Source organism: Plecotus auritus (assembly GCF_963455305.1).
Source record: "Plecotus auritus genome assembly, chromosome: 10".
NCBI lineage: Eukaryota > Metazoa > Chordata > Mammalia > Chiroptera > Vespertilionidae > Plecotus > Plecotus auritus.
The window spans coordinates 19,678,042-19,792,339 of NC_137785.1; the positions used below are offsets into that span (position 1 = coordinate 19,678,042).

At 45.7% G+C, this 114,298-nt stretch overlaps 1 protein-coding gene and 5 pseudogenes across 9 annotated transcripts; 4 read left to right on the forward strand and 2 right to left on the reverse strand.

Annotated features, from left to right (window-relative positions):
- Window positions 1-16,038: 16,038 nt before the first annotated feature.
- Window positions 16,039-18,697, reverse strand: LOC308235939 (dnaJ homolog subfamily C member 14-like; annotated as a pseudogene). The gene is made up of 2 exons: window positions 18,678-18,697; window positions 16,039-18,152 (listed from the first exon to the last, which is right to left on the reverse strand). The product of its transcript is annotated as a dnaJ homolog subfamily C member 14-like (transcript).
- Window positions 18,698-20,918: 2,221 nt separating this feature from the next.
- LOC308235940 (ER membrane protein complex subunit 2-like) lies at window positions 20,919-21,716 on the forward strand (annotated as a pseudogene). Its single transcript has one exon. The product of its transcript is annotated as an ER membrane protein complex subunit 2-like (transcript).
- An 11,846-nt stretch (window positions 21,717-33,562) lies between these two features.
- Window positions 33,563-84,007, reverse strand: LOC308236154 (cell adhesion molecule CEACAM21-like). 4 transcript variants are annotated; one of them, XM_080645523.1, is made up of 3 exons: window positions 83,692-84,007; window positions 39,328-39,687; window positions 33,563-34,257 (listed from the first exon to the last, which is right to left on the reverse strand). In XM_080645523.1, exons 1-3 carry the CDS (start codon window positions 83,750-83,752, stop codon window positions 33,971-33,973), a joined length of 708 nt encoding a protein of 235 aa, XP_080501649.1. In that variant the 5' UTR covers window positions 83,753-84,007; the 3' UTR covers window positions 33,563-33,970. The 4 variants fall into 4 exon arrangements, with proteins under 4 accessions (XP_080501649.1, XP_080501647.1, XP_080501648.1 ...); XM_080645521.1 differs by lacking the exon at window positions 83,692-84,007 and adding an exon at window positions 40,584-40,794 and having other exon boundaries at window positions 33,570-34,257; XM_080645522.1 differs by lacking the exon at window positions 83,692-84,007 and adding an exon at window positions 40,584-40,751 and having other exon boundaries at window positions 33,570-34,257; window positions 39,361-39,687.
- LOC308235789 (U6 snRNA-associated Sm-like protein LSm3) lies at window positions 51,999-52,304 on the forward strand (annotated as a pseudogene). The gene has a single exon. The product of its transcript is annotated as a U6 snRNA-associated Sm-like protein LSm3 (transcript).
- Window positions 55,069-56,366, forward strand: LOC308235850 (poly(rC)-binding protein 2-like; annotated as a pseudogene). The gene has a single exon. The product of its transcript is annotated as a poly(rC)-binding protein 2-like (transcript).
- Window positions 60,270-62,833, forward strand: LOC308235533 (aconitate hydratase, mitochondrial-like; annotated as a pseudogene). Its single transcript has 2 exons — window positions 60,270-61,169; window positions 61,413-62,833. The product of its transcript is annotated as an aconitate hydratase, mitochondrial-like (transcript).
- Window positions 84,008-114,298: the final 30,291 nt, after the last annotated feature.

The window sequence follows — 114,298 nt, forward strand, 5'->3', positions numbered from 1 at the left end:
GTGAATCTAAAGGTAAGGGGATTTGAGAGCCAGTCAACAAATATTTATTTTAAATGCAAGGATTCATGGTCAGGTCTTCTACATCTAATTAACAAAGGCTCACTTTGTAGAAGGAATGACTTACCTTTTTTGCCTTCTACATTAGAATGACACACCCACCCTTTTGCCTGCCCCTTACAGGTCTTCCCACTAGAGGGCAGCACAGCCCCACCCCAGTCCCATTTATCTCAGGCTTGGCCCTAAGGACATAGATCTAGGGCTCTCCATATCAAAAAGCCCCTCAGGTAATTTCAAGAACACTGAAAATTTGAGAAACATTTCCCTAAATTGTATAATTCACAACTTCCACCAGAAGGTCAGATGTGTCCATATTATGAGATACAGGGGATCTACAAATGTGTCCTGCTTATCCTAATGTATAAAACAAACCCACGATATCCAAGCAATGAAATAGAGATACCTGGATTCATAGGATATAAAAATACTACTGTCAGCTCTGAAGCCCCCATGTTTCAAGGGCTCAGTAACCACATGTAGGGAGTGACTCCTCCCCTGGTCAGGGCTGACCTGAGTGTTAACTGACAGAACTCTCAGCTTAAGGTTCTCACCAGGTCATGCTTCTTGGGAGGGTTCTCACTCCAACATGCAAAGCTGTTCATCTGGGACCAGTTGGGATGCAAAGTCTGCTGTAAAGAGTAGATTCCCTGAGAATGAGGGAAGCCATAAGGGCCTGGGAAAGCATGCAGGAGACAAGTTACCCAAATGTAGTACTAGCCACACATGATCTTTGAAATCTCTCAAAGACAGGTAAGATAAGGCTTCAGAAGCAATCCAGTGATATGGCCCCATTACAACTTTACCAAAAAAAAAATCCTTGCCCAAGTGTGAAAAAGAAGGTCTTCTCCTCTATTTGTTAGGGTTCATACACCGTAGTCCCTCAATTTTAGACCTAAAGTTATGAGCTTGGGACTTTGTGACCTTTATGGGCCCTTCAAGCCTCCCACAGACCTGACACCCGAGGAGATAGAGACCCCACCACAAGGGGCTGTGTGAGGATGTGGAATCTGTCCTTAGCTGCTCAGAGCAGGTGCCTGTAGTTCTCCAGTATCATGTCTGGAGAGGGTTGAGGAGCCACATCCTGGGTCATGTCCTTGAAGACCACTAGTTCCCAAAATTTCAGCCACATGACTCACCCATCCACCATCAACACCATGTCACAGGATGAAGTGCACACAGCACTGAGACTAAAGGAAGGACCGGAAACAAAGTGATGCAGAGTTTGGAGAGTCCAAGGTGAAAAGACTTATAGCCTCTTCCTGTCCTTCGCTCCACACTGTCCATTCCCGCCAACAATTTTTTTTAATACTATGATCCACCACCTCCCCTACTGTCAGGAGAGGCAGTGAGATTGTTGGAGGAGATTTGCTTGGGCCACATCCACATGCCCAAGCGCAGTTGGTAGCCAGACTTCCAATTCCATGAGCTGACACAGGCCCTTTTGCCACTTAACTCAGCTTGTGCTGGATTTGCTATTTGTAAACAAATGTAGGTGCTAACTGACCCAGAAATTCATCCTCAGGACAGAACCCTAAAATGTGCAAAGGCTTGAGTTTGGGGTTAGCAGCCACACCTCCACCACAGGCTGGGGAACGGAATGCCTTGTTGTGCAGCAGCAAATGCTCAATTGCTGTTTGCTGTATTTGGGACTCAAGTGGCACTGATTCAATGACCATTCAGATGCGGCTGCAGTCAACTCCATGGATGTTTGACGCGGTGTGCTTGTGCATGTCTGTGAGGGAATGTCTAGAAGTGTATTTGCTCCCTCTTAGGATGTGCACATGTGTAACCGAGGCTATTGAACTGCCCCAAATACACTCTATCAGTTTGGTCTTAACAGTGCTTAGCACTGTCTGCGCCCTACTCCCCACCAAGCCTGGGTACTACCACCTTTCTCAATATTTTCCAAATTCTTAGACCTCCACAAACCCTACCATGCACAAAAATTAATTGATTCCGGGGTAACCCTGTGGTCCTTTTTTATGAACTTTTTATAGCACTCCTCAACCATGTTGTACTTATTTGTTTACATGTGTTAAATCACAAATTATTCTCTCACTTGTGAAAGACAGTAAGGTACAATCTATCCAGAAGAACTACTGCACTGGGGTTTGCAGCAAGGGAAAGAGATTTGGCTCAAAGCTGAATCCATAAAGAAAAGTAGGGATTTAAAGCTAAGGAGCAGGATGGGCCATCAGCAGATGAAAAATTACCAGGATGGTGGAGTAATTCTTTTTTTTTTTTTTAAATATATTTTATTGATTTTTTACAGAGAGGAAGGGAGAGGGATAGAGAGTTAGAAACATCGATGAGAGAGAAACATCGATCAGCTGCCTCCTGCACACCCCCGACTAGGGATGTGCCCGCAACCAAGGTACATGCCTTTGACCGGAATCGAACCTGGGACTCTTCAGTCCGTAGGCCGACGCTCTATCCACTGAGCCAAACCAGTTAGGGCTGGTGGAGTAATTCTTGCTAAATGGACCTAACAGCATTCTTATTGGAGGCAGGCCAACATGATAAAAAATGGTGAGGTCAGATATGAAGGCTGATTAGATACCAAGGGCAGGAGATGCTGTCTAAACTTACTTAGGGGGACTCTTGCAAATCTGGGCTCTACAAGGATGGAGATGGAAGCAAAAGGCTAGTCTTAGTTGAGTAGAGGGCTCAGAGGAGCTTGAATAAGTCTGGTCAAGGAGAGGATCTTTTTTACACATTTCCCTCCATCCTGTAGCATTCACTTCCAAACCATTGTGTTGAGAGAGATAGAGAATTGATATACTGATGTAAATTTAAGGAAGACATATGAAGGAGATACAGGAGACATTTTATAATTTATTAGGGGACAACCACGAACGCTATGCCAATATTTTCTTAAAAGTTAGATTAAATGGACAGTTAGTTATCTAGATAAATGTCAAGCACTAACACTGACTCAAAAAATGGGTAATACTAATAGACCATTAACTATTAAAGAAATTAACATGAGAGCCAGTATTGTCTCTCTGCCAATACAACAATGCCAGGCCTTGGTGTCTTCATGGTGAGTTAGTTCTAATACATCTTCAAGTTAAAGGTCATCCTCAGCAAAGTCTCTCAGAGAATTCAAAGGTTTAAAAAGAGGACATTTTCTTACTCATTTTAAGAGGCTATTATAGCTGATACCAAACCAGATACAAAATTTTGGATGAAACTTACAAAATGAAATAAAATATTAATGAATCAAATTTAGAATTGATAACAAACAAATGTTATCATGATGGAGTATGGTTTATATCATGAATGCAAGTGTGTTTTAATATCATCATGGAACTCTTCATGTCAATAAACAAAAGTATAAAATTTTGATATCAATAGATTTTGTAAAATAATTTGATCACACTCAAGCCTAATTCATGAACAAAAATCCCATGAGTCTCCTAATACCTGGAAGGGGAACCATATGCTCCTCGTAGAGCTGTCTGAGACTAGATGAGTTCATAGAAGTAACACGTCAGAGCAGGGCCCGCATGCACCGAACCCTAAACAAAGGTGCACCTATCCCGCCACCACTTCTCTCCCATGCCATCTCTGTCTTTCTCCTCATGTTGTGGTTGGCTTCCTTAGTTGTATCTTCCAGATCATTCACTTAGTCTTTCAGCAATTACTTTCCACTTATTCAGCAATTACACTAAATTTTTCTGTGTACATTTTTAATTTCTGGGAACTCTTTTTTGTTCTGACTGCACCTTTTCATGAGCGTTCATCCAGCAGTCTTCCTGAACCGCTAGTCATAAGGGTGTTTAAATGTCTTGTGAATTTTTAAATGAAGCTTCTTCCAGTCATGGGCCCATTGTTTATCATGCATTTCACATCTTTCTCACTGAACATCCTCACAACATGTGTGCCTTGGTTACCTGGTTTCCTTTCTTTATTTCTTTTACTAGTGGCCTGGTGCATGAAATTCATGCACATTAAAAGGGGATTAATTAGGGGAAATATTTTAATATTGCTATTTGCCCTTTCTCTATAATAGAAGTGTCAGAGATGAAAAAAAAGTAATAAAATGTATATGAAAATCTTCCTCCTGTCAGAGTCTGGGGCACGACGCAGGACCCAGAGTCAAGTCCCTGCCCACCCTCAGCACCTCAAAATCATGCGAGACCCAGCCCCAGCCTGACCCACCCGCATTGGGCGAGATCCAGACCCAGCCGGACCCATCCTTGTCAACCCCGCGGGGAAGGGGGGCGCAGCTTGAGGTACCCTGGCCCAGCGCCTGGCAGGGGGGCGTAGCCTCAGGTAATTCTTCAAGCCCCGCCCGTTGGAGGGGCAGCCTCAGGTCCCCCGTGAAGCCCTGCCAAGTGAGGGGCACAGCCTCAGGTCCCCCAGCATACCCTCAGGTTCCCCAGCCTGGCGCTTGAAGTCCCCTGTCAAGCCCCACTGGGCCGGGGGCATGGCCTGAGGTCCCCCATCAAGCCCCGCCAGGCAGGGGGTGAGACCTGAGGTCCCGCGGCCCAGCGCCTGGGTTGGGGGGCACAGCCTGAGGTCCCCTGGCCTGGTGCCAGGGCAGGGGGCATGGCCTGAGGTCCCCTGTCAAGTCCCACTGGGCGGGGGGTGCAGCCTCGGGTCCCCTGCCCCAGCCCAGCACCATGCAGCCTCAGGTTCCTGCTGAATGCTCATTAAGGCTCGTTAAGGGAACTCAGCCTCTGCTGTGGATGCAGCCATCTTGTGTTACGGAAATTCCGCCTCCACTGTGGGCGCAGCTATCTTTGTGATGGTGTGATGGTCAATTTGCATATTCCGTCTTTATTACATAGGATTTTTCACATTCTAAAATGCTATGCTTATTTATTTTGTAATTTTTCAATAATTACCCCCCCCCCTTTTTTCTGTTTTGTTACAGATTGTTTTCAAATGTGTGGATTAAAAAGTGCCACATGCTAACCTGACAAGCTCAGGAAAGGCCTGCATGGTGGACTTGGAAACTCAGAGTCTGAAAATAACCACAAAGGATGGTCTGAAATTAAAAGTTCTTTAACCAAAAAGCAAATTAAGGTGGGTAGTCATACCTTCCCTGACAAAGGTCAATATTACCTTAACTGAGCCTGTCTATTGTCTTTTTGCATCTAAGATAAGATATTGTTGGAATGGCAAAGTAGTTTTCCTTTTTCCCGCACCCCAAAGCACAAGCACAAATGCCCTCATTGTCATTGAATTGATTGTTGACTTAACTATCCTGTACCCACCTATGTAAAAGAAGTATGTGCCTATCATTTTGTTATCCAATCGCAGAGGTTTCTCTATGTTGCTTTGTCCCGCCTCCAAAATCTATCACCAATGGATTTCATATAACCCACATACGTCTCCTCTTTTGATTGTAATGTATAACATAATGTGCTGAACTGCCATGCTCTGAAGCATTATCTCCATCTGTTGAGATCTTGTTTCTTGGCAATTGTGGAGAGTTTGGCTCAAATAAACTCACAAAAATTCTTCACAAGTTTGAATATTTCTTACATTTGAAAATGTGTTATATTCTTAGTTGTAAAGTCCATATTTATTAAGGACTCAGTTGATTATTAAGGGCATATGGTAAAGGTCTGTTTTGTGTTTGTATAGTCTTTACCAGAGCGTTGTTTATTTTATACAATTGGCTTAAATTTTCTAAGGAAATAGAGAAAATAGAATAAAGTTACAAGATTCTTTTATTATTTTCACATTGTTAAAACTAAGTTCTAGGTTATGTGTGTAAGTAAATATAGAACACAAAAGTGTTGAATAAGATCTCCTCTTTGTAAGATACCAGAATTTAAGCTTTCCTTCCTTTGAACAAGCTTCACTGAAGAGATGCTGCAGGGAATGATCCCCACCCCCAGCTTTACCATCAGGAAGTGAACAAGGGCAGCAAGCCCCATGCTCAGGGTTTCTCAGAGAGCCTGATGCCCATCACTGACTCCAACCAGCAGCAGGTTGGGCCTGAGGAGGGCGGAAGGGCTCATGGGTGGCCTCTTTGGGATCAGAGCTTGTGTTTGGGGCCTGTAGGGCGGTGGAGGGGAAGACCTAGGCAGCCGCCTTGCTGATGATGGCAGGGTTCTGCTGGAAGGGGCAGAGTCTGTGGGTGGCAGCTTCCCGGGTGCTCCTCAGCACTTCTAGTGATTCCTGCTGGCTAGAAAACATCATTTTTAAAACTCCTGATAGCAAAATCTATCTGTAGAGGCCACTTTGTGGACCCCAGTCTCAGTTGCTGTGCTGAGCTTAGTCTTATATGATCGATTGCCAGATCCCTATAATTGGCAAGTGGCAAACCAGAGCCAGTGGGGCCTGGGTGTGCCCTTGTTTGCTTTTTCCGACCATGGGGTCCCATGTAAAAAGGTGGTTCTCCTGCATAGACTAGTCTTGAGCGGAGCTAAATCTCAAAGCGAGGTTATTGTTTCTCTTTTCATGGGATGTGTTTTTTCATAGCAAGCCAGTTAAATAGGCTTGTAAGGATAATCAAAAAAAAGATTGTGACCTGTAAGAAGGTAGAGAGGGAGAGAGAGAGGGAGCGATAGAGGAGTCTGTGAATGTGTGGGGTGTGTGTGTGTGTGTGTGTGTGTGTGTGAGAGAGAGAGAGAGAGAGAGAGAGAGAGAGAGAGAGAGAGAGAGAGAGAGAGAGAGAGCTAGGGACAATTAGATCCTGCAGGTCTTCCAAGGGGCTGCTAAACTGTGCAGTCTTAGACAGCAAAACCCACTGCCACCTCAGACACTCGGGGGCGGCCAGCAGGGGCACAGAGACCATGCCATCTTGAAAAACAGAACTGCTTGAGACTAGGATCACCACCAACCAATCTGGTCTGAGACACAAACTGGGACCCTATAGCCACTAGGGACAAAGACCGGCAACCACAGCTGCAGACCCACAGACACCAAGTATCCCGACATCCGGTCGCAGATTTCTGTGAGTTACAGAGCTCATCCAACCCCCCTACCCCTTGCAGGCTCACTGCAGCACCATAGGAACTGCTAGACCCACCCCCCGCAAGCAGGCCTCCTACCCACACAGGGTGGCTCTACTACCTGATTTTGAGCCTGGGCGCGTAGACACTGGGAATCTATTTCCCGCAGCACACAATCGCGTGACCAGATCCCACGCCCACACAGGGCGACAGTGACACCTGACTTTGATTCTAGGCAAGCGCACATGGAAGTCTGTTTTCTGCAGCACAGAAATGGACCTCCTGCTGACACAGGGAAGCTGTGAAACCTTGTCCCCCAAGCAGATTGGGGACCCTGATTCTCCGTGTGAGAGGCAGCACTGAGCACCAGTGACTTGACTCTGTTTCTCATCGCATGTGCCGGGGATCCCTGATTCCCAGTGCATGCACACTAAGAGCCAGTGACTCCAATTCTTGGCGCATGTGCACATAGGGACTCTGATTCTTAGCAAAAAGCTGCACCAAGCAACAGAGACTCTGATACTCAATTCTCGGCACGGGCACGGGAGGACTCTGACTCCTGGCACACATGCTAGGGAACTCTGATTTTTGGCACCTGCCAGTGGGGTCTCTTTTTCAGCACACGCAGGCTGGGTCTCTGATTCTGCATGCACACACAAGACCACAATGAGTGCTGGTGACTCTGATCCTGGGCGAGTATGACTCCCACCAACCCATGGGATCCACATGTCTTGGTGTTGGAGCTCTTCAGTGACACTCAGTGGCACAAAGCTCCCACTACACACGGCCTAGGCCCCTCAACTCAGCGTTTGAACCTTCTGGTGATAGTTAGAAAGGGGAGACAATGAAACAATCCCCAGAGGAAAGAAAAAGAAGAATTGCCAAGAAAAGAAATAAGTGAAACAGAGGCACACAGCATGACAGAAAAATAATTCAGAGTAATGGTTGTGCATACACCAGATGTTCATACACCGGATGGATGAGAAAATCAACAACCTATGCAAAAATCAAGAAGAAATCAAAAGTGATATAGCTACAATCAAAAACACCATGGAAAGTTTCAACAGTAGACTATAAAAAGCAGAGGACTGAATTAGTGAGTTAGAAGATAAGATAGAGAAACAAGCTCAAACTGAACAGCAACTGGAGAAAAAAATTAAAAAGCAGGAGGAGAGCCTCAGAAAGATTTGGGACAACACAAAATGAAGTAACATATGTATAATAGGGCTGCCAAAAGGACAAGAAGAGCAGCAAGGATTAGAAAATCTATCTGGAGAAATAATGACAGAAAACTTCCCGGATATGGGGAAGAAAAAAGTTACACAAGTACAGAGTCCAAAGCAAGATGAATCCCAAAAGACCCACAACAGACATATCATAATTACAATGGCAAATATTAATGACAAAGAGAGAATCTTAAAGGCTGCAAGAGAAAGGCAGAGAATTACCTACAAAGGATCCCCCATCAGATTATCAAATGATTTCTCAACAGAAACACATCAAGCTAGAAGGGAATGGAAGGAAGTATACAAAGTGATGCAAAGCAAAGGACTGAATCCAAGAATACTCTATCCAGCAAGACTATCAATCAAAATTGAAGGGGAAAGCAGGAGCTTCGAAGAACAAAAAAAAAAAAAAAGGCTAAGGGAGTTTATCACTATCAAGCCAGCAATGCAAGAAATGCTAAAGGGAATGCTGTAAAAAAAGAAATAGAAAGGGAGGAAGGAACACAGGCATAAAGTACAGAAATGGCTACAAACAAGTACCTATCAATAATATCATTAAACGTAAATGGATTAAATGTTCCAATCAAAAGAAATAGAGTGACTGAATGGATAAGAAAACATGACCCATATATATGCTGTTTACAGGAGACCCACCTCAAAACAAGGGACTGACACAGACTGAAAGTGAAGAGATGGGAAAATATCTATCAGGGAAATGGAAATGAAAAAAAAGCTGGGGTAGTAATACTTATATCTGACAAAATAGACGACAAAGTGAAGACCATAACAAGAGACAAGAAAGGCCACTTCATAATTCTAAAGGGATCGATACAAAAAGAGGATATAGAATTAGCGCAAATATGCGGATTCAGAGGAGCTCTACACTCCACCACAGAAAGGTCAGATTTCACCTGGGATAAGGTGAGTTCTCCAGTCCTGACAGGACAGAGAAACGCATGCACTGCGGGAGCTGGAGGACCGGGGGAAGTCTGTGCCTAGAAAAATTCATGGGGATCCATGAATGTGGAAGGGGGTCCTCAGAGCTGCTAACAGAGGGGATCTCTGAAAAGCAACCCATTTTGATCTGATGCAGAAGGACAGCTTAAAAATTTTAAAAGTGTGCCAGCTGCTTGGACACGGGGGGCGGGGGGGTGGGGGGGGGGTAGGGACTACACGGACTTGCGCCCAGCCCCAGAGTTCGCACACTTGCTCTTTCTCCTCTTTAAATCCTTGCTTCTGATTGCTGAGCCCAGTGCATGGGATCACCCAGTTGGGGACACCCTAGGAGACTGCAGGGGAAAGTTGTTTTTCTGGAACCTGGGGATCGGAGCGGGGAGTGACCGTCGGAGAACCAGCTCTGGGGCAGCCCACTCCCACAAACCGGTATTGAGTGCCACAGGGAAAGCAGGATCTAAGCACTGGCTAGAGAGGACCTATAGACCCGGAGGTCAATCCAGAAACACTGCCACCCAGGGGCTGAATCACAAATTGACTCTTGTGTAATCACAAAAAAAGGAATACAAGAAAGTAAGACACACCGCCTGCTTAAAAATCAGGACTGGCTTACAACACTGAGGAGCAGTGAAATGCAGGGAACTGTAATACTGTCCTGACTGGGAAACAGGCGTGCCAAACAGAACAACAGAGGAAGTAAATGACCTTCACTATTATTTTTATTTATTTATATTTTTTATTTTTTTATTTTTTACTTTTTCCTCTTTTACTTAAGAAACTAATTTTTTTTCTTTTTTCCTCACTTGATTTTACCTTTTTAATTATTACTTTTTTATTTTCAATCAGTATTAGTACTACTACTATTTTACCTTTTTTTAAAAAAAAAGTGTCATTTTATTTTCTCTTTATTTGACTTTGAGATTAGTGTTCTACATTCTATTTTCATCTTTCCTTTAGCATCATTCTACTCTATCTCAACTCTACCTTTATGCCATCACTCTCTTCCTAACTTTTGCCCTTTTGTTGTCCTGTTTCTCTTACCCTTCTCCTGCTTTAGATTTTCCCTATTCTTTCTTTTTACCCCCTGTTAAAATTTCACCCTACTTATATATCTAATTTCCAATCCCCTGCTCTGAGTTCATACACACCTCTCTCTTCTCTGTCTTTATTATCCAAAAAATTGTTTTTCTCTCTGTCCTTTTATTGTTGTTTGCTTGAATGTTGATTATATAGATTTTTTATGCTTGTTTGTGAGATTGTTTTGCTTATTCTTTTTTTTGTTTAATTTTTTTGTTTGCTTTGTTTTTGTTTGTTTTTTGCTTCTGTTTTCCCTTGCATCACTTGATATTAGTTGTTGTTTGTAGTTTGTATTCATCTCCAGGTACTTGTTGCTGGCTTTTTCTGGAATTAGTGGCTGTTCTATTGGAGTTTTCTCCCCATATATATAGTTTGTTCCCCTCTTCTTTCATATTCTCTTTCTTTTCTCTCTTACTTTTTTTTCCTTTTCCCAATTTCATTTTGGCACTCCTTTCTTTTTTTTCTCTCTCTCTTCTTCTTTCTCTCCTATTCCCTAAGTTGCCTTTCTCTGGTGGTCTCCTTTATTTGGGGTTATTAATATCTTGAATACATTTCTGTTCAGTGCCTTGTGTGTTGTACCTGGTTGTGTTGTATTTTGTGCCTTCAAACCAACGCAGGAGAGAGAGAATTACATAACCAGACACCTGGAGAAGAGAGACGATGGGGAGACAAAGAAACAGCCCACATATGAAAGAAAAGCAGGAATCACCAGAAAAGGAAGTAAACGAAATGGAGGCAAGCAACCTGACAGAGAAAGAATTCAGAGAAATGGTCATAAGGTTGGAAGACAAATTCGACAATATGAGTAAGAACCAAGAGGAAATGAAGAAGAACCAAGAAGAAGTGAAAAATGACATCGCTGCTGTAAAGAACTCAATAGAAAGCATCAAGAGTAGACTAGAAGAAGCAGAGGACAGCATCAATGAGCTAGAAGACTAGGTAGGAAAAAATACCCAAGTAGAGCAGCTTCTAGAAAAAAAAATTAAAAGCTGGAGGAGAGCCTAAAGGAACTTTGGGACAACACAAAGCAAAACAATTTCAGCATAATAGGGGTTCCAGAAGGAGAGGAAACTGAGCAAGGAATAGAAAACCTGTTTGAAGAAATAATGACAGAAAACTTCCCTAATATAGGGAAGAAAAAACCCACACAAATCCAAGAAGCTCACAGAGTCCCAAGCAAAATGAACCCCAAAAGACCAACGCCAAGGCACATTATAATTAAATTGGCAAACACCAACGACAAAGTAAGAATCTTAAAAGCAGCCAGAGAGAGAGAGAAAGTTACCTACAAAGGAACCCCCATCAGACTAGCAACTGATTTCTCAACAGAAACTCATCAGGCCAGAAGGGAATTGAATGAAATATACAAAGTCATGCAAAGGAAGGGTCTGAATCCAAGAATACTGTACCCAGCAAGGCTATCAATCAAAATTGAAGGTGAAATCAGGAGCTTCACAGACAAAAAAAAAGACTAAGGAGATTTATTACCACCAAACTAGCAATGCAAGAAATGCTAAAGGGCCTGCTGTAAAAAAAAAAAAAAAAAAAAAAAAAAAAGGAAGCAAAGAAAGAACACAGGGGTAAAGAATAAAAATGGTGACAAATAAATACCTATCAAGAATAACTTGAAATGTAAATGGATTAAATGCCCCAATCAAAAGACATAGGGTAACGGATTGGATAAGAAAACATGACCCATATATCTGCTGTCTACAAGAAACCCACCTCAGAAAAAAAGACGCACACAGACTGAGGTTGAAGGGATGGAAAAAAGTTTTTCAGGCGAATGGAAATGAAAAGAAAGCTGGGGTATCAGTACTTATATCTGACAAATTATATCTCAAAGTGAAAGACATAACAAGAGATAAGGAAGGCCACTTCATAATAATAAAGGGAGCAATCCAACAAGAAGAAATAACTCTGGTAAACATATACGCACCCAATACAGGAGCACCCAAATACATTAAAAAAAAACTCCTGGAGGATATCAAGGGAGAGATTGAAGGGAGAGATTGACAGCAATACAATCATAGTAGGAGACTTAAATACCCCACTATCACCATTGGACAAATCCTCTAAACAAAAAATCAGCAAAGAAACATCAATCCTAAATGACTCATTAGACCAGATGGAATTAATTGACACATTCAGAACATTTCATCCCAAAGCCACAGAATATACATTCTTCTCAAGTGCACATGGGTCATTTTCAAAGATAGACCATATGTTGGGTCATAGGCAAAGTCTCTTCACATTCAAGAAGATAGAAATCATATCAAGCATCTTCTCAGATCACAGTGGCATAAAACTGGAAATCAACTACAATAAAAACAATCCAAAAAAATCAAACACATGAAGACTAAACAGCATGCTATTAAACAATGACTGGGTTACCAGAGAGATCAAGGAAGAAATAAAAAACATCATGGCGCCAAAACCGGTTTGGCTCAGTGGATAGAGCGTCGGCCTGTGGACTGAAGGGTCCTGGGTTCGATTCCGGTCAAGGGCATGTACCTTGGTTGCGGGCACATCCCCAGTGGGAGGTGTGCAGGAGGCAGCTGATCGATGTTTCTCTCTCATTGATGTTTCTAACTCTCTATCCCTCTCCCTTCCTCTCTGTGAAATAGCAATAAAATATATTTAAAAAAAAAAAACATCATGGCAACAAATGACAATGAAAACACAACAATCCAAAATCTATGGGACACAGCGAAAGCAGTCTTGAGAGGGAAGTTCATAGCTCTACAAGCCTACTGCAAAAAACAAGAAACAATGGTAATAAATTACCTAACCCTACAACTCAAAGAGTTAGAAAAAGAGCAACAGAAAGCAGAAGGAAGGAAATAATAAAGATCAGAGCAAAAATAAACAACATAGAGACTGAAAAAACAATACAAAAGATCAATGAAACCAAGAGCTGGTTCTTTGAAAGGATAAACAAGATTGATGAACCTCTAGCCAAGCTCACCAAGAAGCAAAGAGAGAGGACTCAAATAAACAAAATCGGAAATGAAAGAGGAGAAATAACAACAGACCCCACCAAAATACAAAGGATTGTTAAAAAATACTATGAACAACTCTATTCCAACAAACTGGACAACCTGAAGGAAATGGACATATTCCTAGAAAAATATAACCTTCCAAAACTCAATAAGGAAGAATCTAAACAGCTCAATATGCCAGTAACTATGGAAGAAATTGAAGCAGTCATCAAAAAGCTTCCAGCAAAGAAAAGCCCAGGGCCAGATGGCTTCTCAGGGGAGTTTTACCAAACATTCAAGGAAGAACTAAAACCTATCCTCCTCAGACTATTCAAAAAAATTCAAGAGGAAGGAACACTTCTAAGCTCCTTCTATGAAGCCAGCATCACCCTAATACCAAAACCAGATAAAGACAACATAATGAAAGAGAATTACAGGCTAATATCCCTCATGAACATAGATGCCAAAATTCTCAAGAGAATTCTAGCAAATCAGATCCAGCAGTACATCAGAAAGATCATACACCATGACCAAGTAGGATTTATCCCAGGAATGCAAGGATGGTACAATATCCGCAAATCAATAAACATGATACATCACATAAACAAATTGAGAGATAAAAATCACATAGTCATATCAATTGATGCAGAAAAAGCATTTGACAAAATCCAACACCCTTTCTTGATAAAAACTCTCAACAAAGTGGAATAGAAGGATCATAGCTCAACATAATAAAAGCTATATATGATAAACCCACAGCTAACATCATACTCAATGGGCAAAAACTAAAACCATTTCCCCTAAGAACAGGAACAAGACAGGGATGCCCACTCTCACCACTCCTGTTCGACATAGTACTGGAAGTATTAGCCATTGCAATTAGACAAGAAGAAGAAATAAAAGGCATCCAAATTGGAAAAGAAGAAGTAAAGCTGTCCTTATTTGCAGATGACATGATATTGTACATAAAAAACCTGAAAGACTCCATCAAAAAACTAATAGACTTAATAAATGAATTTGGCAATGTAGCAGGATACAAAATTAACGCCAAGAAATCTATGGCATTTCTATACACCAATAGTGAACTTACAAAAAGAGAGACTAAAAAAGCAATTCCATTTACCATCACACCAAAAAAATTAAGATACCTAGGAATAAACTTAACTAAGGAGGTAAAAGACCTATATGCGGAAAACTACAGGACACTGAAAAAAGAGAGAGGAAGACGTAAACAGATGAAAGAACATACCATGTTCATGGATTGGGAGAATCAACATCATTAAAATGTCCATACTACCCAAAACAATCTATAGATTCAATGCACTCCCCATTAAATTACCAATGGCATATTTCACAGACCTAGAAAGAACTCTGGAATAAAAAAAGACCCCAAAACATCATCTGGAATAAAAAAAAGACCCCAAATAGCCACAGCAATCCTGAGAAAGAAGAACAAAGTAGGTGGGATCTCAATACCAGATTTTAAACTCTATTACAAAGCCACTGTTCTCAAAACTTCCTGGTACTGGCACAAGAACAGACATATAGATCAATGGAATAGAATAGAGAACCCAGAAATCGACCCAAACAACTATGCTCAATTAATATTTGACAAAGGAGGCATGAACATACAATGGAATCAAGACAGTCTCTTCAATAAATAGTGTTGTGAATATTGGACAGATACATGCAAAAAAAAAAAAAATGAAACTAGACCACCAACTTGCAACATACACAAAAATAAACTCAAAATGGATCAAGGACTTAAACATATGACGGGAAACCATAAAAATACTAGAGGAATCCACAGGCAGCAAAATATCAGACATATGCCAAAGCAATTTCTTCACTGATACTGCTCCTAGGGCAATGGAAACTAAAGAGAAAATAAACAAATGGGACTACATCAAAATAAAAAGCTTTTGCACAGCAAAGGAAACCATCAACAAAACAACAAGAAAGCCCACTGCATGGGAGAACATATTTGCCAATGATATCAATGATAAGGGTTTAATCTCCAACATTTACAGGGAACTCATACAACTTAATAAAAGTAAGTTAAACAACCCAATCAAAAAATGGGCAACTGACCTAAATAGATACTTTTCAAAAGAAGACAGAAGGAAGGCCAAGAGACATATGAAAACCTGCTCAAAGTCACTAATCATCAGAGAGATGCAAATCAAAATGACAATGCAGTACCATCTCACACCTGTCAGAATGGCTATCATCAACAAATCAATAAATGACAAGTGCTGGTGAGGATGCAAAGAAAAATGAACCCTCATGCACTGCTGGTGGGAATGCAGACTGGTGCAGTCACTGTGGAGAACTGTATGGAGTTTCCTCAAAAAACTAAAAATGGAACTCCCATTTGACCCAGTGATCCCACTTCTAGGAATATATCCCAAGAAACTAGAAACACGAATCAGAAAGGATATATGCACCCCTATGTTCATAGCAGCACAATTCACCATAGCTAAGATTTGGAAACAGCCTAAATGCCCATCAACAGATGAGTGGATTAAAAAACTGTGGTATATCTACACAATGGAATACTATGCTGCCGTAAAAAAAAAAGGTGTTCTTACCATTTGCTAAACCATGGATGGAGCTGGAGAGCATTATCCTAAGTGAAATAAGCCAGGCAGAGAAAGATAAATATCACATGATCTCACTCATTTATGGAATATAATGAACAACATAAACTGATGAACAAAAACAGATCCAGAGGCAGAGAAACATCAATCACCTCAGAAAAGGTAGGGGAGGGTGGGGGTAAGGGGGAGAGATCAACCAAAGGACTTATATGCATGCATATAAGCCTAATCAATGGACATAGACAACAGGGCGATAAGGGCATGAATAGGGGGCTTGGGGGAATAAGGACACATATGTAATACCACAATCAATAAAGAAATTAAAAAAAAAAAAAAAGAAGCTCCCGTTGGACCTGTGTTCTGGGGGTACTTGAAAGATCCGGCTCAAGAAATCCTGAAGGTCAGTAGGAGGGGCATCTCGAGTGGCTCTCTGTCGCCATGGGCACCTGGTATCTGAGAACCAAATGAGATGTGATAGGGGGCTCTATGAGTATCTGGGGAGATTCCCACTTGCTGACATTGAGCCCACTCTGTGATGTCATACAACTTTCCATCCATCAGTGCAAAGTAGGTGGTCCTGAGGCCCAACATCCTTTATTCTGCCCCAAAGTCTCCTTCTTCAGCAGGACGCAGTCTATTACACTCAGCACAGTATCTGACACTCTTAGGTTCCTGATCCATTTCAAACCTCCTATGCTTTCCCTGGCAGCAGCTGCACATCATAGTATTCATTAGCTCTTTGAGGTCATCCTGCAGCTTGGACAGAAACTCATTCACTGATCAGCTCAGCTCATTCTCTGCCATTCGTTTCATCTCATATTCCTTCTGCCTTTCAGGATTGCTGACAATGTCCCAAGCTGCCCGCAAAACATTGAAGGCCTCCTCAGCTCGGGCATGATGATTTTTGTCAGGATGAACCATCACTGCCAATTGCCTATATACCTTCTTCATTTCAACATCTGATGCTGTGGCTTCAACCCCCGACACATAGAAAGGGTTTAGCTCATCTTCAGGAACCCCAGGCATGGTCAACAGTTGAGTCACTTCCTCTTCAGGCTGGCAGTAGCGACCACTAGCTACAGGTGCATTCTCTTATCTGTTAGTCCACTGTTTGACCCAAGGCAACTCCAGCCAATCCCATTGAACCATTCTTACCATCTGCTGCCCATGGCCTGCTATCTCTCAGCACAATCAGACAATGCTGCAAGGTGGGAGGATCCAGCCAAGAGAAGAGCCAGGTGGCTTTACCCCTCCAGCCTAACCGGTCAACCCTTCTCACAAGAAACTACCAGACCAACTGCAGACAGCCCAACAAGAGGGCCCGGGCCAGGAGCAGCAAAGCACCCAGTAGCCTAAGAAAATGGGTGATAGCCCTGCCCCATAGCAAAATCCCTGGTTCAGAAATAGGAACATTACTGGGGCCCAGGCACCCAATCACCCTGCTCAGACTCCTGCCCAGACTCAAAAAAGGTCCAAACCACTGACTTTCAGCTGCCTGCATGCATAGATGAGATGGCCACAAGTTTCCGCATACTCTCCCACCAAATCCAGCAGTTTGATCAGCCACCAGAAGCCTGCTTGTCAGAGCTGACACAGTTCTGCTCCCTATAATCCCAAGCCTCTGTGCTTATCTGCTTGACTTCATTTCCAGCCCAGCCCATGTCGACCAGGCAACCTGGGATCCCTGCAGCCACCCTCCCAAGTATCGTCCTTAGCTGGACATGGTGCCGCTATCTCTGCTGTCTCCAGGGTGGAGGTTTCTTTCCACTGGGCATTTGTGAATAATCATTGGGGAACTTGGGTTCCTCATCATCATATTCCTCTTCCAACTCTTCATGTTCCCCTAAAACTGGAGAGGTACAAAGTGGGGGAGATGTTAGAATAGCCATCTCCTCCCCCAGAGTAAAGCTCTTCAGGGACTCCAAGGGTTCCCTGGCAATTGCAAGCAGATAGAATGGAAAGAAAAGAAAGGTTTTCATCCTTCTGGTGCCCAGCCTCATTCTCTCTTAAGAGTTCCTGGTCCACTCCTGACTCTTTCTGAAGATGCCTCACTCTGATCAGGATCCTCTTCATTTCTAGGGTGTCCTGGACCCCTTGGGGGAGCCATGGCTTGGATCCGACCAGTGGGCCGTGTTTAGGGACTATGTAGACTTAGGACTAAAGTGCTTTGTGAGGCAGTGGATACCATTAGGAGCAGGCCTCGCTGAGTCCCTGAGTCCTGAGAATGAAAGTATTTCAGGGTCCACAGGGGGTCCTAAAATCCCAAGGGAGGCCCCACCACTGTGATGGGCTCCACACTACCCTCTTTCTCCAGAGTGCTTCGGGCCAGGACACCCTGGCTTCCTGAAGATTTTAGGTCAGAGACATCATAGTAAGTTCTGATGCTAAAGAGCAGCAGTAATTCCTCCCCCTTGAGCTGCTGGACCCAGAGCCAGGGGAGCTAATAGAGCAGCTCCCTGGCTCTCCCAGCAGTTTTTAGCAAACCCCTACTCTTTCCACAGCCACCAAACACATAGGCTCTGCATGTAAAATCTTTGCTGGCTTACTCTTCCCTGAGACTTTGCTGCCTCAGGCCATGGGTGTCTGCAGAACAAAGGCTGAGGCGTTAGTCCTGCAGAGTATTGGGAGTCCCAGGGAGGAGAGCAAGTGTTCAGGAGAGACTGAGGACTCCAAATTGGGGATGGGGTGGGGGTGGGGGTGAGGTGCCACCCTAAGAGGACAGAGTCACTGGAGCTGGAGGACAGGGTTGGGGAGGAAGAGGAAGCCATTCCAGACCAGCCTGTGTTCTTGAGAGGCAGGATGGCTTTTGGGAAGAAACAATAAGATTCTTGAAGACTCTGATGAGTGTCTTTGATCCTGGGAACAAACAGTTGATTTGGGGAGTCCATGGTGGGGTGTGCACTTGCTTAGATGGGGGGAAAAGACAGCAAAGCACTTAAAGAAAAAAGGAAGTAAACAGAACATGGGTTGGGGGTGGGAGTGGCAGACGTGGTGTGGGGAAGAATGGAACCCTAATACAGGAGCCAGAAATGAGGGGGCACTTGTGACTAGAGGCTCAGGAGCCTGAGGTTTAGGACTTGGTGGCCTTAGGGAAAGGGGGGATGGGACCTGGGAGAGGTATGAGAGGGAGACTAGAAGCCACTGGGGGACTGGGAGTCCAGAGAACAGGCAGAGTGGGAGGGTTTGAGGAATGTTCAGGCAGGCTGAAGGAGAAAAGTCAGGAGGAGATTGTAAGGAGGATGAAAGTCAGGGTGCCCTGTGTCAGATCTGAGGAGGGTTACAAAATTCCAGAAACTCCAACCTGGGTGGAGGGTGGGAAAGGTGGGCAGATTGGGAGTTGGGGGTAGCTCAGAGGTTAGAGTCCAGGGATCTATCCCAATTTCCAGATTGAGGGCCAAGGTTTTCAGGGCTCTGACTAGGGTGAGACTGGTGCTGTTCTTTCCCTAAGGCTGGTCTAGGTCCTGCAATTTCCACTTCATCAGGAAGCGCCATAGAAATGCAAAATGTCGCCTTGATCCCAAGACCACAACTGGGAATAAATGCACAGGAAGGAGGCACTGAACGAAGACTGAGGAGCAACCTGGCAGTGGGTGTTGGGGTGCTTGATGGAAGGGGATAGAGAAGCAGAGTGTTTTTGGAACTTGCAGAGCCCACAGGAGTGACTCAGGTTGGGGACCAGGACCTTAGATGGCTGCGGTAGACTTGAGGCAGGGTCCTCTTCTAGTGTCAGAGCTACTTGCTCACATACAGTTCATCTGACATAAAGGACCTCCACAGTGTAATGTGCTCTTCACTTGTCCTCTGAGCATGCCCGTTGCTGCCTTGTTTTCCCAAAAGGGCTGGTTGGATGCTTGGACAGTTGTGTATTCAAAGGAACATGCACAGATTAGTCCACTTTTCAAGACTTTTCCCCACCGGGAGCATGTAGCTTATGTCTCTTCCAGCCTCTGGAGGAGGTGCTGACAATACCTTAAGAACGGGAGAGTCCAAGCTTCCTGGCACCAGTGACCAAAAAGATGCCATCTGGAAGCCTTTAGAAGGTTTCTCTGCACCCTGTGCATTCCTTCACTGTACCCCTAGGGTTTCATTTCTACTCTGGTCCCTTTCCATGTCCCTCCCTCAGTCAGAGATTGTCTCTTCAAACCACCCACAGTGTGGACTCAGCCTCCCTGGAGGTTCTCCTATGAGGCAGGTTGTCAGTAAGGCCACTCAGGACTCAAGTCCACCACTGTGGCCTCTGGCCCTGCCCTCCCTGACCCTTACCACTTCTCTAATCCTGGATCCTGGCTCAAGTGCCTGGGCTAGCAGCTGTTCTCCCCCAAAGAGATGCCCTATCCACCCTGTCTGCATCCAGTGTGCTTTCTCCATCCAGCCCAGCTGCCCTCCAGGGCCCAGGGCACAGACCTCACCACAGAAACAGGCCATAGACTGTATTGGGTTTAAAGAAATTTATTTAATTTTTTATGCTTTTATATCTTCCTTCATCTGTCATATTGGATGGTATGTAACAGATTGTTGTGGAAGTAATTTTTGAATTACTGATATTTCAGTTAAGTAGTATGGAGGAAGGCAAGTATGAATAATTGATTATACATATTTAATTTCCTTAAGCGATATTTCTACACGTTGGTTCATGAAGCTCCTTCATCTAAAATAAATATGTGATTTTTTTACAGTGTTAACAATGAAGTCTTTTTTCCTTAGCAGCTACAATCATTCTCATTAGAAAGATAAGAATATCTTCAATGATGTAAGTATACATCCGTTTTATGTATGTCATTGACTCCTCCTTTAGAAAGGTTATTAATTCTTCTGGCAAAAATTAGCATCATCTTATCCATGCGAAATGTTGCTAGGTTATGCACTGGAAACTGGGTTAGGTTTTTTTCTATTTCTTCATTTCTGTAAACCAATTAAGCAGAGGTGTTTTTTTTAAAACAAACCAATTCTAATTATTCCCTACAGACTTGGATATGTAGACATATATACTGACAACACAACCAGCAACCTACTCTAAAAATAGTTCCATTTTAAAAAAATTAACATTCTGAGAAGATGGCAAAGATCTGAGAGCTTTATGATGTCACTTAGAAAGAAATGAGAGAGAAAATGGAGAAAAGAAATAGTGAGAAATTGTGCAAGTTGGACAGGAATTAATTAATGGAGATGCTATTAAGCTTGGAGATGATATTTGGATCTATATGAACAAGTGATGAGTGCAGCCTTGACAACGGGCAGGATGACTTGGCTTGGCTTTGCTAAGGAGTTGGGAAGACGGTTCTGTGGCAGTCACAGAGTCAACCACTAACTGGCATGAGATTTGAAGCCATGGAAAGATACGATGATGCTGTACAGCTGTATGATCGAATCTTACATGAAGTTCCAACTAACACTGCACCTGGAAAGCATAAGACTGCCACTCTAAAAACCCAGGGGCAAGTGTGGAGGCCACTCGGGAACTGAATGAGTGTCTGGAACACTTTGTTGGAGTCCAAGAAGCCTGGCCTGCACGTGCAGGGCTTCATATCAATGAAAAGGACCACGCTAAAGCAGCCTTTTCCTCGGAGGGGCTTATGCTGACTAATCCATACAACCACATACACTGTCAGCAGTACTCTGAGGAGGACTTGAATACCTTGACCTTTCAAGAAAGTGTTTTGCACAGGCTTTGACACTGAGCAGCAGCAATATGAGAGCCTTGTTTGGACTTGACATCTGAGCAAGTCATATTTCTTCTGACCCAAAAGCAAGTGCAAACAAGTGCAAACGCAGAGAAGAACAATATGGTAGTTGGGCAGCTAGTCAAACAGAGCTCATTGGTTTGCAGGTTGAAGGAAGAAGGAAACCACATGCTCCCTAAAGGCAGTTGAAGACATGTTGGAAACACGGCAGATTACCCAGTTTTAAGGTTTCCAAACCTCTTTCACGTTACCTTTCACAACTGCACAATTGAACTTATTGGCCTGTGTCTTAGTTACTAAATGCCCATGCTATTGACATACTAATTTTTCGTTCAGGCAGTTGTAAAGAATGTGTTTATATGAAGCTAAAAATGCCTTTTATTGCTAAACAGCAAGATGGGGAAGTCCATGGAAGAAAGATTTAAGGAGTCTTATCGATTGTACATCATTCTCTTCAGATCACACACATATAACTGCTTTTGAACTATAATTTGATGTAGAAATAATCTCATTGAACAAACCATAATAATCTATCTATATATATAAAAGCCTAAGTGACCATTATGATGGAACTACCAGAATGACCAGAACGACCGGTCGTTATGACACGCACTGACTACCAGCGGGGAAGACACTTAATGAAGGAGGAGGGGGAGGGGGCGCAGTGAGGCCTGGAGTACATGCTATGACCCAGGGATCCCAGGAACTGCAAGCCCAGAACTTGCTTTCCAATAAAAATAAATAAATAAATTGGGGGGAAAAAGCAGCGAGACGCTGCTGCCCTGGGAAGAGTGGCTCCAGGAGGGGAAGGCCTCCCCAGGCCCTGCCCAGCCCGACTGGCATGCCATGGACGACCACGCACCAACCATGGCGGCGTTCCCCCTCCCCCCGCCCCACCCCACTGCCCCTCAGTCCCATGGATCACAGCAACTCACCGGTGATGTATAGGAAGCGCAGCCCCTCTGGCTCCAAAGCTGGTCACACTGACAGCTACTCCCCATCCCACTCCATGGTGGATGCAGCACTGCCGGGCCACGCTGAGTCAGCTCTGGCTTCCAGCTTCCTGCCCGCCCCTTTGTATACTATGTGTGCTGGGGGCATGGCTTTGGCCTCCCCGGACAATAGCACCATAGCACAGCCAGAGAGTGGCAGGACACAGCCACCAGGGCTGGCTGGGCATTGATTTGGCCATGTGACTGACATGTCCACTGACACTGAGTGTTTACATTTGTAGGGAAGCAGGGCAGCCTGCTCTGGCCCCCCGAGTCACCTTCTAGGCTAAGAAAGGCTCACTGATTTCTGTGTTTCTCTTTCCATCTGGAATCAAAACCTCTTGGGGATGAATGATCCCAGCGATGGCCCCAACACACTCTCAGTGTCACTGTCACAGACTTTCCCAGTCATTACAGCCTGTTCCACAGTGCCCTGCTCCACCCACTGCCACTTCTCACCTGTCACCCCCTGAGGACCACCTTACATAATCCTATTTGAAATGTGAGCAAGATCTCAAGTGCCCCCCATCCTTTTTTTTCAATAGCTCCCTTGCCCTACCTTTCTTCCTCTAAAAACCTTGCATTTTAAAAATATATATGTGATTGATTTCGGAGAGGGAAACACATATAGAAACATCAATGATGTTAGAGAATCATTGATCAGCTGCCTCCTGCACGTTCCAAACTGGGGATTGAAACCTCCCATGCCCCTTCCCCCTGGCCAGCAGGCCCCAATCAGTGGTGAGGGAGGGAGGAGAGGGGGAGGCAGGGAGGCGAGGAACTGCACAGTGGCAGCGCAGAGAGGCAGGAAACCTGATCGGCCCTGATCACTGGCCAGGCCTAGGGACCCCAACTGTGCACGAATTTCATGTACCTGGCCTCTAGTTTATTTTAAAACATAAATAACAAATAAATAAATAAATGTTTTACCCATAAGACAGGTACAACAACGCAAAAACATTCATTTATACGAGTTGGAATAAGTTGAACTTATTCATTCAGATGCCTAAGCCTTTTATTACTTTTTAGACAAGACTTTCAAGATTTGTATTTGCCCGAGGTAAACACTTTGTAAGGAGATGGAGGAGGGAAGGATGGGTAAGGGAAGCTTTTAGTCAATCATTTAAAAAAGCCCTTTTCCCCATTTTCCTCTTCGGTGGTTTAGCCTCAGGGAATATGGGCTGTGTTTACATCCCTGTTATCTGGAGGAAGGCCTTACAAATTGCTGAGAAGGCTGTTAAAAATCTTATTAGACTTTTACTTTTGCCAAACTTCTGATCCTAAACTTATTAAATTTTTTGAAATATCTTGTCAGCTTTCAGGCAGGACAAACAGCAAGACATTTTTAAGCACCTGCTCAGATGGCTAAAGGTTCTTTTAGAGAAAATACTTTGTCTTTTAGAAGCTTCTGCTTATCAACCAACAAATGTATTCCATTGTCAGGAGAGGTTTGGATTCCTCTTCTTATGAAATCTCTTTCTTAGGACAAACAACATAACAGACACAGACAAGAAATGGAAACAAAACAACACAACCAAATACTCACCCATCAGGAAAATCCTTGCGAGCTGCTACAGGGCACTTGGTAAAAGTGCGAGAGCTGTGACCAATCCCTCCCGAGATAGAAAAGGTTCTTTTTCCTGTGGTACAAGCTTCTGTGGATGCCACCACCTGGACCATCATCCCCCCGAGGGAAACCCCTCCCAGCCTCAAATAAAGACATTTGACCTCAACCAGGAAAGCAGGGAGACCCTGCCCTAGGAGGGATGCACAGTCAGGGCGACAGCAGCCCATGGAAGCGGTGAGCACAGAAGAGGCTCCACAGGTACCATACCCCATTCCAGGGCATGCTGGCCCAGGACAGTGAGGCCACTTTAGATCCTGATTCCTGAGCCAGATATCTTATATAATAAAAGGCTAATATGCAAATCAACAAAACAGCGGAACAACCGGTCTCTATGATGAAGTATGGTAGCAAGCAACTCAGGTAGAAACTGCTGTTTGGGTTCTCTACTTATTTGTTTGCTAAAACAATAGGAAGTTATTTTGATTTTCTGAACTTATGTATGCTATGCCAATACTCCATTGATGATGGTTTGCATATCCCATGGATTGTGATCTCACTGGTTACTGAAGCACATTCTTCTGGGAATCAGAACAGCACAATTATCCTAAATTGTCTCAGTAGCTACAGATAACGGAGTTTCGGTTGACTCAGTGGTCCCGGAATCTGGACAGCACAATTATTCTAAATTGCCCCGGTGGTCCCAGATAATGTGTTTCTGTTGCTTCAGTGATTCATAAATACTTTAGATAACTAACTTGCTCAATTTTTGCTTCTGTAAAGAATGCTTTTCGCGAAACAGGTTCCTCATTCCATACCCAAAGAAGTAATCGATACTTTTGTGATATTCTGCATATAAGCCAGAAGTGGCAAGCTGTTTGGGGCTGCGAGGTCTGGAGCACTTTTGCTCCCTCGTATGCAGCCGGCTTTTAATAAATAACTCCATGATTTGACTTTTTGAGGCGTCCTTTGTAAGATGGGGGTTACACTACAACAATGACGCGCACTGACCACCAGGGGGCAGATGCTCAACAATGGAGCTGCCCCGTGGTGGTCAGTGCACTCCCACAGTGGGAGCGCCACTCAGCCAGAAGCCTTGAGCCGGCTCACAGCTTGCGAGCGCAGCGGTGGTGGCAGGAGCCTCTCCGGCCTCCACAGCAGCGCTAAGGATGTCTGACTGCCAGCAGTCAGACATCCCCCAAGGCTCCCGGATTGTGAGAGGGCACAGGTCGAGCTGAGGGACACCTCCAGAGTGCACGAATTTCGTGCCCTGGGCCTGTAGTGTTAAACTAAAATAAAGGCCAAAGTGAAAGGCAACAAGCATTTATTTGAAATCAAGCACAAGAATAGCTGTTCAAAAAGCACTGATTCAGGGAGAGTTCAACTAGTGTTTATTTATAAGAAAGGCAAGGGGAACACTAATATCAACAGAGGGAAGGCATTTCTATCGGTGAAAGGAGTTTTTAGGGGTAAAAGAGACAGGTTTAGGGAGTTTTAAGAATTAGGGGGTCCATGGGGAAGGGAGGTATAGTATAGTTGGTTGGGGACTTGGAGCTGGCAAAAGGCATACAGTCACCAAGAACAAAAGGCTCCACAGACTAACGGGAGAGGAAGACACCCATTCACAGAAGACAAGGGGAAAGCCTCAGGGGGTAGAGAAACAAAAGGGAGAAAGAGGGAACCGATTTTCACAGGGGATAGAGAATTCTACCACTGACAGGGGAGAAAACAAGGGGGGGCGGCTCACGTGGGGGTTGAGCTCTGAAGCTGCTATAGTGACCAATCAGAAGGGAATATCAGGACACAAAGAACTGCAGCCTTTATTAACCTTAGGAAAAAGGAGCTTGGTGGACTACCCCTTTTGGGACCCCCTCCCCACGTGGAAGTCTGTAGTTGTTTCCAATAAATTTCCACCTTTCCATATACCATCTTTTGTCCATGGCTTCATTCTTCAAATCCACCTGGACAAGAACCCGGGAAAGAAATCACCTTTGCATCCTGCTCAGAAGAAACCACGCGTTTCAGTTTGGTTCCGAGTTTCATTGGTGCCGATGAGCGAGCATAGTGATGCTCATTCTAAGAATGTTTTTGTCAGTCTGGCAGTCACCTGTCCAGGAGCCATAATATCCGCTTTCTTGTCATCTTCATAAACAGGGTTTTGTGGTCACAATGTCATTTTTGGCCCAGCTCAAAGGTTACTTTACCCTGTTTTAGCATCCCCCAAAATGTTTGAGGCATACGATGTGCAAGGCCGTTTACCTGGGATGGCAGCTCTGGCCCCATTAAAAATGGCTCCATGTGTATATATATTTTACAGTTTCCTTTGCTGTACAAGAGCCTTTTCATTTGCTGTAGCTTCACTTGTTTATTTTTACTTTTGTTGCCTTTCCTTTGGTGTCAAAGCGCGTATACTATGGGGGTAATTAAACCACAATCACAACGGCCGGTTTAGGAAACTTCTTCTTTTGGAAACCATCCTGGATATTTATGAAAGATTTCTCCACAATCACATTGTGTACAACTGGAGCAGGACCACCCAGGATGAAAATAAGGGTCGTCTTCAACAGAAACTTGCACATCGTTTGAGACACCACATGGACAGCCAGTGGTTCTCCAGAGATTTCATGTCCTGTTCTGGGAGATACATGCTTATCTTTCCCAGTCATGCCCTCCACCACCAATTCCATGACATTGTCTTTTATAAGAAACGTGATTTAATCCTGGGGTCAGCCTGGACAGTGCCAGGCTGGGGTCTTCTCAGGGTAATGACTGCAGGCCTAGAGGTCCTGCATTTATAGCCCCAGCAATGAGTAATGCGTCACCCTGCCCCCCTTACATAGAGGAAGGACTGCTTACCCTTGAGCTTTTCCCTTGTTGACCTGGGTGCACTGCTTTTATTACATTCAATGATGTTTCCAAACTAGGGCTGTCTCAACCTGTTACTGCCAGTTGAGCCCTTGGCATATGAGTAATGCAAATTTTTTTGTAATGGGCTTTTTAAGAAAGAAAGAAAGAAAGAAAGAAAGAAAGAAAGAGAGAGAGAGAGAGAGAGAGAGAGAGAGAGAGAGAGAGAGAGAGAAAGAAAGAAAGAAAGAAAGAAAGAAAGAAAGAAAGAAAGAAAGAAAGAAGAAAAGAAGAAAAGGAAGAAAAGCCATTTTCCTTTTTTACCACATCACCGTCTCCATGGCCTCTAACTTCACCAGCAAAGGCAATGCATTGTAGTTCTGAGAACATATACTTAGAGGTCAGGCAGATGTACCCAGATTCTGTCACCAATGCTTCAGCCTCTGTGACATCAGACAAAAGCTTCCTGGTCCTGTTAAACTAGCATGTCCCTCCGGCTCTCTAACTGAGAGGAGCCCTGTGCAAAGAGGACCCAGTGTGACACTTGGAAGTAAACAGGTGCCGAGCTAAGATTGGTTTCCCTTTTATTCACTAAACTGAAGCTTTAAAAAAATTATTTTCAATTACATTGGACATTCAGTGTTATATTAGTTTCAGGTGTACAGCACAGTGGCTAGACGTTGATATTACTTACAGAGTGATCCCAATAAGTCTAGGACCCACCTTCACGATACATAGTTATCACGATGTTATTGACTCTCTCCCCTATGCTGTACTTCACATCCCTGTGACTATTTTGTTGTCCACTAGTTTCTCTTCTTATTGCCTCACCTCGACTGCCGCCAATGTCCCTGTCCCCAGTGGCTGCCACCTAAAACTCCCATGTCCTGCCCTGGGTGTACACAGCACCCCCAGGGTTCCCCCAGATATTCAAGCCTGTCATCCACCAGCCTCAGCCAGCACCCACTGCTCCACTCCAGTGTGGTTCTACTCTGCCCACTTGTCTCCCACCCCAAGGACCACACCCATTGCCAACTCTAGGCCTTCGCTCCTGCTGCTCCCATAACCAGAAACGTCCTCATTTCTCTTGGAGGCTCACATTCTAAATGCCCACCAGGCTGGAGCTCATGTCCCATAACCAGTTACCATAAGCTCAGGTTCCAAACCCAAACACTCAGTCACTGCCCTCCGGGAACTTAGGTTCTACTCAAGAAAAACAGACATACTGTAGGTTAGTAACTTGGAGAACTGTGGGTTTCATGGACTCGGGCTAGAACACAGCTAGCTTTGAGTCTCCACTGTCCCCCTCACTTGCTGTGGGCCCTTTGCCAAATTAGCCTCTATCCTAAAAATGGAAGTAGTAATAACATCTAATTCACAGGGTGGTTGCAAAAACTAAATAAGGAAATGTGTAGAAAGAACTTAGCACAGTGTCCGGAACACATGAAAAAAAGTCTGTCCTCAAAAACTGGTAGTTAAGGCCTGTGAGCAGCAATGTGTAGCAGCAGGATGTCAGTACACCTGGTGCACTTGTATTCATGCTCTCACCAACACGGAGCATGGCCCACTCTCTCTGAGACCCTAGAAACTGGGAGATCAACGGGACACCACTGACAAATAGGAGGAGGAAGTACAGAAATCCAGGTTGGTAATTTAAGCATCACGACCAAGATTAGACAACCAATTGCGCCCGGAGTCTGAGAGGAGGGGGAGGAATGGTGAGGACACTGTAAAGCAGACATCCTCAAACTACGGCCCGCGGGCCACATGCGGCCCGCCGAGGACATTTATCCAGCCCACCGGGTGCCACTGCCTGTCCTGCTTAGCAGCCAACTCGTCCCGGGTCCGCAGTGCGCATAAGAATTTGTTCATAGTTGTTTTTTTTAAACTATAGTCCGGCCCTCCAATGGTCTGAGGGACAGTGAACTGGCCCCCTGTTTAAAAAGTTTGAGGATCCCTGCTGTAAAGCCTCCCTGTCCCCTTATGCAGGCAGGATCACAGGCCCTGTGGTTCAGAGAGGGGCCCAGGGACGGGAGACAAGGTTTTGCCAGCTGAGAGATGCTGGAAATGAAACTGGGCACTGTACATTTCAGGGGCATAAAGTCATATGTAATGAATTATGCCACCGTGTGAGATTCTGAAAATATAGAGAATCTTGTATGATATAACTTTCTTCATAATAAGATCTTTCTTCTTAATGATAGACATAATTGCAGTTATTACTAATGCTTGGGATGGTAAGAACATCAGAATAAACTATCAAATGGCATGGCATATAGATTTGTTATCATGTATTTCCTCTTCCCAGTGTCTACAGAATTTCCCTCACCTGACTCTGCAGTACAACCCAGTGGTGTCAGTCTAATGTGTGGTTGCACCCTTTGAATATTCCCAGGCCTCCAGTTGGTGAGCTGTAATCACCTCTAAATATGCCTCCAACTGATAAATCAACTTTTGGTTGATTACAGTTAATTTTTCTTAGCTAGTAAAGATGTTTGTTTCTTCTCTTCTTCACACACCAAGAGATACAGGGTGCCATTTGGTTACTTGATATTAGAGATCAATGTAGGTCAGTGGTTCTCAACCAGGGGAGACTATACCACCTCCTCTCCCATCTCCCCAGGACATAGGGAGATGTCAGAGGAAATGCTCTTCACACGACTTCTACTGGGCTCTAGTGGGTAGAGGTCTGGGATGGTGCTAATGATCCTACAGTTCACACGACAGACCCAACAAGAACTACTGGCCCCAAATATCACTGTTGAGGAGATGGAGAGCTCTGCTCCTGCCCTGCCCACAGCGGTCCGAGCAGGCGTCCCCTCTCCCTGCTGTTCTCACCTCTCCTGACCCTGTCCACCTCCAGTCCCCTCCTCTTGCACCTTCAGTTCCAGAGCTTCTGAACCTGCATGTGCTTTTTCTCCAAGGTCAGTCCTAACCTCTCAACAATCCCGCCCCTTTCTCTCCTCTTCTAGCAGGGACACTCCACTAGAGGGCGCTCACGCTCCTGCTTCAGCTTCTGTGGATCTTTCCATCACCCGAGACCAATGAATGCAAGTGTTTTAAAGCCACAAACCCAGCCCTCAACTACTCCTTAGATTTGCTCAGAGCGACGCTCCTGGGACAGACAACAGGGTCTCCAGGGAAGAACCTCACATTACAGGATGTGTCAGCATGGACTGGTGACACGGAACCAACCCCGGGAACCCAAAGCATTAAGCAGAAAGATGAACAGTGTAAGCTGGGCACTGAAGACCCTGGTGTCCTCTCCCCGTGAGTGGGCACTGGGGGAAATGACAGTGAGTCCATGGCCCTAAAGGATTGGATCACTGCTCTTACCTGTCCCTGCCCTCCCCACAGTAGATTCACACAGCAGCACAACTTCTTTGAGACCTTGCAGTTCCTCCCAGTAGAGAGGAGCGTGCTCCCCGCTCCCCCATTTGTCCCCAGGTGAGCTGCAGGCTCGCTCTGGCTGATGGGCTGCAGGAGGAGAGGTCTGAGTCAGTTCTAGCCATGTTTTCTCCCAATCTGCCGCAAGAAGTGTGCCTACTGGGCGACGAGGATGGAGACGGACCCTCTGCAGATGGACTAGGGACAACAGTCATCCCACCCAGGATCCACACCTCCTGTAAAACATGGGAGAGCTGTCCCTCTGTACCCCTGTACCAGTCCTGAGGACAAGGGACACATTCTTTTTTTTATTGAACTTATGGGGTGACATCGGTTAATAAAATTACATAGGTTTCAACTGTACATTTCTGTAATATATTATCTGTGTATTTATTGTGCATTCACCAGCCAAAGTCAAGTTTCTTTCCATCACCATTTATCCCCCTTTACCCTCTTCTACCTTCCCCTACTCATCTTTCCCTTTGGTAATAATCATCATACTGTTGTCTGTAAATGTTCGTTTTGGGGGTGGTTTTTTGTTGTTGTTGTTTTGCTTAATCCCTGCACCTTTTTCACCCAGCCCCCAAACCCCCCTCCTCTGTATCTATGAGTCTGTTTCTATTTTGTTCGGAGGGTTTTTTGTTCATTAGATTCCATATATAAGTGGAATCATATGGTATTTGTCTTTCTCTGGTGGCTTATTTCACTTAACATATAATCTCCAGGTCCATCCATGCTATTGTAAAGAGTACAATTTCATTTTTAATGGCTAAGTAGTATTCCATTGTAAATGTACCACAGCTTTTTAAATATATATGGAGTTTTTTTTATTGATTTCGGAGAGAAAGGAGAGAAATAGAAACATCAATGATGGGAGAGAATCATTGATTGGCTTCTGCTGCCTCCTGCACGCCCCACACTGGGTATTGAGCCCACAACCTGGGCATATGCTCTGACCCAGAATCGACATGCAACCACTAAGCCACACCAGCTGGGCTGTACCACAGCTTTTTTATCCATTCATCTATTGATGGGCACTTGGACTGCTTCCAAATCTTGGCTATTGTCCATAATGTTGCAACAAACATAGAGTTGCATAAATTCTTTCAAATTAGTGTTTTGGGTTTCTTCAGATACATTCCCAGAAGTGGAATTAGTGGGCTAAACAGCAGTTCCAGTTTTAACTTTTGAGGGACCTGTATACTGCTTTCCACGGTGGCTGCGCCAATCTGTATTCTCACCAACAGTGCACAGGTTTCCCTTTTCTCCACTTGTTGGTTGTTGGCTTATTGATGATAGTCATTCGGACAGGTGTGAAGAAATATCTTACTGTGGTTTTAATTTGCATCTCTCTGATGATTAGTAACGTTGAGCATCTTTTCCTATATTGATTGGCCATCTGTATGTCCTCTCTGGAGTAGTATCTATTCAGGTCCTTTGCCCATTTTTAAATCGGGCTGTTTGGGGGTTTTTTGGTGAAGGACACTTTCTGATGAATGTGTCAGATACGTGCCCCAGTGACTCAGCTCCTCCAAACTTAAGTCATAGAGGGGCCCGGCCATGCCACGGCTGGAGAGGGACATAGAGAGTGACCTGAACAGGTCAGGCAGGGACCAGTCAGCATGAAGGGCCAGGCTGGGGCAAAGTCACCTCCCATGGGCAGTGTCCCCAAGACATACTCTGGGAGGGGAGACCTGGCAGGGCCCCAGATAGACCTCATGCAGCCACTTCCCTCAGAGCTCACTGTCCCTATCACCTTCGAGATGAGGAGGCAGCTTTCTCTGACCTCCCTCGCCCCTCTCTTTGCTCCTGTCCATCCCTCACACCAGGTCCTGCACTGTCCCTGGCTTCTCTCCATCCCACTGAGCACCTTCCATAGCCACCTCCCTGCATCAGAACCTCCCAACCTCCTGCTGCCTCCCCAAGAGCCCTCCTCAGAGATGAGGTTGGATTGCTGGTCCTCTCTAGGGAGGCCTGAGGGACTGAGTGAGAGCTCAGTCACCAGTCACCTGCCTGGATGGGAACATTGGGTGCCCCTCTCCTGGGGAGCTCAGCCCTGCCCCTTTTCTGGATGAGGCCCCTCTGCTTTTCACAGTGGACAGGGACCCACCCTGTGCTCAGACTGGCAGCGCTGAGGTGGGCCAGTTATACCCTGCAGACAGGGTGAAAAGAGGGGATGGAGTTCACTAGGATGGCTGAGTTGTGAGAGGAGCTGAGGCCTGTGGAGGAGAGAGGTCAGTACCACTGGTGAGTCCCTTGGGCACTGGATGTTGTATTCTAGCTTAGGGCGCCCCCTGAAGTTGTGCAATTTGTGCCCACCTGTGTGCAGCTATCCACATGGAGTCAGGAAGAGTGTAGGGGCAGCTTCCTTTCAAGTAAGGTTCAGGGATATGCAGTTCCCTGGGCCCCTGAATAAAGGGAGATCCCAACAGGAGCGCCTCCTGGGCCCTGAGAGGTTCAGGGGAAAGGTAAGAACAGGTGCTCACGTGGCCAACCTCTGCAGGGATGGCTGGGTGTCCAGGATCCCTGTTGCCTAGTGAGGTGAAAGCTATTCCCTGAAGACTGAAGATTGGGGTTGCTGCCCAGGAGGGCAAAGCCTGCAGGAGCTGGAACAGGCATGGAGAGTGTGAGATGGCCCATGACTTTGGGGTTTACCTCTAGCATGAATCCACCTGGGCTGCTATCCCCTATGAGCAGGTGTGCCGGGGTGCATCTTCTGTGGCAATGGTGAAACCTCATTTGGAGAGAGATCTTGTCCTGCATGGGTTCCTCTATCATTGAGTCTCAGCACAGGGAGTCCCTGTCTCTACAGCAGAATCATGTCCCTGATTCACACATTGCCATTTAGGAGGCACCTCTCAGGTAGGCTGACGTGTGGTGGGGTCTGTAGATGAGAGTGGAACCTGCCTGGAGACTGTTCCTTCACTCCAGGCTTCACCTTGTCTCAGCGTGAGACCTGGGCTCTCTGATCCTCTTTCCTCCCACCTCTGAGAAGGACTATGTGGACAAATTGATTTGTGTTGAGTGCATTTCATTTCGATCTTACCTCCTGTCTATTTCCATTGTCCATGTCAGAGTCTAGGCGCCATCTACACAGACCCCCTGGAGGAGGCACAGAGCTCAGATTCCTGCGAGCTAATCACGTGCTCCCACTGGTCATTTCATGACCACTGCCCATCCTCTGAGGAACTCGGTGTTGCCTCCACTGTGGAGATGGTGCAACTGAGACAAACCAGAGATGAGTTCTGGTGTGGAATGTGATCTTGAGTAAACAATACTGACAATGTCAGTTCACATTTTTAAGCATTTATTGACTCAATGCAAGTCTTCTAAGGACTTTCCACCTTTGTCACTGACTATTCACAAGAAACCTATTTAGAAAGTGCATCATAGCTATCATTTTCAGATAAGAAAAAAATTTATGCAGACTGGCAGGTGTGGCTCAGTGGTTAAGTGTCAACCTATGAACCAGGAGGTCACAGTTCCATCCCCAGTCAGGGCACATGCCCAAGTTGGGGGCTCAATCCCCAGTGTGGGGTGTGCAGGAGGCAGCCAATCAGTGATTCTCTCTCATCCTTGATGTTTCTATCTCTCTCTCCCTCTCCCTTCCTCTTTGAAATCAATAAAAATATAGGGTGTTTTTTTTAAGAAAAAATTATTCAGAACTTAATAGCATAGAGGAGAGGAGGAGGGTTACCCATAATACACATCCAACCTGAAGGGGTCACTTTTGCTGGAACTGACGGGGTTGAAGACCTCACACTGATAACCCCCAGCGTCCTCCCTCCTGACGGGGTCGATGGTGAGGACGCTGTTGTCCCGGGACAGCTTCATCCTGTCCTTGTGAGGTAGAATCTGGTTCTTGAAGAGCCACCGGATGGATATCCCTGTGTCATTTGTGAGGCAGGTCAGGACCACGGTGTCCTTATGCTCTGTGACTGTGGCATTGCTGGCTCGGATGGAGGGCTTTCCCACTGGCTCTGTGGAGAAACAGAGGAGGTGACCGACTGAGAGTGGGCTCCTTCCTCAGAGACGTCAGCCACTCACAGGGCCACAGTGAGCTCTGTGAAGGTGGCCCTGACCTCTGCAGGATGAGTATTTTGTTCAGGTGACAATGTGTAAGAGGGGGCTGTACCTCTTCTCTGACCCCAGATCACCCCAGGATGATGCCTGACCTGTCCCCGTGGACATCTCTGTATAAGCAACACCAGGAACACCTTTTCAGCCCATGTCTCCTACAGCCTCATTCTCAGGTGGACTTTTTTCTGAGCAGGGCAGGCAGGGGCCAGTCAGCATGCAGGACCAGGCTGTGTCCTGCGACCTCAGCACATGTGTCCTGCAACCTCATTCTCACGTGGAATTTTTTTTTTACAAACATTTTTATCCTTTTCTAGAACTTTCTTTGATTTCAAAAAAGATCAGCTCCTGCTCCTCATGTAAACCTCATGCATGTTGGGGAAGGCAGACTTACCACCTCTGTCCATTTATGGGGTCAGGGAAACTTTACAGAAGTGTAAAGGTATTTACCTCTTGTTAAATAATTTATTAGGCAATAAAAACAGCCCAATCCAGTTTTCATGATGTTGGACCTGGAGAGGTTCCATCTAAAGGATTTCTCAATCTGAACAGGACTTTACTTCCTGGTCTGTGATTGGATATTGCCATGAAGGACATCTCTAGAGAGAAGAGGTTTTAACAAAAGGCAGAGACTGTAGGAATAGAAGAAAATTATTTGATATGCTAAAGGCCATACATGAAAGCTCACAGCTAATATAACTCTCTGTGGGAAAACTCGGAAAACATTACTAAGGTCATGAACAAGACAAGAATGCTGCTTTCACCATTTCTATTCACTACACTACTGGAAGCTTGACTGGAGCAATCAGGCAAGAAGATGGAATAAAAGGCATACAAATTGGAAAAGAAGAAAAATTATGTCTTTTAACAGATGACATAATTTTAGATGTAGAAAACTCTAAATATTCCACATATAGGAAAAAAACTGTTAGAACTAATGAATTCAGTGAAGTTGCAGGAGACAAAAATCAACACTCAGCATCATTTCTATTTCTTTACAACAACAATGAACAATCCCAAAATGAAATTAAGAAAACAGTTCCATTTATAATAGCATCAGAAATAATAGAATACTCAGGAATAAACTTAACCAATACATGGGAGATGTATACATGGAAAACTACCAAACATATTTGAGAGGAAACAAATGGAAAGACATCCATGTTCATGGATTGGAAGACCGCCCCCCCCCCCTCCGCCCCAACAATCTACATATTTGATGCAATCCCCATCAAAATCCCAATGACTTTTTGGGGGCAGAAATAGAAAAATCCTTCCTAGAACTCATATGGAATTTTAAGAGACTCCAAATGGTTGCAACAATCTTTAAAAAGAAGGATGAAATTGGAAGTCTCATACTTCCTGATTTCAAACCTTACTAAAGAGCTAAAGAAACCAAAATAGTGTGTCACTGGCATAAAGACAGACATACAGTCCATGTAATAATACAACAGAGACCCAGAAATAAAAACCTCCATTATGTGATCAAATGGTTACAATAAAGGAGCCAAGGCCATTCAATGGAAAAAGGACAGTCTTTTCAATAAATGGTGATGAACAACTTTATCCACAAGGAAATGAATGAAGTGGACCATTGTCTTATACTGTAAACAAGAATTAATTCAAAATGGATTTAATTCTAAAGGTAGGACCTAAAACTATAAAACCCAGAAGAAAATATAGAGGGAAGCTTAACAACATTGGATTTGGAAATTATTTCTTGAATATGACACTAAGAACACATGCCCCCCAAAAAAAGAACAGAAAAAAAACTAATAAACTGGATTTTATAAAAATGAAAAACTGTTCATCAAAGGACACAATCAACAGAGTGAAAGGTGACCTATGGAATGAGGGAAAATACTTTGCAAATCATATATAGGATGAGGGGTTAATGTCCAGAATATGTAAAGATCTCCTACAACTCAACAACAACAAAACCAAATAACCAGGGTTGAAAAATGGGCAAAACACTTGAGTAGACATTCTCCAGAGAAGATATACAAATGGCCAATAAGCCCAGGAAAAGACGCTCAACATCACTATCACTAGGAAAACACAAATCAAGACTCTTGGGGTTGAAGTTGTTGCTAGTGATGTTGGGTTTGGGTAACTCTGCTGTTCAGGTAACAAAGAGAACATTGCTCTGTGTGGTACCTTTGCTTCCTCCAAAGGCATCGTCAATCAGAGTTGGACCTCTCACCTCTCAGCCAACTTAAGTCCTCATAAGAGTAAAGCGTGGGGGGAGAGGGGGTGGCGGGAAGTAAAGCAGGCCGGTATATCACAAGATAAACACATGGGGATCTGAGTGCTCAAACTGTATATCTGAGGGAAAGTACAGACTCTCTCAGGTGCCCATTAACTATCTTTGATCATGGAAAGGCACAGGATGGGGAGCTAGAGACCACCCTGCACTTCTCCTGGTCCTTCACTGACCAGCTGACTGCCTGGCTGACCAGGGGCCATTTCTTCCAGCAGCACAGACCTCCATCACCCAGCTGAAGTGTGTTTCTATGAGGCACCATTTCCCAGAACATCCTAGAGACTGGGGTTGGAGCAGAAATTACACATGGAAACCAAGAGCAAGCTGGTGGTCAGTTGACTACTCAGGCCCCAGGGCCAAGAGCTGGGTTAGGCCTTCCCAGGTGAGTGTGACTGACATGAGCCAGTGAGCCAATAAATGACAGAGCAGAGTCCAACGAATGAGCTAGAAAAGAGTGAATGAACAGACAGGAGCTGACTGTGGCAGCAGAACCATGTGCTCTGCCCTTAGTCATTCTCCATCTGCTGGGGGCAGGGGAGGACTTGTGCAGTTGCAGATGCAGAAGGGGTGATGGACAGCAAGAGGGGAGCATGGATTGCTGACATTCTGGCCCTTGTGGACCATTTGTGTTTGGTGGTTATGAGAGAAACCTGAAAGGAATTTAAAATATTTCATATGTGAAAAGTATTATTAATACCTAGGAGCCTAAGACCAATAGCAAGAAAGACTATTCTCTCTCTCTCTCTCTCTCTCTCTCTCTCTCTCTCTCTCTCTCTCTCTCTCTCTCGTTGTTGCTACTCCTCACCCAAGGATATTTTCCCATTGATTTTTAGAGGGAGTAGAAGGGAGGGAGAGAGACAGAGAGAGAGAAACATCAATGTGAGAGAGACACATTGATTGACTGCCTCCTGCATGCGCCTCAACTGGGGCCAGGGATTGGGCCTGCAACCAAGGTACATGCCCTGTCCACTGAGCAAAACCAGCCAGGACCAGAATGACTATTTCTCTGGAGAGCAGCAAAGGGGCTGAGACCCATGTCAGGGACAGGGAGCCTGTCCCATGTGACCAGAATTCCAAGGATTCGGCAGCCAGGTTCCAGTCTCTGAAGAGATTTGGAATCATTCATTCATTCGTTCACCATTTATTTCTTCCTAATTCATCAAAAGCAATTGGGCGTTTGTTACACGTTGGTCCCTGAACTGGTTGCCGGTGTAGAGTGAGGAGTGAGAAGGCAAAGTCCTTTCCTTTATATCCAGTGGGAGTGACACCAACACACAGGAAACAAATAAGTGGTTTCAAGTTCAGTGCAGGGAGGGAGTGCAGGGAGGCGTGGATCAGCCACCTGAGGGGAAGGCCTGGGCGTTCCCAGCACTGACTCTGATTGTTATTGCAGGTAATTTAGTTTTAGCATAAAAACAGATTAATTCTTCATTTCCTTTCCTTCCCCAGACCAGAATCTCTCCCTCTGAGCTGAGGACCCCTAAGAAGAAAGGATCTGAACCAATGGCTGGTCTAGGGCCGTGGTCGGCAAACTGAGGCTCGTGAGCCACATGCGGCTCTTTGGCCCCTTGAGTGTGGCTCTTCCACAAAATACCACGGCCTGGGAGAGTCTATTTTGAAGAAGTGGCATTAGAAGAAGTTTAAGTTTAAAAAAATTGGCTCTCAAAAGAAATTTCAATCGTTGTACTGTTGATATTTGACTCTGTTGACTAATGAATTTGGCGACCACTGGTCTAGGGAACCACAGACACCTAATAGGCCCCTGGGGTGGAGGAGAGGACTGGGCTCTGGCTGCAGACAGACGTCAGGTGACTCTGATCAGCTGCTCATGGTCTGTGGGACTCCGCTTTAGTGACTGTATTTCCCTGTGCCTCGGTTTCCTCTCAATGTAGGAGGATGAATATTTGACTGCCAGGTAGGTTGTCAGTGAATTAACCCTAAAATATTCACAGCACCTGACCTAAATCCTGGGCTGATCCCTGGTGGGCGAGGAGCGCCCCTAAGCATCGTCTCTCCTCTTTTCCTCCCTGGGGATGGTGACCTTTCTCTGGACTCTTCTAAGTCCCCCAGGGAAGTTAGCCAAATACCTGGCCACCTTGTCCATCTGTGCTCTCCACACACAGTCTCAGGTGAAGGGCCAGGCTCCATCCTTGCCCAGATGTGGCTCTTGGGGCTGAGTTCTGGCTGGTGACCAGCTCAGGAGCATTGTGACTTAGGCACCTGGGAAGTAATTGCTCCCGGTCAGCCCTGCCCACAAACCAAACCCAACATGGCATGGGCTCCCCAAAGTCCTTGGAGTCAGAAGCCTGGGATCAAAGGTCTGGGGAGGGACTGACTGGGCTGAACTTCTGTGTGAGGATCCTAGGGGCCCCTGAGTCCACGCCCTGACTGATCCCTGCAGAGCCTGTCTCAGGGTCATGATCATGGGGAGGGGGCCAGGGGCCTGGATGAGACTCGTCTCCCTCTGCTGAGTCACGCCCATCAGACTGATCCTTCTCTCTGAGGATAATGTCTGCAGGGCTGGAATCTGGGAAGGGAACTCTGACCTTAGGAAGTTTGTCTCCACTGGGTGTGTCCTGCACTAAATGCCCAAACCCAGCCTGGGACATGATGCAGAAGGGGATGGAGGCAGAGTCCAGGGATGTCAATCCTGTGTGTGCAGTAGAATATACCCCACCCAACACCCAGAGGTCAGAGAGCAATCACTCACGGTATACACGGAGCTGTCCAGTTACTATTTCACCTTGAAAATTTCCTTTTATGGCTAGTAGAGTGTAGTACCCTGTGTCCTTCAGGGTGGCCTTCTGCAGCAGCAGGGATCCATTGGGGTATATTGTCTCTCGACTGCTGTATGCAGGTCCTGGGTGTATTTCTTGAGCATCTATTACATATGATGCAATTTGATGGTTGCTGTCCACACTTTGCCCTTTGAACCAGACATAGCCTCCAAGAAACCCAGGCAGATTGTGGACAAGGAGAAGCACGTCCTTCCCTTCGGCAGCATTGGGCGGCACTGATTCAATAGTGAGCTGGGCAGTGGTGGGCAGGCTCCAGAGGGTGAGGAGTGAGGCTAGGAGGGAAGAGAGAAATTGATCAATAATTGGAGCTCTGTATTGGGATGAGAGATGAGGCTTTGGGTCCTGAGCAGCAGGTCTCTTCATCTCTCAGCCTTGGTGTGTGTGTGTGTGTGTGTGTGTGTGTGTGTGTGTGTGTGTGTGTGTGTGTCTCCTGTGGTCAAGGTCAGCAGCATGGCCACCAATACTTCAGCACCTCTAAACCTGTTATTTCCTCTGTTTTGAATACTGTTACCCAGGTTTCTGCCCTCAGACCCCTGCTGACACTCAGGGGTGTCCTTGGGAGACCCCTTCTCTGATCACCTACTCTAAAGACCTCTGTCTTCCCTTTCTGGCCTGTCCCTGGGTGTTCCCTGCATGGCACTTGCGGGGACCTGACCTCACATCTAGATCTTCCCTTGTCTGCCTTCTCCCATAGAACATGAGCTTCATGCGGGGCAGAGGCTTGTCTGATCTTGTTGCACCCCCAGTGCCTGCAACAGGCTGTAAGTACCTGGCAGTTAATAAGTGAATGTTGCAGGGTCCTGCACCTCCTGGGATGTACAGCACATTTCTGAGCTTGGTGGTAAGGTTTAGCACCCCTGGTTAAGTTTTTTGCCCGTTGACATAAATTGAGATTATTGTCATCAGTTTCTAAAACTTATTGTTCAGAAATTATTAACTTTAAAAACACACAGCAGTCAAGGTGTTCCTGCCCCTCACCACTTCCAGATCATGGGATTGTCCTGCTGCTGAGCCCCCTCCCCCAACCTACTCTGCTCCCTTGTCCTCTCTCCTCAGGTCCAAACAGAAGCCCTCCGTCCCCTCTCAGAGCGCTGTGCTCCCCAGGAGACCCCAGCCAGTCTCTGTCTCCCCTTTTCCTGTCCACCCCCAGGTATTGTCCCCTCCTTACCGGCCAGCAGGAGCCCCTGCCAGGGGATGCTCCCTCTGTGCGCAGGGGCTGAGGGGGACTCCATGGTGTCTGCTGTCTGTTCTGTCCCTCCCTCTGTGAGAAGAGCTTGGGCCCACGAACACTCCCAGGCACCTCTGTTCTGGTTGCGTGGGATCTGCTGTCCTTTCTTCCAGTGCATTGAACCTCCTCCCAGGGCAGGAATGCTTCCCGGTCACGTGGGAGGGGGCGGCGTCTATCCCTAGGACTCTCCTTCTCCCTTCCCTCTCATTCTTGAGTCCCCTGTCCCCTCCTTCTCTTTTCCTTCCGTCTACTTTTCTGTTTCCTGGGAACTGCTGAAGCTTCGGTTTCTTTAGCTGTGATTATCCACCACACACAGACACACATGTCCTATTAGGACAAACACAAGCCTGGGGTGTTGGGGTGTCAGGGTCTCAGGCATCCCCCAGAGCCCCCTCTCATCACTTGGAACTTTTCCCTTCAGAGCAGGAGCCTGGGGGCCTCATCAGGAACTCTTGTCACAGGGATGTCATCTCCCGTCGTGCATGAGAATCACCTGTGGAACTTGGTAAAGATTGCGATGCCCAGGTGACTCCATAGAAATGCTGCTTCAGCAGCTGCCCAGCTAAGGTGGGTGCCCACCAGGCTGAGACCCATGTTGTATGGGTGGGGCAGTCACTCCCCCTCTCCTGTGCACAGAGAGGGTCTCTAGATCCTGTTCAAATGCAGATTCTGACTGGGAAGGTGTGTGGTGGACCTGAGACTCTGCACACAGCCTTGGCCTCTGCTGTGGAGAGGCCTTGGGTCTGTCATTAACACAGAGAGCTCCAGGAGTCCCCAAACCTGGGGATTCCTTCCATTTTTTGACCCAGAAACCCATCTGGGTCTTCCCTGTGTTCTCAAATGCGCTGGGAAGGTTGGATTTTCTCCCAGCTGGAAGGCCACAGAGGTGACTCTGGGGTGAGAAAGGGGTCAGCTGAATGATGACAGGGGAGGGGACCCCCTCTCTAGCTCCAGCTGTCACCCGCCTGGCCCCTGCTTCCCGGACAGAGACCCAAGACCAAGTGTCTCAGAAGGACCTGAAGTTCCCGGGGTAAAGGTGTAGGTGTCCTGTGTGTCCTCCCAAGTGAGGACTGTGCTTGGAGGTCAGATTAGATGGCTGTGGGCTCCCCGGTCCTAGGACTCAAGATTTCAAGGAGACCCTCCCTCTCTGTGCCTGTTGGCTGAGCTGTGGCTCAGGGCCTGTCCACGTGCTCCCTGATGGTCAGAGCAGCCTCTGTTCCTCCTCTGCCTGGGGGACTTTCCTGTGGTCACCCTGCCTTCCTCATGGGTGGTGCCAGGCATGAGGTGGGGGAGCAGCACTGAGACCCTTGAGAGAGCAGATGCTCCAAGGCTCCTAGAAGGAGCCGGGAACTAGGGAGGAGCCCAGAGGCCTGTTGGAGCAGAGGGTGGAAATCAGGCTCTTCTGCACCTCCTTAGCCAAAGCCAGGTTCATGTGTGCATTTCCGGTGTGCTAGCTGTGTGTCTCAATGTTGCCACCTGGAGGTCATGAAGGAGACCTGCAGCCAATGTCAAGGATGCTGACCAGGCTCCAGATGCTGGGAGCTGACCCTGAGGCCTGGGAGAGGTGGACTCTGACCTCCAGGCTGAGGGCTAGTCATGGTGGGGCTCAGGCTGCCTGACTTCTTCCCAGGGCAGGGTAAGTGTAGGGAGAGGACAGGCATTGTCCAGAGGAGTCCTGATCCAGTGTCAGGAGAACTGCCCCCGCCAAGGGGAATATGCTGTTTCAGGAGAAGCTCCTTGTCCCCAAGATTTCCAAGGAAAGGCCTGGTGAGGGGTCTCTTGAGGCTTACAGAAGAGTGTGCCAGACTGAAGGACTGGTCCTGAGAATGCCCTGTGTGTCCCCATTACAGCATTGGGGCACTGCATCCAAGTCATCTGTTTCCCTGTCTGTCATCTGCTCTAGGCCTCCCCACAGGGCCCAGGATCTGGAGCAGCTCCACGTGAAATGTCAACCAGGGATCCTGTGGGTCCCTCTGTTAGGGGAGAAGAGGCCCCCATGGGACCCTCAGCCCCTCTGAGATGGAAGAACCCAGATCCTGGGTTCTCCTGCCCCATCCTGCATGGGAAGTCTCCCTTGTTCCTCAGGACACCTTGGGCTGGTGAGATATCTTCAGGGACCACAGGAAAGTGTCCCACAGACCAGGGACCTTAGCGATGGGAGTCATCCCCTGATTCCTTTGAGGTCAGGGTGGGCTCCCTTTTCCCATGGTAGTAATTCCACCTGGGATTTCTGCCAGGTCAGGGCTCTGTGAGAAGAGGAAGGATACAGACTGCTGCCTGTGTCCTGGGGAGACGAGACATCACTCACATGGTAGGGATGGGGAGGGCTGTGATATTTGGGAAATGAATGGGGGTCAGGATGTTACAGGACCTTGAATGCCTGGTCTTTGAGTCTCGGTGTCAAGGAACTGAGCACTGAACACAGTACAATCTCAAGCAGATAGAGTTTATTGGGGGGGGGGGAGCTTGTGCACAAGGGAATCAACCAGAAAAGAGAAGTGGAGCTCCCCGAGGGGTTCCTGTGGATGGCTTATATGGGGGCCTTGGGCATGAGGATGAGGTCAGCTGTCCCATGAGCCTCATCTGGTGACGGCTGGTCCTGGGGTAGTCCAGGGTTTTTCCATGGTCAGTGGACCACCCAAAGGGCCTGTAGAATAATGCTTGTGCAAATATTCTAGCTTCCATTTAATTGACAAAAATCTATTTTGCAGAACATGATGTCAAGAAAGGTTGTTATTATCCTACATTCTTTCCTTTAAGGATGCGGTTAGGTTAGTTTCAACTACGGAATTTTACTGAAAGCAAGGAGTCATGTCAGGCCTCAGAGATGGACTTCTTTCAGTCAAGATGGAGCCCAGATGTTACCTCTATGCTGTCCCAAGACCCCTCGCTGTTAGGAGAGCCCTGTCCTCCCTCCTGACTGTAGGAGGGTAAAGGCTCATCCCTGGGACAGCTGTGGGCACTTGCTGCCCTCCTCCCATGCTGACACCAGGCCCTGGTCTACAGGAACATGCTCTGACCTCAGGTGTCACACAGGGTGACATGCTTCAGTTGTGTGGTGTCCCACATCCATGTAAGGGTGTTTATGGAGCATCTGTGAGGGTGCAGACAGGCAGAGCTAGATACTGGCCTGGCTTCTGTCTCATCCTCAGAGTCCCTGCCTGGGCACAAGGACTGGACCTCCCCATCTGTCATCAGGGCTTAATCCCAGATGCCACCGCCCTGGCTCTGCCTCCTGCTCTAGCCCTTAAATACTCTTTAGGTTTGCTCAGGGTTGAGCTACTGGAACAGACATCAGGGTCCCCAGGAGGATCCTCACACTGGAGAGAGAGTAGAAAGGCATAGACTCGTGACCCAGAAACAACCCCAGGGCCCGTCATTGGGGAGAGGGGTGAACTGTGTAGGTTGGAATCTCAGGCCCAGTTGCCCCTGCCCCAGGTGTAGCCCTGAGAAAAATGGTCATGAGCCTATAACCCTAAAGATCCTGTCAGAGGATCTATTCAGGTGGAATGGCCTGGGGTTGCTGTGGAACTTTCCAGACTGGGCCTTCCACAGCAGGAAATGGGTTTCCTGGGATATTTCAAGAAGCTTCCTACCTGGAAGAATTAGGAGAGATGTGTTATTTCCATGACACAGGTTCTCTCAGGACCTGAGGGAGCAGATAGTGTCCTGGCCATCAACTCCAGATCAGGACCCAGGAGGTGGGAGTGTGAGGTCCTCCCTGACCCCACCCCTCAGAACTCCACTGCTGGGCTGTCTGTGGGGAATTCAGCCTCCCTTCCCCATCCCTGCTGGGGAGAGGGACTCAGAGCCCCTTCATGTAGAGTGGGCCATGAAGGAGCACAGGTGAGGAAAGACAGGTGAACGTGAGGAGGGAGCTTTATTCCTGGAGGCGGGAGCTGTGAGATGATGGGCAGACAGGATGCACACAGCCCACTTAGGCACGTGTGCTTGAAAAACTGTATCCCATATAATAAAGAGGTAATATGCAAATTGACCATCACTCCAACACACAAGATGGCCTCCCCCATGTGAACACAAGATGGCCACCACAAGATGGCCGGCAGGGGATGGCAGTTGTGGGCGATCAGGCCAGCAGGGGAGGGCAGTTAGAGGTGACCAGGCCGGCAGAGGAGGGCAGTTAGGAGCAACCAGGCCTGTAGGGGAGGGCAGTTGGGGGCAACCAGGCCTGCAGGGGAGAGCAGTAGGGGGTGACCAAGCCTGCAGGGGAGGGCAGTTGGGAGGGTACCAGGCCTACAAGGGAAGGCAATTGGGGGTGACCAGGCCTGCAGGGGAGGGCAGTTGGGGGCAACCAGTCCTGCAGGGGAGCAGTTAGGGGTTGATCAGGCTGGCAGGGGAGTGGTTAGGGGGTGATCAGACTGTCAGGCAGAAGCAATTAGGGGCAATCAGGCAGGCAGGCAGGCGAGTAGTTGGAAGCCAGCAGTCCTAGATTGTGAGAGGGATGTCCCAGATTGGAGAGGGTGCAGGCTGGGCTGAGGGACATCCCCACCCCATGCACAAATTTTGTGCACTGGGCCTCTAGTTACAATATAATATGCAGGTCTGTTCATCAAGTTTCTTGCATGGTTCATGTCCTATATCCTCACTGACCAGTTTTCTCTCTCAGTTACTGAAAAAGATGGGCTCAAATCTCCTACCAAGAGAGTGAATTCCAAGTGGCTTTTGAAGGAGAGATGTGTCAACCTAATACATGCTTGCCCCAAAGCCTGCAAAATGACTATAGTAAAGTTGAATCATGAAGAGTTACTTAGTTACTGTCAATACAGCAGCATGCTGTCTTCTTATTTTCATTCAGTGAGTTCACTGTGGGTAACACAGGAATTTACAGCCCCAGGGGATGTGGTATATCACCAAGGGTGGTAAGAAGCTGGGAAACTAATTTTGCTTTCATGGACAGATATGTGGATTAGCATAACCACTGAGATGAGTAACCTGGCAATTTCCATGATCATTAAAGATGCCCTTTCCCTAGAGCCAGCAGCTCCATATTTTGTATTAATAGATCCACAGAGAAACTGTTAGAGCAGGCAGCTAGAGAGACACCTGCTAGGAGAGGTAGTTGGGGCCTGGAGGGGAGACATGGGGCATGTGACAAACCAAAACTAGCAAAAAGCAGCCCATAAAAGAGTTGAGTTTGGGAGGTCAATGGGGGGGGGGGGGGGGAGGAGACATATGTAATACTATTTGTAATACTTCAAACAATTTTTTTTAAAAAAAGAGTTGAGTTCTTTCTTTAAAATAAAAGCCTGTTTCCAAAAATACTTACTTATGACCCATTTCTGTACATTTTAAAATATAAAACTACACAACATATTGTTTATGAATACAAACAGAAGATTAAAAAGTACCAGATAGACTCTCCCCCTACAGGAGAGTGGTTATGCCTGGGAAAGAGGAGGGAAAGGATGAAAAGGTGGGGTTGCAGTTTATGTAACATTTGTCTTTTTCCTTAAAAGGGAGATCTGAACAAATATCTAAAATGTCACATCTGTAAAATCTTGAAAGTGAACAAACAGATGACTGTTATAATATTTTATGTATGTAGGAAATGTTTCATGATTAAAAGAAAAACTATATTATATTTTTATTATCTATATATATAAAAGGCTAATATGCAAATTTCCCCTCAGGAGTTCTACCGGAAGACCAGGAGTTCGATCACTCACTATTATATGTTTTGAACAACAGGGGGCAGCACAGGACGAAGGAAGGCCCCGACTGGCAGTTAGAAGGCCCCGATTGGCCCTGATTGCCAGCCAGGCCTAGGGATCCTACCCATGCACGAATTTCATGCACCGGGCCTCTAGTATATATATAACATCACTCCATGTCAAAAAGTGTAATTCTCCCTCATTTTAAAGATACCCATTTGATGCCTGTCGAGTATTTCACTAATGGATAAAATATGCTGGGAGGGAAAAGTGATGGACATAAATTGTTTCCACATCTTTAAAATATAAAACATGTCAGCAGAACAATTCTTTTATATATATCTTTGCATGTTTGTCTTACTATTTTTATAGATTAAATTAGTAAAAACGGGAATTCTTAAAGAATGAACACATTTAAATTTGTCTAATACATTAGCATATTTCTCTTGCAAAAGTCTAAGATTTTTGCCTGTGATGCACACATTATCCCATCTCACCAGCCTGTGCTGAGGAATAAAGGAAATTAAATAAGACAATGTATATAAAATACCTGGTACAGTGTCTGGCATATAGTACGAGCTCAATAAAGGGCAACTGTCATTATTTGACACGTGGATTTAAAGTCAGAAGACCTAAAGCTGGAAGATTGTGGTGAAATTTTTAAAAAGCAATGCATTCACCTATCAGGTTAAAATTTTTAAAATGGTGATTTTATCAGGTTAAAATCATCAAATGTTGGCCAAAACCGGTTTGGCTCAGTGGATAGAGCGTCAGCCTGCAGACTGAAAGGTCCCAGGTTCGATTCCGGTCAAGGGCATGTAACTTGGTTGCGGGCACATCCCCAGTAGGAGGTGTGCAAGAGGCAGCTGATCGATGTTTCTCTCTCATCGATGTTTCTGACTATCTATCCCTCTTCCTTCCTCTCTGTAAAAAATCAATAAAATATATTTTTTTTAAAAAAATCATCAAATGTTGGCAAGGATGCAAATTTTTCATACATTGCTTGGTAGCAATATAAAATCATACAGTCATTCTGGAAAAGTTGGACCATTTCATAAATATGAAACATGGGCATCAATTGCAGAGAAATGGAAACTAAAATTTATACAAAAACCTGTCCCGGAGTATTCACTGCAGCTTTACCCTTCATTGCCAACTACTGGGAACAACCAAGATGTCCTTCAATGAGCAAACGGTTAAACAAATTGTGGTACCTCCACACCGTGGAATGCTACTCAGCAATAAAAAAAGAAAAACTGTTGATATATGCAGCAATCTGGATGCATCTCAAGGGGATTATGCTGGTTTGAAAAAGTCTATTTTGAAAGGTATCACATATAATATATGATTCTATTCATATCCTTTATAATAAAAGAGCTAATATGCTAATTAGACTGAACAGCAGAATGACGGTCCGGACAACCATCCGGACAATCATCCGGACAAAGCCGGGGCTGTCAGGGCCAGCCGAGGCTGCAAGGGGCTGTGGACATATTGCCAAAAGTTACCAGGTTGCCAAAAGTTAGGAGCTGAGTGAGGGTGCGGTGGAGGCAGTGGGTGGGGAGGAAGACAGGCATGGTTATAAAAGGCCGGGAGGGGTCCTTGTGGTGCTGGAACTGTTCTGTATCATGACTGTGGTGGTAGACACACAATCCTACACAGCTGACAAAATTTCATAGAACTACACACACACACACACACACACACACCTGCAAACTGGTGAGATCTGAATCACATGAGTGGACTGCATCAATGGTAATTTCCTCCTTGTGGTATCCTACTATAGTTTTGTACCCAGTTAGGGCAAACTGGTTGGAGGGTACACGGATGTCTCTGAATTATTTCTTACAACTGGGTGTGAATATGCAATTATCTCAAAGTAAAATGTTTAATTTTTTGAAAAATTGAGGGGTCTGGAAGAAACTAATCAAAGAACATATATGCATATATTCATAGCCCATGGGCACAGACATAATGTGATGAAGGCCTGGGGTGGGATGGGGACTGGATGGAGAAAGGGGAGAATAGGGAACAGCTGTAATACTGTCAATTTTTTAAGCACTGGTATATGATTTTTACTTTCCACAAGAAGATTTGAAATAGCTCTTATTTTGTGTTCAAGGCTAGACAATACAACCTTTTCAGTGATAGCTAACAATTTCCCACTTATTAACTTGTAATCATCTCAATAATCCTATGAGGTTAGCAATACCTTTACCCCCATTTTGCAAATAGGGAAACTGAGGCACAGAGAAGGTCAATGACTGGTCATTTTCACATAACAGTTAGGGCAGCAATGAACCCCCTCAGAACATCTGAGAGCTGTAAAGTCACAGGAAGGGAACCAGACACCTGTTTTTTTTAAAATCAGCCACCCTAACCACCAAGAGGGCTGGATGGCACACTCAGGACTGTCCTCATTTTGTATTCAAGTGTACCGTTGGCAAATGATCCATGATTTCTATTTTCTTTTTTTTAATGTGGTAAAAACACATAACAGCCCTAGCTGGTTTCGCTCAGTGGATAGAGTGTGGGCCCACGAATTGAAGGGTCCTGGGTTCCGTTTTGGTCAAGGGCATGTACCTTAGTTGCAGGCTCAATCCTGTCCCTGGTTGGGGTGCGTGTGGGAGGCAACCTATCGATCTGTCTTTCTCACATCTATGTTTCTCTCTCTCTGACTCTCCCCCTCCCTTCCATGGTCTCTGAAAATTAATGGGAAAATATCCTCAGGTGAAGATTAACAACAACAACAAAAAATAACATAAATTTACTACCTTAACCATTTTAAGGTACAGCTCAATTGTATTAAATACATTCACAATGTTGTACAATCATCATCATCATCACCATCCCCATCCCATAACTCTTGTAAAACTGAAACACTACCTATTAAGCAAAAGTGCTGGCAAAGGTCATTGTTCCTCTGCTGAGATCTCCCCTCTACCTAGAGCTTACTGGCAGGCACCATATCCAAGTCTCCATCAACCTGGCCTACTCTGTTCACCCTGCCCTGGTGATTCCGAGATCCCACCCCACTCAATTTGTAACCCAAGCTGTTTGAAGTGGCTTTTCCATATGAATGGCCTGTCCTGGCTCAGGCTTCAGACTTTACAAAAATTTCTCAAACAAGTAGTAGCTGGACTCACAGATAGCACCATACCTCTCAATAAGTGGTCCCAGGCCCAGCACTAGTAGCAACTTGCCAAGGTTCATAGCTTGGCCTCTCCTAGGCACCTCCAAGCCCAATATGAGTAGCAACCATCTGCAGATCGCTCTGTAGCTAGTGCCAGGTGGCCCCAAGCCAGGCACAGGCAGTGGGTGACTTTTCACCTCCTGGGAGGCCCCAGAGCCAGTACACCCAGTACACAGCTTTAGACCATGCCAAATTACAGCTCTACCACATTCATGAATAATACACTCAAGGAGTGGACTCAGTAAGCACCAAAGCCCTACTGAAGCAAGTCCTGCTCCATAGGGGTGTCTCCTGCACAGCAGCTCTTTCACTGTAGTCACAGCTGGTCCCCAAAGCCAATTGGCCTGGGGGTCAATTCTTCCCAGTGACACCAGCAGCAATCAAGACTCTACTACAACAGGACAGTGTATATGTGTATATAGCCCACACAGGAGCTCACCTAGAATGCCCAGCTCAGGTGACTGGGAAGGCTGAGTTACTGGGCCCTACAAGACACCTACTATACAAGGCCACTCTACCAATTCCATGAGACATATCCGCTCTACCTAATACATAGAAACAGCCCTGGCTGGTTTGGCTCAGTGGGTAGAGTGTTGGCCTGTGGATTGAAGGGTCCCAGGTTTAATTCCAGTCAAGGGCACATCCCGGGTTGCAGGCTTGATATGCAGTGGGAGGCGTGCAGGAGGCAGTCAATCAATGATTCTCTCTCATCATTTATCTCTCTCTCTCTCTCTCTCTCTCTCTCTCTCTCTCTCTCTCTCTCTCTCCCCCTCTCTCTCTCTCTCTCTCTTCCTCTCTGAAATCAATAAAAATATTTTTTAAAAAAAAAACAAACACAGAGAAACAGCCAAAATGCAGAGACAAAGAAATATGTCACAAATGAAAGAACAGAAGAAATCGCAAGAAAAAGAACTAAATGAAATGGAAGCAAGCAAACTACTAAATACAGAGTTCAAAACAGTGGTTATGAGGATGCGCAGGGAACTTAGTGAGAATTTCAAGGAAATTGGTGAGAACATCAACAACATAAAAAGGGGCCCACCCGTCTGGAGACCCAGTCCTGCCTCCCTGGTCAGCTGTGGGACCAGGCTCTCAGGCTCCATGTCTTGATTACCATCATCCGCCAGGAGGTGGCAACAGCTGAACAAAGGAAAGATGCAGGGACAGTTGTTATCACCCTGTGAGTCTGCAGGTGGACATGTGGGGCAGGAACCCAGGAAATGACGGAACTTCCTGCTAATTTAGATGTCAGGAGTATATGTTTTGGGAACTTAATAGAAAATGCATGGACATTTTCTTATTTGGGAGGATGGGTTTTTGAGTTTGGAATTACAGGTTTCCCTTGGTTGTCATGGTCATTGTCAGCCCTACCCACTTGGGACACCGACTGCAAATTCAGCACCCTGGTTCAGGATTGGTCTTGGGATGAGGCAGGGACAGCCAGTCCCAGGGCCCCTCTGTATTCATACAGCTGCAGAGAGATGTGTTCTCTGCTGGGAATAGTGCTCCTTCCTGGACAGCAGTACCCAGCCCTCTGGTACCCGCCCCACTTCCTACCCCTTCCTCAGCCCCATCTCAACCCTCAGAGCAGATTCTGAGCTGACTGCCCCAGGGACATTGTGTGGGCCATTCACTCTCTTTGCTCTGCTCCTGTTTGGCTGCCTGGTGCTGTCCATGACCACGAAGGTTCCCTGAGGGGTGTGTGTGTGTGTGTGTGTGTGTGTGTGTGTGTGTGATGGGCCTCTGCACACATGTGAATCTCAAGGTAAGGGTATTTGAGAGCCATTTAACAACTATTTATTTTAAATGCAAGAATTCATGGTTAGGTCTTCCACATCTAATTAGCAAAGGTTCATCTTGTAGATGAATTACTCTTCTCAATGTCCTGCCTTCCCATGATAGAATGACACACCCACCCCTTTGCCTGCCCCTTGCAGCTCTTCCCACTACAGGGTAGCATATCCCCACCTCAGCCCTGTTTGTCGCAGGCTTGGCCATAAGTACATGGAGTCCAGGGATCTCCATATCAAAAAGCATCTCAGGACATTCTCAAGAACACAGCAAATTTGAGAAACATTTCCCTAAATGGTATAATTTACAGGTACCACTAGTAGGACAGATGTTGCCATGTTATGGATTACAGGAGTTTTGCAAGTATGTCCTCCTCATCCTAATCCATAAAACAAAACCACAATATCCAAGCAAATATGTAACCAACTGTGTAGAGGTACCTGAACACTCAGGAGATAAGAATACTACTGGCAGCTCGGAACCCCCCCTGTTTCAAGGGCTCAGCAACCACATGTAGGGAGTGACTCCTCCCCTGGACAGGGCTGACCTGAGTGTTACCTGCCAGGACTCTCAGCCTAAGGTTCCCACCAGGTCATGCTTCTTGGGATGGTTCTCACTCCAACATGCAAAGCTGTTCTTCTGGGACCAGTTGGGATGTAAAGTCGGCTGGAAGGAGTAGATTCCAGCAGGGTTTGAAACATGGCAGACAACGTGGACCAGCAACAAACTACCAACACTGTAGAAGAGCCCCTGGATCTTATCAGGCTCAGCCTGGATGAGTGAATTTGTGTGAAAATGAGAAATTGGGAGCTTTGAAGTAGATTCTTTGCTTATGATCAACATTTAAATATGATATTGGGAGATGTGGGAGAAACTGTGACTACTGTAGAAATTGATGAAGAGACATATGAAGAGATATATAAGTCAATAAAATGGAATATTCCAATGCTTTTTGTCCGGGGAGATGGTGTTGTGCTAGTTGCCCCTCCATTGAGAGTTGGTTGAAACAAAGAATATATCCTGTGTGGAAATTAGGAGACTTTATATGATTGTGTCTTTAAATGTAGAAAAAATTCAAAGGAGAAACCTGTGTAAATTTTGATATTTAGAAATAACCAAGGATTCTTCTGCTCCTGAAATGAGTTTATTTGCACATAACTCACAAATTCTTAAGCTAAAAGGCATTTTTATTTTTCTCCATCCCTTCCAATAAATGTGATCACCAAAACGCAGTTCTCTTTTTTTAGGAGTTGATTTGCTCCACTGTTTTTTTCCTGACGATTTCTCTTTTTTTATTTATTTAAATTAAATTTGATGTTTTCTTTTTTTTTAATGCAAAATAAAAGAGTAGATTCCCTAAGAATGAGGGAAGCCATAAGGGCCTGGGAAAGCATGCAGGAGACAACTTACCCCAAATGTAGTACTGGCCACACACGATCTTTGAAATCTCTCAAAGGCAGGTAAGCTAAGGCTTCAGAAGCAACCCAGTGATATGGCCCCATTACAATTTTACAAAAACAATCCTTGCCCAAGTGTGAAAAAGAATGTCTCTTTCTCCCTTTGTTAAGGTTTTACACATCCTAGTCCCTGAATTTTAGACCCACAGTTATGAGCTTGGGACTTTGTGACCTTTATGGGCCCTTCAAGCCTCCCATAGCCCTGACACCTGAGGAGATAGAGACCCCACCACAAGGGGCTGTGTGAGGATGTGGAATCTGTCCTTAGCTGCTCAGAGCAGGTGCCTATAGTTCTCCAGCCTCATGTCTCTGTATAGGCCTCTATGAGAGGGTCTAGGAGCCACATCTAGGGTCATGTCCTTGAAGACCACTGGTCCCTAAAATTTCAGTCACATGCCTCACCCATCCAGCATCAACACCATGTCACAGGATGCAGTGCACACAGCACTGAGACTAGAGGAGGGACCGGAAACAGAGTTTGGACTTACAGCCTCTTCCTCTCCTTCGCTCCACATTGCCCACTCCCACCACTCTTTTTTTTTTTAAACCATCACCTCCCCTACTGTCGGGAGAGGCAGTGAGATTGTTGGAGAGTCGCTTGGACCACACCCACATGCCCAAGCGCAATTGGTAGCCAGACTTCCAATTCCATGAGCTGACACAAGCCCTTTTGCCGCTTAACTCAGCTTGTGCTGGATTTGCTATTTGTAAACAAATGTAGGTGCTAACTGACCCAGAAATTCATCCTTAGGACAGAACCCTAAAATGTGCAAAGGCTTGAGTTTGGGGTTAGCAGCCACACCTCCACCACAGGCTGGGGAACGGAATGCCTTGTTGTGCAGCAGCAAATGCTCAATTGCTGTTTGCTGTATCTAGGACTCAAGCGGCACTGATTCAATGACCATTCAGATGCGGCTGCAGTGAACTCCGTGGATGTTTGACGCGGTGTGCTTGTTCATGTCTGTGAGGGAGTGTCTAGAAGTGTGTTTGCTCCCTCTTAGGATGTGCACATGTGTAACTGAGTGCTATTGAACTGCCCCGAACACCGTCTATCAGTTTGGCCTTAACAGTGCTTAGCACTGCCTGCGCCCAACTCCCCACCAAGCCTGGGTACTACCACCTTTCTCAAAATTTTCCAAAACTTAGACCTCCACAAACCCTACCATGCAATTAATTTCTGTGTAACTCAGGGCCCCTTCTATAAACTTTCCTGTAGCACTCATCAAACATTTTATCATTATTTGTTCACATGAGTTAAAAAATCATTCTCTCACTTGTGAAAGACAGTAAGGCACACTCTATCCAGAGTGACTACTGCACTGGGAATTGCAGCAGGAGACAGAGATTGGGCTCAATACCAAATCAACAAAGAAAAGTGGGGATTTACAGCCAAGGAGCAGGATGGGCCATCAGTGGATGGAAAATACGGGAAGGGTGGAGTAATTCTTGCTAAATGGACCTAACAGCATTCTTACTAGAGGCAGGCCAGTGTGACCAGGTATTACCTGGAATGGTGAGGTCAGTTTTGGAGGCTGATTAGATATCAAGTGCAGGTGATTCTGGCTAAACTCACTTAGGGGATTCTTGCAAATCTGGACTCTGCTAGAATGGAGATGGAAACTCAAGGTCAGACCTAGTCTAGCAGAGGGCTCAGAGGATCCTGAATAAGTCTGGTCAAAGAGAGGATCTTTGTTCTGTGTTTCCCTCCATTCTGTACCATTCACCTCCAAACCATGGTTTTGAGAGAGAGAGAAAGGCATGAATTGATATATTAATATAAATTTATAAAAGACATATCAGAGTGATAAAAGAGATATTTTATAATTTATCAGAAAGCTATGACAATATTGTTTAAATTTTAGGTTAAATGAATAGTTATCTACATAAATGTCCATCACTAAAACTGACTCAAGAAAAAAATGGATAATATGAATATAGCATTAACTATTAAAGTGAGAGCTAGTACTGTCCCTCTGCCAACACAATGCCAGGCCCTGGGATCTTCATAGGTGAGTTCTAACAGACCTTCAAGTTAAAGATCATCCTCAACAAACTCTCTCAGAGAATTCAAAAGTTTAAAAAACAACATTGTGAAACACCAATCAGAAAGAATATATTGCCCAGACTAGCAGAGGCACAGCCGGAGCAGCCCCAGCCTGCGCCCTCCCTCCGCCACCCTCCACCTGCCCCGGGTCTCTTTCCCCATTCCTCCTCCTCCTCCCTTCCTCCTCCTCCCGCCCCGTGGGGCCCTCCTCGCCTTCCCGCCCGCCCCTATTGTTCCGCCCCTGGCCTCCCGCCCTTCCCCTTCCCGCCCGCTCCCCTTTTCCCCTCAGTCGCCTGGCGCCTGCAGTTCTTGGCTTTCACCCTCCCTCCTCCCCACCAGTGACCAAAGACTTTACCACTCAAAGTCCAGCTCCCCAGAATACTGCTCGACATGGACACCGGTGTGATTGAAGGTGGATTAAGCATCACTCTCACCATCCGGCTACTTATGCATGGAAAGGAAGTTGGCAGTATCAGCAGAAAGAAAGCAGAATCAGTTAAGAAGATGTGCGAGGAGAGTGGTGCACGTATCAACATCTCAGAAGGGAATTGTCCTGAGAGAATTATCACTTTGGCTGGACCCACTAATGCCATCTTCAAAGCCTTTGCTATGATCATTGACAAACTGGAAGAGGATATCAGCAGCTCTATGACCAGCAGCACAGCTGCCAGTAGACCCCCAGTCACCCTGCGGCTGGTGGTCCCTGCTAGTCAATGTGGCTCTCTCACTGGGAAAGGTGGTTGCAAGATCAAGGAAATGAGAGAGAACAGGGGCTCAAGTCCAGGTGGCAGGGGATATGCTCCCCAACTCAACTGAGCGCGCAATCCATCATTGAGTGTGTGAAACAGATCTGCGTGGTCATGTTGGAGACTCTCTCCCAGGCCCCCACGAAGGGCGTGACCATCCCGTACCCCCCAAGCCGTCCAGTTCACAAGTCATCTTTGCAGGTGGTCAGGCCTATACCATTCAAGGACAGTATGCCATTCCACAGCCAGATTTGACCAAGCTGCACCAGTTAGCAATGCATTTTCCCATGACACATGGCAACACCGGATTCAGTGCAGGTTTGGATGCATCTGCTCAGACTACTTCTCATGAACTCACCATTCCAAATGATTTGATTGGCTACATAATCGGGCATCAAGGTGCCAAAATCAATGAGATCCATCCTATGTCTGGGGCGCAGATCAAAATTGCGAACCCAGTGGAAGGATCTACTGATAGGCAGGTTACCATCACTGGATCTGCTGCCAGCATCAGCCTGGCTCAATATCTAATCAATGTCAGGCTTCCTTCGGAGACGGGTGGCATGGGAAGCAGCTAGAACAATGCAAATTCATCCATAATCCCTTTCTGCTGTTCACCACCACCCATGATCCATCTGTGTAGTTTCTGAACAGTCAGCAATTCCAGGTTTTAAATAGTTTGTAAATTTTCAGTTTCTACACACTTTATCATCCACTCGTGATTTTTTAATTAAAGCGTTTTAATTCCTTTCTCTGTTCAGCTGTTAATGTTGAGATTCATATTTAGTTTTATAAGCTTCTCCCTGTTTTTTTGTTTTGTTTTTTTGGCTCATGAATTTTTTTTGTTTGTTTGTCATGGAAATGTAAGATTAGAATATTAATACATTTCAGTTTAGTTCTGTAATGTCAGGAATTTAAAAAAAAATAAAAGATGGACTGGAAAAAAAAGAAAGAATATATGCACACCTATGTTCATAGCAGTATTATTTACAATAGCTATGATCTGGAACAGCTCGAGTGCCCATCAACAGATGAATGGATTAAAAAATTGTGGTACATTTATACGTGGAGAGTATCATGCTAAGTGAAATAAGTCAGTCAGAGAAAGACAAGTATCACATGATCTCACTTATATGTGGAATCTAATGAACAAAATAAACTGACAAACAAAATAGATACAGAGACATAGAAACATGCAACAGACTGACATATTTCAGAGGGGGGATGGGAAGCAATTAAACAAAGAAATTATATGGGGAAGGCCTAAGGAGTGGGTGGGAGCAAGGTGGAGCAGATCAATGGGGGAAGGAGGAGGGGACATTTGTAATACTTTCAACAATAAAGTTTAAAAAGGAAAAAAGAAAGAACATTTTCCTGCCAGTGTGGCTCAGTGGTTGAGCATTTCTGGTCAAGGCACATGCCCGGTTAGGGCACATGCCCGGGTTGCAGGCTTGATCCCTAGAAGGGATCAAGAGGGAGCTAATTAATGATTCTCTCTCACCACTGATGTTTCTATCTCTCCCTCTCTCTTCCTGTCTGAAATCAATAAAAATATATAAATAAGTAAAAATAAATAAAAGTTTAAAAGTCTATTAACCCCCCCCCAAAAAAAAATGCATTACTAATATGCCAAGTGCTCAACTGGCAGGGACAGGTTGAGACAGCCATAGTTTGGGCTCATCATCTACACTAATAAAAGAGAAATATGCAAATTGACCATACCTCCCCTACACCCACAAGCCACGCACACAAGCCAATCAGGAGCAAGTATGCAAATTAACACAAACAAGATGGCTGCAGCCACAGAGCAAGCAGGAGGCTTGGGTTTCCCCGGCCATGGAGGAAGCCAAGCTTCCTGGCCAGCCCTGGCCTCCGCTCAAGGTTACAAAGTTTCAATTATAGAAGATAAATAAATCCCAGATACCAGAGCTTCCACTTGGGTCACAGGGGCCATGGCCGGACTGCAAACCACCACAGGCCCCTCACCCAGGTCACCCCACACCCCAAGGGAACCCCCACCCTGATCCAGGACACCCTTCAGGGCAAACCAGCCAGCCCCCACCTGTGCACCAAGCCTCTATCCTATCTAATAAAAGAGTAATATTCAAATTGACTGTCACTCCAACACACAAGATGGCTGCCCCTGTGTGGTCAAAGATGGCTGCCCCCATGTGGATGCAAGATGGCCACCACAAGATGGCCAGCAGGAGAGGGCAGTTGGGAAGGACCAGGCCTGCAAGGGAGGGCAGTTGTGGGCGATCAGGCCAGTAGGAGAAGGCAGTTAGGAGGGACCAGGCCTGCAAAGGAGGGCAGTTGGGGCGACCAAGCCTGCAGGGCAGGGCAGTTAGGGATGACCAGGCCTGCAGGGAAGGGCAATTGGGGGGACCCAGGCCTCCAGGGAGAGCAGTTGGGGGTACCAGGCCCACAGGGGAGGGCAGTTGGGGGGGACCAGGCCTGCAGGGGAGGGCAGTTAGGGGTGACTAGGCCTGCAGGGGAGGACTGTTAGGGGCAATCAGGTTGACAGGGGAGCAGTTAGGCATCAATCACGCTGGCAGGGGAGTGGTTAGGGGGTGATCAGGCTAGCAGGCAGAAGCGGTTAGGGGCAATCAGGAAGGCAGGCAGTCAAGCAGTTGGGAGCCAGCAGTAGAATCGGACCTAAAAGGGCAGACGGTCATCCCTCAAGGGGTCCCAGATTGGAGAGGGTGCAGGCTGGGCTGAGGGACACACCCCCCATGCACGAATTTCATGCACCAGGCCTCTAGTTGATTGTAATAAAAGCAGTGCACCCAGGTCAAAAAGGGAAATAAGCTCAAGGGTAAGCAGTCCTTCCTCTATGTAAGGGGGGCAGGGTGACGCATTACTCATTGCTGGGGCTATAAATGCAGGACCTCTAGGCCTGCAGTCATTACCCTGAGAAGACCCCAGCCTGGCACTGTCCAGGCTGACCCCAGGATTAAATCACGTTTCTTATAAAAGACAATGTCATGGAATTGGTGGTGGAGGGCATGACTGGGAAAGATAAGCATGTATCTCCCAGAACAGATCATGAAATCTCTGGAGAACCACTGGCTGTCCATGTGGTGTTTCAAACGATGTGCAAGTTTCTGTTGAAGACGACCCTTATTTTCATCCTGGGTGGTCCTGCTCCAGTTGTACACAATGTGATTGTGGAGAAATCTTTCATAAATATCCTGGATGGTTTCCAAAAGAAAAAGTTTCCTAAACCGGCCGTTGTGGTTGTGGTTTAATTACCCCCATAGTATACGCGCTTTGACAACAAAGGAAAGGCAACAAAAGTAAAAATAAACAAGTGAAGCTACAGCAAATGAAAAGGCTCTTGCACAGCAAAGGAAACTGTAACATATATATACACATGGAGCCATTTTTAATGGAGCCAGAGCTGCCATCCCAGGTAAACGGCCTTGTACATCTTACGCTCAAACATTTTGGGGGATGCTAAAACAGGGTAAAGTAACCTTTGAACTGGGTCTAAAGCAATGTTGTGACCAAAAAACTGTTTATGAAGATGGCAAGAAAGCAAATATTATGATTCCTGGACAGGTAACTGCCAGACTGACAATTAAAAACATTCTTAGAATGAGCATCGCTATGTTTGCTTATTGGCACCAATAGAAATGCCTTCCCTCTGTTGATATTAGTGTTCCCTTCCCTTTCTTATAAATAAACACTCTTTGTGCTTCTGTCTGAATCAGTGCTTTTTAAACAGCTATTCTCATGTTTAATTTCAAATAAATGCTTGTTGCCTCTCACTTTGGCCTTTTATTTTTAGTTTGACATACTAGTATCTGGCTCAGGAATCAGGATCTAAAGTGGCCTCACTGTCCTGGGCCAGCATGCCCTGGAATGGGGTATGGTACCTGTGGAGCCTCTTCTGTGCTCACCGCTTCCATGGACTGCTGTCGCTCTGACTGTGCATCCCTCCTAGGGCAGGGTCTCCCTGCTTTCCTGGTTGAGGTCAAATGTCTTTATTTGAAGCTGGGAGGAGTTTCCCTCGGGGGGATGATGGTCCAGGTGGTGGCATGGGGTGGGATCTGCAGGAGCTTGTACCACAGGAAAAAGAACCTTTTCTGTCTCGGGAGGGATTGGTCACAGCTCTCGCACTTTTACCAAGTGCCCTGTAGCAGCTCGCAAGGATTTTCCTGATGGGTGAGTATTTGGTTGTGTTGTTTTGTTTCCATTTCTTGTCTGTGTCTGTTATGTTGTTTGTCCTAAGAAAGAGATTTCATAAGAAGAGGAATCCAAACCTCTCCTGACAATGGAATACATTTGTTGGTTGATAAGCAGAAGCTTCTAAAAGACAAAGTATTTTCTCTAAAAGAACCTTTAGCCATCTGAGCAGGTGCTTAAAAATGTCTTGCTGTTTGTCCTGCCTGAAAGCTGACAAGATATTTCAAAGAATTTAATAAGTTTAGGATCAGAAGTTTGGCAAAAGTAAAAGTCTAATAAGATTTTTAACAGCCTTCTCAGCAATTTGTAAGGTCTTCCTCCAGATAACAGGGATGTAAACACAGCCCATATTCCCTGAGGCTAAACAACCAAAGGGAAAGTGGGGAAAAGGGCTTTTATTTAAAAAAAAAAAATGACTAATAGCTTCTCTTACCTAAGGAGCACCACCTCCTCCATCTCCTTCAAATATGTTTACCAAGGGCAAATAGGAATTTTGAAAGTCTTCTTTAAAAATTAATAAAAGGACACAACCTCATCACTGTCATTACACAAAATGGCGCCTTACAGCCTCCTGGTACCCGGCTGTAGAAAGCCCTGGGTGTGTGGCAGTACCATGTGGCCTCAATCGTGTGCCAACAGCCAAGGTGACCATGAGCCACTTTGAGCCCAGTGATTACATCCACTATGACCTGCTAGAGAAGAATATCAACATTGTTTGCAAATGACTGAACTGGTCTTGGACCCTCCCTGAGAAGCTTGTGTATGGACCCTTGGATGACCCAGCCAATCAGGAGACCAAGGGGGACAAGACCAGACCACGTGGCCACGCAGGATGCCACGGCCCAGATGGTCATGCTGCAGTTCATCAGCTGCCCAAGGTGGCCATGCCATCCATCATCCACTGCGACCATCTGATCAAGGCCCAGGCCCAGGAGAAAGACCTTTGTTGGGCAAAGGACATAAACCAAGAAGTACATAATTTTCTGGCAACTGCAGGTGCCAAGTATGGCATGGGCTTCTGGCAGCCTGGCTCTAGAATCATTCACCAGATCATTCTGGAAAACTATACATACTCTGGGGCTCTTCTGATTGGCACTGATTCCTATACTCCAAATGGGGTGGCCTGGGGGCCATCTGCATTGGATTCGGGGGTGCTGATGCAGTGGACATCATGGCGGGGATTTCCTGGGAGCTGAAGTGTCCCAAGGTGATTGGCGTGAAGCTGATGGGCTCACTCTTTGATTTGACCTCCCTCAAAGATGTGATCTTAAAGGTGGTGGATATTCTCACAGTGAAAGGTGGCACAAGCACTATTGTGGAATACCATGAGCCTGACATAGACTCCATCTCCTGCACTGGTATGGTGACAATATGCAACATGGGCACAGAAATCAAGGCCACAACTTCAGTGTTTCCTTACAAACACAGAGTGAAGACACATGTGAACCCAGCTGGCATGGCTCAGTGGTTGAGCATCGACCTATGAACCAGGAGGTCACGGTTGGCTTCCTGGTTAGGGCACATGCCTGGGTTGTGGGCTCAATCCCCAGTGTGGGGTGTGCATGAGGCAGCTGATCAATGATTCTCTTTTATCATTGATGTTTCTATCTCTTTCTCCCTCTCCCTTGCTCTCTGAAATCAATTAAAAATATATTTTTTTAAAAGAAAAAAACATAAGACATACCCAAGCAAGACAGGCCGGGCAGACATTGCCAACCTAGCTGATGAGTTCAAGAATCACTTGGTACCTGACCCTGGCTGCCATTACGACCAAGTGATTGAAATTAGCCTCAGTGAGCTGAAGCCGATCATCAATGGGCCCTTCACCCCTGACCTGGCTCACTCTGTAGCAGAAGTGTGTTCTGTGACAGAGAAGGAAGGAGGGCCTGTGGACAGCAGAGTGGATCTGATTGGCAGCTGCACCAACTCCAGGTATGTGGACATGGGGCATTCAGTAGCTGTGACCAAGCAGGCACTGGCTCACAGTCTCAAGTGCAAGTCCCAGTTCATCATCACACTGGGCTCTGAGCAGATCCAAGCCACCACTGAGCGGGACAGCTATGCACAAGACCTGAGGGATGTGGGCAGTGGCGTCTTGGCCAATGCCTGTGGCCCCTGCATTGGCCAATGGGATCGAAAGGACATCAAGAAGGGGGAGAAGAACACAATCGTCACCTCTACAACCTCTCCTACAAGGAACTTCACAGGTCCCAATGATGCGAACCCTGACACCCATGCCTTCATCATGTTTCTAGAGATTGTCACAGCCCTGGCCATTGCTGGCACCCTCAGGTTCAACCCAGAGACTAACTTCCTGACAGGCAAGGATGGCAAGAAGTTCAAGCTGGAGGCTCCAGATGTGGATGAGCTCCCCCACACAGATTTCGACCCTGGGCAGGACACTTACCAGCACCCTCCCAAGGGTGGCAGTGGGCAGCAGGTGGATGTGAGCCCCACCAGCCAGTGTCTGCAGCTCCTTGAGCTTTTTGACAAATGGGATGGCAAAGACCTGGAGGACCTTCAAATCCTTATCAAGGTCAAAGGGAAGTGTACCACTGACCACATCGCAGCTGCCAGCTCCTGGCTCAAGTTTCATAGGCACCAGGACAACATCTCCAACAACCTGCTCATTGGTGCCAGGAGCATGGAAAATGGAAAGACTAACTCTGTGCGCAATACCGTCATCCAATGGTCCTGTCCCTGACACTGCCTGCTACTACAAGAAACATGGCATCCGGTGAGTGGGGATTGGAGATGAGAACTATGGCAAGGGCTCAAGCTGGAGGCATGTGGCATTGGATTGTCACCACTTCGGAGGTCAGGCCATCATCACCAAGAGCTTTGCCAGGATTCACAAAATCAACCTGAGGAAGCAGGGCCTGCTGCCCCTCACCTTCACTGACCCAGCCAACTACAACAAGATTCACCCTGTGGACCAGCTGACCATCTAGGGCCTGAAGGACTTTGCTGAAATGCATCATCAAGCACCCCAACGGGACCCAGGAGACCATCCTCCTGAACCACGCCTTCAACGAGAACCAGATGGAGTGGTTCCACACTGGCAGTGCTCTCAACAGAATGAAGGCACTACAGCAGTAAGGTCCCGCTCTGCCTCAACCGCCACCCTGCTCCTCAGACAGCTCCGGTGTCACCGTGGAGTGCTACATGTCATCAGAACCAGATCTGATCCGACCAGCTATGGCTTCCTGCACTGAGATGGTGTGGCCAGGCCTCCTGCCCTCTCCTCCCTCAGCCCACGGAGTGACCCATGGTGGGAGGGTTGTTAATCTGCCTTCCCATTTTTAGTTTGGGTCAGATCTTGAGCACCTCCAGGCAGCTGTATTTATCACCTCCAAGCCTCCAATCTGAAGTTTTTCTCCTGTCTGATCATTTCACTGGTGGCTGGAGGATTTTAAAGAATCTTTTGGTCTTACAAGGAAAATAAGAATCCACATTCAAAAAAATTTTAATAAAAGGCTTAGCCATCTGAATAAGTTCAATTTATTCCCACTGTTACAAATGAATGGGTTTTGCCTGTTGTGCCTCTCTATAGATAAAATATTTATTTATTTATATTTTAAATAAATTATGGTTTGTTTAACTAGGTTATTTCTACATCAGATTATATATAGTTCAAAAGCAGTTAAATGTATGTGATCTGAAGAGAATAATGTACAATAAATAAGACTCTTCTTAAAACTTTCATCCATGAACTTCCCCCTTCTTTCTACTTAGTAATAAAAGGCATTTTTAGGTTCATATAAACACATCCTTTACAACTTCCTGAACAGAAAATTAGTATATAAATATCACTGGGAATTCAGTAAATAAGTCACAGGACAATAAGTTCAATTGTGCAGTTGTGAAATGTAATGTGAAAGAGGTTTGGAAACCTTAAGGCTGGGTAATCTGCCGTGTTTCCAACATGTCTTCGACTACCTTTAGGGAGCATGTGGTTTCCTTCTTCAAATAAGCTCCGTTATTTGACTAGTTGCCCAACTAGCATATTTCATGTTGTCCTTTTTTGTGTTTGCACTTGCTCAAACAAAGCCCTCATATTGCTGCTGCTCAGTGTCAATGCCTGTGCAAAACACTTTCTTAAAAGGTCAAGGTATTCAAGTCCTCCTTGGGTGTGTTTCACCTCAGTGTACTGCTGACAGTATATGTGGTTGTGTGGATTAGTCAGCATAAGCCCCTCTGAGAAAAAGGCTGCTTTAGCGTGGTCATGTTTATTGATACAAAGCCCTGCACGTCCAGGCCAGGCTTCTTGGACTCCAACAAAGTGTTCCAGACACTCATTCAGTTCCCGAATGCCTCCACGTTTGCCCCTGGGCTTTTAGAGTGGCAATCTTATGCTTTCCAGGTGCAGTGTTAAATGGACCTTCATGTAAGAATTGATCATGCAGCTGTACAGCATCATTGTATCTTTCCATGGCTTCAAATCTCATGCCAGGTAGTGGTTGACTGTGACTGCCAGAGAACCGTCTTCCCAACTCTTTAGCAAAGCCAAGCCGAGTCAACCTGCCCGTAGTCTAGGGCTGCACTCATCACCTGTTCATATAGATCCAAATATCAGCTCCAAGCTTAGTAGCATATCGATCAATTAATTCCTGTCCAACTTCCACAAATTCTATTTTTCAGTTTTCTTTGCTCCATTTTCTCATTTCCTCTCACATTTCTTCCTAGGCAACATCATAAAGCTTTGCTATCTTCACCATCTTCCCAGATGTTTAATTTCTTTCCTTTTTTTTTTTTTCTGTTAATCCTTATCCGAGGATATTTTTTCCCTTGATTTTTAGGAAGAGTGAGAGAGAAAGGGAAAGACAGAGAGAAACGTCGATGTGAGAGAAACACATCAATTGGTTGCCTCCTAAACGAGCCCCAACCAGGGCCTGGGCCAGAGAGGAGCCTGCAAACAAGGTATGTAGCCTTGACCGGGACTCTTAGTCTGAAGGCCAACACTCTATCCACTGAGCCAATTAATTGCTATGGAAATTAATTTCTTTTTTAAATGAAACGATCAGGTCACTAGTTGTGCTTGTCTGTATATATGTCTGTATGTTCACCTCTATAGGAAATAATTAGAATTGATTTATATATATATATTTTTTAAAACCCTCAGCTTAATAGGCTTACAGGAATTAAGAAATATTAACAAAACCTAACTCAATTTTCAGTGCATAACCTGGAAACATTTTTCATGAATAAGATGATGCTAATTTTTGTCAGAGGAATTAATAACATATCTAAAAAAGGAATCAATGACATACATAAAATGGATGAGTATGATTGAAGATATTCTTATGTTTCTTTTTTTTTTTAAATATATTTTTATTTTTTACAGAGAGGAAGGGAGAGGGTTAGAGAGTTAGAAACATCGGTGAGAGAGAAACATCGACCAGCTGCCTCCTGCACACCCCCTACTGGGGATGTGCCCGCAACCAAGGTACATGCCCTTGACCGGAATCGAACCCGGGACCCTTCAGTCCGCAGGCCGACGCTCTATCCACTGAGCCAAACCGGTTTCGGCTGAAGATATTCTTATGTTTCTAATGAGAATGATTTCAGCTACTACGGAAAAAACACTAAAAATTATCCTATATTTATTTTAGAAGAGGGAGCTTCATGAACCACTGTGTAGAAATATGGTTTAATTAAGTTAAATACGTATAATTTATTAATTATACTTGCTTTCTCCTTACTACTTAAGTGAAATATCAGTAATTCAAAAATCACTTCTACAGCAATCTGTTTATATACCACCCAATGCAACAAATAAAAGAAATAAGACCAGAGAAACCAAGATGGCAGCATAGGTAAACGCCTGAACTTGTTGTCTCTCACAACCACTTCAAAACTACAACTAAAAGACAAAACGGACATCATCCAGAACCACAGGAAGGCTAGCTGAGTGGAAATTCTACAACTAGAAGAGAAGAGAAGAGCACACTGAGACTCAGAGGAGGTGCGGGAGTAAAGTGCAGAGGTATGGAGGTGCGCGCAGGCTGGCAACTGAGTACGCAGCTGGCTTTTTCAATCCAGAGGGAGACACAAGCTCCCGACTGCTCTGAACTCCAGTTCTGGGCGAGACTCTGGGGACCCAGACTCCTACAGGGGAAACTGGACTGTCTGGCAGCGGGCAGAACTCAAGGGCAGCTTTCTCTCAGAGGTGCTTGCAGCTATTACCAAGGGACACTGAGACCCGGGGGGCCTCTTAGGGCAGGGCTGAGGATCAGCCATTGCTGTTTGCTCCACCCTGAGACCCCGCTTCACCCAAGCTGTGCGTAGAGGCTTTTGCATATGAATGGCCTGGTCCTTTGCAACCTAAAATTACCTAACAAACTGCAGCTGGGTCAGAGAGCCCCAGAGCCACCAAAAGAAGGCACAAGACCCCACAACATTGCTTCACAGCTGGGCCTCATCTGGGCACCTCCAAACCCCAAACAAAGAAGAGGAATCTGCAGATCTCTCCATAGCTCCTGCTGGGTGGACTCAGGCAGAGGCTAAATTTGCACCTCCTTGGATTTCCCAGTGGTCAGAGTGGGACTATCCAGATTACAACTCCTCAGATCCATAAGGGACACACTCAAGGGGCAGACTCAGTGAGCACCAAAGCCCCACTGAAGCAAGTCTTGCCCCATAAGGGTGTCTCCAGCACAGAAGTTCTCCCATGGTAGACACAGCTGATCCTCACAGCCAACTGGCCTGGAGGTCAATCCCTCCCAGTGATACCAACAACAATCAAGGCTTAACTACAACAAGACTGCACACACAGCCCACAAAGGGGTGCACCAAGAGTGTCCACCTCAGGTAATTGGGGAAGCTGAGCCACTGGGCCCTATAGAACACCTACCACACAAAGCCACTCTATCAACTCAGGGAAGCAGCCAAAATGCGGAGACAAATAAACAGGTCACAAATGACAGAAATGGAGGAAAGCAAACTACTGGATATAGAGTTCAAAACCACGGTTATAAGGTTTTTCAAGAATCTTCTAGAAACTGCCGATAAATTTAGTGAGACCCTTGAGGATATGAAAAAGGACCAATCAGAAATTAAGCATACACTGACTGAAATAAAGAATAATATACAGAGCTCCAACAGCAGACTAGAGGATCCCAAGAATCAAGTCAAAGATTTGAAATACGAAGAAGCAAAAAACACCCAACCAGAAAAGCAAAAAGAAAAAAGAATCCAAAAGTATGAAGATAGTGTAAGGAGCCTCTGGGACAACTTCAAGCGTACCAACATCCAAATTATGGGGGTGCCAGAAGAAGAGAGAGAGCAAGATATTGAAAACCTATTTGAAGAAATAATAACAGAAAACTTCCCCCACCTGGTGAAAGAAATAGACTTACAAGTCCAGGAAGCGCACAGAACCCCAAACAAAAGGAATCCAAAGAGGACCCCACCAAGACACATCATAATTAAAATGCCAAGGGCAAAAGACAAAAAGAGAATATTAAAAGCAGCAAGAGAAAAACAGTTAGTTACCTACAAGGGAGTACCCATATGATTGTCAGCTGATTTCTCAACAGAAACTATGCAGGCCAGAAGGGAGTGGCAAGAAATATTCAAAGTGATGAATAGCAAGAATCTACAACCAAGATTACGCTACCCAGCAAAGCTATCATTCAAAATTGAAGGTCAGATAAAGAGCTTCACAGATAAGAAAAAGCTAAAGGAGTTCATCACCACCAAACCAGTATTATATGAAATGCTAAAAGGTATTCTTTAAGAAGAGGAAGAAGAAGGAAAAGGTAAAGATAAAAATTATGAACAACAAATATATGTCTATCAACAAGTGAATCTAAAAATCAAGTGAATAAAAAATCTGATGAACAGAATAAACTGGTGAATATAATAGAATCAGGGGCATAGAAAGGGAGTGGACTGACAATTCTCGGGGGGAAAAGGGTGTGGGGGTGCAGGAAGAGACTGGACAAAAATCGTACACCTGTGGATGAGGACAGTGGGGGGCGGTAAGGGCAGAGGGTGGGTGGGAACTGGGTGGAGGGGAGCTATGGGGGGGAAAAAAGGAACAATTGTAATAATCTGAACAATAAAGATTTATTTTTTAAAAAGAAAAATAGCCAAAACCGGTTTGGCTCAGTGGATAGAGCGTCAGCCTGCGGACTGAAGGGTCCCAGGTTCGATTCCGGTCAAGGGCACGTAACTTGGTTGCGGGCACATCCCCAGTAGGAGGTGTGCAAGAGGCAGCTGATCGATGTTTCTCTCTCATCGATGTTTCTAACTATCCCTCTTCCTTCCTCTCTGTAAAAAAATCAATAAAATATATTTTTAAAAAAAAAGAAAGAAAAATAAATAAAAACATTAAAAAACAATTTTTTTAAACCAAATGCAGGTTATGGCCTGTTTCTGTGGTGAGGTCTGTGTGATATCCTGCCCAGGATCTGTGCCCTGGGTCCTGGAGGGCAGCTGGGCTGGATGGAGAAAGCACACTAGATGTAAAGGAGGTGAGGACGGTATCTCTTTGGGGGAGAACAGCTGCCAGTCCAGGCACTAGAGCCTGGATCCAGGATTAGAGAAGTGGTAAGGGTCGGGGAGGGCAAGGCCAGAGGCTACAGTGGTGGACTTAAGAGTCCTGAGTGGCCTTGCTGACCACCTGCCGCATAGGAGAACCTCCAGGGAGGCTGAGTCCACACTGTGGGTGTTTTGAAGAGACACTCTCTGACTGAGGGAGGGACATGGAAAGGGACCAGAGTAGAAATGAGAGCCAGGGTACAGTGAAGGAATGCACAGGGTGCAGAAAAACCTTCTAAAGCAGTGGTTCTCAACCTTTCTAATGCCGCGACCCTTTAATACAGTTCCTCATGTTGTGGTGACCCCCAACCATAAAATTATTTACGTTGCTACTTCATAACTGTAATTTTGCTACTGTTAATGAATCGTAATGTAAATATCTGTGTTTTCTGATGGTCTTAAGCTCTATAGCAGCGGTTCTCAACCTGCGGTTAAACCCACAGGTTGAGAACCGCTAACAGGGTCGCCTAAGACCAGGGATCCTCAAACTTTTTAAACAGGGGGCCAGTTCACTGTCCCTCAGACCATTGGAGGGCCGGACTATAGTTTAAAAAAAAACAAAAAACTATGAACAAATTCCTATGCGCACTGTGGGCCCAGGACGAGTCAGCTGCTAAGCAGGACAGGCAGCGGCACCCAGCGGGCCGGATAAATGTCCTCGGCGGGCCGCATGTGGCCCGCGTGTTCATAGTTTGAGGACGTCTGCCACCATCAGAAAACACAGATATTTACATTACAATTCATAACAGTAGCAAAATTACAGTTATGAAGTAGCAACAAAAATAATTTTATGGTTGGGGGTCACCACAACATGAGGAACTGTATTAAAGGGTCGCGGCATTAGAAAGGTTGAGAGCCACTGTTCTAAAGGCTTCCAGGTGGCATCTCTTTGGTCACTGGTGCCAGGAAGCCTGGACCCTCCCCTTCTTAAGGTATTGTCAGCACCTCCTCAGGAGGCTGGAGGAGCAGTAAGCTACAGTCTCCCAGTGGGGAAAAGTCTTAAAAGTGGACTGATCTGTGCATGTTCCTTTGAATACACAACTGTCCAATCCTAGTTGATTCAGCATCCAACCAGCCCTTTGGGGAAAACAAGGCAGTAACGGGCATGCTCAGAGGGCAAGTGAGGAGCACATTACACTGTGGAGGTCCTTTATGTCAGATGAACTGTATGTGAGCAAGTAGCTCTGACCCCAGAAGAGGACCCTGCCTCAACTTTGCCACTGGCATCTAAGGTTCTAGGTACCCAACCCTCACTCACCCCTTTCCTAACTCCCTTGGGCTCAGCAAGCTTCAGGGACACCCTGCCCCTCTCCCCTTCCATCAGACACCCCAACACCCACTACCAGACTGCTCCTCAGCCTCCACTAGGTGTCTTTTTTCTATGCGCTTACTCCCAATTGCAGCCTCGGGATCAGAAATCTTGGGGTACTGAGGAGGCGAAATTTTGTTTCTATGGTGCGTCCTGGAGAAGCTGAAATTGCGGGATTCTGACCTGCCTTGGGGAAGAGCAACACCAGTCTCGCCCTGGTCAGAGCCCAACACTGAAAACCTAGGCCCTCAGTCTGGAAACCAGGAGCCCTGGGCTCTAACCCACGCAGTCTCCCCAATAGCCACCTCCCCCACCTCTCAAAACCTGCCACCTGCCTTTTACACACTTCCCTCGGGCGGGAGTTTCCTAGACCTCTTCAGATCTGACACAGAGTGCCTGCCTGACTTCCTTCCTCCTTAGAGTCTCCTCCCGCCTTTTCTCAAGCATTTAGTCGACCTGTCCGGTCCTCAAAGCCTCCCATCCCTCCTTGCCCTCTAGATGCCCAGTCCCCCAGCGACCTCTAATCTCTTCCTCACTCTCTAGTCTCTCTCTCACACTTCTCCCACGGTCCCCGTTGCCACTTCCCCTGGGGTCACGAAGTCTAAACAGAAGGCTCCTGAGCCTCAATAGTGACCTGGCGTTTCTCTGGCTACCTGTTTTTAGGGTCCCGTTCTCTCTCCACTCCACTCCCCTCCCCCAAGGTCTGCCACTCCCGCCCCGTGTTCTATTTTCTTTAAATGTTTTCCTGTGCTTTCACCCCATCTAAAGAAGAACACACCCTACCACGGACTCCCCAAATCCACTGTTTGGTCCCAGGATCAAGATCTTCAAGAATCTTGTTCTTTCTTCCAAAAAGCCATTCTGCCTCTTAAGACCACACGAGGTCTTGAGAGTGGCTTTCTCTTCCTCCCAACCCCATCCTCCAGCCCCAGTGACTCTGTCCACCTCACCCCACCCCAACCCCAATTTGAAGCCCTCAACCTCTCCTGAACACTTACTCCCCTCACTAATCCTTCTACATTCTCTTCATCCTAAGCCAAAATAACAAACTATACCCTTCCTTTCCTCTCCTCCTCTTTAATGATTACCATTTTTAATGTAATTCTGCCCTTGTTGCCTGCTCTTGAAGCACCCTGGTTTCTAACAGTCATCTGGCCTGCAGGTCTCTCTAGGATTTGCTCTATTCTCAGAAGCTAACCAGAGCCAACAAATCCCAACAGAAATTCAAGGATAGGGTCTATTTTCCAGTATTTTGTATCCTATCTGTGAACTCTCTTCAAAACAGGCATATGAAGTTGTTGAAAATGACATTGAAAGCCAAGAATATCTTCTGTGTTGTTGATGCACCCCTGGATGGCGCTCAGTGATCACAGGGCTGTGAAGGGATTAGGGGCACAGGCCCAGGTGGACATGTGTTTGTCTAGTAGAGGCCTGTACCCTGCTGCCTCTTTGAGGAGTCCTTATACTCCGTACACCATCAAGGTTCTATGACAAAATGTCTTTGAAAGATTTGTGCTTCTGCTTTCTTACATGGAGGTGAAAATGCATGTGGAATTGGAACAATGTTGGTGGTTAGGGTCCTTTCAGCTCTCTAGCTAACAGTGGGTCATTTACCACACATGTAATTTTCTCAATGTGCCTGGCAATGTTCGTGAGGAGACCTTAGATATTACCTTTGTTCTGATTTGTGATCCTATGGAGGGAGGCTGTGAAAACAATTTTAGATGAGAGACTAAGGAGTGAGCAGGTGGTCACCTGGGTGTCTCCAAAGCACATCTGAGTGGATAAGACATCCAGCCTGTTTACACAATCTCTAAAAGTGCGGGAGACCAGAAGCCTGAAACAGGCATCACTGTGCTAGAATCCTGATGTTTGTCTGCAGGACCCTGCTCCATCCACAGACTCTCTGGAGTAATCTGTTTTTGCCTTTTCCAGCTTCTGGAGTCTGTTCTCATTCTTGGTTCATGTCCCCCCATCACACGCATTTTCCCTCCCCTACTCCTATAGTCACATCTGCTCTTTTCCTTCTGTTGTTTAATCTCCCTGTGACTCAATCTTTCCTTCATAAGAACACTTGAGATTACATGAAGGGACCACCTGAAAAATCTAGAATAGTTTTTCCATCTCACCACCTATGACTTCATCACATGTGCAAAGTGTATTGTGCAGGGAATATAACATTCACAGGTTCCAGGGATAAAACTCCGGATATCTTTAGGGGGGCGATGATTGTTCCTACCACAGTATTCAAAGAACTTCAAAATGTCTTTTCTTCATATTATAAAAAGCTTTTTAAAACTACCTGTTTCATTCCTGTGTTCTTGAATGGAGGAAGTGTTGTCCCCGCAGTTGAAGCTCTTCACGGTACCAGCTCTAGAGGAGGGTACCATGGCTTCCCACCCCCTTGGAACTTTGTGTTGTCAGACATCCTTCCAGACAATCTGGTTCCATTGGAATGAAAAGGGGGCGGGGCACTGGCGCACAGGCTCCTTGGCCTGGAGCACCCCCTAAGGGTGTGGGGTTGGCTCATGTCAGATCTGTGACTCTGTAAGAAGCCAGCCTTCCAGGTCTGAAGTCATTCCTGGGACTGAAGGCACACACATGCTCATGATGTCTTCCAAAGATTCATTAACTTCATTTATGAAAGACAAAGCTTTAGAATTTCTAATGGACAAGTTGACTACATTCCTTATGAATGAATTTTAAATACTTCTGACACATTAGCGATGTGTCCAATGAACCAGTCACCAACCTTCTTACATCAGAAGTTGCCTAATTCTATTTATTTATTTATTCATTTGAATTTATTGGAGTGACAAAAAAATAAAAAAAGGGGCCCAAGACCTGGCACTAGCACCAGACTGCCTTGTTTGACAGCTGGGTCTTCCCTAAGCACTTCCAAGCCCAATATAAATAGCAGCCATCTGAAGACCTCTCTATAGCTCCTGCCAGGTGGCCTCAGGCAGTGGCTGACTTTGCACCTCCCGGGAGGACCCAGAGTCAGTGCACCCAGTGGACAGCTAGAGACCATACCAGATTACAACTCTACACATTCACAAGTGACACATTCAAGGAGCAGACTCAGTGAACACCAAAGCCCCACTGAAGCAAGTCCAGCTCCATAGGGGTGTCTACTACACAGCTGCTCTTTCACTATAGTTGCAGCCAGTCCTTACAGACAATTGGCCTGAGGCTCAATTCTTTCCAGTGATGCCAACAGAAATCAAGGCTCAACTACAACAAAACTATGCACCTAGAGGGCCAAGTTCAGGTGACTGGGAGGCTGGGCCCTACAAGACACCTATTCCATAAGGCCACTCTACCAATTCCACAAGACCAAGACATAGCAGCAATTTAAGCAAAGTGTGAGAGCTGCATGAGCTATAGGTGTAATAGGCAGTTAGACAGACATGAGCACAGCAAGGATGATAGGCCAAGTATAGAATCTCACCAGGGCAGAAAGCCCCAGGTGCCTAGCAAGAGGGAAAAGAAGAACCTCATCCCAGAGTAACCTCTCCTCCCTCAGCCTATCACTGGTCATGCAGTTTGGATCCCTGACCTTTCATATTGCTAGTCCTGCAATTTAGACCTCTGGGCCTTTTCCTCCCTAAAGATAATATCTAGGCCTAAGTTGTATTTTAGCTCCACAAACCAGAAAAGCAGCAAAATCAGACAAGTGACACCATGGCTACCCTAGGACCAGCTGCATTGACTAATGACCCCTTGCCCTGTCTCCGACCAATCAGTGGAGATCCTAACCCTAAATGAGAACACCTAGAAAGCTGATAAATATTTTATTGAGACCCTTGCCTGAGATCTCCCCTAGGATTTTCACCCGCAAGAGAGAGATAAGTTGCCCTGGCCAGTTTGGCTCAGTGGATAGAGCGTCAGCCTGTAGACTGAAGGGTCCCTGGTTCGATTCCGGCCAAGGGCATATGCCCAGGTTTCGGGCTTGATCCCCAGTAGTGGGTGTGCAGGAAGCAGCCAATCAATGATTCTCTCTCATCATTGATGTTTCTATCTCTCTCTCTCTCTCCCTTCCTTTCTGAAATCAATAAAGATAAATTTTTTAAAAAGAGAGAGAGAGAAAGAGAGAGAGAGAGAGAGAGAGAGAGATAAGTACCCTCAACAGAAAGGACCCAGGGTGTGCTCCCCCACAAGGGAACATGCCCATGCATTCCTTTCCCCTCTCCTCCCTCCACAGGCATGTATCTCCTAAACTCCAAGGGACACCAGGAGACTTGCAACCAGGGGAGGGAGCAATGGGCAGCAGCAGCTTCTCCCGGGCTAACCTCCTGAACCTGTCTCAAAGGCCCTCTTTTCTCTCACTTTCCAGTGAGTTAAAGCAGCCCAGCCTAGACTCTCCTATCGCTTCTTCTATGCCCTTCCTTGTTTCACTGTCCTAAGTGTGTTTTTGCTGTGGCAAATAAAATCTTGCCTGCTTTGCTACACTATGTCTATTGATTGAAATCTTTCCTTCAAGAAGACAAGAACCAAGGTCTCGTCATTTCACCAGTAACATAGGGACATCCACATTTGTGCCCATTCAGGGATCTGCCACATCTATGAAGCTTATATGGCTCCAATAGTCTGGGCCATGCTGGACGTACCTTCCAGAGTAAAGGACAAGTTACTGCACTTGTACCTCCATCTAATCCATGTTAGAAGGATGAAAAATGATTTTTGAAGCCTCTGGTGGGACATAATAAGAAAATTACATGCAGACTCCCAGGGTTTGGAGCAAGGTCATGTTTTCTACAGCAATAGAACAACATTCCTGACCTACCTCTAGGTTTCAAAAGACATGGAGTATCTGAATGTGGGAAGTAACATGTCCAGGTAACCAGAACTCCTCATCATGACCTGGGTTCTATCACATCCACCAACATACTATTAAGGTCAGGTGGGGAGAACAGCATCCATAACAAGTAGACAAGGACAGGTGTCCTAGACAATTGAACCTACCACTCCAGCACTGTGACTTGACAGCAGCACTGTGACCTGACACACATCTTCGTTCACTCTGACGAGTCAACAAAGAAGGAAAAGGAGGCCCATACTCCAAATGATTCTTTACTTCAATCCTGGCATATCTACAATTCCCCCACCTGTCCAAATTGCTATTCAGCTTTATTCACTCACATACAAATCCTCAGCTAGCTTGTTTACTGGAATAAAGGAGGCCTTTGAAAAGAGGGCAACATTTTGCTTTTCTGCAGTGCATCCAAGAGATGCTGAAATTTCTAACTCCAGATGACACTTTAAAGCAAGCTGCACACATCAACCTGGTTACAGGTAGATACTGTAAAACTTTGGCACTCACTCTGCTTGCTGTATATTTGTTCCCTGCTCTTCATTCACCACCTTCCCCTAGACTGTTATCCTAATCTCTTTTCTAGTCTGACTACCTCACACTCAAACTCCCTTCCTGATTCAAGTCACCAAACACCCTCAGCTCAAGTCTTCTGTATTCATGGTATCCTCATTCCTCCAATCCCTTATCGCGCTCCAGCTAATAGATCCCCCACAGGATACTCATCTCCCTCTCCCACTTGGCTTCTTTCCCATGCCCCCTATAGTCCTGTACATGGGGGGCTCCCTCTTGTCCCTAATGTCAGGGCACTGATGTGACTTTTCAAGTCCTTATCCTTTCCTTCATTCTCTATATTGCAACCCTAAACCCATCTCAGTCTGGAAGAACAGTACTCTGGACTTCATCAAAGCAATTTTGAGAGATTAAAAATGGTGGCAGAGTAAGTGGATGCTACACAGATATGCTCCCAGGAACAAACTGGTATTACAACTAAAATACAGAAAAACTTCCTGAATAATCAACAGAAAACTCACAGGAGAGAACCCTGACACCTATGGACCGAAAATGGAGACTGCATAGAGATTGGTAGGTGGGACGGAGGTGCAAAAGGGCTGGCCAGATGCCTACAGATAGCACCTGAGTCCCGGAGAGAGATCTCAGCTTAAGGAAGCACTGGGACAGTGTGAAACATAACAATATTAGAATAGCACTTGTACCAGAAGATGCAGAAAGGAAGAAAGGCATAGAGAAGGTGTTTGAAGAAATAATGGCAGAAAACTTCCCTAACCTGGTAAAGGAAAAAGTTAGGAGGCACAGAGAACCTCAAACAAGAAGAACCCAAGCAGACCCATGCCCAGACACATCATAATTAAAATGCCAAAAATTAAAGACAAAAAGGGAATCTTAAAGGCAGCAAGAAAAAAGAAAACTTTTACCTACAAAGGAGTTCCCATAAGGCTGACACCTAATTTCTCATCACAAACTCTATAGGCCAGATGGGAATGGAATAAATTACTTAAGGTAATGGAAAGCAAGGATCTGAGACCAAGATTACTATATCCAGCAAGGATATCATTCAAAATAGCTGGTCAAATAAGAACGTCCCAGACCAAAAAAAAGGCTAAAGGAATACATCACCACCAATCCAGCATTACAAGAAATGCTAAAGGGACTGCTGTAATGAGAAGAAGAAACAGAGAGAGAAATCTAGCCATACAGAAATATAATGGCAATAAATAAGTACCTATCAGTAATAACCCTAAATGTAAATGGACTAAATGCTCCAATCAAAAGGCGTAGGGTAGCAATGTGGATACAAAAACATGACCCAACTATATGCTGTCTTCAAGAGACCCACCTCAGAACAAAAGACCACACAGGATGAGAGGGAAGAGATGAGAAAAATTTTTTCCATGCAAATGGAAAAGAAAAAAAAAAGCTGGAGTAACAATACTCATATCCAATAAAATAGACTTCAAAATAAAGTCCATCACAAGAGACAACAAAGGCCACTACATAATATACTAAAGGGATCAATCCAACAAGAGGATATAACCCTGGTAAACATATATGCACCCAACATAGGAGCACCTAAATATATTTAAAAAAAAAACTTCTAGAAGACTTTAACGGAGAGATCGACAACAATACAGTCATAGTAGGGGACTTTAACACCCCTCTGACTGCACTGGATAGACCTTCCAGACAAAAACTTAACAAGGAAACAGAAACTCTAAAGGACACACTGGATCAGATGGATTTAGTTGACATTTATAGAACATTTCACCCCAACGCAGCAGAATACAAAAGTGCAGGTCCGGGCGGCTTCACAAGGGAGTTTTACCAAACATTCAAAGAAAAACTAACACCTATACTCCTCAAACTATTTCAGAAAATCCAAGAGGAAAGAACACTTCCAAACTCTTTTTATGAGGCCAGCATTATCCTAATCCCAAATCCAGATAAAGACACTACAAAGAAAGAGAATTACAGGTCAACATCCCTGGTGAACATAGATGCTAAAATCCTCAACAAAATATTAGCAAATTGCATCCAGCAATATATTTAAAAGATCATACATCATGATCTAGTGGGATTTATTCCCGGGATGCAAGGCTGGTACAATATTGCAAGTCAATAAACATGATACATCACATAAACAAATTGAAAGGCAAAAATCACATGATTATATCAATAGAGGCAGAAAAAGCATTTGACAAAATCCAACAACCATTTTTGATAAAAACTCTCAGCAAAGTGGGACTAGAGGGAGCATATCTCAACATGATAAAGGCCATTTATGACAAACCTACAGCCAACATCATACTCAATGGGCAAAAACTAAAACCATTTTCCCTAAGAACAGGAACAAGATAGGGATGTCCACTTTCACCACTCGTGTTTGACACAGTACTGGAAGTGCTAGCCATAGCGATCAGACAAGAAGAAATAAAAGGCATCCAAATTGAAAAGAAGATGTAAAACTGTCATTATTCACAGACGATATGATATAGTACATAGAAAACCCCAAAGACTCCATCAAAAAACTACTAGACTTAATAAATGAATTTGGCAATGTAGCAGGATACAAAATTAACACAGAGAAATCTATGGCTTTTTTTATACACCAATAATGAACTCACAGAAAGAGAAACTAAAAAAAAATCCCATTTACCATTGCAACAAAAAATTAAGGTACCTAGGAATTAATTTAACCAAGGAGGTAAAGGACCTGTACTCAGAAAATTATAGAATGCTGAATAAAGAGATAGAGGAAGACATAAACAAATGGATAAAGGACTTAAACGTGAGACAGGAAACCATAAATATCTTAAAGAATCCATAGGCAGCAAAATATCAGATATATGTCGTAGCAATATCTTTACTGATACAGCTCCTAAGGCAATGGAAACTAAGGAGAAAATAAACAAATGGGACTACATCAAAATAAAAGTCTTCTGCACAGAAAAAGAAACCATCAACAAAACAACAAGAAAGCCCACTGCATGGGAGAACATATGTGCCAATGCTATCTCAGATAAGGGTTTAATCTCCAAAGTTTACAGAGAACTCAGACAACTTAACAAAAGGAAGATAAACAATCCAATCAAAAATGGGCAAAGGACCTAATAGACACTTCTCGAAAGAGGACATACAGACGGCCAAGAGACATAAAAACATGCTCAAAGTCACTAATCATCTGAGAGATGCAAATCAAAACAACAATGAGGTACCACCTCACACCTGTCAGAATGGTTATCATCAACAAATCAACAAACGACAAGTGCTGGCAAGGATGCGGAGAAAAAGGAACCCTCTTGCACTGCTGGTGGGAATGCAGACTGGTGCAGCTACTGTGGAAAACAGTATGGAGTTCCCTCAAAAAATTAAAGATGGAGCTCCCATTTGACCCAGTAATCCCACTTCTAGGAATATATCCCAAGAAATCAGAAACACTAATCAGAAAGGATATATGCAACCCTATAATCATAGCAGCACAATTTACAATAGCTAAGATTTGGAAACAGCCTAAGTGCCCATCAGCAGATGAGTGGATTAAAAAACTGTGGTACATCTACACAATGGAATACTACACTGCTGTAAAAAAGAAGGACCTCTTACCATTTGCAGCAGCATGGATGGGCCTGGAGAGTATTATGCTAAGTGAAATAAGCCAGTCAGAGAAAGATAAATATCACATGATCTCACTCATTTGTGGAATATAATGGACAACATAAACTGATGACCCAAAATAGACCCAGAGGAAAATATATATATATATTATAATATAATAGAAGTAATCCTATTATTTGCAGATTTTTTAATATTTCCTACAACTTTTGTGATATTATACTATGTCAGTACAGTTTTGGCAATATTATTATATTTAGAATCTTTTTTCTTGAAATATTAATTTTTATTACATGCAATATTATTATATTTAAAATTGTTTTTCTTGAAATATTAATGTTTATTGCATGTAACATTATTATACTTAAAATCCTTTTTCTTGCCCTAACCGGTTTGGCTTAGTGGATAGAGCGTCGGCCTGAGGACTAAAGGGTCCTGGGTTCAATTCTGGCCAAGGGCACATGCCTGGGTTGTGGCTTGATCCCCCTCAGTAGGGGGTGTGCAGGAAGCAGCCAATCAATGATTCTCATCATTGATGTTTCTATCTCTCTATCCCTCTCCCTTCCTCTCTAAAATCAATAAAAATACATTTTTCAAAAAAAATCATTTTTCTTGAAATAAAATTTTTAAAAAGCAATTTCAGTTGCTACCCCCTCAAATGGTAGGTCCACACCCCACTCAGGGTCCTCGTCTTCATCCTTAAGCCCCTCCCTCCAAAGCCCTCTTCCATGGCACCAGTTGATCCACTTAATCCCAAATCTATCCAACATCCCAAACCCCTCCCAGGCTTTACAGTTCAGCATAGGAGCTCATCCCTCCATGCCTTTACCTGCTGCCCATCTCAGGTTTCAACTACCCATCTCTGGGGTAGATCCTCTAGGATTCAACCCAGTGTTCACTAGCTATCATGAGCAAAAAGCAAGACAGCCCATATGGTAGAAGCTGTTTCTCATCTTCTGAGTCCCGTTTTTGCCCTCTGTCTCAGATAGGCACATCGAGTTTGTGAATAAACAAAGAAAGCACGTACTTGAGAACACAAATATCAGCCCTGAGGTGGAAACCTAGGTGAGCACTGGGGAGTGAGCCTGCAGTAAGGCCGTGGGGCAGCTGACAGCAGCCAGGATCCTTACTCCACTGGAGAGTGATGACTGATGGCTTTTTAAGGGATCGTTACAATAAACAGGCTGTTAGGGTTATGACAGAATAGCTTTTAACATCTGTGTGATCCTGTTCCTCAAAGTGAAGTGAAAGTGAAAGTGTACACGGAATTACAACACTGTTGGCGGTTAGTATTGCTTCAGTGCTGCCCTTCCCGGCCTCTGCCATTTCAGCAGGCTTCGGCTCGTGGGGACGAAGTATGGCACTTTGGGGACCCTTATTTAACCCACCATTAAAACAACTTCCAAATGGTCAATCGTCCTATATAAGCAATGCTGGCCCTGTAGTTGAACTGCTCTGTGCTCCCCGGCATTGTTTGTATTGGGGGTTCTCATTGCCTCTCACTCCCTCCTGCATTTGCAACTTTTAATCATCATGGCGCCTGGACCCACTTGACGGAAATGACCTTGGACCCTCTTGACGGAAGTGTGGATCGTAAGTGGTTCTCATTGGCCAAGGCTTCCTTTGGCGGGAGGAGCAATAGACTCTTCTAGAATGCAATCATATTTGGGATTGAATCAGCAAGGACAAGGCCATGGACCGTCTACTGCAATTTGTGGCTACTGCTCTCGTCAGGTGCTTAGAGGAAGCTATAGCTACTGCTCTCTCCAGGCGCTTAGAGGAGGCTGTAGCTACTACTCTCGCCAGGCGCATGGAGGAAGCTGAGGCTACTAATCTTGCCAGGCGCATGGAGGAAGCTGAGGCTACTAATCTCGCCAGGCGCATGGAGGAAGCTGAGGCTACTAATCTCGCCAGGCGCATGGAGGAAGCTGAGGCTACTAATCTCACCAGGCGCTTAGAGGAAGCTATAACTACTACTCTCTCCAGGCGCTTAGAAGAATCTATAGCTACTACTCTCGCCAGGCGCATGGAGGAAGCTGAGGCTACTAATCTTGCCAGGCGCATGGAGGAAGGTGAGGCTACTAATCTCGCCAGGCGCATGGAGGAAGCTGAGGCTACTAATCTCACCAGGCGCTTAGAGGAAGCTATAACTACTACTCTCTCCAGGCGCTTAGAGGAATCTATAGCTACTACTCTCGCCAGGCGCATGGAGGAAGCTGAGGTTACTAATCTCACCAGGCGCTTAGAGGAAGCTATAGATACTACTCTCTCCAGGCGCATGGAGGAAGCTATAGCTACTACTCTCGCCAGGCGCATGGAGGAAGCTGAGGCTACTAATCTCACCAGGCGCTTAGAGGAAGCTATAGATACTACTCTCTCCAGGCGCATGGAGGAAGCTATAGCTACTACTCTCGCCAGGCGCATGGAGGAAGCTGAGGCTACTAATCTCGCCAGGCGCATGGAGGAAGCTGAGGCTACTAATCTCGCCAGGCGCATGGAGGAAGCTGAGGCTACTAATCTCACCAGGCGCTTAGAGGAAGCTATAACTACTACTCTCTCCAGGCGCTTAGAGGAATCTATAGCTACTTCTCTCACCAGGCGCATGGAGGAAGCTGAGGCTACTAATCTTGCCAGGCGCTTAGAGGAAGCTATAGCTACTACTCTCTCCAGGCGCATGGAGAAAGCTATAGCTACTACTCTCTCCAGGCGCTTAGAGGAAGCTATAGCTACTACTCTCTCCAGGCGCTTAGAGGAAGCTATAGCTACTACTCTCTCCAGGCGCTTAGAGGAAGCTATAGCTACTACTCTCTCCAGGCGCTTAGAGGAAGCTATAGCTACTACTCTCTCCAGGCGCTTAGAGGAAGCTATAGCTACTACTCTCTCCAGGCGCTTAGAGGAAGCTATAGCTACTACTCTCTCCAGGCGCTTAGAGGAAGCTATAGCTACTACTCTCTCCAGGCGCATGGAGGAAGCTATAGCTACTACTCTCGCCAGGCGCATGGAGGAAGCTGAGGCTACTACTCTCGCCAGGCACATAGTGGAAGCTGAGGCTACTACTCTCGCCAGGCACATAGTGGAAGCTGAGGCTACTACACTCGCCAGGCACATAGTGGAAGCTGAGGCTACTACACTCGCCAGGCACATAGTGGAAGCTGAGGCTACTACACTCGCCAGGCACATAGTGGAAGCTGAGGCTACTACTCTCGCCAGGCACATAGTGGAAGCTGAGGCTACTACACTCGCCAGGCACATAGTGGAAGCTGAGGCTACTACTCTCGCCAGGCACATAGTGGAAGCTGAGGCTACTACACTCGCCAGGCACATAGTGGAAGCTGAGGCTACTACACTCGCCAGGCACATAGTGGAAGCTGAGGCTACTACACTCGCCAGGCACATAGTGGAAGCTGAGGCTACTACTCTCTCCAGGCACATAGTGGAAGCTGAGGCTACTACTTCCGCTGCCCTCTGTAGGCACCTATGGACTTTCGTAAGAGCTAGATTAATAACAAGAGGAATGGAGCAAACCGTGAGCATCTTAGACCCATGGGCACCAGTTGTCATTAAGATTATTCTGAGATTTGTGCTTGGCAAGATAATTTCAGCTGCATCAAACCTGTAGGTCGTGAAATTTTTAGAAAACATCATATTTCTTTAGAAGATAGTACTTCGCCAACCAGAAAAAGTAATTGTGCCTTAATTTCTGTTTATGAATCTTGCTTGTGTCTACATGATCCTTGTGAATTCTTAAAAGATAACCTGACATTTTTTATGAGCCTTTGTGGGACATTAACGGAGGAGACTGCTGCTTCATTACTGAATATAATTCCCATACATTACAATAATCACCTTAGAAAGACAAACAGATTCTTGTCTTGGCTGCCTGGACCAATTCCTCAACTGCAGTTACAAAAACAACTGATGTGAAATTTTCGTTCTGGACTATGTTTTCATCTTCATATCAACCCCACCTTAAGGCTGAGAGGATAAGGATTGCCCAACAAGAATGTGGTCTCAGGGCTGGTTCTGTGGTGACTTCCTTCTCATTTTGAGGTGAGTCTCTGGCCTGGGCTCTGAGCTGGGGAGGTGCAGGAGGGAAACCATGAGGAGCCAGGAGGACATCTCCATGGGGCAGGAGGGTTTAGGGGACGAGAGGTTTTAGAACTGAAATTCTGGAGGGGAATCCTGAGGAGACTTTGAAAACCTTTTGCCTTAGCATGAAGAACAGGAGAGGGCGCTGTAAGTACAGATCACAGGGGCTGATCAATGGCATTTCCGGATTTGAGGGGAGGATTCAACAAAAAACGGCAGCCTAGCAGAAATCAGTGCAGTGAATCAGCCCCAGCGAGCGGCCTTTGGGGCAGGAAGTCTTCAAGGCCTTGCTGGCCTTGCTCAGTGGTTAGAGCCTCTGCCCATGCACCCGAAGGGTTGTGGGTTTGATTTCCTGTTAAGGGTTTACTCCCACCCCTGGTTGGGTGTGTGGGGGAGGCAACCAGTCAATGTGTCTCTCTCACATCAATGTTTCTATCTATCTATCTCCCTCCCTCCTTCCCTTCCATTGTCTCAGAAAAAGTAATGGAAGAAATAGCCTTAGGTGAGGATTAACCAAAAAAAGGGGGGCGGGGGACAAATCATGGTAGAGACAGAGGGAAGATGTAGCTCCGTGCTACAGAGGATCCCTCAAAAGTTTAAAGACAGACCTTGGCTGAGGAAGGGTGTGCACTTGAACAAGCCCCTGTGACATCCTAAAGGGGCCTGTTAGTCCTACAGTTTAAACAGCATGGGATATGATTGAGGTCTCTGTTTGTATTAAGAAATAAAAATGTGGACAAGTAGTCCCAACCCCTGTAAGATAATTCCTCAGCTCGAGATTTACCACCCTTCTCCAGAGTAGTGGCCCTTTCTTCATCCTTTTCCCTCCTTTCTTCTTGTTCTCTCCCCCACTTTTCTATATTCCTCTGGGCTCTGCCCATCTTGGGCCTCCACACCACCCCCCTCCCACCTCTCCATTTTCTAGATTTTTCTGGGCTCCCCACACTCCAGGTCTCCCCGGTCCTCTATCCCCCTCCACCACACTCCTCCTTCTGAATGTTTTCTACATTCTTCAGCCTTCAGAACACTCCAAGGTCTTCCCACCCTCCATCCATCACCTTGCCCCCTTACCTCTTCCAGGTTCCTTTTCAGTCTCCATACAGGCCTCAGTTTCACTTACAGATCTTGGCATCTTGCTAACTTGAAAGCGGGGCTGAAGGACATCTTGAAGCTTGGAGGTTTACATTAGCTTTCCTATACACAACCGGAGATGCCACAACTACCCAACCTGCATCTGGCTTTGAGATCAACGGCGCACCTCTCAGTCTTGTGACAGCTAGACATTGGAAACCCTTCCCTGACTATGGAAACTGCGTGGGACATTTCTTGTCCTCTCCCCACCCTTCATTAGTTGCCCTTCCCCCGACGGTCAGCAACGCACTTCTGCACAATACCCTTGTTTCCGCACAACTCCCTTCCTGTTTTGAATTGACTAACACCCTCAGCTCAGAACTTCTGTCTCCACAGAGTCCTGATGTCATTTTTCCATCCCTGCTCACTCTGGATTTCTGGCCCCAGCTGCAATTGAATCTCCCTCTTCACCTTATTCCCTGTCCCCTTGTCCCCTGTCAGCCTGTCCAATGAGCCTTACTCCTCAACCTGCCAGGTCCTGTGCCCCTGAAATTTGTGCCTCTGTGTCCCTTCCTGTAACTCAACACATACAGACATATTCAGACACAAATACAGTTACACATACATATAAATAATCACACACATACACATGTGTGCACAGACACACATATACACAGACATATAGACACAATTACACATACATACATATAATTATGGTAGGCACTTAGACAGACATGAGCAGAGCAAGGACAGGGAAAACAACGATCTTGCCCCCAAGGTAACCTTTCCTCCCCTAGCATATTGCTGGTCATGCAGTTCAGACCCTCCCCTGGCATGCCGCTGGTCATGCTATAGACTCCCTAGAGGGGGAATGAACAAGGGGCCAGAAAAGAGCCCTTAAGCAATAAGCCCCCAGGACAATGAGGTTCTGGTTTACATGAAATATATCTAGGCCTCAGTTGTGTTTCAGCTCTAGGCCCAAAAAAGCAGCAAAACCAGACAAGCAATGCCGTGGCAGGCATTAGGGTCATTGACTAATGACCCTCCATCCAGCACTGACCAATCAATAGAGACCACGGCCCTGAAAGGGCACACCTGAAAAGCTAATGAATTTTCTATTGAGACCCGCTCATGGGATCTCCCCTGTAACATGGTCAGCAAACAGCTGCTCCTGAGCCACATGCGGCTCTTTGGCCCCTTGAGTGTGGCTCTTCTACAAAATACCACGGCCTGGGTGAGTCTATTTTGAAGAAGTGGCGTTAGAAGAAGTTTAAGTTAAAAAATTTGGCTCTCAAAAGCAATTTCAATCGTTGTACTGTTGATATTTGGCTCTGTTGACTAATGAGTTTGCCGACCACTGCCCTATAATCTCCTTCCTTAAACACCCTGAGAAGGGAGGACCCAGCACAGCTCTCTGTATGGAGCATGCCCACGCCTTTCCTTCCTCGCCCCTCCCCCCACCTCCCCGCCCCTCCCCACCCCCCCACCCCCCCACCCCCGCACATTTTTCCTTGCCTCTCTTTCTCCTAAGCTCCAAGGGCCCTTCTTTGCCTCTGTAACCTGTTTTCTGAGCGCATTTCTTCTACAGATCAGGATCACTTCTACCTGTGACTTTCTCTAAATAAATGTTCTCTTATAGTCTGAGTCTTGGCTCTGAATTCTTTCTAAGCCAGAACTCAAGTACCAAGGTTTGGTCTGACTCCACCGATCTAAAACCTGGTGCCATTGCGCCACCAACATAATCATACACACAATCACATACACACACACAGCCCAGAGAGCTCTCCCCCTAAGCTCTTGATACATTCCGTCAAAGACGCTTCCCTCTGGGCTTTGATGTGTGTGGCAGGCAACCAGTCGATGTATCTCTCTCACATCAATGTTTTTCTCTTTCTTTTCTCTCTGTTCTCCCCTTTTCTTACTAACTCCCTTTAAACCTGATCATGCTTTGGTGCCTTCACAATCTCCCATCTCTCCTCTGCCCAGAACCTATCCTTCCTTATCACCACTCACTGCCACTTCTAATTTCCAAAGTAGCTGATCCCCCCGCCCGTCCCCGCAAAAGTACCTGATAGTTTTCTTTAAAGTAGTTACACAATATAATGAGTGTTTTTGGTTCCCTGCACAGTTCCTATACACCAAGCTGCTCATTCATCCCCACAGATACTTCTGCAGCATAGATTTCTCTCAGCTGAGCCAACGTCTTTTCCCCAGGTGGTTGCCCCACACCCACTCCAGTAGGGGGTGTGCAGGAGGCAGCTGATTGATGTTTCTCTCTCATCGATGTTTCTAACTCTCTCTCCCTCTCCCTTCCTCTCTGTAAAAAATCAATAAAATATATTTTTAAAAAAAGAAAAGAAAGATGTTAAGGTTGCAGTGATTGTAGTCTGGCCCTCCCTTTGTGCCTGGAGGTTTTCTTGGGACAGGCACTAGTGATAGTCAATAGGAATTGCATTTGGAAGGTGACTTCCAATTAGAGAGCTACTGAAAGCTCTCACAGCGTTTGCAGAAAGTAACGAGAAGGTAGAAACTTTAGCCTACAGGATAGCGAAACGAAAAGGAAAGCGAGTACCGCCCCATCAGGTCCCAGTAGCCATGATCAAGGCTAATTGGGATTCCAGGACTGGGGAACCCACAGAGGATTCATCCCTCTCAATCTTTTTGTCTGAGGAGGAGGAGATGATTGACATCTCCCAGGACTTCCTACAGGTCTGCCTGGTCATGATAATTAAAATTAGAACAGCCACGGCTACAGGCAGTGAACCCAGCAAATCTTCCTGCACCAGAAAGTCATCAGTTTTCTTCCATTAGGGAATGTACCTCAGCGTTAGGAGCGTTAGGAAATGGGTATAGGGCGGCAGAAAGGGAAGGAGTCTGCGGCAAGCTGGATGCTGTGCCTGTGGGATTCAGGTGCCACAGGTGTCCTCCTCACAGGAGGAGAAACATTGAAATTGGGTTCGGTAACCACATAACCAACTCTGAGACAGCACCTCTATGGGGCTGTTAATGAATAGGGAGGGGTCTCTTTGGTGACATGGATACAGGGAGCCTGCCAGGGAGCTTGGTCAGATGTGGGCAATCTGCCCTCCTTTCCACCCCTCTGGCATTCCATAGAAGAGCTACAGGAATTGACCGGAGAGTTAGGAATAAGGAATGCTATTTATGCGCAGCATTTCCGGGGACCCGATCATGAGCTCTTTACCCCTGGCCTGAAAGATGCTATGCTGCAGTCCTCTCTCAGTGGTATGGATCTATGGACTTGATCCTGAGCCCTATGGTTAGATCGCCAATGTTTCAGGTAGCCCAGGCTGTTGCAGATTTAGGACAAACTGAGAGAGCCAGAAGATGGGATAGTATTCAGGTAACCGGTAAGAAAGGTGGGAAGTGAGGAGAGAAGGACCCGATCAGGGTCCCCCACCGACAATTGTGATTCGATTTAATGAAAGCAGGCGCGTTGTTAGAGAGAAGGGACAAACAACTGAACGCTGTTTTGGTATAGCTGCGGTGGCGGAAGCTAAAGCCTGACAGGACTTTCAGAGGCTGCCCTCTAAGAAAGGACCTCCCACAAAGGGGAACCAGGAGGAGCCTTCCACTCCTCCACCCTTTATGCGAGGAGCCTGAGCAGCTGGACTAGGAAACTGGCTGGCATCCCTAGGTAAGGATCGTGCAGGGTACTGGAGGCCCCGTGTACTGCTAACCATGCATTGGCTCTGGTAGGTACTGGAGGGGATACCGATTTATGGAAATATCCATTGGCTCTAGTAGATACTGGAGGGGAATACCGATTTATGGTAATATCCATTGGCTCTAGTAGATACTGGAGGGGATACTGATTTATGGTAATATCTATAAGTTTACGGGTTATGTGACCGCTATTGATGGCTGTGGGGGTGGTTCTGTAAAGGTGAGGCAAATCTTGCTCTGCCTGCAGATCGATCAGTTGCCCCTGAGGTCCTGTCAGGTGCTCATTTCGCCCCTACCTGAATATATTTTGGGCATCGACATTTTGACTCAATTAGGTCAAATAGCCACTGACAGGACAGTTCCATTTGCAGATACGAGCAATCAGGCCCATGCCTGGGGAAAGGCGAAACAACACCTGGGCAGCTCCTGCACCGAGGCAGGTTAGATCAGTGAGACAGTATTGCTTACCTGGGGGGCATGTGGAGATCACCGATCCAGGTAGGGAGTTGTATAGAGTGGGCACAATTTGTCCACCCATCGTTCTTTTAATAGCCCTGTCTGATCAGTCCATAAATCAGACAGGTCATGGCAGATGACTGTGGACTACCAGGAGCTCAATAAAGTTGTGCTCCCCTGCCCTGGCAGGTATCCTCAGTGGTTAGAGCATCAGCCCATGCACCGAAGGGTCATGGGTTTGAATCCTGATCAAGTGCACCGAAGGGTTGCAGGTTCAATCCCCAGCCCTGGTCGGGGCACCTGTGGAAGGCAACCAATCAATGTGTCTCTCTTACTCTCTCTCTTCCCCCTTCCTTTCCCCCTTCTTCATTTCCACTCTCTCTAAAAATAAAAATGTAGGTCAACGGGGGGAAAAGGAGACTTACGTAATACTTTAAACAATAAAGAACTTTTTTTAAAATCCTCAAAATAAATAAATAATTTAAATGTCCTCAGATGAGAATTAACAAAAAGTAAAGATTTAAAAATAAAGTGCTCCTCCCAATCCATGACGCTGTACCTAATATCACCCAATTACTAAATTAAGTCAGTGGGTCTCCGGGAACATATTAGTTTGTACTTGATTTTACTAATGCCTCTTTAGTACTCCTCTAGACCCTCAAAATCAGGATCGATTTGCCTCCACTGGAATGAAGAACACTGGATGTTTCTGTTGTTGCAACAAGGCTATCTGCATAGCCCTACTACCTGTTACGGTTTAGTACAGCCGTGGGCAAACTACGGCCCGCGGGCCGGATCCGGCCCGTTCAGCTGTTCTATCCGGCCCGCGGAGCCGAAAGAGCGGAGGGTTCTCTTGCTCTCCCCTCCGCTCCTTTACTTTGAATCTATATTAGTTCATACAAACACTCCATCCATGCTTTTGTTCCGGCCCTCCGGTCCAGTTTAAGAACCCATTGTGGCCCTCGAGTCAAAAAGTTTGCCCACCCCTGGTTTAGTAGCAAAATATTATCGATATGGAAAGGTGGGGAGGGGGTAGCATTGCATCATTATATTGGTAGCATTATGCTAACTGGTAATGACCTTGTTATTTTAGATAAGGTGTTGGAGGGTCTGCTGGAGCACCTAGAAGGAGGGGGATGGGTCGTAAACCGCAACAAGGTATGGGTCCTCTGTCAGGTTCTTGGGAGTTGTCTGGTCCGGTAAGACAAAAGTCATTCTAGCTTCTGTGCTGGATAAGATTCAAAATGATCCTATGTCAGAATCAGATGAACAACTGCAAAGGTTCTTGGGCTTGCTTGGATACTGGAAATCTTTCACTCCCCATATACCTCAACTGTTATGTCACTTGTATGGATTAGTAAAGAAAGGAGCCATTTGCGATGGGAGACAAGAAGGTATTAATGCCTTTATCAGTGCAAAGGTGGCAGTAAAACAAATTCAAGAATTAGGGGTAGTGGATGCAACCAACCTTTATGAATTAGATATTTCGGTCTATCCAGAGGGCTTTGGGCAGGGCTTATGGCAAAAGCAGGATGGGTGGAAGGTGCCCCTAGGTTTCTGGTCCCAATTATGGAAGGGAGCTGAACAAAGATACAGTCCTATGGAGAAGCAACTGCTGCAGCGTACCTTAGTACACAGCGTGTAGAGAGCGTCATGAAAGCCCTGCCAGGGACATCAAAGACACAATTCCCCACCGCTGGATGGATAAGGAATTTGCCAAGCCCATTGGGGGCGGCTCAGTGCACTACGCTGCACAAATGGTAGGCCTACCTGCATCAACAATGTGCTCTATCAACTAGTCCACATACTGCTGAGCAGTATGCCAACCTATGCTCAGTCACGGATATCAGTGAAATGCCTGCAGGCACTGACATGGATTTGTGGACACACCCACCACAAGAATAACATATTACAGAAGGTCAGGCACCAATCCCTGTGACAGTCTAGGTACTAGACCTAGTACACCGATGGATAAGCTAAAGACAAATCACCCCGCTGGACTACATTGGCCACACAGCCATGTCCAGACACTATGTGGCTGGATGGAAGAAGTCAGCAATGGGCTGAGTTGCGAGCAGCTTGGATCCTACTGATGCATGAACCAAGTCCTATCGCTAGGCCTCACTTTGTGGCTAGGACAACAGAGAAAGACAACTGGGAAGTCCAGCCCCTCCCACTATGGGGAGCTGAAATGTGGGATGAAGTCTGGGAAAGGACAAGAAGCTTGAGGTCACAGTGTACCAGCTCACAGCATTACGTCTCTTCTGGGGAATCAGGAGGCAGATCAGCTGGCCCAGGTCCAACACACAGAGGTAAGCAGTGATCCTCAAAAAGTGACCCTGCTGGCTACATAGGAAGACTGGACACAATGGGTACATACCTTTGGGAAAATGCCAAACAAATGGGCATGAACCTCACCCATGCCCATATTAAGGAGGCATGCCAGGAGTGTACTCTTTGTTCTCTTGAATGCAAGAGACAACTGCCATGGCATCTTGGACAGATAGCAAGGGCAGGAACGCCAGCCATGTGGTGGCAGGTAGACTACATCAGACCCTTGCCACTGTATCAAAACTGCAGATGTGCATTGACATGCGTTGATACTGCCACTGGTATGTTGCAAGCATATCGTAGTAAGAAAGCAACCGAGAAGGCCATACAAGGACTTAGACAACTGTGTGTTACATACAGACAACCCACAGATATCCACAGTGACCAGAAGACTCACTTCATGGGTCACCAGGTGCAGAATGGGCCAATGAGAACAATATAATGTGGCACTTCCATCTGCCCTACAATCCTAAAGCTGCTGGATTGATTAAGAGGATGAACAGACTGTTGAAACAGGATCTATGAAGAGAAACCCACTCTTCAAAAGGGTGGACACTTAGGTTGCAAGAAGCTGACAGCAATGAGGATTCAGCTGGAGAGCTCGACTGCTGAATGGACTCTGCTACTGGGTCCACATCACGCCATCTTACAGCTCCACACGACCTAGGGCGAGGGATCAGTCACCTACGGGTACCTTGGGTATGGCAAGTTCCTCCCAGATGGTTTGGGCTTATTGGAGCCTATGGGGAAGGACAAAATATTAACTTGAAGATAACTCCTTGGTTGCTTCCAATACCCCTCGTCAGCTGGTGGTGCAGAACACATCAGACCAAACACTGACTAAGGGCATGCCCTTTGCGATGATTTAGAGTATAGTAAAAGCTCGATATAACGGACTAATTCAGGCAAGGGGTGTCGGTTAAAGCCCAAAGTTTGTTATATAATAAAGTAGGTTTTCCGAATGTGTATGTTAAACAATTGACAAATTAGTTAATTTACCTGTTTTTACTCATTTAGACATGTTTGTGTAATTAAAGTTAAGTATGTACGAAAAGTTGTTTCACGGAAAAGTTTCTATATGTATTACTGTAATTTTAAACTTATACTGGATAGATCTAGTAAACGCATACATACACCGGTCACTGAGAGTAAACCAATGCACACGGCTGGCGCATGGCTTCGCACACATCGGAACATCAACTGGCGGCTGTTACAACTGCTGCAGGAAGTCACACCACTGGACGACAGAACCAATTACTACGTGCGATGCAGTGTGATCGTGAGCAAATCATTCGCCAAACATTGTTTACAAGTGGTGACTCTTGGATTTAAATATGTAGACTATAGTTGTAGATATTTAATATTTATTTACGTGGGTGAAATTACTACAGTGTTTTACCAACATGGGGCCTATTTGATAACATTTGTTAAAAATAACAGTGAATTAATAACAAAAAAATAACCTATTAATTTAATTATAAGCAAATCTTGGTTAAAAGCATTTTAAAATTAACAGGGTGTTAATTTTCACATATGACATACAAACCAGAATTTTTGTCCATTAAAGCCAAAGTCCATTAAGTCGTGGTCTGCAAAATTGAGAGTTTACTGTATTATTCATTCCCTTACATTAGTAACCCCCAATCACTCCCTCCCCACCTGGGAACTCAATGCAGTATTGCAAACCAGAGCAGAAACCGCTCCCAGCCACGGCTCTTAGTACAGATGGCAAAGTAGCCTGTATTTTGCCTGAAACTTATTGTTTGCCGTTACTTGTGCCTGTAACTTCTTTGTTTTTCCAACCATAGCATGCAAGGTAACCTATTTGCCACCTGGGCTCACACATTGGCAGTACTCCGTAATGAGAACAAACACTTTCTTCTGCCACCAACAGACTCCCATGGAGTAGCCAGATCTCTACCATCCGACAGTTAGGAATTGATCCTCTGTCCACTTGGTTTCAATCTTTATCATTACCTTGGAAAGGAGCTCTAATAGGAGTTGTTGTTATCTCTGTGTTGATTATGCCAAGTATCTGTGGAATATAACATTGCTGTCCCCTCAGACTCCAAACCATTATGGCATAAAGCAAGCATGTCAAACTTGCGGCCCACGGGCCACATGCGGCCCACAACAAATATTTTTGTGGCCCAGCCAATATAATGATATGTAAGGAATGTTTTAATAAAAATTTTTTCACTTAATTTTTAAAATACCCTGTTATACATAATTATTAATAACAAACTACAACGTTCGTTAACAACTGATTACTATAGTCGTGTTGCATTCATTTCCCTTACTCGCCTTATGCACAGGCGCACCATTTCTCTCCACTAATACTAGCAGCGGATATTTTAGCTGCCGATTGCCACGTCATTAGTCTTGTACTGACTTGTTTGGCGTGCGCAACAGGAAATATTTCGCTTTTGGAGAACAAGAAAAATAGGTTTATTTGTGTTACACTTATTAATTTGTGCAGTTCTTCAGTGTCTGGTAAGTTAATGTTTAAAAAATATATTAATTTTTATTAAAATGTTCTATTATTTTATATTAACTGTTACTCATTTATTTCAGCCCTTTGTATTCTATCGAAATAAACCTACGTTTCTATGAAAATTGAAGCTTTTGTTTTTGGGGGGCCCACATAAACTTAAACCTTGTTTATTTGGCCCGTGTTAGCCTTTGAGTTTGACATGCTTGGTATAAAGGGTCCAAGGGAATTTGCGGAAGATTGTCTTGTAGAATGGAAGGACCCATATTACAAGTGGAGTGGAGTGTAAGAGGATGCAATATGGCTCCAGCAGCAAAGGCATCTAGGAAATGTTGAACTCTATGTGATTGTTTAATTTTCTGTAGTCTCACACTTGGCTGACTCCCCAGAAAACTGGAATGATGCCCAAGACTAACAGTATGCCCCCAGGAAGGAGGTTAATGAATGTATAGAGTGTAACTGCCTGATGTTATCTGTTAATTTAAGAATGCATTGTTCTTTCTGGTGGTCTGTGTGACTACCCACCATCTGGTTTTACTATCAACCTCCTGTAAAAAGGGATCCTGGCCTGGAGGGGTGCAGATTTTTCCTGGCCCACCACCACTGGAAACAGCTACTTTGCCCACGTATGTAAGTTTCTCCTATTAAAGCTCTTATGAATTTGAATAAGTCTCTGTGTCAGTTCTTTGGAATGAATCCTAAATTTAGACTTTTGGGGTTTTCCCCCAATAGCAGGTGTGATTAAATTAAGGATCTTGAGATGTGAAGATAATTCTGGACTACCCTGGTGGACCCAATATAATTACAATGGACCTTATCAGAGGGAGACAGGAGGGGCAGTGTCAGAGAAGGGGATGTGGTGAGGCAGAGGTTGGTTTTTGTAGTTTGAACATGGAAGAAGGGGCCATGAGCCAATGAATGCAGGAGAAGAATTTTCCCTTAGAGCCTCAAAAAAAAAAAAAAAAATCAACCCTTCCAGTACCTTTATTATAACTTTCTAAGACTCATTTCTGACTTCTGGCCTCCAAAACTGTAAGCTAATAAATTTGCATTATTTTAACCATTAAGTTTGTGGCTATTTGTTACAGCAACTATAGAAAACTAGCCCACCCTGCTTTTTGAAATACTATGCCAATGCCTCCAATGAAGCCAGAAAACCTGCCTTACAAGACAATGCTGGACCCATCACAAGTTGTACCCACCAGCCCTTCTGGTCACCACACCCACAGTTCGGTCCATATCTCAGCAGAAGAAAGAATTGTTGCCTTGGCCAAAGGGAGAGGAGGGGCCCTGGCTGGTGGGTGTGGCTCAGTTGGTTGGGCATCTTCCCATGCACAGGAAGGTTACTGGTTCTATTCCCAGTCCAGGCACATGCCCTGGTTGCAGGCTCGATCCCTGGTAGGGGGCATGTTTTAACTCTCACATGTATGTTTCTCTCTCTCTTTCTCTCTCTCTCTCTCTCTCAAAAAAAAAAATCTATAAAAGTAAAAGGAGGGGAGGGACTATACCACAAAGGAATTACAAAATCACACTAACATGCAGGAGAAGGATCAGGAGAGTATTCCTAGGAGCCAAGACTCTGATGATCCTAAGGAAGAGGAACCATAAACCCAAATAAGGGAGAGTTTGTCAATAACGGACAAACTCAAAACCAAGATGGCGGCGTAGGTATACACCTGTACGTGCTGCCCCTCACAACCACACCAAAACTACAACTAAAAGACAAAACGTCTATCACCCAGAACCACGGGAAAGCTGGCTGAGTAGAAGTTCTACAACTAGAAGGAAAGAGAAAAGAGCATTGAGACCGGGTAGGGCATGCACAAGCGCAGAAACGCAGAGTACAGAGGCGCGTGAGTCAGGCTGGCAGCTGGCGACTGGGTGTGCTGTTTTTTTCAATCCGAAGGGAGACACAAGCTCCTGACTTCTCTGAACTCCAGTTTCCGATGAGACTCTGGGGACCCAGACTCCTACAGGGAGAAGCTGGACTGTCTGCCATTGGGTCAGAAAGTGAGGGTGGATTTCTTGCAGAGGTGCGCGCAAGAATCATTGTTTACTGTGCTAGGGCGCACTGCACTGGGGCGTAGACGCAGAGACGGCTGACTGGCAGCCATCACTGTTTGCCACACCCTAGTGATTCCCTGAGACCCTACCCCACGCAATTTACAAACCCACCCAAACTGTGTGCAGTGGCTTTTGCATATGAATGGCCTGCCCTATCACAGCTTAACCTAACAAACTGCAGCTCCAGTCAGAAAGCTCCAAAACTTCCAAACCCCAAGCAAAGAGGAGAAATCTGCAGATCTCGCTGTAGCTCCTGCTGGGTGGCCTCAGACTGTAGCTGATCTGCACCTCCTTGGAGATCCAGGAGCCAGTGTACCTAGTGGTCAGTGTGAGACGACACCAGATTTCAACTCTTCACATCCAGAAGTGACACACTCAAGAGGCAGACTCAGTGAGCACCAAAACCCCAGTGAAGCAAGTCCTGCCCCATAAGGATGTCTCCAGCACAGCAGTTCTTCCATTATAGACACAGTGGGTCCTCACAGCCAATTGGCCTGGAGGTCAATTCCTCCCAGTGTACCAACAGCAATCAAGACTTAACTACAACAAGACTGTGCACTCAGCCCACAAAGGGGTGCACCAAGAGTGTCCACCTCAGGTGATTGGGGAGGCTGAGCCACTGGGCCCTATAGGTCACCTACCACACAAAACCACTCCATCAACACAGGGAAGCAGCCAAAATGTGGAGACAAAGAAACATGTCACAAATGAAAGAAATGGAGGAAAGCAAACTACTGGACATAGAGTTCAAAACCACAGTTATAAGGTTACTCAAGAATCTTCTAGAAACCTCTGAGGAACTTAGTGAGACCTTTAAGGATCTTAATGAGAATGCCAAAAAAATGGGGAAAGACCAGTCAGAAATTAAGCATACACTGTCTGAAATAAAGAATATACAGAAATTCAACAGTAGACCAAAGGACCCCAAGAATCAAACCAAAGATTTGAAATATGAGGAAACAAAAAACATCCAACCAGAAAAACAAAAAGAAAAAAGAATCCAAAAATATGAAGATAGTATAAGGAACCTCTGGAACAACTTCAAGCGTACCAACATCCGAATTATGGGCGTGCCAGAAAAAGAGAGAGCAAAATATTGAAAACCTATTAGAAGAAATAATGACAGAAAACTTTCCCTACCTGGTGAAAGAAATATACTTACAAGTCCAGGAAGCGCAGAGAACCCCAAACAAGAGGAATCCAAAGAGGACCACACCAAGACACATCATAATTAAAATGCCAAGGGCGAGAGAAAAACCAAGATGGCGGCATAGGTAAACACCTAAACTGCTGCCTCGCACAACAATTTCAAAACTACAACAAAAAGACAGAACGGACACCATCCAGAACCACAGGAAAGCTGACTGAGTGAAAATTCTACAACTAGAAGGATAGAGAAAAGCTCACAGAGAATTGGAGGTACGGCAAAGGGTCTTTGTGCGCGCAGAGAGGAAGGGCGGCTGAGAGCCTGGCTGACTTTCTCTGGCGGAAGGGGGAAGGAAGCCCCCGACCACACTGAACCCCAGTTCTGACTGTACTGAACCCCTGTTCCGGGCGAGCCCCTGGGGACCCACGCTCTTGTGGGGGGAGTCTGGACTCTCAGGCGGACACTCGGGAGCCGGGGAAGGCGGAGGACTGAAAGTCTGCTCGCGCCAGTGCGCACAAAGGCTGCGGAGGCTGCCACAGGCTTTCCCAAGCGGAAGGGAGTGAGAGGCTCCTGACGGCACTGAACCTCAGTTCTGACTGAAGTGAGCCCCAGTTCTGACTGCAGTGAACCCCAGTTCCAGGCGAGCCCCTGGGGACCCACGCTCTTGTGGGGGGAGTCTGGACTCTCGGGCGGAGACTCAGGAGCCAGGGACGGCGGAGGACTGAAAGTCCGCTCGCGCCAGTGCGCACAAAGGCTGCGGAGGCTGCCACAGGCTTTCCCTAGCGGAAGGGAGTGAGAGGCTCCTGACGGCACTGAACCTCAGTTCTGACTGAAGTGAGCCCCAGTTCTGACTGCAGTGAACCCCAGTTCCAGGCGAGCCCCCGGGGACCCACACTCTTGTGGGGGGAGTCTGGACTCTCGGGCGGAGAATCGGGAGCCGGGAAGGCAGAGGACTGAAGGTACACACATGCGCGCAAGGGCAACGCTGACGGGAAGCCAAGACTGAGACCCCACCCCATCCAAGCTGAGCACAGAGGCTATTGCAATTTGGCAAATCTAATCCTATAAGGCTGTCTCCAGCACCGGACTTCTCCCAGCATAGACACAGCTGATCCTTACAGCCAACTGGCCTGGAGGTCAATTCTTCCCAGTGATACCAACAACAATAAAGACTTAATTACAACAAGGCTGTACACACAGTCCACAAAGGTGTGCACCAAAAGTGTCCACCTCAGGTTAACTGGGGAGGCAGACCCACTGGGCCAAATTGGAAACCTAGCACACAAATCTACCAACTCAGGGAAGCAGTGAAAATGCGGCGTCTAAGAATCAGATCACAAACAAAAGAAATGGAGGAAAACAAACGACTGGATATAGAATTCAAAACCACGGTTATAAGGCTTTTTAAGAATATCCTAGAAAAGGCCGATAAATATAACGAGACCCTCGAAGAGATGAAAAAGGACCAACTAGAAATTAAACATACACTGACTGAAATAAAAAATATTATACAGAGACCCAAAAACAGACAAGAGGAACACAAAAATCAAGTCAAAGAATTGAAATACAAAGAAGCAAAAAACACTCAACCGAAAAAGCAAAAAGCAAAAAAAAAAATCCAAAAAGTTGAAGATAATGTAAGAAGACTCTGGGACAACTTCAAGCGTACCAACATCAGAATTATGGGGGTGCCAGAAGAAGAGAGAGAGCAAGATACTGAAAACCTATTTGAAGAAATAATGACCGAAAACTTCCCCCACCTGGTGAAAGAAATAGACTTACAAGTCCAGGAAGCCCACAGAACCCCAAACAAAAGGAATCCAAAGAGGACTACACCAAGACACATCATAATTAAAATGCCAAGAGCAAAAGACAAAGAGAGAATATTAAAAGCAGCAAGAGAAAAACAGTTAGTTACCTACAAGGGAGCACCCATATGACTGTCAGCTGACTTTTCAATAGAAACTATGCAGGCCAGACGGGAGTGGCAAGAAATTTTCAATGTGATGAACAGCAAGAACCTACAACCAAGATTACTCTACCCAGCAAAGCTATCATTCAGAATTGAAGGGCAGATAAAGAGTTTCACAGACAAGAAAAAGCTAAAGGAGTTCATCACCACCAAACCAGTATTAAATGAAATGCTGAAAGGTATTCTTAAAGAAGAGGAAGAAGAAAAAAGGAAAGATAAAAATTATGAACAACAAATACATATCTATCAACAAGTGAACCTAAAGATCAAGTGAATTAAAAACCTGAGGAACAGAATAATCTGGTGAATATAATAGAATCAGGGGCATAGAAAGGGAGTGGACTGATAATTCTCAGGGGGAAAGGGGTATGGGGGGGTTCATAAAGAGACTGGACAAAAATCATACACCTATGGATGAGGACAGTGGGGGGGAGGTAAGGGCAGAAGGTGGGGTGGGAAATGGGTGGAGGGGAGCTATGGGGGAAAAAAGGAGAAATAATTGTAATAATCTGAATAAAGATTTATTTAAAAAAATAAAAAAATAAAAATAAAAAAAAAAGAATAAAAAAAAAATAATAAAATAAAATAAAATGCCAAGGGCAAAAGACAAAGAGAGAATCTTGAAAGCAGCAAGAGAAAAACAGTTAGTTACCTACAAGGGAATACCCATATGACTGTCAGCTGATTTCTCAACAGAAACTATGCAGGCCAGAAGGGAGTGGCAAGAAATATTCAAAGTGATGAATAGCAAGAACCTACAACCAAGATTACTCTACCCAGCAAAGCTATCATTTAGAATTGAAGGTCAGATAAAGAGCTTCACAGATAAGAAAAAGCTAAAGGAGTTCATCACCACCAAACCAGGATTATATGAAATGCTAAGGGTATTCTTTAAGAAGAGGAAGAAGAAGAAAAAGGTAAAGATAAAAATTATGAACAATGAAGTGACAACAAATACATATCTATCAACAAGTGAATCTAAAAATCAAGTGAATAAAAAAATCTGATGAACAGAATAAACTGGTGAATGTAATAGGATCAGGGGCATAGAAAGGGAGTGGACTGACAATTCTCGGTGGAGGGGGAGAAGGGGGTGTGAGGGGTGCGGGAAGAGATTGGACAAAAATCTTACACCTATGGATGAAGACAGTGGCGGCGGGTAAGGGCATGGGGGGGGGGAATCAAGGGAGGGGAGCTATGGGGGGGAAAAAGAGGAACATCTGTAATAATCTGAACAATAAAGATTTATTTTTAAAAATTTTTTTAAAAATAAAAAAACTGCTCCACAGCATAAAAGAAAAAAATAATAATAATGGACAAACTCCTATCATGCAGGATTTAACCTCTTGGCAATGGCCCCAGGGAGTATGTACATTGAAATAGCCTTTGGAAACAAAATAAGTGAATGCCAAAAGAATTCCAAAAGTGTAGACTTGGGTTTTGTATAATGATTTATCTGGTCTTTCTCCCTGAGTCCTGGGTGGTAAATTTTAAAACTCTTGGCATTTTCTCATAATAGCAGTGTCTTTGTTATGTTTGAACCTCTTAGATTACATCTGAGTTTATGCTAACAAGATCCAGAAGGGGGTGGATCACCAGAAAGACTAATCAAGTGACAGGAAGGTTAGGGCTTGGGGTCAGCCTGACCTCCACAGAGGGTAGGGGAAGCTGCAGACTGGGCTTCATCACATGGTTGAAAATGAAAAAAAAAAAAAAATCATGTCTACATGATGTAACCCCAGTAAAAACTCTGGACACTGGGAACAGGGTGAGGGTCGTGGGTAGTGAACACATCAGTGTGCCAGGAGAGGGTGGCATCCTCACTACACAGGGAAAAGACAACAGAGCTTAGCATCTGGAACTTTTCTTGACCTAGACTTTCTTTCACATCTCTCCCAAATTGTATGCTTCAAAATTCATCAGGAAAATGAATCAGTAAAAGTTTGCATGGATATGGGACCAAAAACAATATACATTCATAGTCTTGCCCCATTGTAGACCTAAGGCAGTGGTCGGCAAACTGCGGCTCACGAGCCACATGCGGCTCTTTGGCCCCTTGAGTGTGGCTCTTCTACAAAATACCATGGCCTGGGCGAGTCTATTTTGAAGAAGTGGCGTTAGAAGAAGTTTAAGTTTAAAAAATTTGGCTCTCAAAATAAATTTCAATCGTTGTACTGTTGATATTTGGCTTGGTTGACTAATGAGTTTGCTGACCACTGACCTAAGGGATCAAGGCTATCTGGACACTCTGTACAACATCACATTGATCCATTATATTGATAACACATGATAATCAGACCTGATAAACGAGAAGTGGCAAGTATTCGGAATGTCTAGTAAGACACATGTGCTCCAAAGGGTGGAAGTGGATGCTTGCTAATATTGATAGATGACAGTGGCATCCACAATGACACTAGTGACAGGCTTGGTGGACATCCTTCCAGAGCCCAGGGCCTCCAAAGGCCCCCTCTCCTGCTCAGGGATCCCAGGTGGGCATCAGAGCACGCCAGAATAGGAAAAAATGTATATACACGCTGGGGTCCAGCAAGGTCAATAGGCTTTTATGTGGCAAGCTGACACCATGGATGATATCAGATACAGTACTCTGTCCCTTTCCTAACCATAGTGACTTCTTTCTTATCAACCCTTCCTCTTCTATAGTTTCTCTCTTTTCCTAAACCTACACAGGCAGTCACATTATTGAAGAGGACCCACTTCACACCTATCTGTTTGTCATCTCTATTCTTGCAAAGGACAGGAACAACCAGGGCACCAGGGGAAAAGGTGATGACTGACAAGCTAGGTATATGCGAGGAAAGAGACCAGTGAGGGTCACATTAGGATCCTTGGAAGCCACCCTGGTGGGATACTACTGTGCCTACATGTGAAAACATAGCTCAGCTTGGTAAAAAGCATGGGGTGGGGGTGTTGCAGGAATCAACTGTCAACAAGGTTACCTTGGAAAATGCTACTGAAGAGCCAGAGACCGGTAGGTCACAATCCACTGCAGCCCCTGTCCCCACACTCCATAAGGGGGCCTGGCCTGGGCCTTGCAGCACCCCAGCCCAGCTGAGTGATCTCCAATTTCTGTTTGGATAGATGTCTGTTCCCCACACTTGACATTTCTGCTTGGCAGGTCACCCCCACCCCCGGTTGTCTTTAGAATGTTTCTTCTTCCTTGAAAAGGAGTCCAAACCGATGTCCTGGGAACATAAGAATTATGAGAAGAGGCAGATGGAGGGACAAAGGGAATGAAGTGCCCTAAGGGAGAGAGTGGAAGAGGAGCGAAGAGGGAAAGAGGAAAGTCATGAGAAATAATATTCCAAGAGGGCACGTGCACTCCAATACTTAGCAGAATCAATCATTTGGCCCCTGAGCTCCTGTAGGGAGAGAACCTGAAAAATCGGATGGACAAGCAGAGTTCTGATGACAAAAAGAAAAGAGGTTCATTGCAAGGAATGCTTCTCACGTATTTCCTCCCAAGTGCCATAAGCCAGAGAACAACTAACTAAAGAAGCCTACATACTTCCCACTTTTTACATCAGGGGCAAAAGTGCTGGCACAATAATGTCAAAATGTGAACCTCTAAGAGATTTTTCCCACCTGGGGAGATCTGCCCTTTGTCTTCATTATGGAGAGAAGGGGATGGTTTTTTAATTGGATGCCCTGAGGGGAACTACAGAAAGGACCCCGTTAGGAATTGGATACCTTCTCCACCTCACCACTGCCAACCAACTGACCCTAGCCTCTGGACCAGGTCACACATTGGCTACTTCTCCTTAGCCAAAGAATGAAAAAAGGGACCCTTAGCTGGCCAGCCCCGGCACAAGGACCCTGTGTCCCATAAGCTAATACAGAGTTTACCTGCCTCTTGCTCTGCACCTTCCAAAGCTCATGACAGCCACCCCCGGCCCTTGTCTCTCCTGACCTCCACTGTCTGCTGACATCTTTGATGTATTTCTGTGACTTGGCTTGTTCCTTTTCTTTTCCCACAGGCATGGGTCCTTCTGCTGTCCCCAGAGGACCACCTGGATGCTGCTCACTGCCTCTCCTGATCTGGGACCTTTCCCTGTCCCTCACATCTGGATGGGGCCACCAGCCCAGTGGGAGCCTCTGTCCCTTAGGATTAGGTCCTGCCTGTGGATTCCTTTGTTCTTTTTCAAGTTGCTCGTGTTGGGAGAAGACCTAGACCAGAAAGTGCTTCCTGGACAGTGAATGGAAATATAGATGAAAAAAGACTAGCTGTTTCTTGAGAATTCTTGAAATCTGGAAATGGATACATCTAGTCATCAGCAATGTAGAACATAGTGTGAGAGTTTAATGGCCTTGTGCACTATCCACATCTGTGATCATTTAAGGATCTGCTGTATCTATTATGTTTTTAAGGCTCCAATAGTTGGGGCATGCTTGACATGCCCTCCAAAAAGGGAGAATATTATTGCACCTTGTATCTCCTCTAACCCATGTTGGAAGGATGAAAAATTATTTACGGAACTTCTATCAGGACCTAACGATAGTAGAAGGGCAGACACTCCTAGAGTTCTGGAGCAAGGCCATTCCTCTGCAACAATAGAAGAAGAGTTCCTGACATGCTTTTAGGCCTTAAAAGTGATGGTATGTCTGAACTTGGGACATAGAGTGACCCGGTAGCCAGAATTTATCATCATGATCTAGGTTCCATCAGATACACCAAATCATCTGGTCAGGCAGACCCAGCACATCCATCATACAATAGGAGTGATAGATACAGAATCAGGCATGGACAGGTGACTAAGAGCTTCTCCCTTCACACCTATGCATTCCCTGCGACTAACTCTGATCATTAACTTTGTGTGTTAACTTGACGGGGCTACTGGATACCGAGATATTTAGTTCAGCATTATTCTTGAGGTGTGTGTGTGTGTGTGTGTGTGAGATTAAAATTTAAGTGGGTGGACTGGGTAAATCAGATTGCTCTCCCCAGTGTGGGTGGGTCTTATCCAGTCATTGAAGGCATAAATGGGGGGGAAAGACTAAGCAAGGGAGAATTTACTCTCTCTGCCCAATGATCTTTGAGCTGAGACATCGGTCTTCTGCCTCTGGACTCAGACTGGAACTTACACCATTAGCTTTCCAGGTTCTCAGGCCTTCAATCTGCAACTCTTGGAACTGCTCAGCCTCTATAATCCTGAGAGCTAATTTCTTATAATAAATTTCTTTGAGCAGATATATAGACATAGATAGGTATATGATATAGATAAGTAGACCTCTCTCTCTCTCTCTCTCTCTCTCTCTCTCTCTCTCTCTCTCTCCCTCTCTCTCCCCCTGACTAATACATCATTCTACAGAGAAGGCAAAAGGCCTGAGCTTGTTCACAGATAGAAGCTCAGTAAGAGCCTCTGAGCTCAAACAGACAGAGAGTGTACTACACTCCCACCCATGGGCAGCCTTGATGGAGAGACATTCGTGAGGGGAAATGGTCCTTACCCTCCCCAGTGCTTGCACAATGAGTTCATGAATGTGGCACAGATGGAAGCTATGCATGGCCCCATAGCATGAGCTTCCTCTTGGCAAGCTGGCAAAGCCACTGCCACCACTGAATGCCCAACTTTACAGAAACAGACCAATACTGTGTCAGCAGCATGGCACCAACCTTCAAGGAGATCACCTAGCCACTTGTTGCCAAGACCATTGTGAGATCTTGACCAAAATCACCTTCCAACAAAGACTTGCTTTAACCGATGATGGAAAGCGGAGACCGCATAGAGGCTGATAGGAGGGGCAGAGGCGCAAAAGGGCTGGCCGGGCTCCCACAGACAGCAACTGACATTCCAGAGAGATATCTCAGCTGTGGGGGGTTGCCACTGAGAACTTGGGGGTCTAATCCCGAAGCTGGGCCACCCAGCAGAGAGCACCAGAACTGAGAAGGGTACCCACATAACATCTGGCTGTGACAAGACTTGCTTTATAGCCAAGGAAGGAGCAGTGGGCACATGGTTGCAGGACCTGCTGGTCCTAACACGTATATGTCAGCAGCGGCTGACAGTCTGGCCGAGCATTGGAATGACCTCTTAAAGATGCAGCTGTGGCACCATCCTGGAGATGCCCCCCATGAGGATGGAATGCTATCCTTCAGGGTATGGTATGCACTTTAGGTCAATGGCCATTATATGGTGCCATGTCCACAAATGGTACAACACACGGACCTAGGAACTAGGGAATGGAAATAGGAATGCCCCCTCTCATTCACTTTCACTCTCAGTAACCACTTAGAAAAATGTGTGCTTCTCATCCCCATAACTTTTAGATCTGTGGGTCCAGAAGGCCTGGGTCCCAGAAAGAAAAAGCTTTCACCAGGGGACCCTGCACAAATCCCATTGAACTTTACTCGGTGGCTGCTGTTCAATCTCTTTGAGCTGCTTGCACCAAAGACAAGCAGGCAAGAGGAGGAACGACCCTCCTGGCAGGAGTAATTGTCTCCCACCCACAGGAGGTGAGGATGCTGTTACATGATGGTAGCCACTAGCATATTCTTGGCACCCATGCGGCCCATTGGGCACCTCTTAGTGCCCCATCACCCAGTTCCAATTAGACAAGTACAGGCAGTCAGTCCTCCATGGCCTGAGAAGGTGTGGTAACCACGAGCCCCCTGCAATGGATGCTGGGCCACCCCATGTGTGGATGCCCTCATTCTCCTGCTCAGACTCTGATGCCCTATCCCAAGCAGCACCTTCATAAGGGGCTCTCCTCCTTCTGCTTGGACTCTGACACACAAGGCTGCTCCTCTGCATGCACATGGACTTGCTGTACTCACCTAATTAAAACTGAGTGACAGAGGTCCCACCATTTTGTTCATGAGCTCATTGGGCAATGTCAGCTGGGGAAAAGCTGACTGGTATCCACAGAATGGGTCATGCTTGATTATTAAAATCCTCTGCTGAGTGTACATAGATTGGTAGAATCAACATCATTAAAATGTCCACACTACCTAAAGCAATCTATAGATTCAATGCATTCCCCCATTAAAATACCAACGGCATATTTCATAGACCTAGAATAAACTCTCCAAAAATTCATATAGAATAAAAAAAGACCCAAAATAGCTGCAGCAATCCTGAGAAAGAAGAACACAGTTGGAGGGATCACAATACCAGATATCAATATATATTACAAAGCCACTGTTCTCAAAACTGCCTAGTACTGGCACAAGAACAGACATATAGACCAATGGGACAGAACAGAGAACCCAGAAATCAACCCAAGCCATTATGCTCAATTAATATTTGACAAAGGAGGCAAGAGCATACAATGGAGGCAAGACAGTCTCTTCAATGAATAGTGTTGAGAAAATTGGACAGATACATGCAAAAAAATGAAACTAGACCACCAACTTACTCCATACACAAAAATAAACTCAAAATGGATAAAAGACTTAAATGTAAGACGGGAAATCATAAAAACCTTGGAAGAATCCATAGGCAGCAAAATATCAGACATATCTCGTAGCAATACTTTTACGGATACATCTCCTAGGACAATGGAAACTAAGGAGAAAATAAACAGATCGAACTACATCAAAATAAAAAGTTTCTGCACAGCAAAAGAAACCATCAGCAAAACAACAAGAGAGCTCTAGCTGGTATGGCTCAGTGAATAGAGCGTCAGCCTGCAGACTGAAGGGTTCAATTCTAGTCAAGGGAACATGCCTGAGTTGTGGGCTCGACCCCCAGTAGGGGGCGTGCAGGAGGCAGCCGATCAATGATTCTCTCCATCATTGATGTTTCTGTCTCTCTCTTCCTCTCCCTTCCTCTCTGAAATCAACAAAAATATATTTAAAAAAAAAAAAAAAAAAAAGAGTGCCAAAACCGGTTTGGCTCAGTGGATAGAGCGTCAGCCTGCGGACTGAAAGGTCCCAGGTTCGATTCCGGTCAAGGGCATGTAACTTGGTTGCGGGCACATCCCCAGTGGGAGGTGTGCAGGAGGCAGCTGGTCGATGTTTCTCTCTCATCGATGTTTCTGACTATCTATCACTCTTCCTTCCTCTCTGTAAAAAATCAATAAAATATATTAAAAAAAAAAAAAAAAACAAGAGAGCCCACTGCATGGGAGAACATATTACATCCGATAAGGGTTTAATCTCCAAAATTTATAGTGAACTCATACAACTTAACAAAAGGAAGATAAACAATCCAATAAAAAACTGGGCAAAGGACCTAAATAGACACTTTCCAAAAGTGGACATACAGAGGAGAAAAAGGAACCCTCATACACTGCTGGTGGGAATGCAGACTGGTGCAGCCACTGTGGAAAATAGCATGGAGTTTCCTTAAAAAATTAAAAATAGAACTCCCATTTGACTCAGTAATCCTACTTCTAGGAATATATCCCAAGAAATCAGAAACAGCCATCAGAAAGAATATGTGCACTCCTATGTTCATAGCAGCACAGTTTACAATAGCTAAGATTTGGAAATAGCCTAAGTGCCCATCAACAGAAGAGTGGGTTAAAAAACTGTGGTACATTACACAATGGAATACTATGCTGCTGTAAAAAAGAAAGAACTCTTACCATTTGCAACAGGATGGATGGACCTGGAGAGCATTATGCTAAGCGAAGTATGTCAGTTGGAGAAAGATAAATATCACATGATCTCACTCATTTATGGAATATAATGAACAACATAAACTGATGAACAAAAATAGATCCAGAGACATAGAAGCATCGAACAGACCATCAAACCTCAAAGGGAAGGCAGGGGTGGATGGGAGGGGTGTAAGAGATCAACCAAAGGACTTCTATGCATGCATGTAAGCATAACCAATTGACACAGACAGTAGGGGGGTGAGGGTCTGTGCTGGGGGGCAGGAGTGGGCAGGGAGAGGTCAATGGGGGAAAAGAAGACATATACACTGAGTGGCCAGATTATTATGATCTCTGAACACATAATAATCTGGCCACTCAGTGTATATCTATATAATAAAAGGCTAATATGCAAATTGTCCCCTCAACCAGGAGTTCGACCAGCAGGCAGGCCAGCCAACAGCCCATGTCCCCTCCCCCTGGCCAGGCTGGCTGGACCCCACCCATGCACGAATTTATGCACCGGGCCTCTAATATATATATACTGAGTGGCCAGATTATTATGCATTCAGAGATCATAATAATCTGGCCACTCAGTGTATAATACTTTCAACAATAAAGAACTTCAATTTAAAATTTTTTAAGAAAAATAAATAAATAAAATCCTCTGCTGAGTCATCCTCTGGTGAAATTTGCATGGGACACAAATATCTTCATATTTGTTGCCCATGCAGAGAGGCCTATCCATATAACTTTTCCCCTGATTTCCTTGTCACCAATTTTCTAATCATGTTCCTTCCATGTCCCTAACAATTCAACAAAACCATTGGCCAGAGCCCATGAGTAGGTATGTAATTGCACGTTTGGCCATTTCTCCTTCCAAGCAAAGTGAACAACCAGGTGCACTGCCTGAAGTTCTGTCCCACCAAGAAGATTTCCTTGAGATAGGCTGTCATGCTCCAGCTGTCCATTTTGGGTGACTCCTGCATATCATACAGAACCATTCCTAACCAGACCTGAGTCTCTTCTGGGTCAACTGATGGTGGGGAACTCCGCATAGGTGTGGCTGGGAGTGAGAAGGCAGGATAGCAGGAGCGGGAATCATGGGCACTTAAGGCCATTTCTTCATGTAACTTACTTGTGCCTTCAGGGCTTGCTTGGATCTAGTCACATAATATATACCACTTCTATTGGACGATAGTATGTTGCTGTGCCCACCCAAATTTATGGATTGGTGAATCAGATAGCATCCAGCTCATGATGGGCAGCTCAGGTTGCATGGTAACTGGGTGGCCCATGGTCAACCACTCATTCAGTCTCTACCAAGGCCCAATAGCAGGCCAAAAGCTCTTTCTCAAAAGGATAATAGTTGTCTGTAGAGGATGGCAGGGCTTTGCTCCAAAATCCTAAGGGCATATGATTCACCTATTGGGCCCCACTAAAGGCTCCAAACAGTATCCCTATCTGCCACTGACAACTTGGAGCTGCTGAATTATATGGCCTAAGTGGCAGAGCAGCTTGCACAGAAGCTTGGTCCTGCTGCAGAGCCTTCTCTTGTTCTGGGTTCCACTCAAAACTAGCAGCTTGCCCAGCTGGCATGGCTCAGTGGTTGAGCATTGACCTATGAACCAAGAGGTCACAGTTCGATTCCTGGTCAGGGCACATGCCCAGGTTTCAGGCTCGATCCTCAGCAGGGGTTGTGCAGGAGGCACCAATGATGATTCTCTCTCATCATTGATGTTTCTCTCTCTCCCTCTCCTTTCCTCTCTAAAATCAATAAAAATATATTTTTAAAAAAACTAGCAGATTTTTGGGTCATTCAGTGAATGGGCTGGAGTAGCACCCCAAATGAGGAGTATGTTACCTCCAAAATCCAAAGAGGCATACTGGGCATTGTACCTCTTCTTCGGTGGCAGGAGGGGCCAGATGCAACCATTTATCCTTCACCTTCAAAGGGATATCTCAATGTGCCCCACATCACTGGACCCTGGGAAACTTCACTAGGGTAGAAGGCCCCTGAATCCTTGTCAGATTTATTTCCCACTTTCTAACACATGTCTTACCAATAAGTCTGTTATAGTGGCTATTTCTCACTCACTAGGTCCTATCAACATAATGTTATCATCAACGTAATAAACCCGTGTGATGTAGTGTGGAAAGGAAAGGTGATCAAGATCTCTGAAAAATAAGTTTATGGCACAGGGCTGTAGAGTTGATATACCTTGAGATAGGACATTGAAGGGGCACTGCCAGCCTTGCCAACTGAAAGTAGACTGCTCTGCTGGGCCTTTGACAGGGATGGAGGAAAAGCCATTTGCAGATCAATAGCTGCATACCAATCACCAGAAGTGGTGTTGATTGACTCAAGCAATGAACCACATCTGGTACAACAGCTACAGTTAGAATCACCAGCTACTTAAACTTATGATTGTCTGCTGTCATTCTCCAAGATCCATCTGTCTTCTGCAGAGGCCAAATGGAAGAACTGCATGGGAATGTGATGAGAATCTCCACCCTGCATCCTCCAAGTCCTTGATGGTGGCACTAATCTCAGAGACAGTTCTGGTGGCTCCCACGGGTTTTTCCCTTCTGTTACTTCACAGGTCAGGAAAGCAGTGTGGGAATTCTTCCAGCTGTTGAGTACATCTTTTCCAAGTATGCACTCCAGAATTTGGAAAATAACCACAGGACGGGTTTTGGGACCCACTGGGTCCACTGTGAGATGAACCTTAGCTAAAACTCCATTGACTCTTGACCTCTGTAAGCCCTACTCTAACTGGTGAGCAGTGGTGACCTTTGGGTTTTCTGGAATTACTGTCAGTCAGAGCCAATGATTAGTAGTCCCTAAAGGTCTGATTATTTCTTATTCCCCAGTGCAATTACCCTGGTAAAAGACCATAGGTCTCTTTGAGGAAGACTGACAGTATAAATGTTTGGTACTGGTGTCCTTCCTCAAGGAGACCCAGCCTTCCTCTCATTCAAGGAGTTCTGGGAATTGGTTGAGGGGCTGTGACTTTCTGTTTTGATAATTCAGGTTAGGCAATTGTTCATTTAACCTAGAACATTTCTGCTTATACAGATCAAGTAAGAATTTAGATAGACTTTACATCTATTTCACCATGATCAACCAGCAAAAGCCATAGGTCTCTGAGTCAGAGAGTCAGACTATTCTGATTACTGCTTTGACTCTGCTGTTGATTAGCCTACCCACCATGTCCTTGGCAGCAACGCTACAGTGATGCATCACTTAAGGACCAGGATATGTTTTGAGAAATGCATCATTAGGCAAGTTGGTACTTGTGGGAACATCATAAAGTGCACTTACACAAACCTAGATGGCACAGCCCACTACATACCTAGGCTATATGGTATAGCCTATCACTCCTGGGCTATCAGCCTGCATGGCATGTTACTGTACTGAATACTGTAGGCAATTGTCACACAATGCTAAGAATCTGTATATGTAAACATAGAAATGGTACATACATTAACTATGGTTTAAAGATAAAAATGGTACACCTACATAGGGCACTTACTATGAATGGAACTTGCAGGACTGGAAGTTGCTCTGGGAGAGTCAGTGAGTGAGTGGTGAGTGAATGTGAAGGCTAGGACATTACTGTCCACTACTGTAGACTTCATGTAAACACTGTCCCATAAGACCTCCCCATGCTTTCTTCTGACAGGGTCACAAACAGAACATTGAAGCTATTGACACTGCTCCATGAACAGGGATGTGGACTGGATTGATTGGAAATATCGAGGAGAAATTGGCTGGGTAAGATGTAGATCACCGTATAGTGACTATCAAGAGGGAGTGAAAGGTGGCCATGAATCCTTAGGATTAAAAAATCAAGATGGAAAGATAAAGGAAAATGGGACACGAAAGGCCATAGAACGGAGGACTCAATATTTGACTTTGGAAATTTGGTTTTGTTCCATTGACCCTACGTGGCACAAAGGGCTCTCTCTCTGGCATTGACCTGATGAAAAAAATAAATCTTATCTATGCTTTACATCAGCGGTCTCCAACCGGTGGTCCGCGGACCGGTGGTCCGTGAGGTCCGAAAGGTTGACGACCACTGCTTTACATCATTACCACCTGAAAATATTTTCAAACTACCAGGACAGGCTGGCTGCACAAAGCAGCCAGAGGGGGCTTTCTAAACTTAACTCATGTCCCCTCCTGCTCAAAACAGTGCCACATTTGTGATTTAGAAGAGTGCTTCTCAAACCAAATATGCAAAAGAAGCACCTTAGAATCTTATTAAACGCACCCTGGCCAGTTTGGCTTAGTGGATAGAACGTTGGTCCTCGGACTGAAGTGTCGAGGGTTTGATTCCCAGGTAAGGAAGGGCATGTATATCAGTTGCCAGCTCAACCCCCAGTCTCCATCGCGGTGCGTGTGGGAGGCAACCAATCTGATGTGTCTCTCTCACATTGATGTTTCTCTCTCTGTCTCTCCCCCTCCCTTCCATGCTCTCTGGAAATTAATGAAAAAATACCCTCAGGTGAAGATTAACAATAACAACAACAAAAAAAGATTCTTATTGCCTAGCCGGCATGGCTCAGTGGGTGAGCATTGACCTATGAACCAGGAGGTCATGTGTTGATTCCCAGTCAGGACACATGCCGGGGTTGTGTGCTCTATCCCCAGTATGGGGCCTGCAGGAGACAGCTGAACAATGATTCTCTCTCATCATTGATGTTTCTATCGTTCTCTCCTTCTCCCTTCCTCTCTGAAATCAATAAAAATATTTAAATATATATATGTCTTTTAAAAATGAATTTTATTAAATGCATATTTTGATTCAATAGGTCTGAGGTGGGACCTGAGAATCAGCATGTCCACCAACTTCCCAGGTGATGCTGTGGCAGTGTGTTTCCCAAAAATGACCATAGCAATATTTCCTGTCCCGCATGCACTCCCCATAAAGGGTGAAGTCCATTTCCCCTTGACTTGAACTGGCCAGGACTTTGCTCTTGCCTTAACAAATGGAATGTGGCAAGAATGACTGCATGACTTCCGAGGCCATGTCGTGCAAGGTGATGTGGCTTCTTCCTGGCTCACCTTTGGGGCTCTTGCCTTTGGAACCCACCCACCGTGAAAGCCCAATCTAGCCCATGGGGAGAAACAACATGGAGAAGAACAGAAGCCCCCAGTCAACAGCCAGCATCAACAGCCAGACATGTGAGTGAATGTGCCTTTGGATGATTCTAGCTGAAGCTATCCCTGCAGATTGCAGATTCATGAGCAAAATACATGCTGTCGTTGTTTAAAAACAACTGAGTGTGGGGTTGTTTGTTATGCATCAGTAAGTAGCTGTAGCCATGCGATACTGCTGGTCCATGGACCACACTTGGGGCAGCCAGGGGTTAGATCACTAGACCATCTCCTGGCTTTTGTGTAGGATGTTTTTCTGCTTGTTACACTCTTCCCATTTCCTTTCTCTGCTTGGCTCATTTTTAATTATTCCTTCCGTTTTCCTTCAAGATCACTTTCCTCATGTTCCAGGCAGGGCCTGCTGTTATCTTCTGAGTCCTTTCAGGCACCTGTGCCTCCGCCATCCCAGTCCCCGTGTGGTGAGGGGTTTCTCCCCTTTTGCTGGGCGGAGAGGTCCAGGAGGGCAGACCTGGTGCTGACCTGGTCATTGCCGTATGTAGCTCAGTAACACTGGTATTGATGACAACACAGGTGGAACTGGCCACATCCAACCACGTTCCCTGAGTGCCTCCCCCATAGAGGTCACCTCCATGGTCCAGGCCATGGCTGAGAGCAACTCCCACCCAGATATCAGGGGCCACTCACCATGCTGTTCTTGCACAGTGAGCATTCCCTCCCGAGTCACTCCCTCCAGTCTCCCCTCCGTGCCTTTCCCCAACCCCAGTCTCTTTGCCCCAACAGACTTGGCATCTGTGAAGCATGACCTAGGCACACCTGGATGTAGCTTCCAAGAGGCCCCAGACTGCCCAGCCTCTTTCTAGAGTGCCAAGTGGGGCGAGGGGGCTCTGCTCACTTGCATGCTCTTGGGTTGTCTAGCCCAGTGGTCGGCAAACTCATTAGTCAACAGAGCCAAATATCAACAGTACAACGATTGAAATTTCTTTTGAGAGCCAAATTTTTTAAACTTAAACTTCTTCTAATGCCAATTCTTCAAAATAGACTCGCCCAGGCCGTGATATTTTGTGGAAGAGCCACACAAGGGGCCAAAGAGCTGCATGTGGCTCGCGAGCCGCAGTTTGCCGACCACAGGTCTAGCCCATTCACTGGGTACTGGTCTGACTTTCAGCATTCTCCCCAGCCTTCCTTCCTCCCACCCCGCCCCAGCAGAGCTCCCAGAAGCTTCAGACTTGGCTAAGATTGGCTAAAGAGGACCAGGTTGGGGGATTGGGCCTGAAGGCCCAACCCCACACACAAAGACCCAGTCTTAAGGAACTCAACTGGACAAAAAGAAGCAACTTGTCTTTAAGAAGGAAATCTCCATGGAGAGGAACTCAGCACCTCTTCTGCCAACACCTCACTTCTCTGTGAACATCCTCACTCCCTACCAGAAATTGCTTCGATAAGGAATTGCACAAATGGGTGTCTGGTTTTGTGAATGCCTAAATCTCTCTCCTGCAGAGATGTCTCCCCTCAGGCTGGAGCTCTCCGCCTTCTGTCTTGGGCATCTTTTCTGCAAATGTGGGCATAGGCCATAGGGACATTTACAGTCCGCTTTTCCTCAGCCACCATGCGCCAATACCTGCTTGTCTCCTGCAGGTGGAGCTGTGACTCATTTGCAGCAGCTCTGGGGACATCATAAACCCTCCCTGCTCATCTGCTCACACCCACATTCCATGGTCAGACCTCTGAAATAGTGCTGTGCAATAAAATACAATGGGAGCTATGTGTGTAATTTTAATTTTCTTGCAGCCATATTGAAAAATGTAAGAAGAAATATGAATGAGCACTTGAAAAGATGCTCAGTATCTTTACTAGTAACCATTAGGGAAATGCAAATCAAAACCACAATGAGATACCACCTCACACTCATTAGGATGACTATTGTGAAAAAAAAAAGAAAAAGGATGTGGAGAAATTGGAGCTCTGGTGTACTGTTGGCAGAAATGTCAAATGGTACAATGTTGCCAGTGGAAATGTGGTCCTTTCAGGAGGCCTCCAGGGAAGCATTCCAGAGACCAGTGTGGGAGGAGTGGTAAGGTTTACTTAAGTAAACACAAAAGGACTGTCCACGGTTCAGCTGTGGTGTCTCAGCTCCGGCCGTCCCACTGAAAGAAAAGTCCAGCCTTGTCTTCATCAAGCCCAGAACAAAGGCCAGCGGGCAGCCGGTGGTCCCTGGAGTGAGAATGCCCTTGGCAGACAGACCCGTGGTCCCTGGAGCATCTATGCTATGAATGCTGCAACTTCCTAGGGAAGCAGGCTTATGCTGCCCCGTCGATTAGGCTTAACAATGCCTGATTCCCTTTACTTCCCTTCTTTGTTCATACCTAGCTATCTACACTTGGACAGCCACTGTGGAAAACAGTCCGCTGGTTCCTCAGAAAATCAAACACAGGCCCATTCTCCCTCTTGGGAGCACGCCCACACCCTACTTCCCCCACAGGCATGCATCTCCTAAACTCTAAGGGTCCCCACACATTTGCAACCAGGGGAACAGTGGGCAGCAGCAACTCATCCTGGGCTATCCCCCCGACCCCATCTCCAAAGCACCTTTTCTCTGCCTTTTCAATGAGCCAAAGCAGCCCCACCCAGGCCCACTCCTTTCCTAGAACATTTCTAGAGAGCTAAAACAGCCCCGTCTAGGCGCTCCTGTCGCTTCTTCTATCCTAAGCCCTTCCTGGTTTCACTGTCCCCAGCTTTAATATACGTACTGTCAAAATAAAAATAAAAAATCAGCCCTAC

Bases quoted from the DNA above. Each gene is read 5' to 3' on its own strand.
- LOC308236154 (XM_080645521.1), bottom strand. From the start codon at position 40,761: ATGCACTGGAAGAAAGGACAGCAGATCCCACGCAACCAGAACAGAGGT. The intron at 39,688-40,583 runs GTAAGGAGGGGA...CTTCCCTCCTAG, and splicing joins GCAGGGGCTCCTGCTGGCCG to CCTCACTCCTCACCCTCTGG. The intron at 34,258-39,327 runs GTGAGTGATTGC...GTTTCTCCACAG, and splicing joins TGGACAGCTCCGTGTATACC to AGCCAGTGGGAAAGCCCTCC.